Consider the following 124,303-nt stretch of genomic DNA (forward strand, 5'->3'; position numbering starts at 1 on the left):
TAATGCAACAATTACTCAAATAATAAATCTGCTTAGTGGTAGTTTTTTTTCAGCTACAGACTCAGACAATTTAGATCTAGTTAATATATATCATCTGATCATCTAGCTTGGGGCACTTTTGTAGCTCTGAATTTTATTAATTTAACAGCTGGTCACAAAAAACAGAAGAATTTTAAAACAAATCTTCAACTTAAATAAAAAGCATCTTTACTATCTTAAGTTCTCTGTGTATGTGTACATATATATATATATAAAAATATATATATATCTCGGGTATCCAACAAAGTCTTAACACCAAATAGAGTTTTACTGTGTGTGTATACATATATTTATACACACATACATTTTATATAATATTTAAAAGTCAATATATTATATAGAATTAATTCTACAAAAGCAAGTTACAGATCTAAAGTTAAAATCTTTGCTGTCATAAGGAAAACATCAGTCTATACATAATACCCTCACAACCAGCAAGAGTTATACACAGAAAGTGTGCAAAAGATTTTTAAAGTATTAGAATTTGATTTATGGATTGGTATCCTTGACACAGAACTCAGATAGCTCCAGGACTATCTCAGCCAGTTGTATCAAACTGTTCAATAGTTTTAGAACATTCCTCACTGTATTCTAATTAGAAATACTTTTAATATTTATTTTAGTTTGTTCCACTCCATTAATTATCCTGTCGAATTAATGGCATATGTTCACACAACACAGTTGTTCTGGTGGTGTTTTTTCTATAATTCAGCACAATCAGACAACGTTTTTACATTTTCATTGACTTTTCTTCATCTTCCAGTCTTGTAAAAACCCACATCAGCATGAATTTGTCACATAAAGGCACTGTCAATCATCAATAACTAGAGTAAGGGTATTAATTGATTCTCTTCACAGACACACACACACACACCCCTCAACAAGGTTTCCTGTTTAGAAAAGTATTTAAGTATATTCCTACACAGGAATTATTTTATTGAATCAGGGTCTTGGTAAAGTAATCATAGGAAAAAGCTGGACAGGTGTACAAAGAGCTCCCTCTTTTGTTTGACTTAATTAATTTCTGCAAAGAACTTTTTCGACCAATATCTTCAGTTAACTACAAATAATATTAAATGTGGAGGCTGAAAATAAAAAAAAAAACAAAAACCAACCAATAGAATATGTTATACTCTGCCTGTTGATCTGAAAGTCTCTTGGTTTTCTTCCCATTTCCCGTTCTTTTTTACATTTAGCTTTTGGCCTGAAGCCAAATATTACTATTTTCTGAGGTCTTCCATACATCTTAAATCAGAGTTTTCATTACAAAAATTAAAACAATTTCCACATGGTTCCACTTCAGCTCATCTGTGAAGCATCTAGAATTAAAAATATAAAATTAATTAAAAAGAAATCCTCAAAACCAAACAGGATGTTCGGCAAGCAAGTTCATTTTGGTCTGGGTTTTTTTTTTTCAGCAAATCAAGACTGGACTTTTAATGTTTAATACATATACTTTCATTTTGCTCTGTTTTACAACCCCGTCTTGCAGTCTTGATGATGATGTTACCAGAAACTGAATCACCTGCATGTGGAAATGTCACCAGATCAGTTTCCTTCACATTGAACATTATCATAAACTTAGGTTAAAATTTTAACACTTCAAGCACATAGTCTTTAAAGCCTTTTTTCTTTTTCTTTTTTTTTCTTCCCAAAGGGTCATGTTTTTCTAATTGCTCTAATCCAAGTTCTCCCCGTGAGTACACAGAGGGACAGCAGTATGTGGGTCTGGGCATGCTGCTGCCAGACGCAGTGTTTGCTCCAAGCCCCAACACAGCTGGCACAAAACCTTCCCTTCGACCCTACGCATGCAGGGTCATAAAGGCTGGCTCGAAAATCAGCCTTTCACAGAATCACAGAATCAACCAGGTTGGAAAAGACCTCTGAGATCATTGAGTCCAACCTATGACCGAACACCACCTTTGTCAACTAGGCCATAGCACTAATATGTCCAGTCTATCCTTAAACGCCTCCAGGGGCAGTGACTCCACTACCTCGGTGCAGGGGCACTCACCCGAGGTGCTGGTGTCTGATCACCCTTTCAGTGAAGAAATTCTCCCTATGTCCAACATAAACCTCCCCTGGTGCAGCGTGAGAACATTTCCTCTTGTCCTGCCACTGGCTGTCTGGGAGAAGAGTCCGATCCCCACCTGGCTACAACCTCCTTTCAGGTAGTTGGGAGAGCGATAACGTCACCCTTGAGCCTCTTCTTCTCCACCTTTTCTCCAGGCTAAACACCCCCAGCTCCCTCAGCTGCTCCTCGTAAGACTAGTGCTCCAGTCCCTTCACCAGCTTCGTTGCCCTTCTCTGGACGGCTCTTGTTGTCTCTTTCACATTGAGCAAAGCCAAGTCCTCTAACACAGGCATCAAATAAAGGTTTTCCTAACCCAGCAGACTCCCGCGGTTCCGTACTGCCGGATCGCACGGGTACCTCCCAGGGCCCTGCTCAGCCAGCGCCACGGTACCATACAAGCGCAGCCAGCCGCCTGCCCCTGGACAGCTTTGGAAAAGCTCCCCGCACTGCACAGAGGACACCCTGACCTACCCCCACGAAGCATCCGACACTCCCGCGTGGCAGGCGCTCGGCCGCTGCCTCCTCCTGCAGTGGGAGGGCGGATGAGGGAAGGCCCGCCCCGCGGGCGGTGCCTGTGGGACGGTGGCGGCGGTGGCGGCGATGGCGGCGGTGGCGCGGGGTCGGGCCGGGCAGGCGGCTGAGGCGCCTTAGCGGGCGGGCGGCGGGGCGCGGCTGGGCATGGCCCGCGCCCTGCTGCTGCCGGGGCCGCCGCTCCTGCTGCTTCTGCTGGTGGCGGGCTGTGCCCTGCGGCCGGCGCGGGGCCAGGAGGCGCCGCAGACCCCCGACTGGAGGATGACGCTGAAGACCATCCGCAACGGAGTGCACAAGATCGACGTGTACCTCAACGCGGCCCTCGACCTGCTGGGCGGCGAGGATGGGCTCTGCCAGTACAAGTGCAGCGACGGTGAGCGGACGGGAAGGGGGAGAGACAGAGAGACCCCTGAGACCCCGCCGGCGACCCTTGTCCCCAGTCGGAGCGGCCGGGGCTGCGGGGAGGGGGCGGCAGCGCTCCCGCCGGCCCCGAGCGCCGCTCCCAGGGGAAGCCTCGCCAACAAGTTCTTACCGGTGTCTGTATATATAAATATATCTGTCAGCCTCAGCAAACAAGTCCTTACGCTTGTGTATATGTTTAAATACATGTTTAACATATATATAAACATATATACACGTAAGCAGCGCTCTCCGTGTGACTTTTAAATAGCGACGTTTGCGTTTGGCAAACTGTCAAATATGTAGGTGATGTGCAGAGTAAAAAAAACCCCGGAGTGGAAAGAATTGCTCCCTCCAAGAGTTATTTACGAACACTCCTGAGCATTTCAGTTTGGAACAGAAAAGCCTAACTCTGAGCTGTGGAATGTGTTGTTTCAGAGTCATGTTTAAATAACAGCTTTTAATGGCAGCCACGTTTGCCGGCGGAAGGAATGCATCCTGCTGTTTGTAAATCTTGCTGCTACCAGCAGAGGACACCTGTGCTTCTTCCCTGCGTTTTAGCTGCCTAATTTACCTAAAATCTAATTGAGGCAGCTCAAGTTGGCATGACCTGATAGATTATTGTTATTAGGATATTACACTCTCTGCTTGAGCAGAGAGGTTGGACCAGATCACCCACTGTGGTCCCTTCCAACCTGACCTCTGTGATTCTGTGATAAACTGCCTGAAAGTGGCTCCCCAGCCATCCCATCCCAAGTGCCAGGTGGGCAGTGCTCCAGAACGGGGGTTTCTTGCCAAGCTTTTCACTGGTGCTCTCGAAACGGGAGGCTCACCGTAACCTGTATCCATGGAATTGCTCACCCCCATTTTACTATGTTGGATTTGTTAAATCAGGAAATGAGTTTGGTGGTGGCACCCTGGCTGGCTCCAGAAGAGTGGCCAGGACACTGTGACATTTCCTTGCTGTACTAGAATATGCACCTTTCAAATGTGTTTTTTCTTCTCCATCACTTTTAATTGTGGCCTCAGTTTGTTTCCAATACCAAAACAAGTTGGAGGGTCATTTTTCAAATTAACAGTTTTCCTTAACTTGCGATGCAGAATTCCTTGGCGTGCTGTACTAATGAGTATTCAGGGAGCTGGGACTTTAGCAGTCTCTACTAATTTAAATTGTATTAAGATTACAGCTGTAGAAATAAAAATGTTTTGTTCCAGTTAATTTTAAAGGTTAAGCTAAAAAAATCAGCACTACTGTTGATTGCATATAAAGCATAGAAGTATGAATGAACTTGCAATTAAGTACTCTGTTCTTAAATATAATCCTACATATTGCATACTTAACTGACACAGCAATTTTAGTAACTTAAGCTCTTCCTCTTTTTTTAACTTTTGAAGCTAACATTGACACTTGCTCAGGTGACTTGTCCCCCTTTTTTAAAAAAATCACCTACTACCCCAAAGTTGTAATTTGGAAAGGATTGTTGATATGCAGCTGCCTAAGTATATGTTTAAGTTAAAAATATGAGTGATACTGTCTTAAGCCCTACAGATGCCTGTGGTGAGTTTTAACAGTACAAAAATTAGATGCAAAAAGTCTATTTGAGGCATGATAAATTACCTTTTTCAGGATCAAGGCCCGTTCCTCGCTATGGATATAAACCATCACCACCAAATGGCTGTGGATCCCCTCTATTTGGAGTTCAGGTAGGTACTTCCATTTTTGGACTTGTCTTTTATACATCAACTTTCCTCAATGTAGATGATTTTTTTCCCTCCCCCACTCCAAGTATGAGACAGCATCCATATACAGTGTCCCTACTCTTATCAGCTCCAACACATACTCTGGTAACAACAGATGGAAAATGTTAGTATTGTAAATGAACATAGCGTAAACATTTTCAAATATTATAAGCATAAAATGTAACATTAATGATTAATTTTTCAGGTTTTGATGTTTAGTTTAGTGTTTTGTTCACGAAGTCCTGAAAGCGTTGAATAACCACAACTGTGAGAGTCAAGGGTTTGGCTCTGACACTCGCTGTCCGTACTGACACTAATCCTTTTTCCTTAATGCTAGAAAGAAAATATGAATTAGCTTATTCTCCTGCTTTTGGCTGAGATAGAGCTAATTTTCTTCTTCATAGCTGATGTAGTGTTGGGTTGCAGGTTCAGTATGAGAATAGTGTTGATAAAACACTGATGTTTTTGGCTGTTGCTCAGTAGTTCTTACCCTAAGCCAAGGACTTTCCAGTTTGCCATTCTCTGGCAGTGAGGAGGTGCACAAAAAGCTGGGAGGGAGCACAGCCAGGACACCTGACCTGAACTGGCCAAGGGGATATTTCACACCATAGAACATGATGCTCTGTATATAAACTGGGGGAAGTTGGCCAGGAGGGGCTGATTGCTGCTTGGGGACAGGCTGGGCATCGGTCAGTGAGTGGTGAGCAACTGTATGGTGCATCACCTGTCTGTCTTGGGTTTTGTTTCTCTTTCTCCTTTTCCTCCTCCTCATTATTATTATTATGACTATATTTTACTTTGTTTCAATTATTAAACTGTCCTTATCTCAACCTCTGAGGGGTTTTTTTCTGATTCTCCTCCCCATCTTACTGGGGGCAGTGTGGGAGAGGCAGGAAGAGCGATCAAGCGGCAGCATGGTATTTAGTTGCTGGCTGGAGTTAAACCATAACCCTTGAGTACCATGTCTGGGTGGGATGGAGTTAACTTTCTTCATAGCAGGCTGCATGGCACTGTGTTTGGAATTTTGGGCTAAAACAGTGTTGATGGTTTTGGCTGTTGCTGAACAGTGATTGCACAGCTTTGGGACTTTCTCTTTTCTACCCCACTCAGCTCATCCACCACCCCAGAGCATAGGCTGGGGCTGGGGAAGAGGTTGGGAGGGGACACAGCTGGGACAGCTGACACAAATTGAACAGAGGGATATTCCATACTACATAGTGGTGCTCAGCAATAAAAACTGGAGTAGTGAGAGAAGGTGGGGAGGGGATGGTGGTAAAGCCTATGTATGACTTCAGTGGAGGCTGTTGCTCACAGACTGGCTTGGCATCCTCTCTGCTTGTGAGATGTGGTGAATTATTGCTTTTGCACTGCTTATTTTGGGACATCTTTTTCTTCTTTTATTCATCTATTAGAGTGCCTTTATCTCAACCGAAACGTTTTCATGCTTTTGCTCTTCCTATTCTCCCTTCCATTCCACGAGGTGGGGCAGGGGGTGAGCAAGCATCTCTCTGGGTGCTTGGCTGCTGACTGGGGTCAAACCACCACACCTTACTAGAGGTAACAGCAAAATAGATAAGTGAATGACAGCTGGATTGGTCACATTAGTTTGTAATTCCTAACTGTTACAGTCCATTCATAGGCTGTATCTTTCTTAACTGGAATACCAATGGAGTATGTGTGTGTGTGTATTTTCTTCACAGTTTGACATTGGTATCCCTTCAATGACAAAGTGCTGCAATCAACATGACAGATGCTATGACACTTGTGGCAATAAAAAAAATGATTGTGATGAGCAGTTTCAGTCCTGCCTCTCAAAAATTTGCAGAAATGTGCAGAAAACACTTGGAATCTCAGAGAGTGTCCAGGGTAAGTGTGAAAAACCCTTTCTTTTTTTTTTCAGGCTTAACTGAGCCTAATTTGGCAAAGAATCTTTGTGCTGCGCAATAAGGCCACATTTTCATAAGTTGATGCTGTTACTGAAAGATGCCTTGTTCTGTCCCTCTGCCATGCAGCCCAGACACTTGTACAGCACAGCAAGGACACAGCATAGGAAAATGATCTGGGTTAAAACTAGTTAAGGTTAGTTTTAACTTTAGGGGGAAAAAAATGCTTCCCATTTAGAATTAAAAATATGGGCATACAACTTGATCCAAATGCATGTATAATTCTTGCATTTACTGTAACATAGATGAATACTGACTGTTGTGCTGGGTGATTTCTAAACATCTACTACGTATGATTGCTAGTAAACTGTATGAAAGTGTGGAATAATTTCCTTTTATGAAATAAGATTTTAGAATAATACACTGTCATAGTGGATGTAGTTAATGCTGTCCCTTAGTGAATAAATGTTAGGTTTCTTAGTAACAGGCGACATGATACTCCTTCTGGTTGTTGGCCTGCATCTGATGGATATATGACATAACTACTTTTTAACTTAGACATTGTCACTTTCACAGTATGTAGTCCCACTGAGAGCAGTAAGACTTTAGAACAAGCCTGTGTTTGAACTGCTCAAATTCATTTAACTGCAAATAAGTCATCACATTAGTCTTTAGTGTCAGAACTGGTGAATATTTGTTCAGTTCTGTTGAGCTGATGTTAAAGATAGCAACCTCTGCATAAACTGGGATGCAAAGAGTGAGGGGGTAAACCAGTTCTTTCATCTTCCCAAGACTCAGTATTCTAACACAGGTAACATTCCATATGCAATGAATTTTCTTGTTCGTTTTGTTTGGCATGTGAAAAATCTTAATTCAAAACTTAAATGGTTCTGTATTGGTTCAGTCTTTCATTTAACAATCTGTTTGCCATGCCCAGAGAGGGCTGCTTCTTTCTTAGAGTCATTCTCACTTTGCCAGAGTTATTTCTGTTAGTTTCATATTCCATTCAAAGCATACTTTTAACTGAATTCTTCTTTGCTTGCAGCTTGTGAATCAACTGTTCAGCTGTTGTTTGATGCAGTTATACATTTAGGATGTAAACCATACCTGGACAGCCAGAGAGCTGCATGTATGTGTCATTATGAGGATAAGACAGATCTCTGAAAGAAGATACTGAGATCTCATGGTGTACAATGAAGATTCAGCTGAACTGAAGCAAGTCTTTGGTTACAAAGCTTTACGATTTTCAGATAGTAATATATTAAACACTGATGTGAATATACTGATTTGAAAATCACTACAATATTCTTATTAATGTAAAAAAGAAACAAGTCTTCTTTCTCTTCTATTTTATGCCAGGATCTTGGAAACTGAAATTAGTTTCTTTTGGCGTATGTGTGCTCAGGGCATGTTATTGTACAACACTACAGCAATAGTGTACAACTACAGCACTAGTATGCAACACTAGTGCCATTTTAAAGTTTCTAAGAAAACTCCATAATGGGGACATCAGAGGCACTGAAGAGTTATATTGAATTCTCAGATGATTTTTAATATAGGTCACATTTTAGGTTTACTAGATGCATCTGATGGATCCAACAGGAAGGAGTGTTTTGTGTGCATCAATATGACATCTTAAATAGCCTGTACTTGCGTGTTTCTGGTACAATTGCATTCAGTTCTCTCTGATATATGCTGTCCTGGGTTTGTTCTTAAAAAAGCAACCAAAATACCCCAAGCCTGTATACATCTGAACTACATATTTCTACCTGAATCTGTATCAACCTTACTTCTGCAGCACTTTTCAGATCGAATATGTTGATCCTTTTAAGGCTTGACCAGTAAAATGAACAGCTTGCAATCTAAGGATATACTTTTGATTTGACAAAATGGTGAAATGTAGTTTCTTATGTTATTTTTAAAAATTCATCAAATGTCTATTTTTAAATAAAACATTTTGTGTATTATATGCACAGAAAGGATATAGTGTTCCAACATGTTCATTTATATTTGTCTTGTGGCACAACTTGGCTACTGTATTCATCTTTGCTTTCATTTAGTACATTCTGATGAAAACTAAAAGCAACTTCCATGTTTAAGATCAGTAAGCCCAGCAAATCTTTTTATTTAAGATGTGCTCTGTGAGGCTGATGGATATTTGAGCCTGTATTTTTGTCATCTGTTCCCATGACCTCTCTGAGGCTGAACAACATCTGAGCCTGTACTTCTGTCATCTGTTCTCTCTCTGACTTCTCTAGTTAAAATCACCTGATATCTGAATTATTTGGGATTTGTTCACTGTACTCAGCTTTTGTTGCTGATCTACAGGTGTTAGTCCTTAACTTCTGCATTAGGTTCTCTGTTATAATGATTTGCTTTCATGCGGCCCTTCTTTAGATATCCACAGGAGAGGAGTGAAAATTAAAATACTGCATCTGTGAACAGGGAATAGAAACCATGCTAAATGCCTAAAATTTACTGGACTCATGGACTGTAATGTCATTTCTCCTCTGGAAGGACTTTTATATGTTTTTTCTTTGCCAGTTGTATTTTTGGTTTGTTTGTCACTGGAGCTTACTGTACATGACATTGAATGTGCCTCATTAAAAAAAGTTCCTGCTAAAGTTCTTTAGCCATGCTTCAAGGTTTCTTTTCTTATTTGGGGATATGAAATAGCACTGCAAGAGAAGTATTACTATAGAGTTTTACAAAACTGTGCTTAACGAACTTGTGGTTCCTCTAAATTTGACGAAATTTATTTTCTACCATAAAATTGAAACAACTCTGAATTACTCTGGAATTCCATGGTTGTAACCCTAAAAATCTTTTAACACCAAAGCAGGGAACAGTAATGGCATTGCTTGTTTAAAATGAAAAAAAGTACCACAATGAGTCAAAAATGCTGTAATTCAACTAAATAGCTGTTGAGTTCAGTACAGATGAGCTTAAACTAGATGCATAAATGAAGGCATGTCCTGGTTTTGGATGGGATAGAATTAATTTTCTTCCTAGTATCTGGTGCAGTGCTGTGTTTGGATGTAGTGTGAGAATAATGTGGATGACACACTGATGATTTAGTTGTTTCTGAGCAGCGCTTACCTTAAATCGAGGACTTTTTAGTTTCCAATGCTCTACCAGTGAGGAGGTGCACAAGAGGGAGAGAGGAAGCATGGCCACAATAGCTGCTCCACACTGTCCAAAGGGATATTCCATACCATAGACTGTCATGTTCAGTATATAAATGGGGGGAAGTTTATATCCCAATCAGCTGGGAAGCACTGATCACTGCTCGGGAACTGCCTGGGCATCGATCAGTGGGTGGTAAGCAACTGTACTGTGTGTCACTTGTCTGTCCTGGGTTTTGTTCCTCTTTATTATTTTCATTTTTATTATTTTTATTTATTTTACTTTATTTCAATTATTACAGTGTTCTTATCTAAACCCATGAGTTTTACTTTTTCTGATTCCCCTCCCCATCCTGTGTGTGTGTGTGTACACGTGCACTTAGTTGCTGCCTGGGGTTAAATCATGACTATACAGAAAATTTTCAGTGGTGGAAAGAGCTGGTTTTTGTTCCCTTCTGTATTCACCTATACCATGAAAGTATTCCAAAGTTTCCTTCAAATCATGTATAACGCTAAAAAGAGCTTTAATCCTGCTGGATAGCACTTTCATAGTTCTGTTTGCAAACCACAGAAAGCATTTAACTTTTTCCAGGGAGTCTTTCCTTTGTGCAAGTTTTTCCTGTAGCAGAAATCCTAGATTATATTTACCTGCAAATGATACAAAATGCGTTTTACAGACCACAGCTAGCCTTCATTTTAGGGGTATCACCCCCAGAATTAACTTACATATTTATATATATGTGTTTATATATATATATGTAAAAAATGTAATGCTTGTCCTGGTTTTGGCTGGGATAGTTAATTTTCTTCCTAGTAGCAGATAAAATGGTGTGTTTTGGATTTAGGATGAGAATATTGTTGATAACACACAGCTTCTCATACTGCCCTGCCAGGGAGGAGGCTGGAGGTGTACAAGAAGTTGGAAGGGGACACAGCCAGGACAGCTGACTCCAGTTGACCCAAGGGATATCCCACACCATGTGGAATCATGCTAAATGATAAAACTGGGGGGGTGGGAAGGGCAGTTGGCCAGGGAGCGGCACTGATCACTGCCTGCGGACTGGCTGGGCATACATCGGAGGGTGGTGAGCACAATCAAACTTCCTTTTTCCGACTGCAGTTCTAATCCATCCATAATGCTTTTTCCAAAAACTACCCACTTATGGTGGAGCTACTGCAACAATCTGAAAGTGTTTCAAAACATCTGTTTCAAAACACGTATAGGCATGTGTAACAAAAAACTTGCATATAAAGCACACCAGCCAAACGCTACCTTAGGCTTCATACATTGCAGTCAAGTTACTGGTGAGTCATCTGAACATGGTGTCTGACGGCTCTTAGCCTCCAGCAAAACAAAGCAGAGAAAAAGTTTGTCTTGTTACGACCTGAGCAAACTGTTGGACTGAGGAACATGGCTGATACGAGTTCAAACTGCTGAACACAAAGCTCTTACAGAGTCCTAGATTAAGGTTCTACAGCTGCTACTTCACACAGGATTCTCTAGCATGAGCTGAGAGAGCTGGGATTAGCAGTTACAAAAAAAAATGAATCTGCTTGATAGGAGTCTAAATGTTACACAGTGGAAGATGCGAAACTCTTACAATAGTATCATGTTCTAACTAAAGTAAACACAAAGACAATTTAAGTAACTGTTTTATCTTGATTCAGCTGCCTACTGGCAGACTGAAGGTAACAAGTCCAAACAAGGGGAAAAATAAGCAATGGTAATTAGAAATACCCATGGCTTCTTCAACCAAAAGGAAGACATCTTGTCTAAAAGATTTACCCATACAAGAAGCCTGTAGAAAACCAGACCAAATGGACCGGGTAAAAATGCTTAAAATCCCACTCTAAATCTGCCTGCTTTTGTGCTTGTAGCAGCAACCTCTAAGTGCGTATTCACACATGAGTTTATCCTAGACCCTGCCTAGAAATAGGCTGGATAGAAAATTCAGATTCCCTCCACTGTACAAAACAGTAAAGCTCTTATACAGAAGAAATTTTTTTTTGTCATTGGCTTTGGTTTAGAGACTTGTGTCTTACACAACTGATCCAGCGAACAGTAAGTCCATATAATTAACCAGTTGGGAATATTGGCACTTGTTAAGATACCTCGGCATTCTCTTCAATATCTTGTCACACTCCTCACAGTTCTGAAATCGTCAAAGAGAGCTGATGCAAGAATAGAGAAAATGCATTTTGAGGAGCAGGAGTTTTACAGGAAAGGAAAGCTCCCCATAAGGGGGCCTTGAGGGCAATTTTGAAAAATCTCAACTTAGTAAATAAAGGAGCTTCTCACCAAGTTTCAGGACGATGATTTTGCCTACGGCGGTGCAGTTACTCAGGCACGGCCGCTGAGGTGCCCGTCACAGGAGCGCAGGTAACGCAGGGCACACTTTTACAGGGCACCCTTCGGTTCTCCCGGCCGCGTCCCGCCCGACGGACACTGCCTCCGTCGCCCCCCCCCGTTTCTTGCGAAGGCGGTGGCCGGAGCCAAGGGCGACAAACGCCCGCCCCCGTACGGAGGGGGGCGGGCCGATCCCAGCACGGCACGGGAAGGAAGGACACGGCTCGGCTCGGCTCCGCTCCAGCAGCAGTTCCTTTGTCCGCGGTCATGTCGGGGCCGAAGCGGCCGGCAGGTGGGTGGGCGGCGGGGGCGGCGCAGCGGGTGGGTGCGGGCTCCTGCCGGAGCCAGCGGCGCGCAGGAGGAGCGGGATGGGGATGCCTGTGAGGGGCTGCGGGGAGAGGGGTCCCACGGGCACCGTGGCGTGGCAGTGCTGCCGGGAGGGCTCTGCCGGCGCTCGTGGGGAGCGGGGCTTTCTCTCCCTTCCGTCCGGAGGAGGAAGGGAACGGGGAAGGTGGGACGTGAGGAGTCAAAGACGGCGGCGGCCGACGAGGAAATAAATGTGCACGGAAATGGGTCTGCACGTAAAGTCCAGCGCACCCGGCCGAGGGGAAAGTCCCGCCGGAGGGCGAGGGAAGGGGGAAGATCGCCGATGTGTAACAGGAGTTCCAGGGAAGAGAGGGCAGCAAAACTGCGGGGCTTGGGTGCATACCTGATTTTTGATTCCTTTGAAGCAAGGAGAGATCTAAGACAAGTAGTCCCATTGAGAGCAATCAGCTTTTAGAACAAGGCTGTGTAAGACAAGCAGAAAACTTTTCATGACTCATGGTAATTCAAGTAGTGTTTACTTGAATGAAGCTGCAATATGAGAGTGGCATTGAAAAGCTACAGACTAGGAACTGACTACACAGAATCTGAATAACAGGAAAGCCGTATTTCCCTGGTTTCCTTCGGCCCAGGAATTCTGTTCTCCTGTGTCTACATTACAGTATTTTCTGTCTTAAAGTCTGATGACTATAACATTTTATGATCTCTTTTTGGGGGAGTGCCTTGCCCCCCTCTCCTTAGGTTAAGACAAAAGCATAAACCATATCTCAGTTACATATGCAAAAATACAGTGTAAATTTAACATACAGATGCACTTTAAGATTTCTGCCTTCCTGTTATCAACACAGGCACAGGTGTTGTTGCAGTTCTATCAACACTCATTTTTTAGCAATTCTGTCATTAGTCTGACCTCCATGCTATGTTTCAAGCAAAAGAAATAGCTTTTTTTTGTGCATTCAGGATAGGAGTGGTAACTGTAAGACACCACAGCTGATCGATATTTGTCAGTGGGAAGCTTAAATGTAAATAGTAACACTTAGTCCTTTGAGTCACCCCCCTGCTTTCTTGTGCTGTGGTCTTCAACATTAAGCTTCTAAAGCCAAGTCCAGATTTCTGCAAGTTTATTCTGGTGTCTTTATGAACTTTTCTCCTCTATCAACACAGAGCTATGTTAGTTTTGCAAAAGGCTTTAATAACATGTGAAAAACAGATGTGAAAAGGTAATGTTGTGTATACAAAGCAGTTTGTAAAATATATGTGTATGTGACTCCTCTTCTAATTGCAGGCCACGTCCAGTTGGATAGCAGACCTATATTATCTACCACAGGTATAGTATAGTATATAGTTTTCATAATATGTTAGTTAGTCTCCACCAGTAGAAGTTGTGATTTTATAGCCCACTGGTTAAGTGAAAGGAATAAATATTTTGGCCTAACCATCTGCAGGTCTGTAGTTCTGCACACTCCCAAGATGTGCACATTCCCCACTGTTCCCACATTGTTACCTTTATGTCCACTGGCATTAGCTATACATACTGTTACACTACTATTGTGACTCGTGCTGCATCCAGCCTCGAAGACAATGCTCAGCTTTGTATTACCAGCATTACTAATAAAAGCAGCATTGCTAATAAAAGAAACGGTAGTGTATTTTTAAATAATATAACATTGTAACTATTTAGAGACTTTTTTAAAAAATACAGCCAGCAAGTAAATTATATAAAATCATGATCTCTGAATTATGCCTATATAGGTACAGATGCACAGACAGATAGAAAATACGCACGTCTTGACCATCTAAAATTCACACTGTGAGAGTCAGAACTTTCAGAACAGCCTCCAAAAGCTGTGGGTGCAGACAAATGCTAATGAAGCTGTTTAACTGCATGCCTACTTACCTGATGTGTAAAGGAGCTTTTGGTTCACATTAACAGCTAAACTTTAAGGCTGGATGCATAAGTTCAAATTGTTTCTGTTCAATGAATGATTTTGGAGCTAAATCACTTTTTGATCTCTAACAGATGGAAATCAGAACATCACAGAAGTAGATGCATTCGATACAAGGTAAAGTTCTGGTGGCGGACAGAGATGGCCCATGGCATTGAAATCATTGAATGCAGGGTTTTCTGATTTTTTTAAGAACATGATGGAATTATTCAATTGAACTCCACCAACTTACAGAACACGTTTCTAGTTTTAGCTACACCAGATGCAGAAGCACCCTTATTGTGAAGGCATGTGGAAGGGACTATTAGGAGTGGACTCGTTTTATGGTAGGCAATGTGCAGAGACTGTGGCAAAAATACCATCACAATCTAAGGAACAATTGGACAGACTAAGTAATAGAATGTAGCACAAGAATATATTCGTCTAGAAGGAGGAGAAAAGGGACCATGGGATAGCGATTCCATTGATTTTTCCTATTCCACCTTGCAACATCATCTAGCCCTGGAAACAGTAAACTACCTGCCTGATAACTCTATTTGCCTCACCCATTCAGTGAATACAACTGAGCAGAGAAAGAACTATGTAGGGAATCATCCTTTAATGGTCATTCACAGGATCCAGGGACCTAACTGTCCAAAATCCCTACCAGCCATGCATCTAGCCAAATCCTACGGAAGAGAAATTGCCAAAATCTGAATAAATTCTGGTACTGGCACAGGTGAAATACCATTCATAATTACAAGGCTAAAGTTTATAATCTTTGCATTTTATTGTGTTAAGTACTCAAACTGGGGAGAATGTGATAAAGCACCCAACTTCTTATACTTGTTATCCAACCAACACTGTTGAAACCCCCAGACCTTAAACAGTCATCCAAAATTCCTGTTCTCTGAATTCTTATGCAGTCATTACCAAAAGATGTTTCATTAAGGAGCTTCTCATAATGAAGTGGAGAAACAGAAATAGTTTCTATATAACTATAACTATAACTTTGTTGTGAAACGAAGCATTTTGCTGACAAAACTGTGATCTTTAAGTAGCATCTGCAGGCAAATATTCTAGCCAACTTCTTCCACTCATTGCACCAAATCTGAATATTCTATAGCAGGAAAAAAACAGTAACATGGCAAAAATGGCTCTGACTAGAGTCATTCCTAGGTCAGCATGACCTGGACTGTCATTCTGTACACCTGTTCTGTCCTTGTCTGTTACCAGTGGTGTCACCAGAAGTGTTTTAGTTTCCATTTTCTGCACCAATTACTGTCCTCAGAAGCAGAAAGATGGTCTGCTTTGTCTCTCAAAATACAGCCATGTCAACATTTGGAAACAACCTTCTGGATCCAAGTGTTGGCATGACTGTGGGTCCACAACCAAGTCCAGAGCATGCTGTTACATGCTTCTATAATGTGTTTTGCTCGTAAACCAATAAAATTGCTGAATGCTACTCCCAAAGACACAGGTACTCCACGCTTTTGTTGCTATGATATAGTCCTCTACTTAGAAGCTGGGTAGGTCATTTATTCTGTCCTCTAGAACACCTCTGTCCTTCAGCCTTCAGATTTTGTTGGCTGGTTGCTAAAAACTTAGATGAACAGTTGTATTATCATAGTTTTCATTTTCTTAGGGTAAACAATAAACATTTGTTCTCCTTTTGCAAGATACACTACTCTTAGCACCTCATCACCAGTTTATAGTCTATTGCTTATGATGTAAGCACTTGATTTACTTAGAAAAACTTGAAGCAAACTGCAGACAGCTACAATTCCAAATAAGTACATGTGTACTATCCAATTATGTTAAAATAATATTTAGCTGAACACATAACATGGAGAATTAGAGCCATGCCTGAAGTGCACCATTGTATGCGTTACTGTGTTACTAACGAGACAGCCTCCTGACGAGAGAAAACACAAATACCTTGCAGAGAAACTGTTCAATCTATCTGGTGGAGCCACAGTAAACACCCAACCCTTGTTACTGAATCGCTCAACATGCCCAAGCTTTTAAAAAAGACCTAGCGATTTTGGGTCTTCCTAAAATATTACACATTTTGAGGTCTTGTCTTCTGAAATTGGCTCCTCCAAATCTCTAGTCAATTAAAAATTCTTACCTTGTGGAAATACAGGAAGTTAATTAAATTAGCCATTGACTCATTTATCAAGAATGTTTTCCATCTTTGGCAACAGGCAAACACATGATCCTGCAGTGCAGTACAAAATGAACCATCAAAGAAGAGGAATTGCATTAATCTTCAATCATGAACACTTTTTTTGGCATTTAAAACTGCCAGACAGACGTGGGACTTTGGCAGACAGAAACAATCTGAAACGCAGGTAAGAAACTTGGTTTCTCTGCTCATCCTTAAAAAAATCTAAACTTCAGAAATCATAGTCAAATAAGCAGTTACCTAAATCTTGTGTTTTAAGTAGAGACCAAAAGATTTTGTGGACATAAGCATCTATGCAACTTTGGTACAGAAAGCTGTAATGAAAAAGCTTTAGGGCATATTCCCTTATGTCACAGAAACTGCTGGCACAAGTGCTATGATTTCAGTGAGTCGAGAGCTTTCTTTGGGCAAACTCTTTGAAGTAACTTGAGGTATTAGACCTGTACTTGACAATGGTTTGAGTTCAAAATCAACTTTGGGGTTTTTTTTCATAAATAATGCATAAACATGAATATTCATTCTCTGAGAGGGAAAGCAACTGACATATAATTTTAGCAAGATTTGTACTAACACTGATGTGTTTTAATAATAGTTTGACAGACCTTGGGTTTGAAGTCAGAGTTTTTGATGATCTGAAAGCAGAAGATGTGCTGCAGAAAATTTTTGAAGGTAGGAGACTATACATTGATTATGTCTATTTGTAGCAGAATTTCCAGATATCTTTTCTTCCATTCTCTCTATTTATCTAACTTAGAATAGTTTTTGTGCATAAGGAAGTTCTTTAATATTAGAAGGACTTAAAGGTTAGACTGCAGATTATTGCAGTATAAGGGAAACTTCTGTGGAAGAACTAAGGAAGTCACTAAAAGATGAAAGAAAGTACTTGCTGCTGGGAGAAGTTGGTAACATTCTTCTTTTTACATTTAGTGGCCCTTCAGCCATGTTGAGTCAACATACCTTCAAATGTGCAGTATTCTTCTATCTGAAAATAGCTTTCATTTGGAAAAGCACTGATTAGGGATTAAAAATGATACAAATGTACAATGTTTTTTAAACCTCAGGATGACTGTTTAGTCATTTTGACTATTTCAGCCTCTATGGATGACCACAGTAATGCTGACTGCTTTGTTTGTGTGTTCCTGAGTCATGGTGAGAGTGATCACATTTATGCATATGATGCCAAAATCAAAATTGAGACAATCACAGACATGTTCAGAGGAGACAAGTGCCGGAGTCTGGTAGGAAAACCAAAGATATTTATCATTCAGGTAAGATTTCTGTTTCTGAATTCAGTGGACTTAACACGGACCTGTGTCTTCCTGCTATACAGATGTCAGTTTTCCTGATGCAGTCTTTCCACAAGGGAAATTTTTCCTTAAAGACATCTCAGACAAGGAGTCTTCTTTTTTTTTTAAGAAACCTGTATGTACACTAGTGTTAATATCATGATTATAGCTGCATTTAGTAAGTAATTTTATGAAGAGAAACACAAATCAAGCCCATGTCAGATTGACTGTCAGTGTATATTTAATGGCAGAGAAGGCAGTGCCATATATTTGGGGAAGTTCTCAGCTCAGTTCCTACTGCTCACACCTCACTAGACTGTAGAAGGCTATCAAACCTCTCTCTTCATTGCTTCCTTCTAGGCAAGTCCCTTTAACTGATCCTTACTGAAGCTGGGGTTTGTGTTTTGTTTTTCTGTTTGGTTGTTTTCTTTTTTTGTGGACTACTTGGTTAGTTGGTTTTTGTGATGGTAGTGATTTTTTTGTTTGTTTTTTGTTTATGACCAATACCTGGCATCTCTGTAGACTCTAAAGAATCAATTTAAAGATTTACTGTCTCAAAAATACTTTTTGTGATAAGTGTAACCTCCTGTTTCACATCTTGGTTCACAGCATAATGCAAGCTGGGAGGCACTCAGAAGGTCTCTGTTCAAGCCTCTTGTTCAAAGCAAAGTCATGGGATCATGCAGGGCTTATCCAGATTATAGTTAGCAAACTCATACATGAACCTGGCCTGCAGCAGATTGTAATTGTAGTAGTTTACAGAGTAATCCTAAGTATTATCTTTTTTTCCAAATGAAAGCTTCCTTAGGCACAGGGCTGCTGCAAGAATCAGCACATCATTAATTCATCTTTCATTAGGAGTCATTCAGGTTTCCTTTATTATTTTTAACCTGGTACCAAACATGGAAAAATATTTTCATATTTCAATTTTAAGGAATACTTGGAAACATCTATAACATATACTCATCAAAAAGCTAATTAACTTAGTTTATCAGCTGAGTTCTTTTATAGAACAACTGGCATAGCATTTACCTTTGGAAATGAGAGGAAACAGCCATATGGAACTTCATCACTGTAAAGAAGATTTTTTTGTGTGTTTTCTCTTTTTCGTGGTAGTTCTTAAGTAATGCTTCTTACTTACTTTTTATCTTTTGACTGTGTTCTCACCTTATGCTCCATGTGTAGCCTTTCTGCATCACTGACAATACTGGGCTCACTTACTGACTTTTCACAAAAAGCCCTCCCTCATCTAACACATTTGAGACTGAACTAAGAGCAGAAGTGTAACAGCATGTAATGATGGCTGTGCATCAGAACATTAATTCAATGCTGCCTGCTTGCCAGCAGGTCTCAGGGAGGCAATTCTTTCTCTCTACTCAGCACTGGTGAGGCTGCATCTGAAGTATTGTGTCCAGTTCTGGGTTTTCCAGTACAAGAAAAATACAGACTTAGTGAAGTGAGTCCTGCAAAAGGCCACAAAGATGATTAGGAGACTGGAGTATCTCTCATAGGAGGAGAGGCTGAGAGAGCTGGGACTGTTCAGCTTTGGAGGAGATGCCTCAGGGGAACCTTATCAATGTTATAAACATCTGGTGGGAGGGAATAAATAAGAGGGAGACAGGCTCTTTTCAGTGGTGCCCAAGTGACAGGACAAGAGGCAACTGGAATGAATTAAAACATACAAAATTCCATCTCAACACAAGAGAACACTTTTTTACTGTGAGGGTGGTCAAACACTGGAAGAAGTCACCCAGACAGATTGTGGAGTCTCCATCTATGAAGATAGTTGAAAGCTGACTGCACATTGTCCTGGATCTCCTGCTGTAGAGCAAACCTTGCTTGAGCCAGGTGGTTGGACTAGGTGATTTCAAGTCCAGTCTTAGTGATTCTGAGGTCATCTCAGAGCTTTCAATGCACTTCATCACCAATATTTTAACTGACAGAGAAGAAAATGGGTCTTTATGATCCAGACTCATGGTAATGTGGAACACCTAACTAAAAGTCCCCCCTGGTTAACATCAGAAGTATCACATAGGCAAGTTTGGCAAAGGTGGAAGCCTAAAAATACTTCTCATCAACAGGCATGTCGAGGTGATAAACATGATGATCCAGTTATTGCTCATGATTCAACAGACAGTAGCAATGAATCCATTGTCAATGAGACTGAAGTGGATGCAGCTGGTGTCTATACTCTGCCCGCTGGTGCAGACTTTATCATGTGCTACTCTGTAGCACAAGGTAAGTTCTAATATTTTACATCCAGTGTCTAAAACTTCATTCATTCTTCATTTTGCTGTCAAAAAAATGAGAACAGTTCCAGGTCATCCATTTTACGTGTCTGATAAGTGACAACTTGTCTGAAAGAACCTTATGTGTTAAAGGAAAAGTGAAAATAAACTATCAAGGTTACAGTTAATTTGCCAAACAGAAACATTCTCATCAATCTTCCTGGTGAGCTGTCTGCTGACAGCAAGCATTCCCTTCTATTCCACGATTGTAGGATTCTGGTGGCTTATAACTTTCCCTGCACTATATGGCTGTTCTCTCTTGTCCTCACTCCCATCTGCTCTCTTGTAATGTGCAGATACAGTCCTGTAAGCTACCACTCCCTGAATCACATTCCTCTTAGCTGAGCACTGTAAGTGATCTCAAAGCCATTTCCCATCTACAATTTCCAGTGAAATTACATGATTGGCAAAGTTAAGATTTATACCCAGTAGTAATCCCTTACGGATGGTAGCTAACAGTGACTCTCATAAATATTTTTCCAAGAGTCATCACTACTTACATTCAGATGTTATTTTATGTTTCTGTTCTACATTAGGCTACTATTCTCATCGTGAGACTGTAAATGGCTCCTGGTACATTCAAGACTTGTGTGAAACGCTTCGGAAGCACGGGTCTTCCTTGGAGTTCACAGAACTTCTTACTGTCGTTAACAGGAAAGTATCTTACCGCAAAGTGGATGTGTGCAGAGACATTAATGCTATAGGAAAAAAACAGATTCCTTGTTTTGCCTCAATGTTAACTAAAAAATTGTATTTTCATCCAAAATCTAAGTAGATTGTTATTTAATGATGACCATTAACTACTACTTCCTGCAGAAATGAAAACACCATCTTAGTTCAGGAAACTAATTACAAGAATGTTTGCAAAAATCACTGGAATCAAACATTATAGTTTGTATACATAATAGATTCTAAAACCTTAAAGCAATTTTAAAGCTAGTATTACAGCTCAGGGAATTTGGGAAAAGTTGACTGGTCCAAAACTCTTAGAAGGTGCTCCGATTTTATTGAAATTGATATCTAGATTACTGTTTTCTAAAAATTCTTTTGCTTGATTGCCATCTAACTATGGCACATTTTACTATTTCCAAAACATTTCTAATGTCACATTAGATTAACTTATCTTGCTCCAAGAGCACACTTTGTAGGGAATAAGTTTGTAGGGCATCTTTTCATATTTGTGGAAGCAGCATCCACTTTGCAATTTTTGTGGCTTTACCGAGCTTTTTGGACCTTTTTTTATTATTTTCTCTCAACACTAAAAAGGAATTTAATTCCTTGAGTACAATTGTAACATTAATATAGGGTTAATTAAATAGGGTTAATTAATAAAGGGTTTCTTTTTACTTGAACATCATTTACGTTTGGGGCACAATTACAGCTTGCTGGTGCTTTGAATCCTCAGGAGAAAAGCAAGCAGTAGTGAAATGAGACCTTAGTTTGACTTCGGGTAAGCTTGCCTTGTACGTATCTCTAAAGCTAAAGCTGCTAGACATCTCTAGGCAGCTCTGCAAATTATAACATATGCGAACCTTCATACTTCAGACCTTGGTGTTGGATCAGCCTCTTCCTCCTCTTGGCTCTGGAGAAGATCAGCCATACTCTGTCATTGTGTACATACAAGTGATAGTCACCATAGGATTGCTACTACTGCTGCATCAGCAATTGCAGTGACACTGACTATGATACTGCCTAGAAGTGAATATTTCTTTTCTTTGGTTTTTTGGTGTTTTTTTTTATATTATTGGTACATATGCTTAACCCTGAGGGACAATGGAGAACTCAAACTGAGCAAAATGTCTTAATCCACTTTCCTGGGGATAAAATAATTGATTTACTGCCTCTGCTTTAGTTGAGTCTTCCCATATACTATGTTCTGAATCACAGATGTTAAATCTTACTATGGCTACTTTTAAGCTTTACATAAATCATGTATGTTTGAATGTTTTGTTAATTTTTTTCAATAAAATGCAACATAAATGATTTTATATTGAGATGCCTTGTTCTTCCAGCAATATTTACTAAAAAAGCTTACCTGTAGATCAAGTCTAACCTTCATCAGTGGTGTTACACCAACAGAATCAATGCAAAGAGCTAGGGAAAAGGAAACAGCAGTTGCAGGAAAAGAATCCTTAATACTCAATGCAAGAAGAGTTCTGTGAACTACTGCTCATAGTACATGGTACTAAAAAGACAGCCTTTGTTCTCTAAAGCATCTCTGTCATTTTACCAGCAGTCAGAAAGCCTCCATGTTACTAATGAAATTTGAAAAATATCTTGAAGATTTTGAAAAAAAACCCAAAAATAAAACAAACCAAAACCATCAAGTGACCAAATCATTTTAACAGATATTTATTGCAACTTTCAAAACTATAGTGGTCAAAAATGCCCAGTTTCAATGGAGTAAATAAATGTTCATATCAGCTTTGAAAGGGCAACTCCAATATATATAAAGTCAGTCCTTGTCATTGATTTCCTGGATGGGAAGCCTCAGGTGCAGAGGTTGGCGCAGACGCCTCAGGGATTCTTCTGCCTGCCAATGCAAGGAAGAGTGAGAGTTTATTATTGAAAGAGTGAGAGTTCATCCTTCTGCAGCCCTCTGTTTTCTCCTCTTTCACACATTTGTCTTCTCACAAGGCACTGGTCTTAGGCAAGAAACCAAGCGAATCAAAGGGAGGATGCTGAACATTTACAGAGCTGCTGAGGTCATTCAGCCAGTCTCCAGAGAGAAGCATGAAACCTGCTGTCAACCCACTCACCCACACCCCAAAGTATTATTTTCTTGAAATCCCAATTACAAAGTTCATACTCACAGGCCACTGAAAAAGCATGAAACTTTAGCTTTATGTCAAATGTGGCTCATGAAATTATACCCTGAATTATGGGGTTTAAACTAAAATTATGGGTGGTTCCCATTTTCTTTTACAAGACATTGAACACAGGGCTGGCAAGATGGGATGGAAGAGTGAGAGATCTGCTAGACTTTGTCATGAAGGCCAAAAAGTTTCTCCTAGGTACACACACTTTCCATCCAGTTGCTCATATTCTGTAAAACTAAGCCTTTTACCTAAGGAATAGGATTATGATGTCAAATGCTGAACTCTGCAAGACAATTCCCTTCCAAGGAAGGGAATAGACTCTGTTACCACAGCAGTGCAGCAAAAATACTGTGTCCAGAAGCAACGCAGTTAGTCTATTAAAATGGTTAAAAAATGCAACATTAATTAGAATATGCAGAAAATAGGCTGATGAACTGACTTACTTGTTTTAAAATAAATTAATGAAGGTCTCCCTTTCTGATGATTTACTGGAGTAGTTTATATGTCAATGGCAAACTGTATAGTTATCTGAACAGCTGAAACTGGCTGATAAGCAATGCACTGTTTTGAATGTAAGTAGCAAACCTTGAGGTCAATTTTCTGTTAGCTGAGAGTTTACTGAGAAATCCTTAAGCCAGAAGATACCACATTATTCAAGGACTGTGTCTAAATACCTCTGCTAGGTCGTCTTTGAGCTTGTTGTATCGTTCCACATTAAAATGCTGTTTTTTGGATTTCCGATAGAAGTAGTGGAGAAACTGCCTGTCCTTGGCATGAGGGTAAATGTAGTCCTGGTGAAGGAAGGGGGACATATATTTGGGGTTATCAAGAAAACTGAGTAGAGGCCAGAAGATTAGAAATTCAGCCTGTTTCAGGAGTATTTATCTAGTTCAACACACACCTATGTTCTGTAAAGAGGCTACACATGAAGCTATGCTCTTACAGGTCGTAAGGGCTTTTTAGACACACGGTTGGAACCATTTCTATCATGTGTGAAGGAATTTTCAACTGTAATAAAGACATAGCATGATCTTCATGACTGGAGCCAGTGGAGTAAATAGACACAACCTTCAGGGAGTCAGAGGAAGTTCAGGTACTGTTTCTCACAGACTTATTTGAAAGTCTTATGGCACCAGCAGCTGTTCAAAAGAGCCAAGTAGTAATCTCTTTTATCTACTCACTAACAAAAATTAGGAATGCCTTAGCCCTTCTTAAAACACAGTGAGAAGGAGTAAAACTCGCATTTAGAGCCAGCTCTTCATAAAAACAGACATGTCCCCCTTCTCACTAAAGGAAAGTAGTGTCTTACAAGGTCTATAGATCCACTGGTATTATGGGAGAAAGTATTGGCTACTCTTCCACAATACCTCCACAATAAAAGGTTTGCATCACAGAAAGTTCAACGTCAATATGCCTACTTTGAGAGTAAAGTACAGAGCTAAAACAGGAAAAAGAAACATTTCTCAAAGTCTCACAGAAGTCTCACAAGTCTGTATTGTGAAGCTCAGTTAAGATCTGACCAGGCTTTTTTTCTTCTACACAATGGCTACTTCCTGCTCCACTTCAGTTGTCCTAGATTTACCTCCATTAATTCAAAGTCACAGAAAAGCAGTCAGATTATGAAGAGCAAAGCAACAGCTTTTTTTCAGGCACTAAATAAGGCATATTTTAGTAATGCAACTGCCAGAGTTCCAAATGGTTTGGTACCCTGCATTGTTTATACATAAACTCCAGCAAATAAAAGCTGCTGTTCAGTGATGTTCTTCTGTAAGGCAGCATTCACAAACTGTCACAGCACTAGCAGTTGCTCTCCCTTTACAGCAATGAGCAAGGTTCCATTTACTATGCAAAGTAATCTACAAATATTTTAAAGGAGAGACTTCTTTCATCACTTCTTATTCCCTAAATTATGAAATCTTACAGATAGTAGTTATGCTCAGCAGCTGGTCTGCAGTTCATGTGTAACAGCACCTGGATTGATTTTGCATCATGTAATGTTTGTATCCAGCCCCATTACGGATCAAACAAGTCCTTGTCTGATGTCAAGGCTACTTACTAAATTCTATTTTCATCAGAGCCCAAACATTGTGATTTTCAGAGTCAGTTTTCCTTCTTTTCAATATTCCAGACACTACAAGAAAAGGACTTACTTGCTTAGTAAGAACAAAGTAGGCATAGAAAGCCATGGCACTCCCGTAAGTGATGAAGTACGTGACTGGCTCCATGATGTCCCACGAATAGACCCACCACGTGAGCCATGCCAACGCTCCCCCTTGAGTTGACATCAGAGCTAAGCCAACCCATAGAAGCCTGGAGGTCTTTGCATCTGCACTGTTTATGATTCTGGCTTTCATCTGAGGAAAAGAAATATAGCAAACATGAGTGCTCCTCTGATAAGCAGCTCATCAATTATGTTTTCTCCTGCTGGGCTAGATCCTCTTTCAGGATTTCTTACTGATACCTCTTACTGACACCTCTTACTAACTTACCCTGCTAAGAAATAAAAAGACTGAAATCCAAGAGCAACCAGATCTTCTTGCCTTTGTGCACCAAGAAATCCTGCTTTTAAATTTGTCCTTCCAACTACCGGATTTCCATTTACCATTCCAGGCAGTTCTGAGTAACACTGAGGCTGGTCCTCATAAATCAGGAGTCCTTTTGTCCACTAGCCTAAGCCGCAGATGATGTCAACCCCACTACTGGGTTTTTCTCTCAGAACTTCTACAGCAACAGGTGACTAAATGGCCTTTCAATCTCAATACTAGCCATGCTGAGGCTTGTTCATGACAACTTTTTCTCCAGGTGTTGTGATTTCTACCCAGTGAATGTCTGAAACAGGAGGGAAAAGAACTGAATTGAAAATAATTTGAATTCTATTTGAGTTGACATTTGTTTATATAACAAACAAAACAGATACACCCTAGCCATTCATGCTGATTTTCTTCTATTACAGAACTTATTCTTGATGAAAGGAAATGCTTTTGAGTTTAAAAAAGAAGTAACCCCAATTTCCAACCTGTTCAAGGGGCAACAACTCTTCTTTGAGGTGATCCACTTTCTGTAGCAATTCTCTCTCTTTCCTGATCTGGTGATCTTCTAAATGTAGGGCTACAAACAGTCTGTGAACCAAGGATTTGATATCTTCCATTTCGGTAGCATGCTCACTATTCAGCTTATCTGAAAGAAAGTATCTGTCACATAAACCATTTCAAGAACCCACCCTTCTTCATTCTTTCCCTACCTCCAACCCCAAAAGCAGGACTATCCAACAGTAAAAAACCAAAACCAAATAGAAATACCTTTCTCCAGATGGGTTCCAGTTTTCTGAGACTTCCCATGCCTTTCACTAAATATAATCAGTTATTAAGGATTGCTCTTACCTTTTACAGGAGGTGACACACTGTACGCTGTGTTGTTGATAACAAGTTTAAAGTCATTCATCAGTAAGACCTCCATCAAGGTTGCATGAGAGACCTTGCTACCATCTGCAGAAGAAAGATTTAAGTTCTAGATCACTTATCGTAAGGAGTCTTAAGCATTAGCAGATAACCCTGCTAATGTTTAAGAGTTAATGTGCTATAGTTCTTCATTAATAATATTTGGAAGGGAACTGTACTTTCAGAAAAACTGGTAACTAATACTAAACGTTAAGGAGGAACACATGGTGTGATTCTTGGGGCTTGATCTGTGCAGAGCCAGAAGCTGGACTTTGATGATCCTTGTGGGTCCCTTCCAATTCAGAATATTCAGTGATTCTGTGACACCAACACAGTGTACCCGAATGCCTTCTCTAGTGGTATCATTTGGACTTGTCCCTACTATAAGCAGACTTGCATTTTCTTGTCTGTGATTAGGACTAGAATCGACCCATTGGTGAGGGCAGAAGAAAAAGAAGTTCTGAATAAACCAGCAACAAATTGCAACATAAGGATCTGCATTTTTGTTTCTCCACCCACACACAAGTTTGCATCTTTACTGGGGTTTTGGGCAATTACAAGACCTTCAAAGACCTCATCTTCAGTTACAGATTTATGTCTTTACTTAAACAGGTTCTTCAAGTCAAAAGGAGCAATTCCCATAAATAGTGGTGTTCAGATTTTTATTAACGGTATTTAAAATCATTCTGGTTTGCTATCAGTGACTGTAAGGTAAGAACTAGATAGCTACACTGTCCAGTAAAAGGCAGACCAGAAGCCACAGAGGCATAGCTCTGGAGAACGCTTTTCTACTTCTTTTTGATGCAAAAAATTATATGAATGGTACCCCATGAATTTTACATGCAATTTTACAGCTCCTACCGAAAAGGAACTTCTGGACTCACCAGCACTAACATGTAACAGTGGATGCCAAGATCAAACCAGGGTTCAGATGGCCCAAGAACCCCCAGAGCCCACACCACTGGTGCTGGACACATCACTGTGGTATGGGGGTTTGAAAACCCCCATGGAGCAGCTGCTCCACAGGACCTGTTTGACCTGATTTTCATTTCCTATACAAAAAAAGGGCATCTTTCTCTGTCCCTGCCAAGAGCTAAAGCAGTGGCGCAAAACAGCAGCTTTACTCCCAAGATGAATAATGAACAGGGTACAAAATACTAAGACTTTTGTACGTAAATATTTGTCACTGTGCTACTTCCCCAGCTCCCCCATCATGCCCACTACAGAAAGGTAGATGACTCCAGACCTCCAATTATTTATTCACCAAAGCTCTGTCCTCAGGCCCCATCTGCTGAGGCTGAGACTGCTGAGCTCTGCGAGCTAATGCACCAGCTGGCTCGCCCGCCCACTCTGTGTGGGCAAAGCAAACCCAGAAGGCTATCACTTCCAATCCAAAATATGAAATTTTAATGTGCCCATCCACTCATTTCTTTTTTCTTTTACAGTGTAATAAAGCATCAAAGCTCATTAAGGTGACATTTATGAAGTGACATTTAAGCAAAAATTGCTTTTCAAAAGAAGTACCAGACAGGCTCTTTGTTCTGGATGTGAAACACCACCGATTTATTAACCTCTGCAATCTTTTATTAACTGAAAAGAAGAAAAGTTTTGGAGAAAGGGAGGCATTTTATTTAAGAAAATTCCCCACAGGCTTTCCGCAAAGGCTACTTTCAATCCTAGACCTAAACACAAGTGTTCCGATGTGGACAAAGGGCCATTTTTTGTCTCCTTAAGTTTTGCAGGACCAAAACCAAATCCAGAGAAAATGAAAGCAAGTCATCATACACAGCAGTGATACTTTCAGTTAAGGTTAGCTTTCATTTAATGGCTAAATGGCACAGAAATGTCTGCATTAAATCAAGGCTTCATAATTTGTCTTTAATAATAAATGTTTAAAATCAACTCTCAGTATTTGACCAATAGTTTCTCTTTACAGTATCAGTTTCCTAATAAATTAAACATTTAAGCTGTTCTCTAACATTACAATTGCCCAGTACTTGACAAATACAGAGCAGAGAACTGTTTGACAGTCACTATTTTAATCAAACTGGACAATGTTTCTATTCCAAAGTCAGAGGTGGACAGGTGCATGTTTAAACAGATGAGACAGGTGAAAACGACCCAAATTCCTCTTCACTCTGGAATCTGCTGCCTGTCTGTGCCAAAAATGCTAGACTTTGTGATTCACTGCTGAATCGCATTCTTCTGTGGTATGTCAGCAAAAGCTAACTAGTCCTGCTTCAGTGCAAACATCAGTCACTTGTGAAGCATGTAATGCACAGAAGAATTCAATTCCACAGTAAATCACAAATACTCCTGTCCTGGATGTCTCTGCATAATAGCAGTACCCAGAGGTTACCTGTTTGCTGGCACATGTACTCTCTCCCCCCCGTTAAGAAATCCCTTGTAGTGAAAAACCTCCATTTTAAGGGGAAGGCCAGCTGCTGAAAACAGCTATTTGTTACAGTGGCTTCTGAACATAAGCGTCTTTTAGGAAATTATCTTTTTCAAGAGAATTTTCTACTTTTGCTGCCTTACAGACCCTAATAAAAACCTGAAAAAACACCACCAAAGTTCCTGTGTACACAAAGCTCCTGAAGTTCATGCACACACTGGGATCCACACACATCACATCTCCATTGCTCTGGAGGATATAAAAAAATGGCTCTATGGGATATTTTCCTGTTTTACTAAATGTGCTCTGAAAGGCAACTAAAGCAGCTTCTCCTATATCTCTGGCTTCCTGATCTTCTGGGAATATCAGTCTATTTTCAGTTCCCTTAAAAGTCCCTGCAGCCCTCTGTAGTATCAATCAGAAAGAAAAGGAATGTTATGAATGCACCCAGCTACCAAACTTTCAACCAGCATTCCTTGACCCCATCCTTTCTTCTGCTTATGTGTTACCTGATGGAATATAAATCTTTCCATAGGAATGTAGCTATCCTTTTTTTTTTCTTTTCTTTCTCTCTAGAGGCATAAGCAGGGAAGGAGAAAAATAGATGCTTTTAGTAAGTCAAATTCAAGTCCCTATTCTACCAGATTCAGACCAAAAAGCTATATCCCAATTCTACTTTTGAGATTGAGTCCTTCTCTAGTACCAAGACAGGGGTTGCAAGACTCTTCAGAACTGCTGTGGAAAAACTACAAAGCACCGCCAAAATACAAATCGTCTTGGAAATAAAATGGAGAACCAGGTGAACTAACTGGACGTTAACTTTTATCAACAGGAAAACCAAAGAGACCGAACAAAAGAACACAGTGAGTAGAGCTTGAGATAATTATCTAAAGACTTGAGACAACAGGATAAATAGTATGCTACAAGGAGGAAAGAGGACATCAATGCAAAAATATTAGTTAGCCTTCGACCCCACCAATCACTTTCCTTTTAACCCAAGGGCCCCAAAGCATTGTACTCCAGTCGATGAATGAAACGTCCCCAAAGTCTCCAAAAGCTGCCCTTGACTATTGCGCTCATTATCTGGTTGCTTAGCTCTTTCATATGAGTTCAAGTTTGTAGTACGGCAAATGGATTCTTTCAGCTCTGGGTAACAATGAACAACTGGCAGACATCACATTCAAGAGCCCAACAGGTTGTCTTTATGAAGGATCATGGAGGATAAGGAAAGAAAAAGGTATCAAGGAGATCAGAAGAGAGATACGTATTTAAAGACAGCATTACAAAGAGAAGCTAAACTTCTAATTTTTAATTAGTTTTTTCAAGAGGACTCAGATACTAAATTTGAAACACAATAAAACCCAGAAGCATTCAAGAGCTACCCCAACAGCAACAATGCTAAATATGATGGAAGACTGAACTTGTGCTTCAGAGGGGAAGTCCATTTGAAAATCAATGTATTTATTCTGGGGAATAACAAATATAAGATACCTGTTGCAAAGACTTCTGCCCTCTCAATTCCTTTATCTTCTCTTCGCACATCCTGCAGGAATGCTCCTACGGTGGTCACCACCGGCTTAACGGTGAACTGACAGCGTTCACTTCTTGTGGGCAGCATAAGAGTTATCACAGGAAGACCATGTCTGTAATTAATAGTTACTTCTGGGGGATTAAAAAAAAAAGAAAACTAAGTGTAAAAGTCATATTGTAGGTTGTGGTTTAATTTAAAAGCTGTTTTTAAAACACAGGATGAATTAAGGAAAATTACACAAAACATTCTAGATTTTTTAAATCAATATAGTACTTCTATTTCTGGGAGATATATATAAAACCATGTAACTACCATCATCTCATGTGACCCTCACAAAAAAAAAAAAAAGCTTGTTGACATTGATGGGAAGGGGGAAAACCTGCTGGGAAAGCTTACCATCAGATGGCACCAGTGTGCTGTAAGGTGCTCCCTCCCAGCCCCTCCAAGCTCCAGCGTTCCTCCAAAGCCACACCTGCAGCACGGACACAGGAGAGATTGCTTCAGAGAGGTCAGGATGCGAGATATATCTGGTTAAAAGCAGTAACCCAGCCTGTCACGGTGATCTGCTTTTATGTGATCTGATATCAGAGATGTCTGGACATCTGAAGGAAAAACCCCTCACTTAGCAGTTCTGTGTAAAAGATTAAACCATCCTGATAGAACAATCATTACCAAAGGTATTAAGGTATTACCCATAGATAAACTTTTTGTCTAGTGGGGTTTAACTAACTCAAGGAAATAAGGGAAGGGGGAGGAAAGAAAGGAAAAAAAAATTGCAGCGTTGCTGAAGGGCTTCAAGCAAATGCTACAATAAAACCTCTCCTCTCCACCCATGGTGGAGAGGAGACCCATGGGTATGGTTTCAGTGCTCTGTTACCGCTCAATCATAATCACAAATAAAATATAAGGGACCGAGGTCACTACTCTTTGCTTCATAATTCTATACCATACACCAAAAGCTAGCTTTGACATTCATGCTGTTAAAATACAGCTTGCCCAAGTACAGAAGATTTTTTAAATGTTTTAAATGGGAATGGCTGCTGTTGCAACTAACACCACCACCAGCCTCTGGTACCACACTGAAGAAGGCACACCCAGACGCAATAAGTATCCTAGATGCCCTGGGACAGGGATGACAGCAGGGTTTTGAACCTGCATGGTTGTGCTCCCAAGCTTGTCCCTTCCAGAGACACTTGTGAGAACCATCACAACACTTCAACACAGTCATATCACAACACAGAACACAAACTGCTCTAATTAGACCCATTACTTAAAGCAGTCCAGCCACGCTGTGGAACATGCAAAACAAGTCTTTGCTGCTACAGCAAATCCCCCTGCATAGGGAGGGAACAATTTTATTGCAGTGAGTCCACACAGCAGACGTTACTGCCATAAACTAAATGTAACAGGTAGAGGGGAAATCACATCCTTGGTTAAATTGGTTACAAAAATTGTGCATGGCCTGGACCAAGGCCTGGGATTTGAAATATCGTAGTTGGGGGAAGTGGAAAACAATGCGGAGAGAAATGACAAGAACCGATCCTCCCTCTGGTGAGCTTTATAGCTCACCTTGCTGAAGGTCAACACACTTCAGAGTCTGCAAGATAATATCCTTTGACAAGGAAGGAAAACAAAGCTACAAATCCAAGAGGCCCTGCCCATTCAGTATGCCAAACACTGCTCACCAGTTCACATGATTTGTTTTTAAAGAATCACAAGCTTGACTGTTTGGGTAGGAATATAGTATTAGGTTAAATAAAAGAATCATCTCTAAAATCTGTAAAACGATGCTGATGTTGCCCTAGCTTTTTACCTGGAACAAGCGCTTTTCAGGTTTTAAAGAAAATAAATAATTCTGGGAGTTTCCAACACTTAGGAATTTGTGTGTTGTAATCTTCAGGTATCAAAGGCAGTCAGAAACCTCGACAAAATAGCAAAATACCTTAAACACAAGTGCATTAATTCAAAGAAAGGTAGGCATTAGGAGTGCAGGAATGCTGAATGCCACTCAGGGCTAGGTCACATGCAGTAACTTGTTTGTTTCTTCAGCAGAGCAAGAGACTTTCCCTGGAGCAGAGCAGGACTCACAGCCCAACTCACCAGTTCTCACCCCATTTACAAGGGACACCTACACCCCCAAAATATTTAGTAACACCCAGCCTAGAGTAGGGAGACAACTTTCAACGTATGATCTGCTTTTCCACAAAAGAGTCTGAAACATACAGATTAGAACAGTCCATAGTAAAACTCAATAGCTTTGAATGTAACAGCAAACGTGTTGTTTCTTCAGAGGGATATACAAGGGATAATAAGAAACTAATTTTTTACAGACTCTTGATATGTAACTTTGCAATCAATATCTGGGTATCGATTGTTCAACACACCCCAGGCAATGGGGCCCCAGCCAGCCTGCATTTGAAGGTTACTTAATTTCTTTTGTTGTTAATTTGGGTATCTATTTTACTTATGGAAGAAACTATGCATTCAACAATTAATATATATTAAAATATCTAAATATATTTAATATATTAAGTTAAAAATACTTATTAAATTGAACTACATTTACTGAAATAAGATCATTAAGGTAATTCACTCTATTGTTCTTTAGACTTTGACATTACCATTCATGATCCACTGAAAGAATCTCTATATACTGGAGCTTTCTTTTTTCTATTTTAGACTGTTTGTTAATGCAGCCTATCCATTAAAATCATCTGCAAAGAATGATTTGTGAAGTATCAGAAAAGCAAAAGCCACAGAGTTGAACTGATTTCTGAATAATTAACTCTGTCCATATAAGCTCTAGGTTGATTAAGTGGGAAGCATGAAGGGATGGGTTAATTTTCTCCCTATGTTTCCAAATTTAAGTCTCCAGCTCCAGTGAAGTTACTAAACCATTAGCTTGTGCCCTATAGCCAAATCACTGTGCCCCTTTTGAGATACTTGCAAATGACCCCTATCTAACCACTGGAAAAGAAATGTTAGTCAGCGAGCACCACAGCTAGAAGGAACACAAACTGTGAGACCAAAACAATGAGACTGCCCTCACAGCAACATCAATGAGAGCTGGAACAGGAATATGTAACCTGAACTAACTGCAGCACAACTTTAACTTTGAGATACTGTAAGGAGGACAGCACACTACTAACTCTTTTATATGCCATTACGTGCACCTCTTGCCTAATTCATCTAACCATGCAAAGGCTAAAGAAAGCTATTCCACATTTTTCTGCAACTTGAATGCACATGTGGCAGGACTTCTGGATAAAACATCTCCAATACAATCACAGTTACATTCAGGAATCGAGCTGAAAGCTCATGAACAGCATTTAGCTGTGAAACACCCTTTCTACCTCAGATATATTTGCTTCCTAATGCAAAGTGCCAGCAATCAGCAGTCAGCCACAGCGCACCACATTTCTTGACTCAGTTCAAAGCATGGACTCTCCAGCAAGTGAAAATTCATGGGAATTTAAGGCACAGAGTATTAATTGTGATAAAAATAATCCAACATATTCTGTTTTATACCAACTGGCATTTTTTAACAGAAAATATATACCCAGTCTAAAGAAGTACTTCCTCTGTTAAGGGCACCTCCGGTCTCTAACAGCAGAGAAGTTGCCACTGTTAAAGTCTGAGGGGAAATTTCCACAATCTGGTTTCCAGCACAGCTTTAGGGACTACTGTAACAGCATGGCTGAGCTGGAAAACTAAGCAGCCAGACATGAAGAGTGGGAGAGACAGGAACAGAAATACTGCATTTTTCACTTTGACAGTGGCAAATGACTGAACCTACCTACATTGCAGTTTCTGGAGTTAGCTGTTCCAAATAAGCAATCTCTTATGATGTTGAGTGACTGTTCCTGCAAATTTCAGCTCAAATTTACTTGTAACCAGTTATGTGTAAGAAGTTGGTATCATTATCAGTACATGAGGTGACATGAAAGCCTCTGATCTTCCTCAGCACTACATATGTAAATAGTAACCTCATCAGGAACCATAACTCCTGTTCTGTAAAGACTGTAATGTGGGTGGAAAGAGAGAGAGCAAGAAATAAAAATATTTTTTATATGAAGATGTGACCTTGAAAAATGAATTCTACAAAAAGATGTCATTAGGACACTTTCTGAGAACACTGAATTATTGCCTTAGTTGGTTTATTTACTTTTGACTTGCCATACCAAAATGTTGTAACAAATCTAAATCAAAATGCAGCTAGCCAACAATCACATTTTTGAAATTGTTTTCTTTGCTTATATATATCTTGGAAGGTACGGTAGTTTTCATTTGTTATTTCAACAGCAAAAATACTGTAACACTTCTTCAACATTTGAGTCCCCGTTAATTTGCATTTATTAGTAGAAAGCTGTTTACCCCAGTCAAAAAAGAGTTAGCTCAACTCTGTGTGCCCTCTTCTTGAAGTGCCATGCAATATTACAATTTGAAGTATTATATTCCTCCAGCATGAGATCCTGTCAAGACTGCCTCAAGTCAAACTCAGGAGCAGCCTTCACAAAAAATTATGCTGACTGTTACTGTGAATGCTATGGTCTCCAATATTCTCATTTCCTTCTCTCCAAGGTAATGATAAGAATTTGATATAGCAAAGCACAATAAGAAAATGCACTACACTCCAGTAAGCAAAGCTTTTTACCCTGAATTACACTGCAGCAAAACACATTCTAATTAAAACATATCTTGCAGTGTGCTTTTCAACAGTAATATAGTGTTACAGTCTTTCCCTTGGCAGGAGAGGTCAGTTATCTCCTGGAGTCCTTGTCCAACACCTGGTACAGCTCCCTCCACACAGCTGCTGAAGAACTGGGGGAACAGAGGAGAGAAAAACCACAGGGGAAACTAGTTGCAGTGACTAAAAATGAATTTGGGGGCCTCTCTTTCCCAATGTCACTACATGAGCCAACATCCCCAGTATCCATCATTCTCCTCATATGCTGATCTTGCCCAGTTTGTGAAGGAGAGGGCAAGACAAGTCACCTCTCTGTATGCTGCTTGCTTGTCTGGAGCAGAAGGAAAACAAGGGCAGGTATGTCTTAGCCACTGTTCAGTGAAGGCATGTACTAGAAATAGCTATTTATATTTTCTATACTGACTTATATGTTTTTCTGCTTAGAGCTTCTCGCCATATGAATGACATTGGCTCCCATCTGATTCTTCAAGGGAAACAGATTAATTAATTATGGACTAACAATCTGTAATTTCAGAATAAACTATCTATGGACATTGCAGAATGGTTTAAAACCAAGGAAAAAGAGGAAAAAAAACGGGTGCTGTCACAGTTTACTTAGTTTGCAGATCTTGCACAACCAAGATTACCAAAATCAGTATTCAGGCCAAGTTTAAAATAAGTACACATAAGGTATTTCCCTCTTTAAAATGAGTCACTAAAGTAATTTTGGAGATATCTGCTGTTAAATTTCTGTGCTGTTTTTATATGCAATCCAACATGATTAGGAAAATAAGACATAAGGAGCTCTAACAACCGCCTACAATCATCTTACAAATGCCCGTTTGAGCTACAGAAACACCTTCTCTCTCATTAATTTTTCATTTGTCTTTGCTTACACTGAAAGGATTGTCATTGTTTCTACACTGGTCCCAGAACTGATTTAGATGATCATGGAACAACAGCCTCAATGCAAACAGCAGCTTCAAGTACATGCTCAGATTTAGTAACATCTGCTGGAAGCCCAACTTCAGTTAAACAAACAAAATCCCTGCAACAGACACATCACTCATTCTGCCATAACATCCTGTACCAATATATCAGTTTCAGTCAGGGAAGATACTTCTGACACATAGGAGCATTCAGAATATATTTCTCTTTCCTAGGCCAAAAGAAAGTTGACAGGTTATTTTACTTTCCTGAGACACAGCTTTCCTGTCTTGATATGGGCCATGCACCTTCTCCTAGCTGTTCCACAAGGCACTGTAAGAACTGCACTGCAATATTTACATTTCAATCCTACAGCTAATTCAAAATCTGCAATATTTTTAACCCCTTCTTTAGAACGTTTAAAAAAAGTAACCAGCACACTCACAGCTACTACAGCAAAGCAGTAGTTTCAACGTGAGTATGCACGTTCCTGTGACCTTGAAGAAGCAAGAGCAATATAGCAGTCACAACTTTTCTTCAAAACTCATTTGCCTTACACCACTGTTAAAAACTAAAAAAATAAAACAGCCCAAGCAATCAAAATTTTGTTTTCCTGTGCCTGTTGTTCTTTGTGACTTTATCATCCCTGGTGATCTTTCATTTCCTGCCTCTGCTCAGGTTCCAAGAACAGCTGGCACTAGATTTAAGCAGCCAAACACTACCAATGACCAAAATGACAGCTGTGGTAAGAAATGCATGGAAGCAACTGGCCACCAAGAACCTCTTTCATGAGGGTCCAGCTGGTCAAATCCACCACTGAAGAAGGTTTTTGCCAAGGAGATGTTCACCTAGCTTCCGCTGAGCAAGAGTACATCCTTCACCTGACTTCTGCTCACTATTCCTTTGTGGTCTCTCACCCGCTCCCTGCCCAAACTCTTCCTCCTCACATGCACACCCCACTCCACTCAGCACGTGGATGCAGGGGAGAGAAAACATGCACCCTCTGCAAGTCATAGATAATTATACGGGTAAAAGACCCTCTTTGCATTGTATGTCACCGAGGTCATCTGACTCTCCACCAGGCAGCTGTGGATGCAGAGCTCCAAGTATCTAGGGAAGCACCAGGATTTGCACCCATTATCAGTTTCACAAGCCGTAAAAATAGATGCTGAAAACACTAACATTTAAAGCAGGCTGAAATTAAGCCTCGCCCTCCTCTACCCAAAAGCATGATTTCAGTAACAGTGATCCCTCACTGCAAAGAAGCAACACCAGAAGTGCTGAGGAGATCAGAAGGATGAACCACCAGCTGACATCATCTGCCTGCAGTGTCTTCTGGGGACTATTCTAAATATACAGATAATCCCTGCTTTTCAAAGCAAGCAGACCTCCAAACAAATGCAAGGACAGACCTAAAAACAAGACAGCTATGCAGACCAAGAGCATTTTTAGGAGCAACACCAAGAACTGTGTCTTATTATTTTATCAAACCTTCTTCTCTTCCTACAAAGAGAAACAGAACTAAAATCTCCTCCGAGTCCAAAGTTTTACAGTATTGGAAATCTCATGTCTTCATCTGGTTTCAATAAAGTCTGCTTGTCTGAAAGTTGTTGTTCTTCCCAACCTACTTTATTTTCAGAAGGAAAGGTGGGATGCAACACCCAGAAGGAAGTTTGTAAATCAGAGAGGGCTAAGAATTTGAGAAGGAGGGATTATAGCATGAAAATGTATTTGTGCTTTATCAAAAACAAGCCTACATTCAAAAGCTCTGCCATCTGTTCCCCAAAACAGTCTAGGTCAAAAGACTAATTTGTCAGCACACACAGGATTTTTAAATTGCCCCACAGAATAGATCTTTGTTCTTGTGCTGTGCCTTTTGGGACAGGTATCCTGATCTGGGAAATACTGCAAAACTTTAAGGGTAACAAGAGTGACTTTGCTTTCAAAAATACACCTACAGTATATTTCATCATATAAGAAAATTGACTTGCTGCACCTTTTCCTACAAGGGTCTTAGAGTAAAAAAAAAAATTTTTGCTCAAACTCACCTTCGTGCACACTTTACGGGACAGCTTACAATAAGCTGGCTTTAGCAAGACCTTCACAGCAACACTTTACTTGAGAAGACAACTTTGTTCAAAGTCCCTTATCAGAGGTTTTAAAACCATGAAACTCATCTAAGCAGGCAAGCTTAGACCCATCTATTTGTTTTCTTGAAAGAGAGCTTTGCCAGGAGAAGTAGCTTCAACAGTATTCCTGATAGAAGAGGAGCCACACGAGAGATGCCCAGAAAATCCAACCACTCTGGCATGAAACACTGACATGCTGTCAAGGGTGCAGAAGCCCTGTTAGCCCAGTGGTTCAGCAAAGGTCCCAATAAGCATGTATGTCCCGGCACTTTATGACTTGTGTCCAAGGACCTATCATTTTCAAATTATTGTGGAGAGAGGTCTCAACACTGCCATCCCCAAGCAGACACAACAAAGTGTTGTCAGATGTCAAGAAAAAAAAAATTCTGCCTCATTTTCTGTCTTTCTTTTGGGAATCTATGTTCCCCCACTCCTGTTCAAGATGCTATTTTGATAAAAAAGCATCAAGTGGCTGTGGCTTTGCTGATGCTGTGCACTTCCATGTTTCAGCTGTTGACATCAGTGTTTTAAAAACACACCTTAGCTGAACCAGTGACTCAGTGATCTCATTTGTAACATTCCTCATCAAATCAATCATAGTCTGATTTTCACCTTCTTCCTGCAGGAGTAAAAGCACAAAGCATACAGACAGCAATGATATTTTGAGATCAACAACCAACACTGGTTGTTACACACTGAGCTATCACTCTCCCCTTCAGTCTTACTCCATACAATGTGCCTGCACATTTTACACCTTTCTATAGAGCAGGCAAAGGAAGCAGAAAAAAATGAAGATTTCCTGTAGAGGTTTCCATTTTTTTTTTCTAAGGTTTATTATCACAAGAAAAACAATTACAACCAGTAGAAGATGATGAAAGGCTCTGTATACCCTGGATGTTCCAGCACCTGTGTCCTGATGTGCCTGCAGTGCCTCCCAAGGTGCAAGTTAGCAAGTCTGCAAGTTAACTGCTCACTTTTCACCCCAAAGCCTTTGAACTCCAGCCAATTTCCTCTTCCTCTATTAATTCACTCAGGACACGTATTTGAAAGACTGATGCAAGAGACAGGGCAAGAACCTGTATTTTCTAAATGCAATGTTTACCAAGTGTTTTTAGGAACCCCTTTAATGCTAAAGCAAACAAGAATTTAATGACATGCAGAATAAACAGCCAGTAGCCAAAAGCTGTTTTTCTCCTCAGGCCTATAGTAACATCAATACAGATGTAGTCATTTGGTCTTCCAACACAAGCAGGTTGCTATAATGCAATGATGATAACACAGAACCTCTTACCCAGCTCCACACTTTGGGATACATTTAAATGGAGGCATCATCGATGACAGCAGACTCTCTAGCCTGCAGCACCAACAGAAGTCGCTTTTATGGCAGCAAGTTTTCTCTAAGCTACCTCCAGTAAATCAGCTCACATTGTTAATTAATAAAGTTAAAGCCCAGTTTTGTTCCCTAGACTGGCTCCTAATTGAGTGGAAGCATATCGTTCTGAGAAAACATTAGTAAAGAAAAACCCTAATATAAAGTAAATAAATCTCACAGAATGCCCTATATGTCAGGTTGTCATGTTTACAGCCTGTACTCCAAAAAAGCCACAACACTGTCTGAGAAAATGAATGGTCTGTGGTCACTCTGTTTATTCTCCTCACTCCCAACATACACCCAAGACCCTGCCAACAGAAGTGGGGAAAATCCCATCAGTTAACATCCCGCTTCAAGTTAGGATTAACTTGTAGAGTTTTGGATGATCTGGATTTTTCTTTTGCTTTGGTAGTGTGGCTTCCCAGAGGGATAAGACATGCAGTCATGCTGCATGTCTGTCTACCGAAGTTAGTTTCCACTAAGCTTTAAGATTATTTAATTGCACAACTACCAGCCACTCACAGTCAGAAACGCCTAAGAAGTGATCCAACAGCCTACACTGCCTCTACTATGACACAAACCTTTAGTGCAAGAGTGATGTTAATTTTAAATTAAATATGATTAGAGAGAGGTTACTCAAAAACATCTGCTCATCCTTGGCAGCACACCTGCCACTCTGCACCACCAAAACAAGAGAAAGGAGCAATGCGGTTCAGGAGCAAGGCTGAGCTGTTCCACCTTGGTGTGTTTACCCAGTACCTTCTAAAAACAATTAATTTGTATACAAGATAGTTTTAACATATTATTCTGTGTATGTGGACAAAACCACCCAAAATCAAACAAAAAATTACTTTTCATCTGTTTCTCTCTATCAGTGTGGAAAGATTGTCATCTTCCATACAGGTCAGCAGCAGCTTAGCCTCCAGAACGTGCCCTGGAGAATTGCAAATAACACCATGCACAGTCTGTGTACTGTGCACGCTCACAAAGCCTGAATAGTGGCAAGGTAAGAGCATTGTGGGCACCACATTCAGAGACATGTACTCTTCTTGGAACAATCAAGTTATAACAAAGGTTTTGTCAGGAGAATGGAAAAGATGTGCAATCTACAGTGAGAAAATGGCTTTATAAACTGCTTAATGCATGCTTCATTTTTTATTCAATTTTCAGTCATTTTTCCTAGAGTCCTTTTGCAAGTTCTTCCCAATCTTATCTGCCCTCAGACAAGGACAGCACAGGCTGTTCCAAGAGTCTATTATAGGAGTGTATCTTTCTTATCCCAGTAAAGGTACCAATTTTAACATCCATAAAAGCAAAAGAACCAAGCTGACGTATTCTCTGCCACGTGACAGTGCAGCAATTTTCTTCCAGTTGGCAATATAAGCAGGTGAGCTGGAAGTCAGACCAAGTTCAGTCAGATTGAACACCAGGTTCTGTCTCACTGTCTAGACTTAGAAAAGGCATCCACATCCAAGTTTTAAGGCAGGACACTAACCTCAAGGTGTTTCACACTTGAGGAGTTTAAGCCTGGCATCAAGCACCCTGAAGTTAGGAGAGACTTCAACCTCAGTCACGTGTGCCTTCCAACTGAGCACCCCAAATCCACATGCACATCATAAAATGTTTTCAGGTTCTGAACTTCAGCTTTACATTGAAGTACAGCTGTAAGACCTTCCGCAGACCATGGAGCCAACCATAACTTGTCATAGTCTGTAATGCGCAGCCACTTAATGGCTGGACATGATGATCTCAGAGATCTTTTCCAACCTAAACAATTCTCTGGTTCTATGAGGATGAGATTTAACAAGACCTATCTCATGGGTTTTGATCTAGCACAGAGCAAGTTGTAACAATCAGAACCGGGGATTTCCATATGGACCCTTACAGGAATTTGTACTACACTTATCATCTACAACATTTATGTTTAATCAGGGCATGTAGGAGTCATGGGATGAAGAGATTCGGCTAAAAGCATACATTTGTGCATCATGTTTTTACATCAGTGAGATGTACATACATAGTATGCGTATCTTGCACACACCTAATGGCTAGCTGAGGGAAACTGCAGGATGCAAAACAATGGAATATCTAGTTACAAATGCCTATCACAAAGAAAATATTGATGACTGCAGAAGATAAACCAGAGAGCAGAAGACAAACATCATACAGATGCATACAACAGAGTGACACAACACCACTAGCAATATCTGAATTAATTCTTTTTTTTCTCCTCACATTTAAAATGCCATGAATAAAACTTACTCTTTAGTTAAGGTTGAAACCTCAACAGCCAACAGGTACACAAATTAATTTGTTCCAATAGTGCCTAAACAGATATATATATATCTATCTATATATATAGATATATAGATATATATAAATATATAAAATTAATGTCAACAACACACAAAAAAAATCAATCCATGTCTTTGCAATAATAAAAACTGAATATAATCAAATATCTGATTTGATCAGCTAAACGACACATAAGGACAGCAAAGAACTCTGGTTGTTGTTTGTTTTTATCTTCCCACATTAGAAAAAAAATTGTGAAGAAGTGTCACAATACATTATTACTGTTCATATGTTTCCAGTACACATGCAGCCGAGACTATCACCTTATTTGAACTCCCTCCACTATTTCAGCTCAGGGTTCTTACAAGCAACCAAAGCACAGAAAGGCAGGGACACTTATTCCCACAGAAACATACTGGTTCGGGGGAGGCAGAACAGAGAAATGCAGAGTAACATGCACATCAGAGAGGAGCTGAGCAGTGCCCAACCAGCACAACTGGTGCTCAATTCCCACGTCTCTGCAGCGCACACTGGGTTGTTATATGGCAGAGTCCAGGTCTTCCGCACAAGTAAGTAACTTATTGTCTCACCAGAAAATACACCTCTGGCATCTAAACACAAGCCTAGATTCCAGGGAGAAGTTTTGTTAGTGTTGGCTGTCAAACAAGACAAACTGCCTAAATTCTTCCTTTGTTTAGCCCTGTGCATATTTTGACACAGAGCATTTCCATACATTACTGTTAACTGAAACTTCATATTGGTAATTGCATTGTATGCAAAGGAGAAGCGGAAGAACCTTAAGTTTTTTGTTTGGTTTGGGGATTTTTTTGCTATCCTGGTCAGGTATTAAATATAGCTGGGCAATCAAAACAACAACAGCACAGATCAGAAAACGCGCCCTGAGATATAAAGGCCAGAATGGACCAGTGAAGTTGATCCTATTTGATGTGCTACACAAAACTCTCAGCCCAAGTTGAAACACTTTTTCTCCACCCCCAACCCCCAGAAAGCATCTTTGCCTTGATTTAAAAGATTTTAATATAGGGATGTTGTGGATCCTCGTTAAGTCAGACATGACAATTATAAGCTAACATCATCAAAAACACCCAGGTGCTATATTTCTCTTCAATAGGTTGAGCCAGTTAATCTGTGTAGAGTTTAACCTGCTTAGATTAATGCTCTCTAGCTTCAGAAATGTCTGTCCTTTGTAGGTACCTGTACACTACAAGAAGCTACTTAGATTGAAAATCTTCAGCTTTCTGTTGTAAAATATTTCTTTTCCTCTGGAAACAATTCTTGTAGTTTCTTTCAAGAAAACTCAAACTTTCCAGTTTCCTCCCCATCCTCACCTGCCCTTAAATCTTTTGACTACAACCTCATGTTCAAATACAGCCACCACAATCCTGCTGCTTTACAGGATGTACTCTGTCATTTACATTCTCTGTTTCCAGATGGTGGACCTTATTTCTTATGTCCTATAATTTCTTTCCTTTTTTTTTTTCAAACTGTAATCAAATGACGCTACTGGGTTACAGCTTATCGGAAAACCTTGGACTTTTTACTGCACCTCAATCCCCCATATCTTGAAATCTGAGTATCTTAAATGGAAATAATGAGACTTGCCCTAACTTCTACTAGGCTTTACCTATTACAAGGGATGAAAAGGAATCAACTTCAGCAAGCACCTACAGTCTCCTACCACTGACCTCTCCATTAATCAGCAAAACAAACTGTAAAACATATTGTTTAAATAACCTGTACATCTTACCAGTAATTGTACTTTGCTCTAGATGTTCAGGATACTAAAAAGATCAGCAGGTAAGAGCTCTTACACAGCCACCCCAGACAGGTGGCATCACTGCATTTGCAGTTAATTACTTTTGTGCTCTGACTTTATTGGCATCTTATTTATGAATTAAAGATATTTACACTTTAGTAGGTATTACTAACTGGTATGTTGGTAGCTCAGTTAAGCCTTACTTGTTCCCATCTCTGGTTTGTCAAACTTCAGAATTTAAAATGGATTACTGTACCTTTCACAGTGCCAGAGATACTCCTTGTACAAAAAGGAGAAAGACAGCTTTCAAGTGAATGACAAGGACTTCAAGAATATAAATTAAAAATGAAATGCAATAGACGCAACAGCGAAAGGTTTCACACAGCACAAGCATAATGACTGCTCAAGAATCCCCTGCAACCAGAAAAAAAAAAGGTTTTTTCCTTTCTTATGGCCAAGCTAACCTGCCATCTCATACTTCCGTTACATTATGTCTGATTACCTATTTCCTTATAAAACTGCACACTAGTCAGAGCCCAGCCTTTGTCAAATGGTGAATAGCTAAATTGCTTTCCTTTCTGTTTTGAAATCCCAAGCTGCCAAGCCACAGACAATTTCCAAGGTAATCAGTAAAATGTCTCTATCATCATAATTTTTAAAAAATTCTCACTTTTTTCATAATTAATGCCCTACAAGTAAGAGCAGAGCATTGACATGTACATGAAACAGGTTCAAAAGTTTTTAAGTAAGTTCTAAGGGACTTAATGACTCAATTATTCTTCCAAGGAAAGAGAGGCAAAGTCTAAAGCTAAGTGTAAGATTCTTAAGATTAAAGACTCTGTAACATTAAAGCAACAAATCAAAGTAATAGTTATTATCCAGAGCTTCATGTTAACTGCCAAAGGTAAATGACAGGTCACACCATAGACTCATGCCCCTATTCTGCCTAGAGTCAAGATAAGCACCCCAAGCCCACAGCTATGGGAAAATAATATCACAAGCACTTCAGCTAGCTGTTTCAGAGAGAGAGAGAGAGAGAGAGAGAGAGAGAGAGGTGCGTGTCTATATATGTATAGCCTTCCTGTCCTTAGCTTAAATTAGCAAAGTCTGAAAACCAGGAGAATTGTGGTCAGTGAACTCCCCAGTTCATTTCAGAATTCTCTTCTGGTAAGAAACAATAATATTACTTTGGGTTGATCCAACTTGATCTATTTCTGTTTTGCTGCTAAACAGTGCTTATTTCAGAACATTAAAATTTGCATTCCATCCTCACTATCTGAAATCACATCCTGAAGACTACAGCAAGAAGAAAAACTTGTGTGTTGTTCTAGGTCCACTAAGAGTGAGGCAACCTGGACAGGGCCACATGTAGCCACACAGGGCTGCTGATCCTCACCAGCCAGAAAGAGCAGCTGACTCCCAAGCAAGACTTCCTGGATTTCCAGTAGCTTTGCATGTGAGTTTGTTACATGAGGGTAAAACGAAGAAGTATCAAGAGGGGACTCATAAGCAAGCTAAGAGCTTAGCAGTCTGGGAATTTGTTTTTAGCCAGCTGAACATCTACTTTGATAGTGACAGGAAGCAGTTCTTTCCCCCACTCAGCCTCCCTGGTTTCCAAGGTGGTCTTTCAGTGCCTGCTACACTTGCAGAAGATTCTCACTTTCCTATCATTTGTCTTATCTCCACAACATATCAAACTATACAGCTTTCTCTTTGGTATTGGTAAATTGTACATTACACTACTTTTGTTCAGCTTTCTGTAACTCCTGGACATGTGGCACCCAGTTATCAAAAACTAGCACAGTATTTATTCATACCAACCAGGAATACAAACACAGCCATTGAGGCCACATTCCTGGCTCTCCCAAAGGGCTTTATTAGCCTAAAGATAATTTTTTTTTTTAAAAGAAGTCTCTTACACTCTTATCAGCGTGGTGAACAGCTGCATATTGGGAGAGATCCATCATGTATTCCAGCAATCACTCAAATCCACCTGACCAAAGTCATCAAAATAGTAACAATTAAGTTGACAAAAGGAGGGAAAAAAAATATAAACATAGCATTACAAAGATTTGCATTTGTCATCTGCTCTGCTTCTCCAGCACACTGTTGCACTAAGCAAAATAGATTGTCCTATGAGATTAAAACCAAACAAAAATCCTCTGGCTAATGAAGTTTCCTACAATTCATAAAATCAACAACACGATAGTACCTCCATGCAAAGAGACACTGAAGGTTGGTTCAAACACACGGATTTAAGAGCACAGCCTGTGCCTAGCCAGAAATGTGTCTTCAAAGCACACGTGTGCACAGAGACATCTCTGTTCCTCCTTTCCCAGGTATTCACCATCTCAGACCACAAAATGTCGAACCCCCCTCCAGCAGCACCTCCTAAGATAAATTATCCAATTTTTCCACTCATTGTGGTACCTAAGCACCACAGGTTCGTAAGGAAACAACACTTGTGTATGAAAGTGGGCTTGTCCTCCTTAGCTTTGGAGCTCCTGAACCTGCTAGCTAATTTCAACTCGAGATGGTACAGGTCTGAAGGCTACAATGTTCTTGCATATTGAATGGAAAAATTGGGGGCTGGACAAAAGAGAGATGCAAACTGACAGCCCCAGGGAGGAAAAGGCAATGGCTCACCCACTCTCAGAGACAGGCACACAGACAGTCCTTGCGTTACCAACTGGGGATTCGCTGATACTTCCCACTCCCAGCTCAACATGGCATGTCCTGTGGGCAAAGACAAGGATGACCAGGAGAATATCTGTCACATGTTTGCAGAAAAAACAGTCATGTAGGTCTATGAGTCATCTAACTATGACAACCTGTCCTATGCAACCTATAATCACATCACTACAGGACACCTGAATATAAACATCAAGAAAGGCTGTTAAGGGATCTTTTAACTCTGCATCAGTTTTGTGCATACCTTAAATTTACATAGAACAGAGAGTTCCCACAAGGCAACATTCATGTTTCCTGGAGCTCCAGAGCAATTCAGCCCAAAATAAAGTAGACATTTCAGAGAAAGCATAACAATCAACCACTTCTCCCATATTAATTTAAATAAGGAAAATCCCACTTCCTCACATTCCAAAAACACTTGTAGGTTTAACAAAACATTCCGCAAAACCTAGTAGATAGAAGAGAGTTGCTGTAGCTATAAAATGGCTCAAGCTTTCACAGCACGTTACAGGTCTAAAGGTAGAAAATCGAAGTACGTTAGTTGTAAAGCTGTTTCAGCAATGATGTTTGGATTTTGTGTACTGTTTAAGTCTACCAGAGGGGAGCTCAGCAGGGCAGATGTGATCAGCATCACAACACCAAGCTACAGCACCACAGACTTGCTGCTTTTCTCTCCATGACTCCTTATGTACCTTAGTCTTGTATCCTACACCAATGACACCATTTCCATACACCTCCCTCTTACTCTCAATTTGCATTTTAATAATCCCAGAGATCTCACCTATATTTTTCTATTACCACCTCAATTTCACAGGTATTCTATACAGCCTATATCTTCTCGAACAGTGTCTGAAATGTCAAAAAAAAAAAAAAAGCCCTGCAAATTAAGGGTTCAGTTTCTTTGTTTCTAGACTTAACATTTGACTGTTAAGAGCAACCCAGGCTGGGCAGTCCTTCATAATAAGGGTAAGCAACCCTTCTGCTGGAGCTCTGCAGAGCAAGAAGGACAGATCTCTGGGGCAGGAAAAGAAAGGCTACAAGGAAGCTGTTGGGAGCACTCCTCTTGATCTTCAACACTCTTCCAACTCCTTTAGCTCGCCTGGAGGTGCTCACAAACATATTTCCTTGGCTGAGCATTCAGGAGCATCAAGACAATTTCATGATGAGCTCGCCCAACTTCATCACTACAAGCAGCTGACCAACCAAAACAGGAAACTCAGCCAAATAAAAAAGAGCCGAGAGAAAGAGAGGAAAAACCAATGGAAGGACAGAGCAGAGGGAGGAGGGAGAGGCAGGAGAGATTTCAACTGAATTCACTCTGTAATCTGAGCACAAAAAAACAGCAGAAAAAAACCCAATAACCAGGGAAGGAAGTCTCTTTCAGGAACCAGATCAGAAAAAAGCTCAAACCAACCAAAAAGAGAAAGCAAGTAGGAAGTAGTTCTCTGAATATAAAAAAAAACAATTTGTATCCTAAAAGAAGAGCCACAGAAACGGTTGAATTTTGCTGCAGTTGTAACCATGTTGTATTCTACACTTTTTGAATGCATTGGCTTCCGTGTGGAGTACAGATGCAAGAGTAATTTAGTGGTCACTAGCAGTGTAACAGCAAAGTTGTGGGACAGGAGCATGCCTGCTGAGGGACTGAGATGCCCATACAGCTCATGCAGACAGTGCAGGATGGCCAGGGAATGGCAAGGTCCAAGCTCTGTTTCATCCTTCTGTGCCTGAATCTTCCTCTGCCCCTGCAATTGCATGTGCCCTGTAAGAGATGTCCCCAGTAAGAAAAATCCTGCCTGGTGACGTTGGGTAGGTCACCAGCTGAACAGCTACCAGTTTCCCCAAACACTCAGACCAGCACAAATGAAGGTTTGCAGACAAGGACTTAGAGGGCTGGGACATGCACAAATACAGAAACCTGAGCAATATGCCAGAGCAGCGGAGCTGACCACAACCTGCACGCCATAGGGAACACTGACCACCTGTTGCTTTCTCACCTGATTTATCTGCTTCCTCAGGAGCTGGGCTTTCTCTCTAGTGTCTCTGTCTCTTGCTTCTCTCATCTTTATGGTTTTCATTTGAAGCTACAGAGAGCAGGCAAAGGAAATTAAAACTACTGCAATGGAAGAAGAAAAGCAGTCAGCAGCTATTTTTGAGGTGGACACTGCATAGTGGCAGACAAAAATTCCCATCCCTCCTGCACAGTTTGCAGCTTTGGCATATTTCTCTAAGTTGCCCTCCTTTTTAGTCTGCACTTGCTTTCATAATACACTCTCACTTGTATTCCGGATGAGATAATTTCCACATCCTGTTCCTGTTATCAGGACCATGAAAGGAAGACCTTCTACATGGAGCCAAGCAGATCAGATAATAGCACCATTTCCTTTCATTTTCTTCAACTGAAAAGTAGATCTGTGTTTAACAATGGCTGACCTCAACTGCTGTGTTTCTACCTGCTTGTACTTATCCAATACTATTATTAATATGAGTCTTTTAAAAACTTTAAAAAAATAAGATTCAATCACTTGCCTGCAGACCATGGGGTCAGGCAGTTAAGTTGTATAAATTCACCCATCATCACATATGTTTTTATAACACATGGAGTAAGTCATTCATCTATTTCCTCTTTTTTCTTTTGCAAGGAAAAACAGTCAAAACGCAAGAAAAACAACAGATAGTTGACAAGTTTGAAAACCTCAGAATTCTTAAAAAAACAAAAATACATTTTGCATTATGCATTTCTCAGAAATGATACAAAATGCAAATGGTACTGAAATTTCTGAAGCAAAACAGTTCAGCCCAGAAGTTGCCTGCCACTTCTCTGATAGCTATTTCTTTGTCATTATCAGTCAAGTTGTTTTGACAGTTTCACTTCTATGCTGACTGTAAATCTGTGAATATTTAATGGCTGATTCAACTGGAACAACTACCAACAATACCCATCAGCTTGGAGCATGAAGATTTAGCCAGGGTCCAATAGCTAATTGCATACCTGTATATGAGTCAGAATGCTGAAAACCTGTATTAACTTTGCTCTTTACACATTATTTGTGTAATTCATTTGGATTTTATAAAATAGTTGTAAACTAGAAGACTAAATTAACTATGTGCTTCCTAAGCTCAACCCTTCAAAGTACAGCTGCATTTAAACAAAAACAAAACAGCTCAAATGTAGAAAAGCACAAGAGCTTTCTGAAAATTAAACTGGCAAAAACAGCAAGCATTTTTATATGACTCCAGATTTCCTAGGTCTCCATGGGGTGCTGCTTCTTTACTCCAAACCTTTAGTCCACATTGCTGTTTAGCTCCTACCACAGAAAGGAGGTCACATTCCTGTCTCACTACAGCCAGTGCCTGAGAAGCAGCTGCTGTGATAGGTCCTGCACTTTCAGCCTGTGACAGACAGCTGCTGACTGACACCCGCCAAGAAAGCATAAGGGAGTGCCCTGAGACAGCCCTTGGCACCTCCTCACTTCACATTCTCTGAAAGAAGCCTCCGATTCAACTGCCTGACTCTACGTGGTAATTACAGTTGGCATCCTAAATATGAGACAGAATGAACACCTGGCATCTTAATCCTTTCCAGTGTTTTATTTTCAACTGCTGGGTGTTTGGGCACAGACAGTAAAGAGCACCTCTGCCCAGAAAATAACAGCTGCCAGTATTTGCTGCTCAACAGGAAAGCAGTGAGCGTGCCAAAAGATGTTTTTAAAAAAATTGCTTTGCAGAAGAGGAGAAGGTTGGAGGTAGGAAATATGTTCTTATCTTTTAGAGCCCTTACACATAATTTGATTATAAGTCTCTTCTTCATAGTATAACTGAGCATCTCTGATCCTCAGACAATTGCTGCAGGCAGGGAAGAACGATTACTTCTTTATCAACTTTGAAAAATCAACACAGTTTAAATAATTTAAGTTACTTAAAGGTAACACAGAAAACTTATGGTGGAGCAAAAAAGAAAACCTGAGTATCATCTCTGCATTATATGTGAAAGAGTGCTGTGTGCTTTCCTGTCCTAGGACTCAACGGAAAAAAAATCCTACCAAGATAAACATTACATTTCAAACTATCAACCTACAATTTCTTAATTTTAAATCTGTAGTGTCTAAATCCTACTTCTTTTGTAAATGCATGCATTTGTTGATTTTAATATTTATCAAAGGACCTTGGTTTTTTGGAGTGTTGTCACATCTGCTGCCTGTATTTTTATGGCATAGCAGATCAGCTGTCAAGAAAAAAGAACCACACTGAAATCAAGAACTTTTCTTAACCCCCACAAATGGCCATCATGGTCCAAGAACAGTCCAGCTAGATCAACATTCTCCCACACAACCACAGGTGGGCAAATCCCTTAGGGATGCCCAACGAGGAATGAGAATAGGGCAAGAATGTTTTCATTCACTTTCACAGCACATTTTACATGTCTCCTCTCTGAAAGTCCAAAATACAAATACTTTTTATGTGGGTTTCACAAAATACAGCAGCTTAACATCCTTGCACACTATGATTCTGCTTTGTCTCACAACTATCACTGCAAAGATCAGATGTATGGAAGACACTCAGCAACTTGGTTTTAGCAGATCCAATTTCATAGACTTCTGATATTTCCCTAAACGAAGAAAACAGCTGCATCAAATGGAAGAAACAAGTGCAGCGTACAGGGGCTGCACACACTGCAGTCAACTCAACTTTGGACTCTAGCCTGCTTCAGGTAGACTTCTGTCATGCCTGCATACTTCAGTGACTGTAAGCAGCAGAAAATGCAACATTCTCAAAGGAGAATACCAAGGAGGAGCAGTAAAGCTCTAAGAAAGAGTCCCTGGCAAAGGACTCTTTGTTGTGACCACACAGCTTCAGCCTGACCATCAGACAGAGAGGTAGGTCTGAGAAAGTCTCTCTCTGCCTGCACTCAGCTTCTGCTCACATTTTGGCTGACAAGTAGTCCACCCCAAGGCATCATGTAAGCTGGGAGCAGTGCCATTAGGATAAAGCAAGACCAATGCCCTAACAGGACACATTGGGCAGGAAGGGCTGCAGGTCATTAGCTGTAGCTTGCTGTCTCCTGCAGCCACCATCCTTGCATTATGATTGCCTGGCATTTTTGGGGAATCCTAGGGAAACGGTATAGCTCCAACTTCCAAACAACAAACAACTTCTGAAGCAGATCTAGCAGCAGTCAGACTGCTGAGACTTTTTTGCTTCCCAGTGTGACACAGGGATGCCCACCCTGTGAGGGAGAAGGAAGGATGAGCGCTATCAGTGAGGTCACTGCTTTGCTCACCAGTGCACAAGTTACAAATCAAAGAACTTGCGAATGTTACCTATGTTGCCTTTAAAGTAACTTAAATTATATTAACTGTGTTGGTTTTTCAAAGTACATAAAGTAGTAATTGTTCTTCCCTGCCTGCAGCAATTGTCTGAGGATCAGAGACAGAGATGCTCAATTATACTGTGAAGAGAAGTCTAATCAAATTAGCTGTAAGGGCTCTAAAAGATAATCACTCATGAATTAAATGAAATCATGATGAATTAGTGAAATCATGTTAGACTAGTCTGTACAAAGAGGATTGAGCTCAACTGACATATTTGTTTGCTTTCTTTCATAATGAGCTCATTAAATAAAGCTTAGTTTATAGAGTACATTGTCCTGTAAATTTGAGAGATTGAAAAGGACCGTAACACTCTCCTTCCCCCAGCCTGCTGTTTAAGGATGAGGAGAGAGGGACGACTTTGTCAGGTTTATAAATCAGCATTTGTCTGTAGGACCCAAGACAACACAGTTACCTCTTGCTGCGTTGTGTGTCCTCCACACTAGATTCAAACAACGCTGACAGCTCATGTGTCTAACACCACGGGATAAAGACAGGCTCAATACACACATCTAATCAGCCTAGAAGGACAGGATTTTTTCCCTACTACACAGATATCTGTTTAGTGTAGCTCTGTGTATATCAAGTCATGAATTCCTGTCCTCTCCCAAAAGAACATACTTAATTTCACTCTCAGGAAGTCATGCATAGGATACTCAAAGCTTCCATTTCAGACACATCCCCAACTATAGGCATAGTTCTTTTCTTCTGTGCTTGCACCTCTCACACCTGTTAGATTTATGAACCCCAGCAGTCACTGCTTAAGCAAGTTATACATATTTAGTTCTTAAATTTTTCCTCATCAATTAATCTCTACAACTTCTACCCATTTACACTGCTTCTGAGTTCCCTTCAATGATCAATATCTTTATAACATGAACACTAAAGCCTAATACTGTATTTCAGGTACTGTCATACCAGTGCTCTTACTCTCTTGCCCCCAAAACAACCCCTATGCATGCAACACAACCACACTCATCTTTCCTACCATCCTAGCATACTCACAGGGTTTCCACATTTTTTCTTTTTGTCCAGCACTGAGATAATGCCTAGTAAAATGGAATATCAAGTGACTTCAAGTTTAATTTAGTACAACAAAAATTACAAAATAACTATGTCAATCTCCAAAAAGCCTCTCACTTTTACGTTGCTCTTCAACTGCCTTTGAGATTTTCAACATCTATGCCACTGGATTTCACTGGGACACAAGAAGAATTTGTAGTTATTAATCTCTTTTATCAAACAGCTCTATGTTTTCAGCACCAGTGAGACAACAAGGCCTGGGAACAAAAAACAGAGCAACAAACCACTGGCCACTTCAGAAATGCATCTTGTATTCTGCATATGCAAAACATAAGGTACACATAAGTACAGTCTCTGTTCAGTAGCAGCAGCTGCAGGGTCATGTTAGCAGCTGTGTGAAGACACAGCAGGTGTAGCTATACTGCCGCTGCTCTTCCATTTCCACGTAACAGAGATTTTGGACCTCTGTAGGCACATTAAGCATTGCAGTCCAGAGGGAAAACCTAGGGTGAGCATGAAGGGGGCTGTGAAGGAGAACATCAGCAAATCAAGCCCGCAAACTCATGACCATGCCTGCAGAAGTGATGTAGATATGGAGAGGCCTTGCATAATCACTGCACCCAGTGATACAACGTTAACACAAGTTAACATCAGGTTCACAGGACTCTCTCCTTTACAAACAGAAGGCTAAAGAGAGACAAGATGGACTGTTGAACTTGCAGCTGATAAACAGCAAAATCCAACCACATCAAACCACTAAATGCATGTCCACTTTCATAACCACCCTATTATGGCCAGCAGAAACTTGCAGAAATGAATACAGAAGCAGAACACTCTTATGCTGTGCTACACCAACTCTACAGCTCCAGCAGAAACTTTGTTTTCCAGTGACTCTCAATAAATACTCAATGTATTCTAGTTTTTTTTTTTTAATGGAACCAGACATTAATCATCCTTGCTCAAGAAGCAAGACCCTTTGCAGCCATTTCCCTGGAAAACTATGTTCTATGCATGGTTTATTACCTTATATTAATAAGGATGGCTGAAGAAAAATGAGACTCCAAGAGCTGTCTGCTTCTGGTAAATATTTAACTACTAGAATCATGCCAAGGTACTTCTCAGCTTGATTCTCCTTAACTTTACTTCAGCATTATGCTTTTGTCATCCCCCATGGCCTGCAGCTGAGAGCATATCATATTTAGCAATGCAAGAACACTCCTCCTCTAGGACATTAATAGATCCTACTTATATATTATGGTAACATTTATTCTGAGATGAACTTCAGTCACTCCTCCTATCATCTGAATGTTGGTTCTGCACTTGTTGCTTTATGAGCTTCAGCTGCACAGATCAGAAAAACTCCTTTTTTAACTATAAGGAGAGTGAGGGAACAATTCTTAGCCTCTGAAATTGTTCAGAGGAGACAGAAGGATGGCACTTCACAGTTAGAGATCAAGTGCTCTCCAGTTGAGCACAGAACCAGGGTGGGGTAGGGCAGATGATGAAAAAAAAGGAATCAGACAATTGCAGGCTCTAGCAGCTACAGGGAAAGGTCAGTAGCAAGCATAGAGCAGCCCCAATCTTTGCACCCTTCTGAGGATGCAAAACAAGTCCTGGTCACACTCTGTTCCAGTGCCCAAAGCTCCACACAGCAAGGACTACAGGACCTAGTCATCTCCTTCTCTGACGAGTCTGAAGGAGGAAATGGTTGTCATTACAACTATCACTTCTCCCTCTTCTTTTCCTCTTTCCTTATATCTTCAGCCTGTTAAAATTATACTTACCACATCCAGCATGTTCAGACCTCTCTAGGAAAAAGAGTAACTGTTCTTCCTGTCAGCACTCAAAACTGAAAGGGGATCCCTGGACCAGCTCAAGAAAAGAACAGGCACTAAAAAACCCAAGTGCTGGAGTTACAGGGTCTGAATCTGTAAATTTATTTGCTAAGAAAATCAAGTACATTCATAATTATTAAAATGCCACAAAGGTATCAAATCCAAAGGGTTAATCTGAAGTGCAGTTCTGGACACACCTGTGAGTCTAAACAACATTGCAATTTATTTTTATGACTTTTATGTGCCAATGCAAAGATAGGACAAAGCAGCTTTCTTTTATAACTCCAATTTGCAGCAAAACTCTACGTTAGACTGTTTTCAGCAGAAGAAATGTCTGGGGATTTTGACGAGGATTTTAAGCGTCATTTATTTCTGTAACTCCACTTCAACTGCCACCAGCACCATTAGAAGAGTAATGCCAGGACTGCACTCCCAAAGATACCTTCAGATCCATGGCAAGCAGATCTCTTTACTACATCAGCTTTTCACTTCTGTATTTCACTAAGAACACAGGAATCACACTGCAGGTATTTTACAAGCATGAGTTCAATTTATTTTGGCATTGGTAGCAACAAAACAGATGATTATGTTGCATTTGGCAGTGGGCAAGAAAAAACAGCTTCCAGTTTGGCCTCTGTACTTTCTACAAACTAGACATCAGAATCCCATGGTGTTGGTGTAAAAAGCAGCACTATGGCTAGTGTTAAAGACTGTCCTGGCAGGTTGGCACAGGGCTGGCGTCCCAGTGCATTGATAGTCATCAGCTCCCAGCTCCTGACTCCCACAGAGCTCCACACTGAATAGAAACTGAGAGTCACTGCCTCACTTAGAGGCAAGATATGCCAATTAATTGGCTGGCAGCATTGTGCTTCTTTGAGAGACAGCTCCTCTGGCTTCCACTGAATACCTATCAGAATGCTTAACCTCTGCTTTAGCAAAGAAGAAGACAATTTGATGTGTCAAAAGAAAATTTGACATGTTACTCTTGGCAAGCTGCTCACCTTGATTCACAGTATCACCAAATAGATGTCATTAGTTTCCAGCTGGCTCAACACTGGATATAGCTCTTGCCTCACTGTAATTAAGATCTTAAAGATGGAGTTATGTATTTTTAATATGTTTTCACATTAGCTCTGCTAAGGCATTCTCAGCACTACAAAGAGGTTATTGATATAGCTATCATCAGGAAACATCTCTACACAGACATCAGGTATATAACTATGGGAGTACCTTAGCTATTGCTACTGGTTCTAAAGTGCCTAATTTAAAAAAAAAAAATCCACTCAACTTTTCTTCCCCATTAATGAAAAGTCAGCAGCTGCAATACAGAAAATGATCAATGAATAGCAAAATCTACTGTCAATTACATAACTAGATACTGAGAGAACGTTTATTAGAGCATCACTCCAAACATTCTTTTCAATTTCTCAGTATTTAAAGTACCGTACCCCAAATTAAATGTGTAAGTATATAAGTAAAAACATATATATGTAAAATATTGGCCAAGTCATGAAAGGCAAATACAGGGATGCAGGGACTGGGAGAATGAAGAACCACTGCCCACTGTAGGAGAGGATCAAGTTCAAGACCATCTAAAGAACGTGAATGTGCACAAGTCCATGGGATGATGCCTATGGATTTTTTGATCTTTAGCTTTTTGTAGATTTTAGAAGTAGCTGTATTATATCCCTTACCAGTTATTTTCCAGTAAAAGTAACAGCAGTAGCTTAACGGTTGGACATACCAAACCCCGTCCCATATCACTCCCTCAAAATTCTGTTAGCTTGTTCCCTCAAGGTAGGCCTTCATTCTGTTTAAGAACATCTGCGCCCTGGCCTGGACAACAAGAAACCACAAAGGTACAGCGACCTTCAAGCCCAGAACTTTGGAGAAGTTCCAAGGACTGTATGTGCTGTGATAAAGAGGAGGTTGAGGAAGAGAGGGTCCCAGAGCCCCCCGCCTCAATTTCCAGAGGGGCGTGCCGGGGGGTGGATAAATTTGAGATTGGATGGGTTAACACCATAAATTGTGGAACCCCATGGACACAGGAGGCACATCATGTGTATTCCTGTAGGCCTCAGGCCTGAAATTAAAGGATCTACCCTCTTTATCTTATCTTATACACTAAGTTGGCTCAGAGTCCTGTTTTTCTGCAGTCTCTTAAGGCAACAGGATCTGATGAAATTCATTTGATGGTCCTGAGGGAGCTGGCAGATGAAGTTGCTAAGCCACTATCCACCATATTTGAAAAATCATGGCATTTGGGTGAAGTTCCCAACAACTGAAAAAAGGAAAATATAACTCCCATTTTTAAAAAGGAGAAAGTGGAAGACCCAGGGAACCACAGACCTGTGTGCCAGGCAAGATCATGGAGCACATTCTCCTGAAAACTATGCTAAGGCACATGGAAAACAAAGAGATGATTGGTAACAACCAACATGGTTTTGCTAAGGGCAAATCATGCCTGACAAATTTGATGTCTTCCTATGGCAAGGCCACAGCATTGATGGATAGGGGCAAAGCAACTGACATCATCTACCTCGGTTACCTATAGTTGTGCAAAGCATTCAACACTGTTCCACAACACCCTTGTCTCTACATTGGAGAGACATGGATTTGATGGATGGACCACTCAGTGGATAAAGAACTGGCTGGATGGCTGCATGCAAAGAGTTGTGGTCAACGGCTCATTGTCCAGGTGGAGAACAGTGACGAGTGATATCCCTCAGGGACTGGTACTGGGCCCAATACCGTTCAACATCTTTGTCCGTGACCTGGACAGTGGGATCAAGGGCACTCTCAGCAAGTTCACAGATGACACCAAGCTGTGTGGTGCAGTCGACACGCTGGAGGGAACGGATGCCTTCCAGAGGGACCTGGACAGGCTTGAGAAGGGGACTGATGCAAACCTCGTGAAGTTCAAGAAAGCAAAGCCCAAGGTCCTACACCCAGGTTGTTGCAATCCCAGATATCCTACAGGTTGGAGAGAGAAGTGATGGAGAGCAGTCCTGTGGAGAAATACTTGGGAGTGATGATCAATGAAAAACTCAACACAAGCCAGCAGTGTGCACTCGCAGCCCAGAAAGCCAACCATATCCTGGGCTGCATCAAAAGGACAGTGGCCACCAGGTCTAGCGAGGGGATTCTCCCCCTCTACTCTGCTCTCAAGAGACCCCACTGGGAATACGGCATAACAGTTCTGCTTCCCCCAGTGTAAGAAGGACATGGAACTGTCGGAACGGGACCAGAGCAGGCCACAAAGATCATACAAGGACTAGAGCACCTTCCCTATGAAGGCATGCTGAGAGAGTTGGGGTTGTCCAGTCTGGAGAAGAGAAAGTTGCATGGAGACCTCAAAGCAACCTTTCAGTATCTGAAGAGGTCCTACAAGGAAGCCAGAGAGGGACTCTTCATCAGGAACTGTAGTGACAGGACAAAGGGGAATGGCTTCAAACTGAAAGAGATTAGATGTTTGGAAGAAATTCTTTACTGTGAGGGTGGCGAGGCACTGGAACAGCTTGCCCAGAGAAGCTGTGGATGCCCTGAAAGTGTTCAAGGCCAGGTTGGATGGGGCTTTGAGTAACCTGGTCTAGTGAAAGGTGTCTCTGCCCATGGGAGGGTGTTTGGAACAAAATGATCTTTCCAACCCAAACCATTCTATGATTCCATGATGTTAGTATGCTATTTTAAGCTTAGAACTTTGAAAGCAAACAGAAAACAGCTAGTAACTGCTCTAAGTTAAACTGTGATTATAAATATTATGTCTCCTGCTTGTCAAAGTGTCCCAAAAAGTATAGTATAGTTACATCAACAAAGCCTCTCAGTATAGGAACATCTCATATATGCAAAACAGGTAAATAATTATACTGATTCTTTTTCCTTCAAAGATGTTAAACTAAGATAACACCGGTTCCTTGACTTTTACCAAATCTGGGACATGGGTTGTTTGTTACAGGTTTGAAAAAGCAGAATTCCTACAGCTGATGGATTTATATCAGCAGAAGTAGTACTTTCACTGATACATCTTTCTTAATTCGAGCAGAGTTTGTAAATTCTACTAGCAAAACAATATCTGCTCAAGCTATTCTGTGTTAAATCATGGTAGTACGATTCACTGACTTATGTAGGAGAGGCTGAATACTAAAACTGAAAGTATTTTTAGTTTTTGAGTGAGACCAAAAAACACTTTGACAGAAAATACCTGAAAAAATAACAAGGCAATAATCAAACTTCCTTTGTTATAAAATCAATTTGATGCTGAAACCCATTCCCTTCTGAAACACCACCATTCACATTCAGTCAAGTCAATCTTTAACTTCGGTCAATACTACTGACCAAGTTAAAAAAAAAAAATTAAAAAGTCCAATCCCAGAGAGTAAAACATAGCCATTAGCAATTCACAGACCGGTACACGCCCCAAATCCTTGTGCTCTTTACTTCAGACCGTCTGTAATTGCTTGTCTACAGGATAAGAATCTCAGTTTTTATAAAAGCATGTATTATCCCCTTGAGTATAAAAGAGCTTGGAAAAAACCCTCTATTAAAATACATCTCAAAGGCTCAAATCTCAATGGAAGACAAGTTCAGAGAACCATAATATTTTGTTTAGAAAATGAGTACCTAATGTTTCTGAGAAGTAATGACATTAAAAAAATACACACGCACAAAATATTCAAGAACTGCTTGCTGTCAAATGACTAAAGAGGACACAGAAGATGTTGACTGCTAGAAATCCAGAGAGAAAAAAAGTTTTCTATACTCTACAACCTACTTTGGTTAAGGAAATTTTTTTTGTTTCTGTTATCTTGTGCATTTGACGTTTGGACAAAAAGCTGCATCCTGAGGCAACAGCCTGAAACAAGCTCTGGCATCAGTGCTCTCTTCCCAGCCTGGTGAGAAGGTACACGCTACATGCACACCACACAATACAGACAGGTTTTCTGGTCCAGGTGCACCATCACACTGAGCAGCTATATGCTGCTTCCAGGTTCCCAGCTAGTCTCTCCATATGGACAGTTTTTTCTGGATATTGTAAGCCCACTCAGAATGAGCCACAGTGAAAAGCATAATCATGCCCACAGAGCCCAATCTGCATCCAAGACCATCTGCAATATGAAATGCAGATACTCAGGACTATACAACTCACCATCCTTCTCAGAGAAATGGAGAAAATGGGACCGGCCACGCTCTCAGACTGACTGTTGCTCTGTTGTCAGGAAGGAAGACAGTGGGACCTGAGCTGAGTTCCCTACAGTCACACAGTTAAAAGGACTCTTGTAAATCTTTCTCATATTATAAAACTTCTTGAGAAAAATACAGTCTGGAGAAGCTGCAGTAACGTATTGAATCCTAAAGGTCCTTATTAGAAGCATTTTCCCAGAGTGCAAAACAGTGTCTGAATTTTTTCAATGATGGCTTATTAAAAGTCTAGAAAATTCTAAAAAATATCTGATTAACAACAAGTAAGTAATAGATAATCATAATCATCTTTGCAACGTGTTATCCTGGAAAAAGTACAAAGGAAAAATACGGTCACAATCTCTTTGACACCACAGGATTTTGCTGTGGTATGCTTTGTCAGTGTGTCAGTTCCGAGAGTGAGGATTTGATATGGATTAATAAACATATTGAAAAACTCTTTCCTCACTTGTCTGTGGCTACACAAAAAAGTATATATATACATATATCTTTATACCAGAGTATACAGAGACTGATCAGTCTCTGTAGGTTGTTGTCCCCATATTTTTATTGTCTTTCACTCTTGGAATAAAATGAATGAAGTTCAGTTAAAAACCTACCGTCTGCCATATTTACCTACTGCAGCTGCAGTCTCTGAAGCTACATGCAAACCACTGAAATTTAAACAGAGGCATTAAGTAGCACTATCAAACAGTAACTCAAACAAAAATGGATAGCCTGAATGGTCTTCACTGATGAGGGGTTATAAGTACTACAGAGTGCATGTTACACCAGCCAGAGCATGGTACAACAAACTAGTAAAGACACAGACAAACTGCCCACTAAATATTGATAGCCTGGACTAAACAAAAGAGTCCATAAATCTGTGCTTTCACCATTGCCTGGAATAAATGCTGTAGAACATTTAATTCCCTATGTGCTGTTGGGCTTCAGACAAATTTCCCTGAAGCGAGACACCAGATTTTTCTGCTTTCATCAGTGGAGGGTAGACATGTAGAGAGCACGAAAGCAGGGAACAAAACAAAAACAAGTTCCTCCAACTACAGCTTCCCCCCTGAGAATGTTCCAGGCCTAGGAATAGCTGCTGGCTGACTATTTTTTATGATGGCTGCTCCCAGAACTTTGCATTGCTTGTGCATATGGAGTATTTCAAATTGGTGCCACATAAATACATAAATATTCTCTTGCATGCTTGCAGATAAGATCAGCTTGTGCCATAGCAGTATGCACTGACCTATGAACCAGTACATTGCTCCTGGCTTCTGGCAGATCTCGCTGGTCTGAGTGCTGCCATGAAGTGCTGTATATTTTCTTAAAGCTCAAGTCCTTAAATCATGGGATTACGCACACAGAGACTCACCTAAAATGTAGAAACTATTAAGAGCACCACAAAGGCCAAGAGCAGTACCTAGAGGTTTCAATTCTACATGTTATATGACATTCAAAATTTTTAGCAGCGTATCTGCATCAGCATTTTTGTTTAAGCCTTTTAATAACTTTTGATAGCATCTACCTTACTATGTCACCATATGCAGTTACTTCTTTCATTAGTTATGAATATTCATAACTTGCACAAAAGCTTTTGTAATATGGCAAGAAAACTATTAACTACTGATAGTTAATACCAAGGGAGACAAGATAAGCTATAATTGTTAGTGGTAGAATGCATGCTTTTAAGATCTTACTTTCCAACAACCCAAAGCTGTATTTGTATTTGAATACCAGTGAGATTACAGTTTTCATCTGCTGGCTCAGAGGAATCCCCAAAGACAGTTGCATCCCTGTTCATGAGAAAAGTAACACGGCCATTGCAGCAGGAAAGGTAAACAACTCACAAGAAAACAAGCTACAGTATGTGCTGCATTATGAAATGCTGAAGAACAGCACCACTGTGATGGTTTGCTCAGATTAAAATTGTATCAGGCTCTGATCTATAGCAAAATATACTCAGTTTACACTTCCACTGCCACGAAGAACAGCTTGGGGTGAGTACTTCAAGGAGCGCGCACAGTTTAACAGCTAACTCAGTTTTAGGGCCTGGCTTATTTTATGTCTCTTTAAATTACTCCAGCTCAGTCACATTTCCAGTGTGCTTACAGTCACAGGGCACTGCAAGACCAAGTCTGAAACGTCAACCTTCAAACAGCAATCTTTTAAGTATGCCTGATTTTACTGAGTGTTTGGCTTCTGATTAAAGCACACAGATGTAAATATGAATTTAGTTTCATATCATATAGCATATCAAATCCTATGGCTTCAGATAAATAATGTTATTTAAAATTGCTCCAATAAAGAACACTGAAGAATGCCTTCACAGTCAGCTGGTTAAAATCGGTGGATAAAAGGTAGACAACTCAGTACAGCAATTTCAGTCCCTGCACATTAAACTGGGACTAGCTCCAGCTCCACAAAAAAAATAGTGTTACCTGCCTTACAAAAAACTGCTTTTGACTGAAAGCCATTGCAGCTAGCTGAGAAACCATACCAGGCAGAACTGACTGCCAAAGGTACTACTGTGGTGCCAATGCTTGGGAATACACTCTGGCAGGAATCTTGTCTCAAAATTTTTATTAGAACTTCCTTTGTTTAAATGAGTTCCAACTTACCCTGCAGCAGGTCATCTCCCAAGTCAACTGAGGGCAAAGCCCCCAGGAACCTCCCCATTCCAAACCTTCACAGCTTCTTTGTGTGGCACCTTTAGCAAGGCTTATGCTTTGCGATATTACAGAAAACACATTATGGCTTTAAAAAACTTTTCCAAACCAACAAGCAAACTGCCAAAAGTTGTGCCACAAACATATGTAACATGATGCCTGAATAGTTCAGGACTCATTTAAAAGCAGTCTTTGGGAAGGTGCTAGTAGGAATCCAGGATATTGCCAGCAGCATATAAAATTAAAAGGGAAGCACAAACTAAAAGCAAAGGCCCATCTGACACAGATGCCATGATTCAGCCCTATACTGTATTTGGTTACTGAGCACAAAAGCTCCTCACAAAAGAGCTTCAATGACTTGATTCAGTTTTCCTGTTTCAACAGAGTTTGTGGTCATCCAGCAGTCAAATCAAAACAGGGGAAGGCAGAAGAGATACACTCACCCTCTCGCCTCTGGCAGCAAAAGAAAAGAGATTGCTCAAGATCGTTATTTGGCGTGTTTCCATTCCCTCCCTCCCCAAATTTAAGAGACTTCCTGCTTTTAGTTAAAAATATTAGCATGAGTGTTGCTCTGGAAAAGTATTTACAGAGCTGGGGAAGTCATGATCTCAGTGTAAACTTTAAAAATAATTACTGTCTTTTAAGAAACTGGTGTGTTAACAACTTCCTGGTAGTTTTAAAATTTTAAAATTCTGAAAAGCTGCAGAGATAGAGAGGAGAGGGGCCAATCCACTGAGAAGCAAAGATAAACTCCCCACCTTGCTATTTCAAAGGTACCTGGTCTACCTAAAACACATCAGCTGTACAGACCATGTACATGGCTCTTAGAATACAGTTGTGAAAAGCAACTGCCTTTAAGTTTCAACTATGTTAATAGTATTGAGTATTTACCTGAGCCACTGATCAAGATCCTTGTCTTCCAACACTCAGCTGATTCAATATTGCCATCCTTGGGTGCAGCATTCAGGTCAGCAAGACTCTTAACTTTGACTTCTCACACAGCATTACTTTTATTAGATATATTTCTTCTATTTGGCTTATATTTTTGTAATTACTTTCATTTTACTGATTGCAAACAATTCTTTTATCTTATTTCCTTATCTGGGGCAAGGCAGAAACAAATAGTATCTGTAGAAAAGGAAGATGTACTGCTTTGTGGTTATGCACTGGGTTTGCTATCCTCTCAAACACTTTTAGACAGTTTAACTCATCTTTATTGCAATTAACTTGCTAAGACACTTATTCAGCCACATACCCCAGGCTAGTCAAAACCTCTGTGCCACTCCCAGCTGAATCATCACTTCAGCTCCCAGCCTCTACGTAGCTCAGCCTGGAGATCAGCCCACAGCCACACAAATCCTCCCTCCACCCCTGTCAGTGAAACCTTCAGGGGGTCCAAGCTGGAAACCCTTGTTTGTGCTACGTTTGTTCCTTGGATCAGGAATCCTGTCATGACTATGTCTCATATCAGGGATTCTAGCTTAGAGGGGCTGGAAGAGGAGCAGCTGAGGCCACAGAGGCCCTTAGGAGCATAGATGCTGCTGCATCTAAGGAGCTTCGCACCTTTATAATTCTATTTCAAACAAACACATAAAGGTGTTTTATAAAAGAAGTCTTTCTTCCACAGATAGCACAATGTTCACAGATCTGCTGTCAAAGACAGAGAGTGGCTGGTTCAAAAAGCAAGTACAGAATATAAATAAAGAATAGTTTGCATGAGAAGGTACAGAGAAGGTCAGGTCAGGCCCTAGAAAAAAGAAACCTCAAACAAAACCATAGGAACATTGTTCTGTGAACAGTATGGCATAAACTCTTCAAGTACAACCAGTGACTACATTATACACTCATTTTGGAGTGGAAGATTGGAACAGGTTGCCCAGAGAGGTTGTGGAGTCTCCCTCACTGGAGATATTCAAGAACCATCTGAGTGCAATCCTGTGGCATGTGCTCTAGGATGACCCTGCTTAGGCAGGGAGGTTGGACCAGATGACCCTTCCAACTTCATCCATTTTGTGATTCTGTGATCTTCTCCTTACCACAGCACTCTGGCCAAAGTCATACCCTCATGATATATTGAGTTCGATATGCCAGGAACAAAAGCAGTGCCATTTTTCCACTACTCTGGCAAACATACAAGACATTTAAAGATATTTTTGTGATCTCTAAATCAATTTCATTATGCCTTTACTATAGTTTTAGGTAACAATGGGGAGATGCTGGGAAGATGAAATCACTGCTTACTTTGCAGATAAACAAAATATTTCTCAAAAGAGGATAATTTATTTCTCTCCATCTGACTAGAATGTGAAGACTGAACTAATTTTGATCTAAAATGACCAGATAGTAAATGTGAAAATAATTGCTTCAAAATTGTTTATCTGAGGTAGAAGAGAAAAGTAGATTATATCTTGCCTGTGTATGATGTACTCCATTTTTCTGTCCTTTTGAAGATGTGCTGCCTGTGCTTGTGATGATAAATGCAACTTTTTTAAAGGTACAAATTTCACATTTTTAGAGTAAACATAGTTTTTCCATTTCAGTTTGAGGGACTCCTGAATGTTTCCTTACAGTAAGGGGGGAGGTTGTGCTTGCCAGTCCTCATCACACAAGCACAAAGCTATTTGTTTATGCTTGCACCTGACAGTGCCACCTGCTTATCCCCAGCCTCACTTGAACAAAGGAGAATTAGTTTATGGACTACAAAAGCTACCATCCTTGTAGGCAGGCAGCCAACCAATGTTCATTTTAACTTCTGTTCCCTTCTTCAGCTGCTGTGCTACAGAGTCATTCCAATATGAGGGATTTATTTCACCAATGATGGATCAGATCTTCAGAGTATGGATCCGCACTTTCGGATCATGGACTTGGAGTCAAGCATTCCCCATAAGCAATCTATCCTCACCATGATCACACCAGATTCCTCAAGCACTGTATCAGTCACAAATGGGTGTACAGCAGTACTGTTACAGATCAAGCCACTTCACATACTGCAGGAATTAAAAGATCAGTCTTCCTGGCAAACACAAAGTATATTTGGGACAGCATGTATGAATACCTGCATTGGATGGCAGGTATTTCAAGATGATCCTGCACTCATGTGTCAGCTGAGAATGGAAAAAGTCACAACAAATAACTTGCAGGGGCCTGACAGCTGTCGTCCTCCTGGCCTCCCTATGCAAGTTCACAGAACAAACAGTTTAGTTTAATTTTTGTTGGGCTCCTCAGATTAGCCTGGGATACAGTAACGACACAGTAAACAGTCTTTAAAGTGGCAAAAGGCTACCTATTCCCCATGCAAACCTAATCACCAGGTTATTACAAAATATCTTGACAGTAAGACAGAGGATGAGGTAGCAACACAAAGAACCTGTCTCTCCCTTTCTTCTTTCTGAAAAAGAGCAAAAGATATGAAAAACCAACCCACAGCAAGAGCTGCTGCTACATGCCCTTAAGAGGTGTTTAATTAATATAATAATATAAAAAGGCACAGAAGTGACCATGGAACACCTCTAGGCTCAGAAGAGCTTACTGCCTTCTCATATGGATGTAGGAACCACTCCACCAACGAGCAACCCAATGAGAAATTCACCTTTGATGCTGTTTTATAAGTACATCATCAGGGTGAAGATGACCCTAGAGAAAGCAAGCCTTACTCAAGCCCAGATATTCCATTTGTTTTCCTTCAGCTCCTTTCCCCTCAAGAGGAAGTGGGAAATGAGTATTTACTCTTTAACTAGATGTTGACAACAGGTGTACTGTTTGCTTCCTCTCTGATGCCAAAAATGTTACTGTGTAAGAAGTACTTCAGAAGGTGAAAACAAAAAACAAAAACCAACTAACCAAAAAACCCCAAATCTCTACTTCCGTTTCCTTCCTCTCCCACCCCTTCAGAAATTATGATATTTTAAACTCTAAAATAGGGTCTACATTTTTACCTTATAAGCTTTAAAACATAAAAATGTAAAAAGAAAAAAGAAAAACAGAGGAGACTCGTATTCTTAAAAGATACTACAGGTTTCTCAACAGCATTAAGTACTCAGCACTTCAGTGATTTGTGGTAAATCTTCAGAGCATCTAAGACACTTGCAAAGCAATTTCCCCAGACATCCTCTAGAGGTTTAGTTTCGGGGTTTTTTTACAGGTACATAAAGACTGTGAGCAAAGGCCTTGCTCAGAGTGCTACAAGGAACAGAGCCAAACTTAGATGTTCTTCATCTCATGAGCAACGAAAAAATTACTCACACTTAAAGCACTGTTTATATGACCACGGCATCCACTACAAATGAAATCACAATATTGTTTTCTGCCATCTGCTTCTTAACCACAGAGCACCCAATACAGCTATCACTTCATGGTATCACTATTTAAATTCCCATTCTAAATTAAAAAAATATAAAACAAATACTGTCACTATGGTTACCAACAGGAAATTACACACATTTTTATTTTCCTTTACTATAAGGCTGTTGCATATACCTGGAGCAATGTACTTCCCAACCTTTGGGAAGCACAGTCTGTTACTCCTATATCACGTATGAGAAAGCCTCTCAAGAAGTTTGTTAAAACATTATACATATTCTGCTATAGACAGTAATGTTAGACCAGCATTTCGGTTTTAGGGTTTCTTTGCAATTTCTGCAGTACCACACAGCCTCTACTTAGCACACAAAAGCTCCAACTTCTTTAAGCTTGTGATTCTGAAGAGTATGACCACACTCTTTCCAGCCTTGCAGGAGCAGGTTTTCATTTCCTTTTCTTAGAAATTGCCATATTCGCACAACCACAAAAGACACACATCTGGTGACAAAGTAGGCAAAGAGCATCCTAATATGCTATGCAAGGACAGCTGATTTGATCTACACATCTCAATTTGCTACTTTTCTGTCACTTGCCCCCTTGGAAAACAACAGACAATTTTGAGAAGTCATGCTGTTGATGCTAGTTTCAAACACTGAGGCTGGTTATTAGAAATTTCATAAACCTCTAAGGAAATAAGTGTTTTGCAGGGAATTGTACAGGCACGTACAAGGGTATTTCACAGCCCACTAAGTCACTACAGCATCTATACTAGAGAAAGAAGACACAGAAAAGCAGTACATGAGAGTATCTGTAGACAGAAGTACAAAGAAATTATGAACTTCTGTGCTGTATCACATCTCTCTCCAAAAGTGTATTTATTAGTGAAAACGTAGCCAGCTCCCAGCTGCCAGAGGAAAAGAAACAAAAGCAAATGACCATTCCCAATACCACCCTGCTATTCTGCCACAGACACAGTATCAAAAGCAAAAAAAGGAACTTGCTGAGACAGGCACATTTCCTACAGCAGAAGAGCCAGAGATCTTCTAAATGTTTTTTAAAGCGTTTATAAATTAGTATTTGTAAAAGTGAACGGTACTTCCACAAACAAACAGTTTAGCAGTTTGTTGACATACGCCAGCATAAGCAGGAGGTTTCTTTTAGAAAACAAGACTTGGATCAACTAGCTAACTTTTGTTGTGCAAGACTTTCAAAGGGAAGGAAAGACAAGAGAAAACACATCCAGCGGCCACAAATTCCTCCCAGTTCTTGGCTCCAATTAGATATCAATTTCCAAAGGACATATGTAGGCTGAAAATACAAAGCAGCGACTTAAACCATATTTGTGCGAAATATTCGGCTGCATAAGACACTCAATGGCAATCTGCTTCTGTGTAGCTGCCTGGGATATCCTGGGATTGCTCCTTGGACAGAGGATCTTAGAAATCTCGGCATCAGACTATGTGCAAGAGAGAAAGAGACAAAATAAAAGACCTAAATGAAAAACCACATTTCTAATCATCCTGTGGCTATTAGGACACATTTAGATCATTCCGTATAAGACTATAAAACTGAAGGACAAACTGGATAGGTATAATGCTGGAAGAATTATGGTAAATTGGGAGTAAGAATAACCATAAAAACTAACAGGAAGGACAGGAAAAAGTTCAAGCCAGTCTGAGGAAAAAACTTGGCAGTCAAAAACTTATCAGCTGAAAGCACTAAAAGAAACATTTTCGACAGATATGGATGACACTGGGAGCTGACAAAAAAAGCCCAAAAATAAAACCCCCTCTACTCTGCTTTCTGCAGATAAACCCAATGAGTCTCCTACTGGCTGCAATTTGCAACTAGGAAGAAAATTCCCCTCAGCAACAAGCATATGCAATATCCCAATTGAGGAAGAAGGCAAATCCGTAATTTCTTCACAGAAGCCTCTGCAATTTGATCTTGCCAGCTTACACACGATCTTTCCCCTTAACAGCGTATTCTAGAGGCACAGTTTTAAGAGAACTTTGCACATAGAAATGGAACACATTCTGAATTAATGATGCTAAATAAACTTACATTTTGAAAACAAAGTTTTCCCGTTTTACTTCCATCACTAATACTTGTTCAAAGCAAGCCCTGCCTTTTGCAGAGGAAATGTCACCACTCCAGCATCTTCACACAGGACAGAAACAGTTTTTGCTAGACACAGGGTTGTGTGACTGCAAAGAAACCTAGTTTTAAGCTGAGAGAAACCATGTAACCCAGACTTCATTTTCCATGGCTGCCACCCATCCCAACCGATGTGGGCATGCAGGTAGAGATCTCCATACCATGGACTAAACTTGAAATCTCACACATACGAATGGCCATAAAAAGAAACACAATTTTACATCAGCAGGATTCAGCACTACAGAAAAACTAACTAGAACCATCTGAAAAAAAATAAATTAAATCCAGTCCCTTGAATGTTTCCTGGCTTAGAGGGTTTATGAATTAAAACAAAATTCCAGCAATTAAAAGCTTTGATTTGGTGTTAACACATGTATTCTCCACTGTGATATGGTGAGGGGAGATTTTCCTCACAGAGAGTAGTGCAAGCAGGGCATTTTTTTCAGTAAGAGCTGAAGGAGTTAAAACGTGCAAGTGAAGAGGAAGTGAAAGAGCTGGCAACCTTTAGGTTTTATCACATGCAAAATAACTGCAGCATTACAAATCTACAACTGCAGCAAAATTAACTGCACCCTTTTGGGAACAAAGCCATGTGTAGCAAGAATGCCTGTCCAAAGAACACAACATAATATGCCTCACTTAGTTTGAAAAACTGCCTAAACCTTTTCTCTTTTGCATATAGCTTGCTGTCCAGATTTCTAACATACTCTTGTCAAAGCAGCAAGCCCAGGACATCCCAGGCAACTAGAGTCTGTCTAAGCACTAAACACTTTATAGACAAAGATCCACTATATATAAAAAGATCCACGTAACAGAGAACTCAATTTTACAAAATAAAGAAGAATTTGTATAAGCATCACTCCAAAGGCAAAGCATTTAATCACAGCCATAGGAGGAGTTGTAAATTTTGTTTAGAAGTGGAGCTGAGATGCTAACAATTAAGATACAGCTCCTTAGGACAGCAAAAAAAATTACAGTAAATTAGCAGTAATGGTTTATCACCACAGCATTGTATTTATTACTCGAAAACACAGCACACAAATACACTGTGTACTTACACACCTGCCCATCCACACAGCAATACTTAAATATCTCAAAGTATGGATGACAAAGTACACAAAGAACCCGTACTGTAACCTTGCATGGCCACTGAAGTACCACCTCCAGCTTTACAAATGGAAACCTTCAGTCAAGGCCCCAAAAGGTACATGGGCAGACTGATTCCCATTATGGAATACAGCATGAAACAAGCTGAAGAGTGCAGCCCATAATGGCTCCAGACCACACCAAACACTAAGGCAACAAGTGACCAAGCCCTGCTCCTCAGTCCTGCACAAGCACTCCAACCTTTCCTTCCCAGAGCTAGAGGCAAAATATTTGTTTAACCAAATAGCAGTAGCAAACAGCAGAGATAGCAATACTGAACAGCAATGGTGTAAAAAAATGAAACCATCACAACAGTGCTTGCACTGGATGAGATGTATGCAATCTGATGTTCTGCATTACATCAAAATATAAAGACCTAAATAACTGCAATAACAATTGGGACTTTTTAAAAATTTTACTAGCTTGAAATTACATCTACAGGTCATTCATTTAAAGTTTAGGAGAACAAATATTTTAATTGCCTGAAAACAGTAAAGGGGAAATCAGTAAACATGCTTCATTATCTATCATGCTAGCAACTGTGTAGGAAAACTGGATCTATCAACTGCATCTATAAAAAGAAGTGTATATTAATTTATTCCAAAAATTTTTATTTAAGAAATAAACCAAATCTTGTACTAAACACTTTTCCCAAATAGATTTTTCCTCAGCATTACAACACCTCTCTGCTTCATCTGTCTGGTGCAAGAATTTAATTCCCAAGGCACGTCACTGTCGTGTTCCATCCCACGAAGTAACAGAGACGATCATTTTTCTGCTCTTTCTTATAATGACAGCACTGCCAAAGCAAAAGCTTTTCCTCCTCCTCCTCTCATTTTTGGTGTCTCTTCTTGAAGCTTTATCAGCTTTCAGTCTCATTTTAGAGCCTTAAAAAAGCATGAAGCTTGTCTGCAAAGCAGTACCCTGGAGAAGTCAGAGGTGACAAACTGAATAGGTAATGTCAGCGTGTGCTGAATAAGAGTGTAAATGCTCTGTGAGCTGCAAGATGTTTTTAGCACGCCGTGTTAAAACCTTAGAAGATCAAGGAGGCTAAATCAATATTTATCTTAAATTCCCTTCTTAAATGTCCTCATATACACGCATGACAAAGCAAAGAAAGGCTATTCGCATTAACAGAAGTGAGGCAAATTAGTGCAAGGGAATTTAGTACAAGGGGTTTTTAATAGTTTGAGAAAAAAATATTAGGAAAAAGTAGATAGTTCATTTTGCACAACTCCTCAACTCCACCCGCCACCGCAGGTGTCGAGACACAGGCTGTGGAAGCTGCTCAGTAACATGCCCCAGAGTGCCCTGAGCTTCCTTGTGTGGATGTCACCACACACCCAGGCCACTTCCCTGCTATGGATGGGCGGCAGACGCAGGGACAGGGTTTTGTTGTGTCTCATCACAGCAATGTTTCCTAGCATCTCTATTAGTTAAAACAATAATGAACGATTAAACTGCCTCCTCTCCCGGCAGGCAGTAGTTCAGGACTATTAACACCACACTGTCCTAAGTGCCAGCAGATCTTTAAAGTCATTGTGCCTTCATGCTTCCTACTCATAGGACCTCTGGGACTTCCTAAAGCCAGAAGCTCAGAGGCAGGTGGACTGCAGCGTTCCACGTACACGGCAGCACCACGACAGCCCGCAAGAAAAACTTTTTTTTTTGCGCTCCCGTTTTATATCCCGCTGTTTACAGCAGCAGCCTGTGAGTCACCCACTGCTCTCCAACCAGCCCGGGGCAGGGGCCCCCCGCCCGGCCGGCGCTGCGGCTCCTCCCGCCGCCTGAGTCACCCCCGCCCCGGGGAGCGAGGCAGCGGCGGGACAGCCCCGCGGCGGAGCCTCTCCGGCCCCAGCCCCGCAGGGCTGACACTTCCCCCAAGGTTTGCCCCTCTTCCCGGGGGGAAGGCGGGCGAAGGGCCAGCAGGCACGAGGGGCAGTTCCGCCTCTTCCCGCCGCTGTCCCGCGGGGAACATCGCCCGCTCCCTGCACCCCGTCTTACCTGAGGCGCCGAGAGCGGCGGGCGGCCATCCCGCCTGCCCAACGGCACCAGGAGCAGCCACTTGCTCCGCACCGCCCGCCCCAGCCCCGCCAGCATGGTCCTACACCTCTTCCTCCTTCTCCTCCTCCGGCCGGGAGCGGGCCGCCCGCGGGCGCGCCTCGCCGGGACTCAGCCTCGGGCGGGCGGCGCCCGCTCCGCGCCGGGCGTGGGCGAGCGCAAGCGGAGGGCGTCTACCCCAGCGGCCAAGGCGGCTTGTGCGCCTTTCCTCTGCTCCTTCCCGCCCCGACCGCAGAGGGGCCAGACGGGGCCGGACGGGGCGGTCCCGGGCGGCAGCGGCCCGCGGCTGCCGGGATGCCGCTGCTATCGCGGTGGGCGAGGAGGCGGCCCCGCCGGGCCCAACCCACCGCCCCTCGGCTACAGGTGCTGGTCCCCCCTCTTCCTGTAAATGAGATTAAAATAGCCATAAATGTCTGTCCTGCCAGAACACCTGGCTTTTCTGTTGCTGAGTTATTGCTTTTTTTTCAAGAACACGACTATCGCTACTCCTGGTTTTAGTGAAATGAACGCATTCCGGTGCCACAGAAATAAAGAGCAAAACACAAAAGACACAAAAGAGTTCGCTATTTTACATGAGAGTTTTGTTTACAGCAGTAAGACAATTAGCAAGGCTTAACCCTTTCCTATTCAGTCGTTCGTTCGAGCTCACCTGTTTGATATCATCAACATGCCCACAAACACAGGTTTTCATGTTCAGTACAAACCACGGAAGTGCATCAGCCCCATGGGAGCAGATCAGGGAAACACAGAGGGAAGCGGTGCATTCCTCTGTTTCCTCTGCCTTTTATGATGTTCCTCCAAAGCAATGCTGCACGAAACAAAACACCGTTACCTGATGATGACAAAAGGATCTTAGCAAATCGGCTGTTGCAGATCTGAAAGTGTGTCACTATCACGGAAAAAAAATCCACATCTGATTGCACGCTTGATGGCTCCGAGGGACTAAATAAGACCCCATTTGTGTCCATCTTCTGAGCTCTGGGAGGGAAACCTTAGGCAGCTAAGATCACACAGACATTCATTCACATTTCGGGGTCACTGTGATCTACTAAAGTGAATGTGATCCCAGGAAACAGCAGAAGAAGAGCAGCTGCAGTGTTAACAGGCAGTGATTCCCAAAGGCAACGACTTGTGCTACAGTCATAATTAACCATTTACCATAATTATTTACCCAAATTTTATTGGAGCATTTTTTCTTTAGCAAAAGTAAGAGTTAATTTCTCAGCCTAGGTACCTTACTATGTAAATTATATTAAGATCCACAAAGTTGCCAAAGGTGAAATAAGGATTAAATAGTTAAATATATTAATTCAAGAGATAATATTTATGGTTATGAGGTAACTAGGTCGTGGCAACAGGCTTTTTCTTTTTTTTTTTCTAATACTTCTACCACATAGTGATGGCTTTATCAAAATTATCTTCTTTGGGGAGGAAAACTCAGTGTCAGTACTAAAAAACAGATAGTTTAGTTTTGGTCATTGCTCAATGCTACATTTATTTTTTTTACTTTGTTTTAAAAGGTTGATAAGGAGCAAAGAAGCACTGATGCTCACAGCAACTTGCGGCTGTTAGCTTCTGCGGGGACTGGGAATCACGACTCATGTTTTTATCTAAAGGCAGGAGAAACTAGAGAACATTTTACTGACATTCTCATGCCAAGAGAACATTAGTCGCTGACAAGTTTAAAAAGATGACTTTGACTCTTTGAAAAACCTGTCCTACAATTTACTTTCACACCTGTATAATAATCTCATGAGGCGATTCCTGCTTTCTTGTATAAGCAACGTGTTTTGTGTCCTACAGTTTCCACTGTAAGTACTCACTGTTCACTGTAATTTAGTGGGTTTTTCAAATTATACCTCAAAATGTATCTATAACATAGTTTACATCTAAACTAACATCATATATAATAACATTGACAAAAAAATTCTACATAAAACTGTAATTTTATTTATCTGCTCATAACCACTGAACACAGTAAACATAAAAAATACTGTGAAACATCACTATGGTCACAGATACCATTAAAACAGCTATTAAAAAAAGCAAAAGGCAAAGTTTCTTGAGTGCAACCACTAAAACAGGGACTGGACTTGCAAAGCATTCAAGGGGGACAGCTTTTAGGATGACTTGCTAGTTCCCAATTTTTGCCTGTTGTTCCCCCCACTTCCCTGCCATGCTTACAGTGTAGTTGGTAACAGATTATATTAACTTGAAACTATCTTTGAATTAGTTTTCTTGTTCTATGAAATGCAAATTAATCTCTTCCCTTCTGGTATCTATGTGCTCTGTCAATAGGAACTAGCACTTCAAGAGAAGTGATTTATGCATGCACAGCATCAGGGTTCTCTTCCTGTCATGCATACATGACTGGCTTCAGTTCCAGCAAGAAAATGACTAGGAAAACAAGCAGATTATTACAGACTTGAGACTTATGTTTCAGTTCATATTCTAAGGGGAATTTTCTAAAGAGAAAACTGTTTACTAAAATAAAACCAGATGAAGTTCTAGGGAAGCATAATACTAAGGGGGAATAAGAGGGACTCCAATCACAATGCTTCCAAGGGGCAAAGGGTCTGTCTCATGAGTCTCAGGGCATTCATATCAAGTCTTTGTCAAGGTAAAAAAAACCCCAACAAAATAAACTTTAAGATAGGACATGGATAATCTTCTGAATTAAAAACATTTTCCCAGGGCCAGATATCAAGCTCTAGAAGAGCACCCTAACTCCAGACATGCCTCGTCAACTGGATTGTCAGAAGCACACAAATGCAAGAGCAGAGATCTCTACCCTCACCACAGGGAGGAATATGACTGCCATGCATTATATTTCAAATATGTTCAGAAAGGAAAGGCACACAGTATAATTACAGGGTAATCGTCTTCATTAGCCAGCTATAGGAGTCCGATAACACTTAATCAGGACCCCAGTTGTAGGATGATGTTCTCACCACTGAAGGAAAAAAGTATGCTTAAATGTAACTTCAGATGTGATTACAGGGAAGCCAGAGCCCTTTTCCTCATCCTCTGACTTGTTTCCTTCATCACAGTACTTTTAATGCTTCCTTGTTTGTTCACAGGTACCTTTCCAGAGCTGGAGGGTAAGGGAGAGAGAGCAGAAAAATTTTGATGACAAAACTTAAAAGTTCCCCAGTAATACCAAATCTACAGCAGATATTTTGAAGTTCTCCCTCTAAGGCTGTCCTCCTTCAGTAAGCAGGATTTCCTACTACTACTTCCAGCATACTCCTGGAACAAAATTTTCTAATGCATCTTACTTGAAAACCAATAGCTAAAGGTTTTTTAACTCTTGCATACCACAGTTCAAAACAGAAAATGGAATGGAATAAAATTATTTGATACATCTTTTCAAAACCATGTCTATGCTGAAAGATTTATCTTGCATCTGGTGATAAAAAGCTGCTGCAAAATCTCTCCCCTTCAGCAGCAAACGTGAGCTAAGATTTCAAGCCTTGCTTGAGGAACTGCCTTTACAAGTCATTAGTAAATAGCCTGAATTTTCCCCAAAGACACAAGAATGAAACCCAAACTTCTGTGTTTTCATAAAGTTTTTTTGCTCCTTTTAGACATGGTATCAGCACTGTGCCACTTAATTTAAAGACAAACTTTTTCACAAGGAAAAACTATGTTCCCTCCACGTGCACAGAGAGAAAAAAAAAATCTCTCTTCAAAGTATAGAAGAGATCATTGCAAAATGTTAGCTCTGCCAGTACTAACATACTAATCCTCCTTCTCTAGTAAAGAAAGAGTGAAATGAGACCTATCACCAACTCACACAGAACACAGACAAAAGCTCTGTATTTTTCATAGAGCAGGGGATCATGCCCATAAGATTTCCTAGATAAATTGCTGGAAGGCATGACACCCTAGATGGTGTCATGGATACCTGGATTCCTGGATTCCAATCACAGAGATGAATTCTTACTCAAGGAATGAGAAGTGCTTAGTGCTAGTGCCAGGCAGAGGATCATAAATTACACTCTTATTACAGAGTTGCCAGTCTGTCTAAATTGTACTGGAGTATTAAGTCAGTAAAGCAGAGGCCTGAGTTGTGATTAAAGGGATTCACGGTCAACATTTTTTCCTCCCTCTTCTAAGTCTTTTTACTGTGTCTCTTAATTTGCTTATACTTTCTTATATGCTTCCTCTGGCTTGTAAATATCTCTTTTATGCATAGATTCTTACAAAAATAATTATCACATGTAGAAACAATACAGGCATGACACAGAAGATCACTTGTGCCTTGATAAGCACAAAAGCCTCAAAAAATCACAGCTAAGCAGTAAGCTATTATTCAGGTTAGGATTGCACACACAAACATGGCTTGCACTGGGCAGAAAATCAATACATAGAATATAGTTCAAAGCCCACCTCCCCCAAAGGTTCAGATGAAGAAAGAACTGGCCTAAAAGGGAAAGGCGGCAGCTTGATGTGGAAATAGACCTCAGGGTGGCAACAGGCCAACTCACTAGGAATTCACTTAGAATAGCATCTATGGCAAAGACTACTGTTTGTGTATGCTAATTAATGTTAAGTATTCCCAATACAACTTTAGCAGCCCACTAGGCCTTTGTGCAGCAGGTACGAAAACCAATGTAGCTTTTCAGTGAAGAGCCTTCCTTACAACCTCAGGGTCCCAAAGAGCAGAGTCCTGCTAGTTTCTAGGTCTCTATCACTAACATCTTTTCTGGCGGATAAAATGAAGTTTATATTCCCCATCCCTTAAGGTGCTGGGCACTCACAACATTGCAGGCAGCTGAAACAACAGGCGTGGTTAGTACCGGGAGACGTGAATGCCACAGGCATACTTTGAAATTTGCTGAGTTTATTTGGCTGTCCAGTTGTGAATACCTGTGTCTCAGGACAAGTAGTGGCATGAACTGTTGCCGCTGACAAAATGGAGGTGGTGGGAAAGTAGGGGGACAAGGCAAAACTTCCCCTTTGGGCACCACTAAGCAGGGAAATCAGCCTAACCTGCCACTGGAGCCACAGGTCCAATGAAATACACAACCAACACAACGGAAAGATATGGGTGGAGAGCTCCCGTTTAGAGTTTCAATTCTGGAGTCATTCCAGGCCCAGCTCCTGCTCAAGGCAGGGCAATCTGTCATCAGAGAGCAGCAGCATGATGTAAAAGTTCAGCTGTTCCCTCTCCCCTTGATACACCAGCCGGGCAGAGCTTCAGCCATTTTCAGGCTCTTTTCCCTTTCATATCAGTCTGTCAGAGACTGAGTGCAAACCTTTAGCTTGGCACCTGCAGTATTAAAAAGAAAGCTTAGAAAGTGGCTTTCCTCATTCAGGAAGCCTTAATGACCTATACTACCCTCTGCATGACTGATGGCTTAAAATATGAGCACATGCAAATTTAATGTCATCGGTGTTGGATAGGAAGCAATAACTGTTCAGAACACAGCACAATCCTTCTGGTGACAGCACCTCAGTGAAACCTCTGCCTAAGAACTCAGTGTTAGTATCTGAGAGTTAGTAATAGCTATGCACAGTTTGACTCACTTCACTCAAATACACAGAAGAGTATAATCAAGAAGTGTAATCAGAAGAGTGCAATCAAAGTGAAAGAGGGGAACTGAAATAAATACAGTCCAAAACCTGCAAATAGCACTAACAAATGACTCCTAGAACAAGCATAAACATTCACTACACTAGAAAAAGTCATGCACACCTTGATACACAAGTTCTTTTTCTTAGTTTAAGTCATTTTACATTATGCATTGCAAATGACCACTAGAGCTGAGCACAAACAATATGAGTCACAACCATATTCATTCTAAAAATTCTGACATCCTCTTTTATGTAGATATTCAGGGATCTGAGCATCCACTCCAACTCCCATCCCTCCCCAGAACATTGTACTCCATCTGCCTGTTTTGCAGAGTATGTTTGTGCAAGGGTTTTGTGGTAATATTCTTTGGATGAATAACAGTCCTCCTTTCCTTTGAGGTGATATCATGTTGTCTGCCCTGTTATTGTTTTAGGCTAAGGAAGAAAAACTGCCAGGATAGCAATGTGTTGGAGAAAAGGCTTGTTTCTAAGCCATTTTGCATTTGAGTCACGTAAAATTCACAAGTTAAAGCAGAAGGACATTGCTAGAAGTCCTAACTCTTGCTTCAGGAAGTCATGCAGTCTTGCCTAGACCTTTTCCACAACATGCATCGTTTCTATGTGATTTTGGTTACTTCCAGTTGTCTTTTTAAGGCAAGTGCTAAACTTTGAAGTAAGGAGCTGAAAACATCTGCTGAATTTAGGAAACTGCCACTGAGGAGGACCAACAGTTCACAGGTTTCTGGTTTGTTTTGGTTTTTTTAAACTTCTCTAGGAAGCCATAACACAAACACACACACACTTATTTAAAGACCTGGATATTTCTGGTTAACAAAGTTTGTGGTAACAAGAAGTTAGGATGAAAAAGAGTAGAAAAGGGAAAAGGTTGGTGATTTACCTTTACATAAATCAGTTCATACAATATCGTTTGTGATACCTTGCATAGTACCATGCACCTTATCTCCAGTATAGTCTTATCAAGTGGGGTGGGAAGAACAGATGAACACCATCAGAAATTTAAACACACAGAGAAACTTAGAAGAGCCTTAGAAAATGCCTTAGAAAGTTAATTAAGGAGAGGACATAACAGTGTACTGAAGAAAGAAGGGTATAGAGCAGTTTACTACCTCCTGTTCTCTCCGCCTCAAGAAGCTACAGAGCATTCAGCATCTCTCAGAAAGAAGAAAAAAAAAAACTTTTCTCCACAGGTAGTTAGATTGCAAAACCTTTCATTAGAAGAAACTATTCAATATATGGTCAACAATACTCACTTATTCCGATTAACAAAAATGCTGACAGGGTTTTACATACCAAGCTGATCTCTAAATACATATGGTAGAGACGTGACTTGGGATAGGACAGCTTACACATTAGGGCTTTCTCAAGTTTCACCTTGACCATCAGATACCAGTTACTCTTAAAGGAGACAGGATGTCAGAGAAGGTGAATGGGCAACTCTGCTTCATGATCCAGCTGTGGTATGATGGTGATGGAGCAGCAGACAGAGCCCTTGTGCGCTGCTTTCCTCAACGGCTGCGTTCCTCCTGCAGAACCAATCCATGTGCACTGCTAGAGATGCCAGAGTCATGGCTGCAGAGGCAGTTTCCACTCTTTTTCCAGGAACTTAAAAATTTCAAAATGTGTTTAGAAGGCTGAAAGATTTTACACTCACTCTCCAAGAATAAATTATTCTTTCATGTCAATAGTTTTGGTAATTAGAAATACTAGCTTGGATGAGGGAAAAGGGGAAGCTTGGAAACTCAGATGGCTTTTTATTTTAAATAAACATATAAGGCACTTAGAAATACAGCCATATTGCAAGAAATTGCTAAACTTGATAGACAGTCAAAACACCAATCCTTCTGAAGCTCTGCACATGCTCAGCAAGCTGGATGAAGACACCCAGCACATATACCAGTGATTCTACTTTTACTTTTAGTCCTGGCTTCTCCTAAACTTTATTTCAGATAATGAAGGCATTGTATTCAGCTGCTAAAAAGAAAGAGAAGAGCAGAAACAATTCCTTACCTATGGATGACGGCTACATATTTTACTTTTTTTCTTTGCTTCTGCATTAGGGGATAACTTTTAGTAACATTTTATATTCATAAAAGCTGAAATTTACAGCCTGCAGAAATATTTGAAAGCATCGTATCCACAGAAGTTATTAACAATAAGAAGTATTTTCCTAAATGTTACTTTCCCTCCTCAAATGATTTTCTAACATTAAAACATTTTATTATTTTTTAAACATATTTTCAAATAATATAAGAATAGTATTTTCTATGGCTAACAGATTACCAAGATGGTTAATTATCACCAACTCTTTCTCATGCTTGAGGATTCTTATGCCAATAATCACTTCACGCAAGAATCCCACAAAGTTGCAAGCAGAGGCTTTCTACTCACATTGATAAACACAAGAAAAATACTATTATACTAATTGCTAGCCTAACAGTACTTCCTTCCAACACTCCTGACCTGTGTAAAATTCTCACTTTTCTTTGAATGGTTACATGATTAAGGGTGTAACTGGAGATCCGTATTTGCTGATGCCTCTAGGATAGGCTTCTCTTAACATCTGAAAAATCAAATAAAACCCTCACAGGTAGCTTTAAGAAAATAGAAACCAGATAATCATAAAGGTGAACAAGTGCAAGAAAAAAGATTAAAACTCATTCTCCTTTTCAAAATTGCTTTTTTTAAACAGGTTGTGAAACAGTTCCAGGAGTTCTGCCATCTCCTCTATTGATCTTCTGTAGTGTGCACCTGCTAAAATCTTGTGCATGACTGATACTCCTAATTAGGCAGCTCCATCAGTTTTGCTAAGGACCCTCAAAGGAAAATAAGAAGAAATTCTGTGAAGAATTTGATTTTTTTCTATTTATCAAAATTGTAAAGGAAAACACAAAGGCCCTGCAAGTGGAAAACAGTAAGAATTCATGACTGAGGCATAAACTGAAGAAAGATCTATTATTAGTTATTTGAATTTTCATTGCTCTTGTGATAATCTTTTACACTACACTAATCATGTGAGAATTTTCTTGCTACACTCAAGTAAGTAGAATGCCTTTGGATTTTTCATGAAAAGGCATCATCAGTAGCTTGTGAGGAAAACCAAAATGTTCTATAGAGAGACTTCAATCCCAGTTCATTGCAATAGTTGTAACCACACTTTTCCAGATTCCTACATTTGAATATTACATAACATCAGTTTAAGTAAAGACATGCTAGACTTCTAGAAATGGCTTTCTTTTTTTTAATTCTAGAGGCTGACAGGTAAAGAAATAAATCATTACAGTCTCTCCATTCCCCTTTTAAAATTCCCAACACAACTGTACCAAAAATCCTGGTATGCTAAAACTCAGAAATATTTCTGATTCTAATTATGAAAATCTGAGAAGCAATAGAGTATGTAAACATCCTTCCACCATTTTTCAGAACAAATTACCAGAAAATTTCATATAAAAGATTTAACATGCATTGAAATCTGCTTTTAAGCAAGAAGTCACTCAAGTAATTTTATATAGTAACTGACACATTCGTTGTCATTTTCAGCCTCAGACCTCCACACTCCCCATCACTGAAAATGGTGCTTTTGCAGGGTTATATCCTGCCCACTATCAGAATGCAGCACTGGGACAAAATATACTCCAAAACTGAAATCAAAATGACATCTTTCCAGACTCTTATACATAAGCTAATACTTCTAACTACAGAAATCACTGACTGAGGTTGCAATTATTTTCTTATTAACCCACTTGTGTCCCATACCTTGTAACTTTAGCATCAAATTCTTAAGATCTACTTGGCCTGAAAAAACATAACTCCACATTTAAAATTACTGAAAGGCTCTCGACTCTCAGTATTACTAACAACTGATCTTTGACAAAACCATCTTTTCAGTACATGACAAAAAGTACAGAAAACCAAAGCCAAACAAAATTACTTGCACCTGGTCATCTTTTCTCCATTGCCAGGTTAAGCAAGATTAATAAAGGGGTTTATTTCTAATAAGCTTAAGAACAAAATAAAGAATCAAGATCAATAACTCTTCTTGGAGGCTGCATTATGTGTCCTACCATTGTAAGAGCTTTCTGGGCTCTTAATTTCTCCCACAGGAACTTCCATACTACTTAGTTGGTAAAAGAGGTACAAGATGTTGCTTTTAGAACTAAGACATGAAAAGGGACACCCAGTGTCAGTATTTAAAATCCTGAGAATTTGAACTGATCACCCAAAGACTGACTTAGCTGGGGCTGGGGAACATCTTCCCTGGCAAATAGGCATGATTTATATTTGCAGTGTAGAAGGCGTTTTGGGAAAAGTTCAATCCCTAAAATGGCTGGAGAGCTACCTTGGACAGTTCATTTTATTTAAGCAGATATGAAAGCATATCTCTTCTCCAAAACCTCACTCAGTAGGCAATAAGCTTATTGAGCTTCACAGCACATCTCTTGGTAGGAATTAGTCTTTTGATGTGTATCTTGTGATCCAAGTCATTGTGAGAAAAACTGTCTTTTAGATCACAAAGTACTGAGGGTTGAGAGGGACCAAATGGTGGGCTCATGTGGTCCAACCTCCTGCTCAAGCAGGGTCATCCTAGAACACATTGCACAGGATTGCATCCAGATGGTTCTTGGGTATCTCCAGTGAGGAAGACTCCACAACCTCTTTGGCCAATTTGTTCCAGTGCATCCTCACCCACATAGTAAAGAAGTTCTTTCTCCTACTCAGGTGGAACTTCCTGTACATCAGTTTTTGCCCATTGCCTCTTGTCCTATTGCTTGGCACCACCGAGAAGAGCCCGGTTTCATCCTCCTGACACCCTCCCTTCAGATACCTATAGACATTGACACGGTCCCCTCTCAGTCATCTCTTCTCGAGGCTGAACAGGTCCAGCTCCCTCAGTCTTTCTTTATAAGAGATGCTCCAGTCCCTTCATCATCTTTGTATCTCTCCACCAGACCCACTCCAGGAGCTCCATGTCTCTCTTGTACTGAGGAGCCCAGAACTGGACACAGCACTGCAGATGCAGCCTCACTAGGGCTGAGTAGAGGGGCAGGATCACTTCCCACGTCCTGCTGGCAGTGCTTTTCCTAATGCACCCCAGGATACCGTTGGCCTTCTTGGCCACAAGGGCACACTGGACTGTGGACAGCTTGTTGTCCACCACGACCCCCAGGCCCTCCTCAGAGAGGTACTCTTGCCACGCCTACAGATATTCTATTGATCAAACCACTAAAATCAGTACCCTGAATCCTGAGATGTTTCAAAATCAAGATATTTCCATGAGACTGTCTTTTTAAAATTTAAACCAAACATCAGTCACAATGGAGGTATGCTCTAAAATTAATAATAAAAAACTATATTCTCTGTGCTGTGTAATAATTTTACTGAACAAATAGCTCTCAAGATGTACTTTTCATAATTTTTATATACAAAACCCCATAGAAGAATAAAGCTTTAAGAAATGATTTTACAGAATATGTTGCAATTAATCATGGCATACTGTGTTCCCAGATATCAATACCAAACTCACAAATCAGAAGCATCTATCATGGAGCATTTAAAATTGTAACATGTCCTTCTTGTCTTTGCAAGTACAAATGATTTTTAAGATGCTCCACACTTCAGCAGCACTTAGCTTTCACCCAATGCAAATTAATCTACAAACAAGCACTGAGATCTTAGAGGTCTCATTTAGGGACAACATTCAGCATTGCCGCAGACATTTATTACACAATATTGATCTACTAAATGGTAAGTTTCTCTTTTGTAATCTTTGGGTAACTTAAACACATTTAGTAAAGGACAGCACACAAATATAACTTATAAGGATCTTCTCTAACCAATGAGTTTGTGCTAACATGCAGAATAACACTACTTGCGGAATTTAATATTGTAGCTTTTAAAGCATTTGCAAACCATAGCTAGTACATTTTCTCCTTGACTATTTGATTCAGGGGCTATAGCACTTAAAATACGTTAGCATCTTCAAGGCTACATTAAATTAAAAGGTAATCATACTAATCATAATTTACTTTTTTTGTACTTAATTATTTAATTGTAGTCACATTTCATTAAACCAAACAGATAAAGTCCAGAATACTAAGTACGAGTGATTGTGCTTTATGCATTAATTCTAATGTGTCTCTAAAAAAAACCCAAAAAACAAACAAATTAAAAAATCTGACATAAATCTATCAAAAAGCCCAAACTGTTGAGTTACCAAAACATTAGCAAGAACAAGGTTTCCAAAATACGCAAGTGTGATTACATTTTGAATTTTGTCATTTTAAAGCCTTTACTTTCACTGATGTAAGGTAATTAATTTTTACATCCCCTGTTCTTTTTCTTTAGATCACAGCAGAATTCCAACCAACAAGTGTGAGTGATTGCCCACGCTTACTCTAAAGGGCAGACAACACAAGTTTACAGAAACCTCGACCAAGACTACAGTAGTTACAGAACATAAAACAAAGTTAATAGATATGCCTTCTTGAGGATAATACATAAGAAGGGGTTTAGGAATTTTGTATTAAAAGCTCATTTCAGATTATACAGTGTTTTCTCCTCCCTTCGACAGATCTGTGAAATAAAGTGGTAAACATGTTCTCTTCAATATTCATTTCGGTAAGAGTTTAGTTGCAAAATGGTTATACTTACATAAATATAAAACCACATGATAAAGCAAAATATTGTTAATTAGTAAGCCAATCATAAATAAATTCACCTAAAATTAACAGAAGAAGCAGCTGTATTCCTTCTACATTGATACATTTTTTTAGCATGTTTTTATTAGTCGACTTCATTGTCTAGCCTGGGACAAAACAACTCATCATCATCGAGCACTCAACAATTCTGCACACTGAGCTAAGTCTTTTTTTTAGTTACATTTTTTACATTTTCTTTACAAATGTAATACTTATGTACATTATATATTTTATTTCTACAATTGATTTACTTTACTGAAACTCTACAACTTTCACAGGGAATTTGCTGAAGTCTTTAGTAAATATGAATCATTCCTCTTAAAAAGAAATTCATATAAACAACCAACATACATCACTGCCCTTTGACATCTCTGTTAAGGATTTGGATCTGGAAGGGCTACTATAATAAATGTAAGAAAAAAGGCTTTACCTAATTGTACATTTTGTTAAGAAATATCATCCCACATAGCTACATAAATTCACCAGCTTGCAATAAACAGAGCACCATACTGCTGCACAACTGGATACGTGTACAAACCAATTTTAAAGTTTACTAGTGAAACAGCTTCATCACTCCTAGCACTTTGAGACTGAAGTAAATCTGCAAAATTCTTTTGGAAATGTATACTTCTTTAGCTGTAAAGCTTCCAAAACAGTGCTGTCACTGTATATTGTGAAGAACAAGCATCCACTTCTGTAACTTCCCATATGCTTCTCTCAGCCCATGCTTCTGTCTGAAGTCAGATTTTTTCTTCTATTTATTCCTTGGTCACTTACAAACCTGCTGTTGAATATTAAGTAAGAACTCGTAATATGAGAAAGCTGCTTCTGTCTGATCCTCAATTAAATGCTGAAAAAAATCTGTTTTGGCAGGGTTCTCATCTCTGAAAGAAGAGAAGAAGGTATTGAGCAAAATCAAACATTGAGCAAAAAATCCACTGCAAAATTCAAACAGAGGCCTAAGGTCTAAAAAATTTCTTACTGTCCTTCGGAATCTACATTCAGTCCAAAGATACTAAAATTGCAAATAATCTAAAGTCTAGGAAAAAACCCTGAAGTTTGCAATACACTATCAAACAACAGCATCCTTTTAAGGAGTATAAAATGGTAGAAAAACGGGTGAAATACAGCATTTAAAGTATCCTGCAGAAACACAAAAAAGAAAATGTAAAATTACTTTTGTTTTAGAAGTCAGAAGTTAACAAATATTGCTGGTGGCAATGAAAAAATGCAAAAATTACATCTCTGGTTACATGTAATCTCAATCTCAACAGAACAGAGAAAGTAAATGTAATTATATTATCCATAATTATTGTCCCAATAAAAATTATCTGAGACACAATCCTCTGTACTGGTATTGTACAGTGTGCAGCAAACCTCTTCCTGTTTACTATGGTCTCTCAGAACTACTTGCAACTCAAGCAGCAGCCATCAGCTGAAGAGCTTCAGTCCTGTATTTCAGCATTATTTCTCTAAGCAAGTCATCATACTCTCTAAAAGTGACCTCTAAAAAGTGATCTCCTGTCCGGCTCAGTAAACTGAGTATTCCAGAAGTGAAATGCAGTCTCAAATATAATAATTTTATTGGATTTAAACTTCTTTAAGTGAGTCGTGTCTTGAAAAGGCTTCAAAACTTGCCTCATCTATCATAAATCAGCTGCTGCCCTATGGAGCTCAGTAACAAATACATACAATTACTTACCCATCTACAGATTACTTACTTTACTTCTTTTTTATATTCATTTATTGAAATTATAAAAGCTATAACAGAAATTAACCCAGCTAACTCCATTGATCAGAAGGATATCCATTGCTTTAGTGTATTCTTAATATAAAAACATGCAACTAATTCCTAATAATAAAACTCTTAGTAATTGAATTTGCACTAGATTCAAAGACGACCTTTGTCACTAAGCAGTTTTAGATAACAGCATTATATCAACTGGAAAGATGATGATATTCAGATAAACGCACTTTTCATCAGTTTTAATTAGACACTGTAAATACAAGTTGCCAATAACAACTTAGTATCTAATGGAAATACTTACTTTATTACTTGAAGAACTGGACTTAAAGGTCTACTGTCTCTAAGCCAAGATATAAAAGATCGTGTCCTTTCTGAAGAAAGTGCATCTACCTCAGGAAGCTGCGTCTGGTTGAAGGTAATGGAAAAAAGTCAGCATCTTTTATTACCAAAACTATTTAAAAAACTATTTAAGAGAAATAGATCCTGAAAGTCGTAACATGACTCAAGCCGCAATTTCTATTGAGAAATGAGCAACCACGGATTTATATATACAGATTTTTTTCTTCAGCTTTAGTGTTTAAGTACACCTTTAACTTAATCCGCATTTTAAGTGCAAAAGATTTGAGAAAGCAAGTTCATTTGAAAAGTCATCTTTTCAAGATGCTGCTTTGCAGTCTTCTTGCCTTTATCTTCCCCTGGCAATCAAGTTCCTACATGTTGTACTATGCATCACTAAAAAGATGAGCAAAACAAGAAGTGAAGTCTGAATTGCAAGTAAATTTCAATGCAAAGATTATACTGGACTATTTGGTTGGGGAATAAGGTGAAAAAATAGAATTAAAACCAACTCTTTGGCCAATATAAGACAATCAGTATGACATAAAAGAATTTATTTCAGAATTAAAGTAGTTCCATTGCTACCTTTGTAGAATGGAGGACATAATTTAAAAGCAAAGATAACTTGATGTTAGTTTTTGTCTCACTTTCGGTATAAAAGATGCTATATAACCTTTAGAAAAAAATTATCCTCCTTCTCCTATCTCGGTTCTTCCTGAAAACTCTATTAACTAATACTTACCAGGAGCCAGTTTTAAATTGCCAATACACGCAAAATACAAAACTCTAAACAAGTAGTCCAATTCTACAGTAGTTTCTAGCTTACCACTCTTAACCTGTTCTTATAATTATCACTTGTCACTTCCCCCCTTGATACTATGGAAGCTTTATAAGCAGAAAATATCTTCCTATGTTTCTAAACTAACACATTTTTGGTACTATGTGAATATAACTATTTGATTCTGAACTTTTCTAGAGTGTCTTAAAAGAGTCCTTCCTTACCTGCCAATTGTTGACATTTTGGAATCATTTCTCATGGAAGAGGAGACTTCTCTTTATTTGCTGCTCTGTTTCACACACTAGACTATAGGTTATAACATAAAAACCCCTCCACCAAAAAGCACATCCAAGGGTCTTTGATGTTCTAATAGCTAAAAGCATTTTTTAACATTAACTCAAGGCTTGGAAGCTGAGCAAAACTTAACTCTTACCCTTACTTACAGGCCTATCGTGTCATACCATAGATTTGGTATCTGACACCGCATTCAGAGAACACAAGGCTTCTGAAAACCATGGTATCAATAAAGTAACTCTAATATTAACCATTAACACATCTGAATAGATAATTTTTGTATTCATTCTGTGAAATTCCTTCCTATTCTTGTGAATGCACATGCATTTCCATAAAAAAATAAAAGGAGTAATGTATAGAGCAACTCTGGCATTTCATGAATACCAAACTTTACATGTTTACATTCTTTCCTTGAAAACATCTGACAACTTCTATTTGGCTCCTATGAAGCTGGCAAGAATTTAGAAGGTACCCAATAAAAAAACCCCCTAATTCATAGTTACATAATTAAAAACTGAAAGTGCAGAAATAAAGAGATTAAATATAAATTCCAAGTGTAAGCACTGTACAGCTCAACTCAAATGCCTACCATTTTCTGCGGTACTGATGCATAGTTTGGGTATCCAAGGACATCTTTTATGAAGCTGTTATCACAGTTTTTTCCAATCCAAATGTAAAAAATCTGTAAGATATCAGAATCAGTTTTAGTAAAGGCCATGCATACATTTTAGAGGCAAGTGGTCATGTAATAGGAATAATACCAGAATAATAACTTTCTTGCAAATGAACCACTTGAGCACTCTAGCTGCACTTCATGCATACATGTCTATATTCATTATTTGCACATTTACTTATTAGTACATTGGTAATTTTTAGAATAGATCATGAAACATAAAAAAATATAGGCAAAATGCAAATACCGAAAGAATGAGGATGCAGGACACATCTATAATAGAACAGTTAATGCAATAACTTCCCATGTTACCTCCTCAAATGAAACCCCTCAAATTTTATAAAGTCACATCACTGTATTGGTTGCTGCACACTGACTTCCCAATCTAAACAAGTCATAGTAAAGCATCAATTACCAAAACATATTATAGTAATTATTTCAGACATCTGAAGACAGATGCTAGTTTGACGTTCACACACAGCCCTGAACTCATAAAAGGTTTCAAGCACTTTCTAGATTGTCATTTCAGTAGCATAATGCTTTATCCAATTAAGTATGTTTTAGTGTAATTTCTACGGATACCTTAAAATCTATCTACAGATTTTGTTCACTTTCCACAATTTCCTTACTTTTGCATAAAACCCCTTTATTTGTGTGTAGTTGAGAAGGTTCCTGCATCAATGAGAAGTGTTTTATTAAAGACTGTAGTATATACATTTTAATAACCATAAAAGAGATTTTGGAAAATAAAAATACATTAATTCTAGAAAAAACACCTTGATGTGAACTCTTGACATATTCTGACCAGTCTATCATGAAAAAAAAATCAGCCTCTGAAGACTCAAAGATATGAAAGCCTCTCATTGAAACACAGATTACTGTCAGGTTACCTGGAATGCTGATTCACTACACTGTTATTGTTGAGAGTTGACTGCTTTTAATAACAGTGCATGCATTGCCTCCTTTTTTCTTTAAAAAAAAAGTGTGTAAAACTTGTAACTTTTTTAACTTACTGAGCCACAATCCATAAGAAAAGCTCCTTCTCTTGTCAACTTCTCTGCAGACAACTTCTGAAGAGGTGGCTGAGGAACAACTCTGTCATTTACATGTATTGTACTCTGTAACAAAACCCAATATTCAATAACAGTAGAATTTCACCATTAACCAGGTAAAACAAAACAGGAAAACCACTGTTAATCTCTAGTAAAATTTTGAGGATTCTCATGTAACAAAATACCACGTTAAGTCTAAAATGATTATGTACACCAAGCAGTTCTAGAATGTTACTTAACCTAAAGCCTACTTTATTACCTAAAAAATAATAATGGAAGTTCATTTAAGTTGCTTATGTAACATTTCTGATGCTACAAATGTCAATATTTCAAAAGAATTCTAGCGTTGACACTTGAGTGTCAACAACCTCCACTGATTCTTTTCACTGCATTCAACTTTACTAGAAATGCTGCAAGAGCTGAACAACATCAAATGGTACTTCCTATAACAGTTCACTATTTTACTGCATTCAATTGACAGCAAGTTCCTTGATTTAACATCCTGCTTGAAGTGATCCACAGGTTTCTCCGCAGAGGACTATGACCAATCTGATTAAACAATCTGGCTGTTAGCACTGACATTATTAAAAAATATCCTCCACCAACCCAAATCCCCAGTATTTTCAGATTAAAGCTGCTTCCCCCTCCAATACAAAAGTAGAATGGGTATCTTAAGAACCTGTGAAGCATTCTACAAATAATGTAGGGAAAAACAGTCTACAGATGAAGTACATCTCCATGTAGTAAAAGATTATTAAATAAACTAAAATCCCTATTTAAAAATTTCATAGCGTAATGCCATAGATCAGAAGTTTTGGGGGATTTATGCATAATTATGAAAATCAAGCTACTGAATTCCACTTGGGCAAGTTCTGGGCTTTACTCAATGGTCTCGAGAATCAAGTGTTAAGAGGAAGGAAAACCAGCAAAAACATTAAAAACTAATTCTGTAATATATATAATATTCTAAAGAAACAAGAAATTTAAGAGCAGCCTCTGTCACCAATACTTTAAACTGAAGTAATACTGACAGATTAGCACTCTGATATATGATTTAAAATGTGTTTTGTCAATTAATTTCAATAGGTGAAATAAGCCCTATTTTTTGTATTATAGTACTAAAAATAACTGATCTGAAAGCCTCTGCTAATAAAACAGGTTCTGCTAAAGACACTGGTAGTTCTTTACAGGACATGCACACTGAATATGGCATTTGAATCTAAGTGCCTCAAAAAAAACTTAACAAGGTTAGCTGAAGTTGGCTTCTCAAATGCTTGGAAGGGTGGAGTATAAAAAGACTAACTAACCAATTCCTCTGAAGAGCACTGAGTTTAGACTCATCTATTTGAGTTTATGAAATACCTCAAAAAAACCTCCGAGACTACAAAGAGGTCAGCGGTTGTGCTGAACAAGACCACTGCCAGAGAAACAACTCAATTTATCGTATAACACTTAAAACCAAACTCCCACACATACTTTTCCAAAGCTAGCAACTACAAACTCATAAAAACTTACTTAAAAAAACTCCTTATTTTTGCAATTATAACTAACTTTGACCTCAAATAAAATCCCGTCTTACTTCTTACTATTAAAAAAGTGCATCGATTTCCTAGGCTACCTCTGTAACAGCTGAATTAATAAAATCTGGTTTCATACATGAAATACCTTCTCAGTCTGATCATGACCAGCGAGAAGTACAATTCTGTTTTATCCACTTCAGTCTGAGAAACCACTGTTGTTATTGCAGGCAACTTTATCTGATTTCAGTATATGAAACCTTGACTCATCCACCAGATCTACTTCACCCATTTCCCCCAGACAGGTGTAAAACACAAAAGCATACTGAAGATGTTTCCAATGCATAATCTTCTCTGCTTTCTTTGTATAATAGAAAAACATGGAATTATTGTGGTCAGTGAAACAAGATGAAGGAAAACCACAGTTTTGCTCATAACAAACTACTGTACTTGCAACTCAAAACTTGAAAACAAATATTTTTCTTGATTTTTTATAGCTTATGGTAAATTCTCCACTTCTAATAACAACTTAAATTATTGCAGCACAACAGGCCACTAAAACTAGAAAATGCTACAAACAGGCTTCATACATTACCTCATCAGTCAACTTGTCTATTCTGTACAAGTTGGGATGTATCATTTTCATCAAATGAACAAGAGGCTGGCTCTTCATCTGGCACATTGCATATACACGATCATCCAAGCGAGTGCTCGTGCCTGTCCTGAATGCTTTCTGTAAGAGAACAGTATTGCTACTCAAACAAACCCTGCATTTTATGTCACATCTAAACATTGCATTTCAGAATTTTGAAAGCGTCAAGCAAAGATGGCAAAGCTTTTGTATAGAAATGTATCTTAGTGAGATAGATCAGAATCTGAATCACAGAGCTTGAATAAAATAAGTTTAAAATGTAATCCATTCTCCCTCCTTACTGATAAAGATTAAATTTCCCCCTCCATTTGTCTAAAATTTGCATGAAATTGAGCCAGCATTTCTCATTTTTACTCTTGACAAATGCTACTGCCCTCTGAAACTCACCAATGCAAGCTACTATGGAAAGATATGAGACAAGCAGAGTCCAAGCACGATACTTACGTGCGTAAGATTAACTCTGATTTTACACTAGTAAGAATTCATTGTTAAGGGAAAACTTTGGAAGGGAAATATACTTTCATGTTTTAAAGAGAAAACTAGGCTCTCATAGGATAAAATCTGTTTTGTAACTCCTTCCTACTGAATTCTTCAGATTCCCTTTAAAAGCAATTGTTAAACGATTGCTGTGAGAAGCAACACAATGAAGTAAACATCACGTTCTGACTCATTAAAGAATATTCCTATAATCAAAGTTCATATTCACTTCTACAGCAAAGCTAAGTACATCAGTCCTCCTTGGTTGCCACAAGTATTTTGGTTTGGGTTTCTCTATATCCCAGATTTTTCTATTGTTAAAAAAGATAACAAAAAAAAACCCAAAACCAACCCCTAAACAACTTGTTTTCTCAGCCACTCTTATTTCTGTCTTTTACATGGATCTTCTTTATAATAAATGGTCTGGTTTTTACCCATCATTAACTACATTACTTATGCAAGTACTAAAAGATCATAATCAGTGTATTAGAGGCTGAAGTAATCACTAAGCCAAAGAAAATGAGTGATTATGATTACATCTCTTACCAAACTTGCATAAAGGTTTATTCATCATAAGAGAACAAACAACTCTCAGACATGAAAATATTTAAGCTGTGAGATTTATTCATAACAAAACCCTGCAGTAAGTTCTTTTTATGCATGATGTTTGGTAATCCAAAGATATCACAAAAAAAAAATTAGTAACTAGTTCTATGTGACCTTTAAACTATATCACTTGAGTTTCTGTAATAAATTTCATGTTATCTCCATGGAAACTAGTTTTTCTTTTTGGAACTTTAAAGTACAAAGTATATGTATTGAAAAATATTTAACTTTTCCTCCATAAAATAAAGTTGAAGAAGTACTAATAAGCAGCTTTCAACAATCTACACCAATGAGCTGCCAAAAATCTGAGAAATGCTAACTGTAACAGTACAGATATCCTTATTTTCACTGTAAAACAATATAAAACAAAACATAAAAAAATCAAAATCAAACTAATAAATGGTTCAGACACCAGTAATTTAAAATAAGCTAATATAGTCATTTTCTACATGAAAGTCCTGTAAGCATAAAGATAACAACACAATTTTCATAATTTTAAAAAAATGCAGACATTGCTTGACCTAGAACTGAAGAATTCCTCAAATGGAACAAAGAATTAAATATCAAACATTAATGCACTAGATTATACATACCTGTTTGAGAAGAGCCAAAATATAGAGTGGAAACAGCTTGAGGGAATTTGGTGCTATCAGCATGGACTGCTGCAGATTTGAGGCAGTTGACATGTATGCTGCCAAGGAGTCTACCACGGCATTAACTAAGGCATCTCTTGCATCTGCAAGACTAGATGAAACTGAGCGATCCACAGCTGTTTGGGGTAGAAGGATAGAAGAAGTTATTAGAGGTGGCCTCACTCATTCCCTTGAATTTTGAATATATTAGTTGAGCTTCTGGGTTATGCTTTAAAGACTAAAAAAAAAAACCCCAAAACCACACCTGAGGTCCTAATTTTTTTTAGGAGCAAATTAGATGACTGTCCATATTGGAACTCGCTTTCACAATTTTTAAAAATACAGTGTGGCTAATTTCGGCTCCATAGTTTGTAGTCTTGGAGAATTGAAAGAAATTTTTAAAGTTGTCATGTACAGTTAAGTCTAAATATAAATCCTGTTTTAAACCTTATACAAATAACTTAGCTATTGCTGAAACTCTGCTGTCTAACCTCCAGCAATTAATTTTGATTTCCACCACCCCCCCAAGAAATTTCTCATTATTTTCTCCATTATTTCAGTGGCATAATTGTGATAAGTGTAAATGCAGCTTCACTTTTCTCTGCTGAGCAAGGGCTGCAAATTCTTTGATTGGAGGAAGCCACCTGCTGGACTGAATGCGCATTTAAGAGGCGATCACAGAATTGTTTGGGTTGGAAGGGACCTTACAGATCATCTAGTTCCAGCCCCAAAAGATGTAGAAGTACTATTTATTTCTTCTGACTGATTTCACTACTAATACAAAACACAGCTTATACTAAAATGCTGCACAGAGTCACACACATTCAGTGTCAAGAGATCAGTCTATGAAACAGCTACTTACGACCTGCAAGTTAGAACACATAAGAATCCTCAACCCCGCAACAACAGAATAGAAGCACAGAAAACTAGTATTGGATACATTATTGTCAGAAGTTGCCTTTTAGTCTCCAGCAACTCACTAAACTGAATCACTGTCTCTTAAGTAATCCTAGAATGTTTGAGATAACAACTGTGATGATGATACAAAAATGAGAGTTTTGATCCAAGTATTCTTTGTTCTTTAATAAACTCTAAAGAACGTAAGAAGGCTCCTTTTAAAAGATTAAGGTCAACCAAGTATTCAGAAGAAGGAATATTTCAGTTCACAGTTTTGATATAACTTTGATTTTGTCATCCTTTGCATTCTCAGGCTTCAATGTGCTCCAGTTTAATACCCAGGCTTCATTTGCTATTTCATTCAAACGGCTGGCAAAATTAAGAACATACAAAGAAATACTTGAATCTTCTTGGTCTGTACTCACCCATGTTGGCTAAGAGGCAGACAACTGCTTGTACATCTGCTCCTGCATATACATCAGCCAATGAACTTACTACGGGCAAGCAAAGTGTGTGCACTCGAATGCGACGTTCACCTAAGAGAAATCAGTGGAAATCATCATGAATTATCTCCTGCTAGAAGTATACAAATTTAGTCTTTACTGCATATCTCCTCTCATCTAAGATGCACCCATTTTATAAAAACATACCAGTCAGGAAATTCATGTAACAGTGTCTCTCATTCCTGTCTCAATCTGTTCAAATTCTGCTCTAAAGCAGCACAAGTTGACTTACAACATCCATAGTGTCTTGATCCTACAAATGAAGTACATGGATTTCCATCCCAAAATTTTGTAGCATCTTCCATTATAGAAATTAGCCGCTATTCTTTAATGCCCACCCAATGTAGTAGCAACTCGTTCCAATTCATCATAAGTCTGTGAATTTGGACAAAGTGCCTGCCAAACATGGTACTGCTTGTAACAATGGTATGACTTGTAAGTAAAGGATTCTTGCTGAATCAGATGTAAGATGGAGATTAATCACATTATCCCATCAAAAGAGACTTTATAAGGATTTCCATTATGTGATTAACTGCCAAGTAGGCTCACTAGCCTTGAAAAGATTCTCTTAGGGTATAGTGAACGACAAAAGGCTGTGGAACCAACTATACAAACATTATATTATAGAAAAAGCCCACTGGCCAATTAATTTGAATTTATTTACCTTTGCTGGAAGTATACAAAAGAGCTGTTTGAAAACAAACCAATGATGTGTCAGTCAGACTTTCCTCGATGGACATTTGTACTGCAAATCCAGCATCAGGATTGACATTAGCGAGGGACAACAAATCAGTAGATCGTACAAAAAAGTTCCCATGAAAAGTGTGTATTGAAAGACCTAGAAGCAGATTAAATAATTCAGAATGAGGTTAAAACAGCATGGAAAACTCTTATCAATAACTAAAATCCACAGCCCTCAAGCTAAGTTTAAGAAAACAGTAAAAATTCTATCATGCAAAATCAATTACATGAATCATTAGACATTTCAGCACGATCCTGTAGAGTTCATGTTCGATTCTGAACACTCCAAACTGATGCCCTTACACTACATATGTCAATTTAAAGCGAGATCGTGCCATCAACTAAAGAGCAAAACAACAAATGCCAAAAGCTAATGTAACTTACATAGAGAAAGCAACTACCTTACTCTTCAGAGAAAGAGAAATAACATGAACTTTAACGTTGCTCAAGACTTAAGCACATTCAAAATGATCGTTAACACGCTTACACTGACTTTACCATGTATTTAAGACATACCTTTCGTACATCTTATGCGCATAACTGCTTCAAATCCAATCTTTCTTGTAAGGTATCTTTTCAGGTCTTTTTGCAACTTTTCAGCCTGAGCAGGATTATGGGTACGATGGAAAGATGGATAGTAATAGATGCATCCAGCAGAATACTTGGACATGCAAGCTGTGAAGGAAGAAAAGATATGGTCAAGAGGTAAAATTGTAACATGAAGTCAGGACACAAAAATTGTGTCCAGCCTTCCACAAGACACATCTATTCATCATTTTCTTGATATGACCCACACCTATAAGACAATGAGAACTGGCCCTCAGGCCACCAAAGACAGTCAGGAGCCACCCCAATACACAATGACCTAATTATACACTGAGCTCAATAAACATGCCTCCTTTGGCAGCTAAGACTGAAGTGCCTGCAGAAAAATTCAATGGTGTGGAGGCAAAATTAAGTGTGTGCACAAATCTTGGATTAATATTAAAAGATGAAAACTCTGTCCTACCCCTATAATTAAACTTTATTGCCATCTGGCTGTTTCCTGTTCTTGAGCAGGAGAGAACATTCTCATCTAAAACTGTGAAATCCTAGAATAAGTTGTCTGATACCACCAATACAATATTTCTGTTCTTTACTGCTATCAACTTCAAAAGTCAATTCCATTGCAGCATGAGCTGCAATTCCAAAAGTGTGAAAATATTTAAATGATTTAAAAATTCCTGAAGCAGCCTATGCTTCTAAAGAAAGACAACAGTGCAGAAGGAGGGAATGAGGTACTCCTTACCAAGAGAAGCTAGATCAGAATATTGTGAACTTAAGAGAAACAAATCCACAGCAGTCTGCTGGCCTGAACAGTCCAGTGCCAACTTCTTATAAAAGTCCGTTGCTGGACCAAGATGCTGGACCACCTTTAGTGAATAAATTATACAGGGAAGAGTTAAGACAACAATCGTGCTTTTTAAGAGTTCATGGAACAAAAGACATACTAGTCAGCAGCAAAGTATCACAAGGAAGTTTCCTTTAAACAGTAACTTACAGGCATTCCCACCTTCAGAAAGTTTGTGTTTACAAGCAGTTATGATCCTACTTTCGAGGAAGTATACATGCTCATACAAATAAACATTCATGCAACTATGTAGCACTTATTGGATGCTGTGAACTACAAGGCCATAAAAGTAACAAGAAATCATGTTTTAAGTCTACAATTTAAATATCCACACTGATCAAAAACTCAGGTTGATATTAACCAAGTCAGAAATATTTGCAGCTTCTTTTGCTTGCCAAGGAAAACTATGAACCAAAGGTCCAAAAGACAGCTCGTGCACTTTGAAACAAGTAACACCACACATACATGTGTGATCTTAAATGTATAAACATAATTTAATTTAGTGAACTGCTATAAACAAAAAGCAAGCATTGATCTGCAGAACTACACAAGTCAGAAAGACATGGCCAATACTTAGTCTCATGAAATGAATTTTAAAGCAAGTTTTTTACCTTTGTGCTTGACCTTTGATTGGGATCTTCTCTGGAATGCAAAAGCCCCGCTCCCAAGGATGGTAACTGAGTTTGAAAGACAGATATCCGACCACCCGTTGGAGACATCAGTTTAAATGCAGCCTGAAGAGCAGGGCCCAATGCACTGTGTGTTTCTCTTGTATTGGTGAACATATTTGGTAACGCATTCAATAGGTCTTTTATCAGCTGCAGAACAGATTGAAAAGTGTTTTATGAGACTTTACAAGCTTGAGATTTTCTGCTATTTCTAAAAAGCTCTACTACCACAACTGAAGCGACACAAACTGTACCAAATATTTCAGTTTAGTTTTAACACATTAAGGAAAACAAAGGCATAATTTGAGAAGTTACGATGTATCAAACACACAACATGTAATACTTGTATAATTAAAAATTAGCATTGGAACTACATATTATGAAGGTAAGTTTGAATTCAAAGTTTAACAAGAACATCTCATTTGAATATTTACTCTTTAAATTTAATTATATATTTTAAGCAATCATACCTCTTTGCTTTCATGGAGATTTACAAGTAAACTATCTGGTGTAGGCAGGAAAATATCTGCAGGGAGAATGGAAAATAACATTAAAGAAAAAAATAACATTAAAATAGAATAAAACATTTCATTGCCCACTGCTATTCATACCATGAAATAGTCTAATTTTCTGATATGTGTGTTAGAGAGAAAAATACAGTATATACAAAGCTTGTCTTATTCAAAGCAAAATTAAGTTTTGAATTTCACATTTTAAACATCACCTACTCTATAGTTAGTGTAAGACTACTTTTCAAAAATATATTCACTACACATTCAATAACATTGACCTAATACCAGAATAGTTGAGAGATTCTAATCTTTCTTCTGGGAAAAATAAATAATAGATTCTCAAAAATTCAGCTTCCATTTTCTTTTTACTTACCATCAATATCTGAGACAATCAGCATCTGAGGCTGAGATAAACCTTCTTGCAAGTTGTAAAACTGAACAGTGCTGTCAAACGTTATGAACCCTATTCTTGTTCTTGAGTCTCCAGGCAGCCTGAAGCATTGAAAAATAAACTATTAAGCCCTAAATCTCTCTCTCAATACATATACATACTCAGAGCTCCTGCTGATGTTAGCAGAAACTCAGCTCTAGTGTACAGGAGTGAAGGGAGAACATAAGAAAGGAGATCTGAAACATGAATACGAGCAATATTCCCTCAGTATTTTCTGAAAAGCTGGGATAATGATACAGTTTACAAGACCAATGTTATGGACAAGCACTCACTAATACACTGATATTTTGCTCCAAGAGAGAACCTAGTAGGTTCATTTAAACATTATACCGACACATGAAAGAAGGCAGTTCTTCAATAGAAAACAGTGCATTCTGCTCTTTCATAATTCAAAAGACCCATTTACTAATGTAGTTATAGAGTACTTACAACTCTAAACCAAAATCCAATGTCTGTACAATGCAACTTACTTATTGCTTCTGGGGACCATATTTCAGTAAACGGCATTAAAAATAAAAAATTAAAAACTAAAAGTAATTTCTCAAATAGAATATAAAACATCAGCAAGTGCTGAAAACCATGACAGTGACCAAAACCAATAAAGGCAAGTATTGTTGTTACCACCTAGGTATATAAATGAACTGGATGTACTGATTTTCCTATAGACTTTGCATGTTTCTGAGAATCTGTTAACAAAATACCCATAAAAAAACTGAACAAAGAAGGACTAAACTAATAAATGGAAGAATTTTATTGTACATATTGGTTTCTTCATGAGAAATTAAAATCAAGTTCCCCAAGGAAAATTTGTAGAAAGGAATTTTCAAGCCTTCACAGGATTAGTTGTCAAAAGACATGAACACAGTGAAGCTCATTAACCCTCACTAAAAAAGGACCAGCAACAATCCCATGCATGCTGTCCCAGTGCAAAAATGTGAACAGATAGAAAGCGGCGCAGGTAGATCTAGGTAGATCCAGCATGCAGCACCTTAGCCATTTCAGCACAAGAACCGGACAATTTCATCTCTGTAATTTAGTTCATTTTTGTTGCTCTTGGCAGAGGGGAACACTGCAGTGTATAGATCTTTATACAATTAACACATTGCTAGAAGTTATAGCTAAATATTTTTTGCAGATAAGTAAGTAAATTATATGCAGATACACCTTTAATCACATTGAGGGAAGACAGCCCTCACCATGTAAATTGCTTCAACAGCTGGGTTTTTTTGTTTTTTTGGGTGGTTTGGGTTCTTTGGTTGGTTTGTTTTTTTAGAGATGTAAGCTTCATTTCAGAATTCCAGGCAACTGAACTTCTGCCCTTTAGGGATGGGATGTTTAGACACTATATGCAAGTTTTTTTCAAAATTGTAAATTACTATTGTTCATAACATGTCAGCTGATTTGAAAAAATTGTTTATACTCTTACTTGTCTAGGTTTTCCAGCAATGACTGGCAGACTATTGTCAAATATCCAGCCTCCACTGCATTGTGTGACACATCTAAAACAAATAAATATACCGCAGGCTGAGGAGGACGAAGCTACAAAGTGAAAAAAAATAAATAAAACAATGTTTAAAAATCATATTCAAAGAAATGGTAAAATTGATTAATCATTAGAAAGGGAAGTGGGAAAAGGGAATACTTGGAAAAATGTAAAGTATACAGTATGCAATAAAAGCAATTTACTAAGAAACATGCAGATAGACTTAACCACAATTCCCACTGTTTAATAACTGCCATTTGTAACAAATATACAGTGTTATACTTCAGAAAAAAAATTTGATATATTAGTCCTTCCTTCCAACAGTCAACTCAGACATGACATTCATGAAAGATATGGAATTCACCCTTCTATACTCCACTGTTCTTTCAGTGTGATGCATTAAACAGAGTTAAAACATTCTACCTACAACCTTTTCCCCAACTCTGTAATGAGCTCTGTTTATTCATTGCCAATGTCTCTGCTAAAATGTTTCAATTGAAAGACAAGAGAACAATTTATTTTTGCTGCTGTTAATAATGCCATTGTGAAGAGGGTCTTTTCCCAGGCGTTGTTTAACTTTTTTGGAGACAAAACTATTACAGCAATTGTAAGCTGACTACTAGTAATTTCTGTCACAATTACTAACTGAAAATTTGAAGCTAAATGAATTTGCTTGTTATTCCATTACTGGTCTTTCAAAACCTCCTCAAAACAATGGGGAAAGCCAGAAATTACATTGCATTGGGTTCAAATCTCACTGTGCCACATTAAACTACACTGGATGACAATACACGCTGAATTGACTTTAACTGACAAGCCTCTGAATGTCTGCATTAGCAAAAACTCAAAATATGAATTTTAAATATTCTTTAGTGTTAAGAGGACCTTCACAGGAAAATTAATACACACCACTGGAGCAATATGCAACATTAATTTCAAATGCTTTCATATTAAAATGCAATTGCTCTTGCTCAAGTTACCATGAAAACGTTTCTTACCATATAGTCTGAGGAAGCAATGAATTCCACTGTAGAATTTTGCACCTCTGGCCGTTTATGAGGCTCTCCATAAGACCGTGTCAGAGGATTATACATAAATTCTTCAGGAACTATAAAAAAAATGTAATGCAGATTATATTTTTGTCAGTAAATAAAAAACATTATTGCAGCTACAAGCAAAGTAATGTGGACACATTTCAATTATCACAACAGGAAAAAATTCACATTAAGGATACATAAAATGAAGGAACACTTCAAAGATCTCGAAAAACATCCAAGTTAAGTAATCGGAAAGAAAAGAAAGTTTAGTTTAAATAGCACTATATCCCAACTATAAAACACCAATGCAAATAGAGCATTTCACACCAAGCAGCAATCTGTATTGCTTCTCATAACCCCTGGCCTGGACTGCAGACAGTAGCAGCTGTCATCATGTTTCTATTTGCATATTGCGACAGCAGTCAATTGAATAAGCTGAATTCATTATACAAGTAATCAGCCTTATATGAATACATTTTCTTCATCTCCCACAAGACTGCAAAACAATCTTTTGCTTCAAAAAAATGCATCTGACTTAAGATGTTTTTTAAAATCTCTGGATCATAAGAACACTGTCACTTTAATCTACATTTTAATCTAAAGTCTCTCTTGAACTGATACGATGCAAATGCTTGAAAGAGATACTACAAATGCAAGCATCTCCTGCTACAGAAACTTACCATCATTAACTCTATAGCACAGATTGCATTTCCACCTCCTTTGATCAATGAAGGAAACAAAAGGGTTGATATATGTCCTGCAGGATCTGCATCTTACTATTGTGCTTGATGTTATTACTGGTAATTGCTAAAAAGAAACAATGGAAAGCTGTCACAAAGGTATACGATACACTTCATGGAAATGTGCAGTACAATTCATAAAATCTTCATAAGACTACGTATTCTATCATCTTTCCTTTTAGCTTTTTAGTTTATTTTCATACAGAGTAATTATGATGCCTTAATAAAAATAACTTCCCCATTAAAATCAAAAGAAATAACATTTAATTATTGTCTCAATCTAATATCACAGTCAAAGATGTAGTAAGATTTTAAATTAAAGGACTTTAAATTAGAGCTACTATGGCAAAAAGAATTATGAAAGACAGGACCACTTTGAGTGACTAAATATGACAGATAGAAAACTTTACACAAAGAACACACATTTTATAAAAAGAAGTTATACCAGACAGTCATTCACCTTTTTACATAAATACTAATAAATGAAATGGTGAGGAGATGCTTAACAGTTATAAATACATCTTCAATCTTGTACTGTGCTTACTTCCTATTGAAAGCATTTATCAGGCCAGTAATACACTCAACATGAGCACAAGAGGGCTCTGTAAACACCTTTACAAGAGCTACCTGACAATTGTGAGCCCAGCACACAGAGCAGTAATTCACTGCTTCAGAGAACAACAGGCAAGCAAAGATTTCCAACAACAAGGAAAAACTTCTCCAAAGCTCCTCCCTTACGAAATTCAATACAGTAGCAATTTCAAGGCTTTTTTTCCCTCCCCCTAAGTCCCAAACAATTTTTTTGTACTTCTGTTAAATTAGGACTTTTAGTTCATTGTCATTTTTTGTTTGAATCAAAATAGGAAAAATGCATGTATTAAATACACACTCTAAAAAAAAAAAGTACGATACGTTACTGTTAGGTCCCTGAAGGGATGCAGCAACAAACCCAAAGGAAGCTTAGCTTTGTTTAACAAAGCCTGTGTCTGTGGAATATTTGTCAAGGTACATCGAAATGAGCTGAAAGGAAATAAAAACATTATATTGAAAATGAAATTTTAAGAGATGTTAAAAACATTGTGTTAACACCAGATTTTAAAGAACTTAGAAATTTAAGAAATCCTGCGTTTTACAAAGCTGATTTAATAAAAAACAAAATGCAAAGATTTAAAAAAAGGCCTCCTAAAGAAACAAAAAAAACACTCCCCAGTTTAGCAGTTCAGCAGCGCAAGTATACCAACACTAACTTGCAATAAAGAATCAGAACTACTTTAGGTACAACACTCAATGTAAAAATACGTATTTTTCTGTTCATTATAAAAATTTTTCCAATGAAGGAACTACAGAAGGAATATAGTATTTACTAGTTCTCAGAAAGCAATATTCACATAAGAAAATGGTAGAAAAGGATCCCAAATACTGAGTAGAGTCAAAATCTTTTCTTTTGTGTAACATGGAGGATGGACTTCAAGATAATTTAAGGGACACTAAGAAAACCCAATGCACAAATAGTGCTGTCCAAAGTGATCCATACTTAAGAATGATTTCTAGACTCTCAGCTTTCCGATTTCTGTTTTCTGGTGGGACTGTGTGTTGTCACCAGAGCAGTAAGGACACCGAATCACTTTGGGGCAACAAAGAATACTTATTTTGGAATTACAAATAAAATCTTTGGGGAATAGCACTTGCCGTTGTACCTGGCTGGACTTGGGATAGTTGATAACACTAATATTAATTAGAGGTGAAAGGATATATTATTCAATGTATTCAGGTATGATCATAATACTTTTCCGGAAAAAATCTCATGCAATATGACAAAAATATTCTACTGCATAACATTAAGGTGTTTATTAAAATATTTTTTTTTAAATGGATAAAACAAGGTGAAGATTAGGCAGACTTCTCAAAATATTAAGAAATAAGCTACATTCCCACTGCATATAATGTATTCTGATGGTAGGACAGTTTCAACATTTGTGTAAGGATGCAGAGGATAAACTTATTTTCAGGTGAAAGAGTTTTTATTAACTCATCACGACGATTTAAATTCAGGAGTCAGTTTAGACATTTTTTGACACGTTAAATAATTATTAGCTACTGAAAAACGTAAGATACTGTTCTAGACACAGTACACTTACTCTGGACTGCAGTTTAATTTCCTAAGATCAGAATTCAAGTTAGGCACAGGTGCTGGAACTGAAGACACTGGCAAAATATTTCTATCATGTGTAAGGTTTACTGGTCTCAAGCTTTCTGGCTGCTGAGAATGCTGTAGACTTAAGCCTCCTAAGGAAGAGGACAGTTGGTTCACACCTGGATATTGCTGAAAAAGGTAAAAGAGCATGACAAACAGGTAAACACACAATCATGTTTAAATAACAACCTTAAACCTTCTTGTAGTCCCCTTTCTTCCAGATACATATTGAAAAAAGATACAGCAGTAGTTAGTAACAAACCCAAACAAACAAGAAGAGGGTTGTATGCTAGAAATTTAAAAATGCTAAGACGAATGTGACATACCTTCTAAATATGTATCGTCGGACAAAATTCAAATTCATGACACAAATCAACACAGCAAGTCAGTCACACATAATCCTTCCATCTCTCCAGGCATAAGAGAACAAATTACTAGAAAGGCTGACACAATTTCCGTCCCTGTACCCTGCAATGTAACTTTTGTTGCAATGTAACTTTTCCAAGTTACAGACACTGCTTTTATATATTTATTTTTAAACTAGAACCATAGAAGAGGAGAAAAGGTTAGGTTGGAAGGCACCTTTGCAGTCTGGTAGTCTAATCCTTTGCTCAAACAAGGCTATCTTAAAAGTCAGCTTATGTTGTTTAAAAAAAACCTTGAAAGTTAGTTTAGACTTGTCCAGCTGGGTTTTGATAATATCTAAGGATTGACAATTTCACAGCACAATCTGTTCTAGTGCTTCCCCACTCCATTCCTGAAGAATTTTCTCTTTATGTGTCCAACCAGAATTCACTTGCTGCAACTGCTGTTCTTCTACTGTGCGCTCCTGAAAAGAGCCTACCTGCATCTCTTGTTATAGTGAAGATGAAGCCAATCCTTTCAATTTAAAAAAAAAACAACAAGGAATAATTTCTTCCAGGTCACATTTTACATTACCTCTGTAACAGTGAAAATGTTCCTGAATATTATACACAAAGTTATGGTACTACACTCAGATCACTAAGGAATGTGATCACCTACAACAGCAGTTTCACTCTATTTGCCAGCTGGCCCTTATTTCAGAAAGTAGGATTTGTAAATCAGTACAATTGTTTTTGTTGACCCCTCCACACATACAGTTCTCTGCACTCCTTCAGCATTTCTATTTTTCCTCAGTGTCTGTCTCTTCTTCAGATTTCACTGCACTCAGGTGATTGACATGTATGACAGCAGTCAGGTGACTGTACATAATTTCTTGGGTGTTTGGTGCTCTCTTTACCAGGAAAATAGAGCAGATGCAGTCAGCCTGCCCCATCACACACACAGCCAGCACAAGCTCTACAGAGCTCTTTTATGTTGACCCTATGCCATGCCTTGCTCATGAGGTCATTTAATGCTTGAGATCATAGCCTATAGCAGTGCTTGAATACATGCAGATCAAGTACTTCCTTATGCTTCGTCATGTTTTCCTATCAGTGACGTTCAGCTCTCTGAAACACCAAACCTTAAAACTGTGGATGTTGCTAATAACTGGTGAAACAAACTTGTTCAGTTTAACTACTTCGAGGCACACTTAAAATTATCATTCAAAAGCCTTCCAGTGAGTTTAGATCCAGAGCTACAACGCCAATATTATACTTAACATTTGTTGCCTCAGAAATTATAAAAATAAAAAAAGAAAATATGAAAATAAAAGGGGAAATACATCATGGAGAAAAAGGTTTTCCCAGGAAGTTACTTGATGAAGTAACTTTTCAATTAAAAATACAAACCTGTGGATAGTGCTGAAAACCAGGATGGTGTCCTGGATTACTGGGCTGCACAGGAGTAGGTGGTGTTGCATTTTGGTAGCCAGGCTGCAGTGCTGGATATCCATAACCAAAGGGCTTTGAAGCTTTTGATGTTTGCGGGACTGATGGAGCAGGAACTGGGCTGCTGGTCACAGAACGTGTATCTGAATGGACAAAAGAAATCGCACAGGTATTGAATATACTTACTATTTCCTTCTTAATTTAAATGTAAATTCCTAAATTTAATAATTTAATAACATTTAATAAAATAAATGCTTTACAAACAACATTTCCATTTGTAAGTGTTTTCATTACTCATCAAGTTATTTTTCTGCACTGAAAAAAGAAATTAGCAAGGAAGATTACTGCAATTGCACTGACAAAGATGACATATATGGGAAAATGACCACAGACTTATAGTTACTACTAACAAAATGTTGCTTTACAAAAAGAGGCAACCTGAAAGGAAAGTACTTCAATTGAATAAAAAAAACAACAACCTCTTAGAACTACATTTTATTACAACATATATATTTGATATAAACCACAAGAGACCATTCATGCTTAGTCTCTGCTCTACCACTTCTGAATACTGTCAAACATAAGGCTAAAATCATTCTATAATTCTACAATGACTTCATTAAAAGCTGTATCTACATTTAGAGAATAGTTTGGTCAGCTGAGCCTTATGTTTTCACAGTATTACAAGCGGTAGAGGAGAAACTATGCATAATTGGTCTCTTTTGCAGTTTATAACTCTGATGCAAGTTTCTCCTGTATATCCCTGCAGGATATACTTTTTTTTCTATAGGGATATAGAAAAAAAAGAGCCAGAGGGGTAGGCCCTCCAAATTAATCCAATTATCATTTAAAATACTGGCTAACATACTTTGAATAGCATCTTTTCCATTTGTTCATAATATGGTAGCTCTACAGATTTCAAGACCAAGGTAGTCAGCTAGCAAGTTCATTTAGAAACAACCTGACAGTTCTGATATCTTTAGAGCTAAAAATTAGCAAAATAGCAGCCATTTTCTTTAAATGAAGAAAAAGAGAAGAAAACCTAGTCCAAACATCTCTGCAAGCTGATATTGTTGGTCTCTCAAGACTTCCGTGGTGTGTGAGTCACTATTAGAAGCTCCTACTGTCAACACAATCAGGCATACAGTATGATCTAGAGAAAGATGCTGCTTTCACATTTAGCATGTTTTCAGTACTACCCTCAATTCTATAATGGAAAGTATGACATGATTCAGGGAATTTTTATTAAATGGTTATGTCAGCTTCAACATTCAAACTGTGAAGTGATTAAAAAAGGCACGTATGTTTTCTCTGATGATTTCCCTTATTCCTTTCATAGGCATATCCTTTCATCTGCTTGTTAACTAACAATAAACAACACCAGAAATAATTAAAAAACCACATTTAAGTATTTAAACAAACAATTCAAAATGAACAGCTTACCTGGATAGCCACCTCCTTCCAGGGCATCATAATTGTTCAGAACAGGAGAAGCACTGCTTGTAGTAGAGGAACTATCAAGTGCTGGGGGAAGAAAACAGTTTAGCTTTAGGTACTTCAGAAATGCCAAACTTTTGATAAATAACAGATTGAGAATTTTTTTCTTAAAATTTTGATAAGAAACTGTCAAGAAAGATCCTAGAAAACACCCCCACCACTTCAGTCCTAATATATGAAAACTATTACCACTGCAAAAAGGAGAGGGAAGAAGATATAATTAACAAGGTATTAAAAAACAAACAAGGACATACCCAACAAATAGCAAGAGAGATCGACGGGGAAAGGACAAAAACAATGAAAAAAGTTCTTTCTTGAAATAAATTTTTTTTCTATTAAACCAAAAGCTCTTTCTAGAGTACGTCAACTGAAGCCGTGCACATTTTTAAAATATCCATTCAGGACTTTCTTCACAACTGCAAACAGTTGAAGATTCCCATCATCTTCAGAGTGATTATGCACCATCCCCACCTTCAAGCCAAACTGTCAAGTATTTAATTCTTCCTTCCTTTCTGTCCTGTTGTAATTCACAGCTTGGTTTCCTTTCAATCTAAAGCTTCTGTTTTCCATTATCATTGACAAGAGGTCTCAGCTTCAGTCAGAATAAAGAATTACTTTTGGTTCAGCCAAAAGTAAAAGTAACTATGTAAAAGTAAGTACCAAAATTTAACTAGACAATATAAAAAAAGCACAATGAGCACATACATAGTTGTTAGTACTAAGGAGATTCTTACTGCTTACTTTTTAGTTTGACCTATGCATACATCTTCAATATTTTATTGTAAAACATTGCAAACGAAAGAATATTTGAAAACATCTCTTCCAATGCCATTTCAGACACATTTCCAAAGAAAAATGGCCGAGGAGATAAAATGTATCTGCTCCTTAAAGCACACCAAGTCATGAAGTATGACAGAAAGAGTCTATTTAAGAATTAAAATTTTTAAAAAAAGAGAATCACATGTATTATTTTTGTGGCAGAACAGACTTGAAAGATTCACTGATACTGTTCTACTCAGAAGGATCAACCACGACCACACATTCCATTGCAAAGCTGAAAGTATTTCAAGGGAGAACTTCAGCGGTGGGACATTTGAGATTCGATTGCCCTTCAACTGAGATTTCCAAGTAAAGAGACTCCTACCTATGAAACATAACATCACTGACATTTTGGACACAGCAATACCACGGCACCATCATGACGGTATAGATTATTTTTGAGCATTTCAAGCACTTATCTAAGAAACAGAAATGCTATTAAAATAATACCCCAATATTATTAAAAAAACCAATAACACTAACAATAATATATTATTTAAAATAAAATTTAACACTTAGTTTTCAGTTTACAATCTTAGTTTTCAGATTTTCCCTTTTTTTTTAAATCCTGGAGGATTTTATCTTTCTATTCTAGAAACTGAAGGAAACAGGATTCCTTACTTTGTTCCCTGAGCAGGAACTTTTAAAGTAGGGCTTTTAAAGCTTTGCTAAGTCCTACTACAGAAAAGCCAAAATATACCTTTGTTAGGTCAACAAAAAACTTGAGAAGCTACGCAATCATAAGCAACCAGATTTCCTACATCTATTTTTCATAAAACCACTGTGACAGTCTGAGCTAGAAACCTGTCTACTGAATCTGTTCAGGATTTAACATTAATTGCTGGTGACAGGATGCTTATTAATCAGGTAGCCTATGTATTGAACCTGGGTGCCCTTTCACTCTTTTCCATAAGATAAATTTAAATACAACGATACTGCCAAGGTTACAGGTTTTAGTGAAGCACAGAACTTGAGAGAGAAAGACGGTAGGGAGTATGAAACTTTGTTTAGGGAACAACATAATAAGAGAGGGGTTACAATTAATAGGAAAAAAAAAAACAATCGACATATCCTTTGACAGAAACCTTGGCATGGGAATCCAGCACACTGTTCTTAATTATGATTGGATGTCATAATTGTTTTGCTCCATTCTTCACAGAATTAGTATGAGTACACTAAGCTGTTTTCACAGTATTCTAGTTGATGATTTAATTATTTTAATAAAATTCTGAATAATATGGCACTTATTTTTTTCTGACTGGTTACAACATGAATTATAAGCTTACAGGAAAAGCTACAAAAGTTTGCTATTCCAAATCAATACTAAAAGCCAGCACACACAAACAGGAGTAGTATATCAACACAAGGTATGTGCTATTACTTCAATCTATCAACAAGGGTAGTAGTCTAATGCTTGTCTCAAAAAGCTTTTTCACTTATATAGACAGTAAAGACTTCTATAAGTTCAAAGAAAAAATGTTACCATAATTCAAGAAACTAAGGTGAGAGAAACATCAAACTCACAAAACCAAGCCATCTGACAAAACACAGGCAGAATCCTTGCAACCAAGTATGTCATATTTCAATCTATCAGGACAAACTTCTTCTTAAAAAGTTTGGGGTTTTTTTAAAGTTTTCCTACAAAGCAAGCAGATTAAAATTGAACCTATAAGCCTGACCATAGAGATATACCTTAGAAGAAGAAAAAAAAATCCAGCACAGATTAATTTACTGTCACATAAAGCACGTTTACTACCATTCAGTATTTACTTTACTACCTTAATTGTCAGAGTTCCCTATGCACAAAATGAGAAAAAAGGTAAACACTTGTTTAATGTACGGTATCTCGTTGCTTAACGTAAGTGATTATAAGTCTAAGTTCTACAGCTAGTTAAGAGTTTAAAACCCATTCCAAATCAAAATATTAAAAATGTGAGTCTTGCAAGTTGTGAATATTACTTTGTTAGATCAATAAAACATCAGATATCAATGTGACCAAAAAAAAGACCCATTTGTTGGCCACTGAACTCCTTTTCGTTTACTACACTAGTAACAGTTGGGAAATTTCTAGTTAACTTGATACATGATGAGTCAGAGTGATGTTTTGTCTTAAAGGAAGAAAAAGTTTCAGGGGATGGAAATATGGAGAGAACCTTGAGTAAGAAGAGAACAAGATACTGGTGTAAAGCTAAAGCCAACCTGCTTCCTCATCCTCCTCATCCTCTTCCTCATCATCTGAACTTGATGACAAGGGAGCTGGTGCAGAGCTAGCTTGATTATTAACATATCCACCATACTGCATGCCTGTGAAGTGGAAAGCACAAACATAAGAGTCAGACAGACAGGAAAGACAAGAAACGAAAGTCACAAATCATTGCATTAAAAGTGAGAGAAATTAGCTGTTCTACAGAAAATCGCAACATGCAAAAAGTTAAATCTACAACCCTAGAAGCAATTTTTAGTGGACTAGTTCAGAAAGGTATTAGTAGCACATGGAAGTTAACAGAAAACTTTATACGTGTGTATGTGCATGTGTATCAGGAAGTTAAACACAGACTTCCTATGTATCTATTTAATATCAGTTTGTCCACTGGAATACTTTCACAAATTAATACAAAGAAATGAGTGAGTTATTTCCAGATAAACTCGAATTATGTAATGAAAATGTTTAGTATTAACTTTTGCTTGGCACACCTGCCCCTTTTAAGACAAAAATACTTCATGCCGGAATTCTGAACACTGTCAGAAATGAATGAAATATACTGCTGTTGCCACATGCGAGAGTACAAACACACATACAGAGAGCGCAACACAATCAGTGAAAATTAAGCTAAGTAAACCTGAAAATTTGGTTTGTCTTATTTTTAAATTAGTGCCCAAATTCAGGTTTATAGACCCATATTTAAGCACCTAAATACACTATTCACTTCTAATATCTGGAGACAATGCAACAACAGTGAACTGCTGTCACCTTCAAAGCACAACCTATTATATTTTTTCGTGTTTTTTAATTTGTTTGCTTTTATAATATTTACTCTAAACATATGTGAACAATACACAAAAGCAACACATAAATATATCATTTTAAAACAGAGTAAAGCATGCAGCAATGGCCTATAATTTCCTACATGTTATTGATGCAATTTCAGCATCTCAAAGAAATCTTCAATTTCTCTTGTCACAAGGCAGGGTTACTAAGGATTTTAAATATGCTTGTAGTCAGACAGTGACATCCTAAAAAAATGCAAGTGATCACTGTTTGTCTCTTAGCAATCTAATGGATTGCTATGGCAAAAAATATCCTAATTCTTCAAAACTCTTCAAGATTTTTCAGATTCTTAGGAGTTTGAGGTTTTTTTCCCCTGTAAAGCACTGTGGCATCACTGAGTAGAATTCTTGATTTTAATACTATAAAGCACTAGAGAAGTGTCATGTTATGCATAATCTGAAACCATCCTGGTAAATAACAATATCCCAATCCACCACTTAAATCAACTATATCAACCTTTATTTTGTTTAAACTGTGGGCTATAAATGCTGTTGGGTTCATGGCTTTTTTTGAAAGGGTTAGCAAATGAACCCAAGAGTAGCACTTCAATTTCACTTAAGAAAAGAAAAAAACCATAAAAAAACAACAGAACCAAGGTGAAGAGTATCTATTCAAACACCTGAAGTAAAAAGAAAAGAAAGCAGAACTATACAACAACATTCTTGAGAAGCTGAACTTTCATAGAGAAGTTAGTGCAAGAAAAGAATGACATACTCCTTTATCTACTACATTAATACTCATACAATTCCAATAAAGTTCTTCCATAATTCAAGTAGTCACAATGGTGAAGGCAAAATCATCTCAAGTGGAACTGAGGACATAGAGTGTTTCAGTTTTTCCATACTGCTAAAACACAGGAATAATTTGACTGATTTCTAGTCCCATCTATTATGAAGTTTACTGGATGCACTTGATAAGAAGAATATAAGAAAATCATTCTCTGTGCAAAAACAGACTACAGCTAAGGAGACTATGTCTTTTCTCAGGTCTGGGAGAGCTACCAAGGAATAAGACAGAACAACTGTATTATTGTGAAGGAGAAAAAAAACAAGTGAAAGTAATTAGCATGCAAGTAAAAGGGAAAAAAAGTCAGGATGACAAGAAGAAATGGAGTGTAACAGAGAGAGCCAAAGTAAAAGAAGATGCACACAGCATGAGGGTGCAAAGACAGATCTCTAATAAATATCACTCACATAGATAGGAAGGAGAAAGAAAGGATATCTACCTGGAAAGTGCATGACAATGCAAAAATTCCAAGCATGCGCAGATGAGAGAAAAGGACTGAATTAGTCATTCTACTCATGTTACTTTTAAGTCTTCAGACTATTTCTTTGAAAAAACCAAAACAACCTTCTATTCCTAAAACTCCCCTTTTTCCAGTTACTGTACGCTAACATAAAGGATGCAGCATGTGTTCAGAAAGAATACAGAAAAAAAAGAGATTAAAAATACATGCTAGTGACACAGAAGCTTAGGAATCATGAACTATGTCACTGTGATTCCTCTGGAGGCATGGATGGTTTATCAGCCTTACGAGTTTGCGTAGATTTATTTTTATTGCCAACAGTACCACAGTTTTCTGTCTTTAGGATACTCCTATGTTGTGCTAGTACAGCATGTCCAGAAAAAAAAACAACCCTGAGTTTAAAAAGTCATTCTCAGGTGGAGAGGATGACCCATTCTAGTTCACTGCCCAGCAATGCTACCAATAGGTCAACACAGGGGACAAAACAAATTGAAGGGCAAAATGGGTGGCTGCAGACAGCAGTTCTAAGTGCCATCATGTGCCTAATCATATTTTCTGTTGTGACAACTCAGTTCTGCTTAGTATCTTTTACATATTTGCCAATAATGTTAAAATCTCCCACTTTTAAAACCTCAAAAGCTAATTTTGAAACCATTATTTATTTTGAGTCAGGTTATTCCACAAATCTGGCTCAAAATGCAACCACATAATTTAAATCATCACAAATTTCTTGGACTGGAAATTTCTAAACCCTGTGACCACTGTACCTGTAATATAACAATATTGCACTCTAAGCCTTTATCCCACTACAATTTACAGACACATAGAAATATAGGTGGGAGGACACAGAAGATAAAGTGGCATAATGACTTATTTGCCTATGAAATAACCCAACTATTTACGTATTTAAAGTTCAGTCACCCATGTCACAGAAGACTTTAAAACATAAAGTGCACATTTTATATGGTTTAAGTTTCCTAATGGAGGCCCCACCAAAAACAACAAATGAAATAACTACATGCAAATACAAATTATATTCTGAAGTTCTTTAACTGTCTCTACTCATAGCCATCATATTTTCAACCAATTTACTACAGCATTAAGATCTTAATATTAGAAATAGTAGTTATTACAAAATGAGCCCTCCTCTTCTCTGTTCTTAAACTCTTTGTTTTAGATTAGTTTCATTTACCCATCAGCTCCATTCTCCAACATAAAACCTGAGGAAGTCTACAAATAACATCCAGAGAGGACACAAAATCTCAAAGTTTATGTCTGCGATGCTGTTTTCAAGTAAATTAGTTTATTTGCATTAAATTTGTATGCATAGTTATGTAAGATTAAACAGGTTTTAATACATTTTAAGGTTTCTGACCTGTTAGGACACAGCCAAGTAAACAACTAGAATTTTTAAATTCTGTATAGGAATGTGCTGATAGGAGCCTAAAATAATGAAATCCACTTTAAAAATTAACTCCAACTGGTTTTTCAGAATGCTTTCATGCAGACAACAGTATTCTATAGTAATTAAAAAAAAAAAATCAGTCTATCTAATCTCTTCATGAGAAACACACTTCGAATTCTAACCCAGAAAAATATTCAGTATGTGTGTTCTATTTTTTCAGTACGTTTATTTCCACAAATAAATTTACCTTGTTTAACTGCTGTTTAAAAAGTATTACAAGAGCACAGTATGTATTTCAGACTCCTCAAATGAAACTAAGGAAGAGTCTGAAGTCTTCCAATGCTCATAAAAACATACGTAAACATAGAAAGATACGTGTGCAATGGCATGTAAACGGATTTATTATTGATTAAACTGATGTAAATAAAACTAGATCAATACAAACTCCTGACAACTTATCTTTATAATGCCGACATATTGTTGGTTTTAAAGTGTGCTCATTCAGCTATGTTGCATTAACCTTCACTTAAATGGAAGCATTTGAACTTAGTGAAGAATTCAGCAGTGACCGCAGTGATTTGTAGTTACTGTACCAGGTGTTCACACATTTTACAGGAATCACTGCAAGAACATACACATTGCATGTCAAGGCAATCACAGTTAAACAGCTAAAATCCTTTTTCTCATTAGAAACACGGTTTGCTATTTCTTTGGAAGATGAAGCAATATATTTTTTCTAGCAAGCAGATCTACAACACAAATTCTACCTATCACCAAAATCAATCATAAAACTGTGCAAGAACCACAGTTCCAAAATTTGATTTATTTTCCTTAGAATGGTACACTGTACATAGGACTTTATAGCAATGAACAATTATTTTTTTTGCCTGTAAGATATACAGTGATGATTCACGGACAACTTATATTCTCCATTCCACCAGAAAAAGAAGGAAATGGAATAAAAGGGGTAATTTAGATATTTATGTCAGAGGATTTTGAAATTTAAGAATAAAAAATATGCTGTGACAATCACACACCGTACTTCTGAGAATTATTTTGAACATTAGACATATCACATTTTTCTGGATAAAATTAATGCCCACTTCCACCTCTCACACAGAGTTCTTTACCCATAAGAATTTCAAATTCTGAAATTACCAAGAGAAAACATGGACAAAAATTGTGCAGTAAATTAGATTTGGAATACCAGATAGAGAAACATATAACAATCAAGAGGCAAGTCAAAACATCAGTCTAAAATTAAAATGACTGAAGAAGGGTCAACACCCAACTGATTCTTTGTCAAGACGATACCAACATCAGAATAGGAAGGAGCTTGTACAAAAACTCGGTTTTCCCACAAGAACTCTTGCAGCATCTTTTATTCCATAGCTGTAACTGCCCATGAAAACAATTTTATCAGTTTGAACTTAATACTCAAACTCGCTGTTTCCTGGTGCAAATTGCTAATTTACACTTCATTGTTCAATACAGACTAATTACTAAAGCTACTTTTAAGACCACCTTCTAAGAAGTTAAAGTAACGAGCAGCTTTTTAGAAGAAGAAGGGAACTAAAGAATGGTTTTTTGAGCAGGAGTCATGTGAGACTGCCAACAAGACAAACAAGCCAAAGACAACATATGGACAAAGAACATCAAACACAAGTGCTAAGAGAAGCTAGAACCAATGTGACATAAAACAAGAACACTAAGGGAGCCTGATGAGAAGCAAGAGATGTGCTCCAGTCAGACAAATACAGGAAAGCAGCAATAAAACTTCCAGCATTCACGTGTGCATATGGAACAGAGCAGAAGTCTGTACTTTAACTTCCCATGCCCATTTAGTACCTTCCTGAAGGGTCAGCTCTGGTGACTGTGTAACAGATGGTGAAGATGATGGCTGTGAAGAAAGGTTTGGAGCAGGTGACCTTACTGATGAGACCACAGCAGAGGAAGCAGATGTTCCAACTCCAGGCTTGGTAAATGAAACATTCTGGCTCAGTGAGTGCACGGGCTGTGAAGAATCAATGCCACCTGAAAACGACAGCAGAAAGCAGGAACCCTTTGTATGTACTTGCACACACAATTACACAACACAAGCAATCACATTCGATTTCACAGTAACTACAAAAAACAATACAGTACTTCAAAGAGAGATGCCTTCAAACAATATATATGGACAGGTTGATTGCTTTTAAAAATTAAATACCTGTAATGCTAAAACTCCGTTATAATGAACAAACTGCTCTGTCAACTAACAGCAAAAAGGAAAGCATGATGTAGTAAGATCCAGACTAAGCAGAAGCTAATTTTTGATACATCCCCACAACTCTATGCTTTTACAAGTTACTCTTCCCAGTTAAGCAGAATGTAGTCTATCTGAAATAACTCCCCCTCAACATCCCTCCCACAGGCAGAAAACTTCAAAGTCTGTTGTGCAGTAGACCAGTACTCTGCCTCCTTTGCACTGCTGGCACTTTGCAACTTTGGCACTCAATAATTATGAGACCCGTATTCCAAGCAGTCTGTTTCAGTCAACCCTGAGTACTCCACAGAACTTCTGATGTGTTTTAGATATCTGGACTAGAGATAATCTGCTTAAAAAAAAGTCAGATTAATGCTTTGAGAGATTTGACACAGTTTGGTTGAAACTCCTATCAGGTAAGGACAACATAACTTCTTAAAGGTAGCTCTTAACTAAGGGTCGTTCTTTGCTTAGCAACTGAAAAAATTCATATTATGTGATTCTTTCTAGAAAAACTGACAGACCAAGCTGTTAAAAATAAGAACAGAAAGGAAATGGTTTGACCTATAATACTCAGTAAACAGACACAGAAATTAAGCAAGAACAAAATTCACCATGTACTCATTAAAGTTACAGAATTCACTAGAGGACACACAGGTAATATTAACTTTGCTTCCTCTGCACATAGAGCTGTGTAGTTCATCGAGTCCCTGACTTTTCCTTTAGTAATGAAGGTGACATCTGGAAGAACTTTATGGGCAGGTTGAGGTTGTTGAAGTTTCTTTTAGAGGGTGAAGAGGTGGCTTAAAATGATCGTTCTGTTTTTCTCGTTTACAGTCAAAATTAACAGCAAACATTTTCACTATCTTAATGGAACTTTTATATATTTTGCAATTTTCAAATACAATGCCAAGCACACATGCAGTCTTTTCACAAGTGTTATCAAAATCAAAATTATGTATTTTCCCAACATACATACAATTTTCTATGAAATGTATTTTTTAATTGCAATGTACTTGCTATAACCTCTGTTTCTACACATTGTCTTGCAGATTTCCAATGGCAGCATCAGCACCTGTCAGCAGAAATGTTCTTATTAGAGTGACTACATAGCTTTCTCAAGCAAGATATGCAATTAAAACAAGGGAATTACTTTGCCACATTAACGTGCTTACCCAGGTTTTGTAGCAGAGAGTTTTCTGTAAGGTTACAGTATTTTCCATACTTCAAGTCAATAGAGCAGTGCTTGCAGCACTGCTGTAAACAATGATAAATGCTACAATGTCAGTGTCACCCGTTCAAAGCCAAATAATAACTTCCTGCCTAATACTATTATCTATTCTCAAACAAAGGTTATCCAATATTCTTCAAAAGTACATGGATCTTTAAATGTATTGTAAAAAAAAGCTTTTAAACTTCAAGCAAAAAAATGTATTCTTTTCTTTGTACAAAAATCCAACCTGCAAAATTACATGTTAAACCGTATTTGAAAACTCTGAAGTTTTTGAAAGCCATAAGTAACCAAGGAAACACTTGGACAAAGTTAGTACTTAAAAATACATTGTTGGTAACTATCATCACATGAAATAATCTATGGTTAGAGAAATTACACTATCAATTTTTTTCCTCTGGGCAGTAAGATGATTGCATGTAAGTCTGTCATATATAAGTACTGATCAATTTAGGATGCCTTATTTTAGCTCAAGACAAAGCTAGACTGAACACCAGTTTAGAGTACAAGTTTCCCATCAGCTTATCCAGGACAAACACAATCAGGCCATAAAATATTCCCATCAGCTGATACCATGAGAAGTCAAGGAGTTTTGTCAGGCTGTGATAAATATAAAATCCATTCTCAGTGACACAGTATTTTTTGTTTTTCACATTCAACTCCTCTCCCCTTCAACGTGCAGTTATGTTTTCCCCTCATGCCTCTCAACCATTAACATCTCTTGCACTAATAATGATCAAGTATAAATATCTACAGCTAAAAGCTATGTTACAGAAAGAATCTGCAAAACTGGGCAAATTAGCAGTGCAATTTGTCATTTTTCCCTATACATCATCACAAAGTTGTTATTTAATTTCTCACATGAGACCTACAGGTCATAGCTAAAAAGCTTATCACCACAGTATCTTCTCAAATTTTCAGAAGAGATGCAAGAGTCATCCTTTTTGAGTTGCTCCAGTTGCAGTCTTGATTTCCTGCACCCAACATAACATACAATTTCTAGTGAGAGAGGTACCACCTTCCTGCAGCTTGTTTTTTAACAGCATCTTATTTCCCTGACTTTACTCTGTACTGGCTGCAGTCCTTCCCCTTTTTTCAACCACACCTGTATTAGCAGATTTACAGGATTACAGCCTGCATTTCTATGGAACTGGGGCAGCAAGGACTTTACATCCTGCTCTGACATAACGGGAAGTATGTGCATGAGATAATGAAATTAAGAGCGTCTCCTGCTCAAGCAGACTGTCCGTGCCAGGATGCAAAGAAACCCATACCAGGCACCTGCAGGAGGAGTTCTCCATCTCCCTCTCCTCAGGGAGGAGTCCAGTAAAATTTAGGCATTCTGGCTGATATCCATGCTGACTTGGAAAGCACCAAGATTAAGCAAAGTGCACCGATTTTAGCTGAAAGAAGCTGGAAAAACATTAAAGAAAGCTACTGACCTAGAAAGCCAAAAAGCCTAAATAATACAAAGTATGTTATTTACACAGCGTAACAACAGTCCCGGACAGATTGTTACCAACACTGTTCTGCTGAAATACAGAATTTAAAGCTAGAGGAGGATGATTCCACAGGATGATACTAGTTTAAACCTCCAAGGAAGAGAAAAATCTCAAATTAGAGATATTTATATTCTACTTTATACTTCCTAAAGCAAAGAAAATTATCCTCACTGGCTATTACTCCTCAAAAGCAGTCAAATTCCAGGAAAAAAAAATCATCTTAAAATAAATTAATTTTCTTCTAGTGAAATCTCCGCAAGCTTCACTGAAAATACTTCAGCTATTTCAGACAAAGTTTTAGAAAAAGATTTTGTTGCAGTTGTATGTCCTTAGTATGTGACACACAGCAGTTCAGGGGTTTGATCGTAGCAGATTCAGCATTTTGGGGGCTTTGCAAGGCCATACATAAAACTGGATTAATAAAGCAACAAAATGAAGTCCAATGCTCACAACATTTTTGATTCAGGTAAAATATAATTCGGCAATCAAACAAATTCTGAAAAACTCTTGCCAGCCTAAGTTTCCTAAGTAAGTCCTGTTTGAACACACAGATTTTATTAAAAGCACATCATTCTTCTACATAAAGAAAGTTTCATTCTCATCACAGATGACAGTGCTTACTGATTGCACAAAACTGCTACTGAAAAATAGCTTAAGACAGTAGTATTCTGACTGACAGTCCTCCCATGATTTGTTTATTTATAATTCAAGGCTTGTAAGGGGTAATCTTCCACAGCATAGAAGAAATGATGGCAAACTGTTTTTTTGGCACCCTGATTAACAGTAGGATACTGTATCAAAATTTCTTCACACAAACAGTCACAGACAGTACATTTATGAATTTCAGTGTAACTTTTCTTTTTTTCCAAGTAATTTTCTAAAAATTGCACACAGAACAGACAGTAACTGTTTTTCATCATTGTTTCCTTCCTGGAGAACAGCAGGGAGGATGAAATATTCAGAAAAATTCCTTCTGACAAATCATTCATGATTTCTTTATGTTCCTTGTGTATTGAACTCGGACACTTTCCAAGGATGTACAAGAACTGGCAAATAATTTTCAAGATCTAACTCCTTTTTTTTTAAAGGCTGCAAACAATTAGAATACTATATATAAAATTACTCCACCCGAGAACAATAAGACTGCACTGGGAAATACTGAAGTCAGATATCATGGGAGGCAGTTTGTTTAGCCATAGACAAATGGTTTAAAAGAGTTTCAAGTGTTTAAAATGTAGTAATAAACCTGCCCAGCTCTTCCGTCAGCCTAGCTATCAGTTGCTGTCTTTACTTGTTCTTTCACAGTCAGTAAATACAGAATCATTTGTGTGCTGAAGCTGCACCAGGATTCAGAGGGAAGAGATAAAAAATTATTTTTCCAGATAAATCAGTTCCACAATCCAGACCACTGTGCAAGCTTTTATGTCCACACAGGCATGCTTGCATCAGCAGCTTTACAAGCTCAGAAAGAGTCTGAGTGTGGTTTAACTATTGATGCCCATGGCCTGGCAAACAAACCGAATACTGCAGTGTTATTCAAGTAAAACAAACAGTGGGTCAGTGTTTATTTTCATAACTACAAAGTGTGTATCCATTACACACCACTAACACAGCCAATTCTATCATTAATTCTTTGAAATTCAAGTGTAATATTACTACATTTTCTTGAGGCCATGCACTAACTCAATCACCCACTCAAAAGCAGCACTGAGTGGTTCAGAAATAAGACTATTTATTGCTCATATTTCTCTTCACGGTCTGATCAGCTCCACTGTTCCACCTTTAAAACAGTTGCTCCTTAAGAAAAATATTGCTATGAACAAATCATGGATTTCAAAACACCTCCAAAGGAAATAAAATTAATAAGCATTGAAATTATAAAGTTCTGTAAATGAAACACTAACAGTTTGAACAAACAGTAAGTTGTTTTCATATATCTACTGCAAATTGTACTATTCTGGAATTATATCTGCATTCTGTGAAGCCCAGCTGCAGACTCTGCATTCAAAGATTCAATTTTTTTGGCCAGAGTTTTAAATCTTCTGTCCTTGAAAGAATTCATTTTTATGCTCAATAATGAAATGCCACTAACTTCAGAAGCTCTTCAAGGAGCTCCCTATTTTTCTTTTTTAATCCATGTTTTGTTTCATGGTTTTAAAATATTGAAGAAAATCAGAGCCCCTCATCAAGACAGAATTCAAATCTACTAGTATTCAAAGTAATAAAACTGAGCTAAGGATGACACTCTACATCTTAGTCTGGGGCAGGAGAAAGCAATATTGAAACCAAATTCCAGCTATGGATGAGCTTGATTCAAGCTTAACTGCTTTCCAGACAAAGATTTACCATCATCAAGGCCATGTTCTTTCCTAAGTCTTTGGTCTTAGAAAACCTCAGCTACAAGAACTCCTAAAATAATTTCAGTGTTACACTATAATCTGAAATATGTAGCACAAAAAGGAAACATTCTACAATTAGCAAGCCATAGTCTGGCACAGTATAGAAGTCAAAACTGCATGAAGTCAGAAAATTCCTAGTGTAGAAAGAAAACAAGATTCTTCCTGCACATGCTCTTGCTCTCTCAGTTGCAGACCAAGATGTTTCAATGTGGAGGCACTCCCACATCTCTGTTCTTTTCCATGCTTCCTACTAAGTACTACCTACCTCATGAACTTGTACTAAGTTTTCCTATAAACAGAAGCAAGGGTTGAACGTACTTGCCCTCAGCTGACACCTTCACAACTTCATTCTCTATAGCATCTCTCTATTCACCCATACTAATACCATTAAGTTGTTGCTTAGAACACTCAGGTAAAATTCCTCGTTCAAATGCTTATCAAAAATATTAATTAAAAAAAAAACCCAATTGCCTCCAAACCCATGTAGGGTTCCACTTTTTTCTGAACTTTGTGAAAAATGCATGTGTGTTCACTTGGGCAAAATTTAAAGGAACAACTTAAATCATGACTTTAAAAAATTCTCTAGCCAGAAAAGGAAAAAAAGTATCTTTGTGATTGACATATTTCAGAAATTACATATTCATTCACAACTGCATGAAAAAACTCCCTTACGAGGCCACTCACATGAAAAACACACCAATAAACTAAAACCATCCTCTAAATAGTGTATCTATCTAAATTCTGTATCTCTCAATAGAAACATGTAGCTGCTATTGTGAGGACTGAGGCAACCAAATCAGAAAAGCTTCAAGAATGAATAAGGACAAAACTCAAAATTACAATACAGAATTTCACATAGTGAACAAGAACAAGCCAACAAAAGCACATGATTACTAATGTCTCCCAGACAAATCTGGAAGTTCACTATCCTTCAAATAATACAATACCTGTTTTTATTTGGTTGTTTACTTTTGCAACGGATCCAGTGGGATTCCTGCAGAGGTTGTCTTGAGCAGACTGGGCAGATGAAATAGTTGATAATGTTGTATTATATCCCACAGGAACATGCTGTTGAAGGGAATGAGGTACAGATGTACTCTGGCTAGAAAAAGCATTTGTCTCTTTGAACTGTCCAACAGCAGGTAGACTCTGAGAGGTAAATGTCTGCCCATAGGCACTGCCAGCAGCCGCAGGAGGATAGGAAACATTAGGATACATGGCACCAGAAACTACGGGCATGGCGTAGTGATCAGAATTAAGGGGAAATCCCTGAGATGCAACCGAAGAGCTGACAGAAGTGCTGTAGTGATTATCAAATGCTGAATATGACTGCTGACCACTCATATGTAAGTAAGATGCAGATGATATTGCTCCTTGAACAGGTCCATCACTTGACCCCCCTATATGGGGAGGAGTTTTGTTGTACAGCTGTTGCGATCCCTGTGCATTCAACACGTTGCCACCCACAGAAGGTGTCATAACATTTTGTGCTGGTGCTGAATAGTAACCAGGGTAGTAACCGGCTCTATACTGATGATCCAGATGTGAAGCAGCAGCTTTATTGGGCACTTGGGAATAGTGTCCTGAAGGCGCACTGTAGTTTGGAGGATGTGAACCATAGCCAGGGGGAAACTGCATCTGACTCTGCACAGGACCTGAAAGAAGAGAAAATATCACATGCATTAAAGGTGCATCAGCTAGTAGTGCCAATGGACTCTGTACTTGAACTAACAAACAATTGGTTTCTCCTACTTTTCTGTTACTATTTTTGAGATCAATTCCCATCAGCAGCAAGAGAACAAACCAAGTATAATGCACGCAAATACAATATTTGAAATAATTTGCAAACACACACAGAAGTAGCAGTAGAATGGATTGCTTCCATTTGCAAAGGAGGTTTCCACGCCAAGATTGTTTGCCTCCTGCTTGTATTTTTAATATTTTTAGGAGTTTAAAGCACACATGAGTATAAATCCCACAAAGACCTCACTAAGACAGATGAGCCCAATATATGAAAAATTATATTTCTGATTTGGTCCTTTGAAACAAGTTTTACAATTACAGATGGTAGATTACTCCCTTTATTTGAAGTGAGTTTTTTGTCCATTTGATTATAAAGAATATGAGCAGAAAGTAATTTTTGTACTGCAATTAGTAGCTGAAGCTACTAATGATGATTAGATAATTGGACAGTTTTCAACACTGGCAATCGGGATGCATCTTTGGTATAATTTTGAAATCTGATTAACTGCCCAATCTGTCATGATGTCTCAGGTAATCCACTTTCCTCCTTAAACACCTGACAAATATCTCAAAAAACTCCATGAAAGAAGCTGAAAATCTTAGCTGCATACAGAAGGTGTACTTCTAAAACATCATCTCTTTAATGAAAGCCGTGAACCTCTCCTGCTACAGACAAATGAATACTTTACATAATGTTATAATATATAATTACATTGACATTAACAGGTGAACCCCAAAAGCCTTATTATTTTTTAAGGGAGGGGGGAGCCACCACACAAAAAGCTCCAAACCCCCACAAAAAAAGCAGCAGTGCTATGGCTATACCGCTGTGTGAATTAGTAAACCTTTGCTTGCTACTGTCATGTTTGGTTTTTACATCCACACGTTCCCTCAGCTGAATAATCTAGCCATCTGCCTCATACCCTACCTGCACGCAGGCTATGTGTCCTACAGCACCAATTTCCTTTCTATCCAAGAACACCTGTTAGCTTTCTGAAAGTTTTAACATCCCTTTATCCACCTCCAGAGAAGGCTCCCACAGCTTCCTCACATGTCCTTTAGCGATGGAGAGGGGGCAGCACCGCTGTCCCTTGTCAACTGCCGGCAAACAAACCAGTAAATCCAGCCACTGCTGAGCTATCCCAACAGCTCAGTCACCGAATTGATGTCTACTCCTTCATTCACCCAGCTTCCCATTTCCACAAAATATTCAGGGATTTCCTATCTTTCACATCTCTATTCTCTTTATTAAATTTAATGAAACTATGCAAAAGATCCAAAGTCAAAGATTTCAGTACAGGATCAAACTGAGAATGTTGTAAGAGAGAAAGAAAAAATAATAAAATACACACAAGAAGTTAACTTAAAAAACCCAACAACACCTCTAAGTTATACTAAACCTAAAGTCTCCAAGAATCTCAAATGGACTTGGTCATTGAACCAGGCAAAACTTACTAATAACAAAACATCCTTTTTAATACCATCGTATGCACAACAGGTCACTTGCTTTCTGCAAAAAGCAGACCCTCTTTCATCACACTGTAGGAAACACAAGGCTTTAAGTGAAAAATTCACATTTTATGAAATTAAACATTCAAACATCCAAGAGGATGCACTAGTATTTTCCTTTAGCCAATACAGAAATAGCTCGAGTCACTTCAGTATTTTGCACTTAAACTCCATTATAATGATGTAAAATTAAATTTCAAAAGCAATGATAATCTTCTTTATGAAATTTAGTTTCTA

The 124,303-nt window shown here is 38.6% G+C and overlaps 4 protein-coding genes and 1 long non-coding RNA gene across 8 annotated transcripts; 2 read left to right on the top strand and 3 right to left on the bottom strand.

Moving 5' to 3' along the window:
* Positions 1-2,708: 2,708 nt before the first annotated feature.
* PLA2G12A (phospholipase A2 group XIIA) lies at positions 2,709-9,298 on the top strand. Its single transcript, XM_027677047.1, has 4 exons — positions 2,709-3,017; positions 4,671-4,747; positions 6,484-6,649; positions 7,712-9,298. Exons 1-4 carry the CDS (start codon positions 2,792-2,794, stop codon positions 7,828-7,830), a joined length of 588 nt encoding a protein of 195 aa, XP_027532848.1. The 5' UTR covers positions 2,709-2,791; the 3' UTR covers positions 7,831-9,298.
* A 1,282-nt stretch (positions 9,299-10,580) lies between these two features.
* LOC113964598 lies at positions 10,581-12,202 on the bottom strand. The gene is made up of 3 exons (XR_003533227.1): positions 12,091-12,202; positions 11,065-11,133; positions 10,581-10,962 (listed from the first exon to the last, which is right to left on the bottom strand). It is a non-coding gene; the product is annotated as an uncharacterized LOC113964598 (long non-coding RNA).
* A 110-nt stretch (positions 12,203-12,312) lies between these two features.
* CASP6 (caspase 6) lies at positions 12,313-22,132 on the top strand. Its single transcript, XM_027677041.1, has 8 exons — positions 12,313-12,430; positions 13,748-13,789; positions 14,483-14,525; positions 16,595-16,741; positions 17,168-17,244; positions 17,668-17,843; positions 19,943-20,099; positions 20,686-22,132. Exons 1-8 carry the CDS (start codon positions 12,406-12,408, stop codon positions 20,922-20,924), a joined length of 906 nt encoding a protein of 301 aa, XP_027532842.1. The 5' UTR covers positions 12,313-12,405; the 3' UTR covers positions 20,925-22,132.
* A 356-nt stretch (positions 22,133-22,488) lies between these two features.
* On the bottom strand, positions 22,489-72,712 carry MCUB (mitochondrial calcium uniporter dominant negative beta subunit). 4 transcript variants are annotated; one of them, XM_027677050.1, is made up of 9 exons: positions 56,131-56,144; positions 48,207-48,293; positions 30,728-30,803; positions 30,292-30,462; positions 26,349-26,453; positions 25,985-26,145; positions 25,119-25,322; positions 23,643-23,759; positions 22,489-22,682 (listed from the first exon to the last, which is right to left on the bottom strand). In XM_027677050.1, exons 2-9 carry the CDS (start codon positions 48,285-48,287, stop codon positions 22,605-22,607), a joined length of 993 nt encoding a protein of 330 aa, XP_027532851.1. In that variant the 5' UTR covers positions 48,288-48,293; positions 56,131-56,144; the 3' UTR covers positions 22,489-22,604. The 4 variants fall into 4 exon arrangements, with proteins under 4 accessions (XP_027532851.1, XP_027532850.1, XP_027532853.1 ...); XM_027677049.1 differs by lacking the exon at positions 56,131-56,144 and adding an exon at positions 54,386-54,412; XM_027677052.1 differs by lacking the exons at positions 48,207-48,293; positions 56,131-56,144 and adding an exon at positions 72,602-72,712.
* An 11,583-nt stretch (positions 72,713-84,295) lies between these two features.
* Positions 84,296-123,421, bottom strand: SEC24B (SEC24 homolog B, COPII coat complex component). Its single transcript, XM_027677163.1, has 24 exons — positions 123,403-123,421; positions 121,762-122,469; positions 115,286-115,471; positions 109,937-110,041; positions 106,865-106,945; positions 105,383-105,564; positions 103,573-103,757; positions 102,352-102,454; positions 101,375-101,501; positions 100,656-100,765; positions 99,601-99,713; positions 98,097-98,215; positions 97,682-97,737; positions 97,155-97,361; positions 96,442-96,565; positions 95,670-95,828; positions 95,077-95,250; positions 94,335-94,445; positions 92,974-93,149; positions 91,241-91,378; positions 89,090-89,194; positions 87,993-88,085; positions 86,297-86,400; positions 84,296-85,132 (listed from the first exon to the last, which is right to left on the bottom strand). Exons 1-24 carry the CDS (start codon positions 123,419-123,421, stop codon positions 85,018-85,020), a joined length of 3,600 nt encoding a protein of 1,199 aa, XP_027532964.1. The 3' UTR covers positions 84,296-85,017.
* Positions 123,422-124,303: the final 882 nt, after the last annotated feature.

Source organism: Neopelma chrysocephalum, unplaced genomic scaffold (assembly GCF_003984885.1).
Source record: "Neopelma chrysocephalum unplaced genomic scaffold, ASM398488v2 Primary Assembly neopelma1_42b, whole genome shotgun sequence".
Taxonomy (NCBI): Eukaryota; Metazoa; Chordata; class Aves; order Passeriformes; family Pipridae; genus Neopelma; species Neopelma chrysocephalum.

What these genes read in the sequence shown, in the direction of transcription:
- MCUB (XM_027677049.1), bottom strand. An exon ending in CACACTGGTGCCATCTGATG is followed by an intron (nt 30,463 to 30,727) that starts GTAAGCTTTCCC and finishes TTAATCCCCCAG; the next exon opens with AAGTAACTATTAATTACAGA. An exon ending in ACTTTGTTCTTACTAAGCAA is followed by an intron (nt 23,760 to 25,118) that starts GTAAGTCCTTTT and finishes TTCCTTCACCAG; the next exon opens with GACTACATTTACCCTCATGC.
- SEC24B (XM_027677163.1), bottom strand. An exon ending in GTGCTATAGAGTTAATGATG is followed by an intron (nt 100,766 to 101,374) that starts GTAAGTTTCTGT and finishes TTTTTTTTATAG; the next exon opens with TTCCTGAAGAATTTATGTAT. An exon ending in TTGCTGGAAAACCTAGACAA is followed by an intron (nt 98,216 to 99,600) that starts GTAAGAGTATAA and finishes TCAATGCTTCAG; the next exon opens with GCTGCCTGGAGACTCAAGAA.
- PLA2G12A (XM_027677047.1), top strand. Translation starts at nt 2,792, where the DNA reads ATGGCCCGCGCCCTGCTGCTGCCGGGGCCGCCGCTCCTGCTGCTTCTG. An exon ending in CCCCTCTATTTGGAGTTCAG is followed by an intron (nt 4,748 to 6,483) that starts GTAGGTACTTCC and finishes TTTTCTTCACAG; the next exon opens with TTTGACATTGGTATCCCTTC. An exon ending in AATCTCAGAGAGTGTCCAGG is followed by an intron (nt 6,650 to 7,711) that starts GTAAGTGTGAAA and finishes CTTTGCTTGCAG; the next exon opens with CTTGTGAATCAACTGTTCAG.
- CASP6 (XM_027677041.1), top strand. Translation starts at nt 12,406, where the DNA reads ATGTCGGGGCCGAAGCGGCCGGCAG. An exon ending in GTAGATGCATTCGATACAAG is followed by an intron (nt 14,526 to 16,594) that starts GTAAAGTTCTGG and finishes CTTTGGCAACAG; the next exon opens with GCAAACACATGATCCTGCAG. An exon ending in AGAAACAATCTGAAACGCAG is followed by an intron (nt 16,742 to 17,167) that starts GTAAGAAACTTG and finishes TTTTAATAATAG; the next exon opens with TTTGACAGACCTTGGGTTTG.